The sequence below is a fragment of the Opisthocomus hoazin genome, chromosome Z (genome assembly GCF_030867145.1).
Source record: "Opisthocomus hoazin isolate bOpiHoa1 chromosome Z, bOpiHoa1.hap1, whole genome shotgun sequence".
In the NCBI taxonomy this organism is placed as follows: domain Eukaryota; kingdom Metazoa; phylum Chordata; class Aves; order Opisthocomiformes; family Opisthocomidae; genus Opisthocomus; species Opisthocomus hoazin.
The window spans coordinates 40,742,920-40,887,098 of NC_134454.1; the positions used below are offsets into that span (position 1 = coordinate 40,742,920).

The 144,179-nt window shown below is 38.1% G+C and overlaps 1 long non-coding RNA gene across 2 annotated transcripts; it reads right to left on the minus strand.

Annotated features, from left to right (window-relative positions):
• Positions 1 to 14,990: 14,990 nt before the first annotated feature.
• On the minus strand, positions 14,991 to 108,863 carry LOC142358852 (uncharacterized). 2 transcript variants are annotated; one of them, XR_012761905.1, is made up of 7 exons: positions 108,748 to 108,863; positions 61,078 to 61,192; positions 47,190 to 47,315; positions 45,192 to 45,258; positions 42,128 to 43,294; positions 28,103 to 28,209; positions 14,991 to 15,374 (listed from the first exon to the last, which is right to left on the minus strand). It is a non-coding gene; the product is annotated as an uncharacterized LOC142358852 (long non-coding RNA). The 2 variants fall into 2 exon arrangements; XR_012761904.1 differs by having other exon boundaries at positions 42,128 to 43,297.
• Positions 108,864 to 144,179: the final 35,316 nt, after the last annotated feature.

Here is a 144,179-nt window from a genome sequence, read left to right on the forward strand (position 1 = left end):
TTATAAAAGCAGGCTGTATAATGTTTTCTTAAAATAACCAACTATATCTTTAAAACAATCATGTTACATTAATAATAATAATAATAATAACAACAAAGCAAAAGACAGTAAGAATAATAAGTGACAGGAGTTTTTCTTTAGTATTTTTTTAATTTATGTATATTGATTCGGGGGGGGTCTAGCTGAGATGTAACATCTGTTTTATAGTGGGATCCTGTGAAGGCTCTCTAACGGAAGTGTGTAAAGACTGTGAAAATGTTAATTACTGTCTCTCTCATGCATTTTAAAATACTTAAGTTCCGGTTCAACTTGCCTCCCTTTATCCCACTTTGTGCTAAGCATGTTCTCTTAAGCTTTTTTCAGGACTTCCTCACTTACTGTTTCCTCCTTTTGTATCTTAACTTCCAGTTCTAAATCTTTCAGCAAATATGTTCTAATCCCATATATTATGACAGACTTCACAAAATAATGCCATATGGAAGTAGTGCAAGTGTCTTACACTCTATGCTCAGATATGAGCTTCCCCAAAGGTAGCGAGTGATCAGATTAGATGTTTTAGAAGAACCTGTTTCTTCACAAGTTGGACCAATTGCTTTAGAATACAAACAAAATGAAAGAGTACAATTTAAATAAAATAACTATGTTCAACACAACATTTTTTAATAAGCTGAAAGGATGTACTCTATCAGAGAAAGAAGGCTTGACATCAATGTCACACTGGTTTAATACTGAGAAAATGGAGGTGTCAGCAAGACCCTACTACTTGCATTTTTGTAGTTTCACAAAGGTGCTTTTTTCTGCAGTCTTTTTTTTCTTTTGGTACATTTTACAGCTGCGATCCAGCTCTTTTTTTTTCTAATCACACTTTGTTCTCCCTTTAACATCAACACTTTGTTCTCCCTTTAACATCAAGCTTTTCATTCCCTTACCTTTTAGCCCAGTACATTTTTTTTTTTTTTAATAATTAGCACTTCACCTATATTTTTCCTAATATCACAACATGCCGTGAAATAATCTTAGGTCTCATGTCCAAATTACATTTTGGTCTCCTTGGAAGAAAATAAGCTTTTTGGTGAAGCTCTCTTTCTTAATTGACAAAGTTCTTTACAAGTTGTCCACAATAGTCTTCCTACTAGCCAATATGCATGTTACTATTGTGCTGTTTCTGACAGAAAACACATTTTTATCACTCTATATTTTTAGTATTTCACATATCACTTATTAAAATGGTGAATGGTAATAGCTGGAGGCCAGTATCAAAGTTGGCAATATCATTGTGCTAGATGCCACAATACCAAAACAGAGAGAGATGTGCATAAAAGGAATCATTCTACTGTGAGCTGAAAGGTGGAGGACAATGGGCAACAATCTTTACAGTGCATGAGTGAATCCTGCAAATCCTGTCCACACTTAGCTTTTACTTGCCCTGCCTTTCATTTTTATGTGCTCCTAGTGCTAAAAAATACATACATGATTTGTCAGGGTTAGATGGATTAAATCAAAATATAGCTTGGTGTTTTCCTTCCACCTTTCCAGAAGAAAAATGTATACTTAACTCCCAGCTCATTGATCCCTGTATTTTTCCATGTAGTGATCCTCAGGAACCTTGCTTATCTATTAGTGCTACCTATTTGCTTTCAGTAACTTTACTTTTAAAACAAAAGAGAAACCAAAAAAAAAAGAGGCAAAGTAAATATCTAAAAACTAGACAATCCTTCATTTTTAATGCATAAAATATGATGTGTATTAAGAGCAAATTGAGATGAGCTCCTGACACCATGTTCCTCTACATCCAGAACAGTGAGGTAAATCCCAGAACTCCTACTGCTTACAAAGTGGACACAATTTCATCATTATTAAAAGCATACTGCAACTCCTCTAACAATCATTATTTTGACATACTCCCTGCAAACACGTCATGAAAAAAAATCAATTTTTTATACCTCTCTCTTTATCTTTTAATCATCTTCCAGTTTACCACATATTACTTCGTCTGTTCTGTCTCCATTCTTTGTATTTTTTCTCACAATCATTGAGCAGAGGATGACCTTTGAAGAATCTGTTCATCAGAGTCTAACAATACTAGAGAGAAACAACAAAACAGAGAATTAATTTAATATCAAAAGCAAATATAAAACTTGTTCTTTACATTGACTCTATATCTTTCTGCTTTAATGCTGCCCTAACAAAGTGGAATTGATAGTGTTGCCATGGGCACCTCTCTTACCAAGTTAAATTTTCCTCCTTCATTAGTGATCCCATCTTGATTTCATCTCAAAAAAGATCAATTCTCTTTTCTGTCCTTACTCTTTCCCTTTCATTTCAAAATTTGTAAAAGTATTGAGCTGTGACACTTTCTTAGCTGATTTTTTGTTTTTCTCCAAACTTCTGCTTTTTTATTTGTTCTTTTTTCAGTTAACTGTTCCCTCCATATCCACTTCAGCACACAGTTTGGGGGGCAAGGGGGATGGTTGAGAAAGCAGAGGTACATTGAAGATACAACCTGCCTGTTTCTTGTTGATTGTGATTCTTTTTTGGCCATGAACAAAATTACACTACAGAACCAAAAGTAAACTGAAGTGGTAGATGCAGGTGGGTACGTTTTTAGCTTTGACTGCACTTCTGTAGAGCAGAAAATGAAGATAATGGGCATCTAAATAAGGTAATAGGAACAGAATTAAATTCTCTGTAATGTAGTTCTGATGTTACCATGTCACTATTACAAGATTAGCCTTGACTGTGTAGCTTATCTAACACGCTTTAACAGCCTTTGGTGTACAATTAATTTGTGCTAGGTAGTATTTTAAAAATCATGGCCTAAATTCCTCCCTGATGTTATTTCACTAATTTCAGCAGAGTGACACAAGGGATTAATTTCTTACTAGCAATTTACTTTATAAAGTTTCTATTACCTTTGATATTTTCAGGTGTTATGGCAATTTAAATGCTTCTGACACTTTGAAGATGGAAGTATTATAAGTATAGGGCTACATATGTTTTTTGCTGTTACATTTAGAGCAAGGACCAATAGCTGAGATAAAGACAAGGAACTAGACTTTTACTCAGGCTCATGGTCTAATTATTTCCTTGCTGTGAGAGGGAGAAAATTTACTTCTTCCGGTGCCTCAGTGGAAGACATCTTCACACAACCTCCCCTGGCTTTTTTTTATTTACCTCAATACTGAGCTGTGAGACATACTTTGGGGGTGCGCTGGTGTTCCGGCAGAGTGAAGGGGCTTCTCCTTCCACCTTACTGTCAGGCAACAAAAGAGTGGTCAGGCATTGGACCAGGCTGCCCAGGGGCAGGTCCCCAAACCTGGAGGTGTTCACAAAACTTGTGGATGTGGCCCTTCGAGACATGGTTTGGCAGGCGTGGTGCGGTTGGGTTGGCAGTTGGACTTGATGATCTGAGAGGTCTTTTCCAACATGAATGATTCTATTATTTTATGAAACAGTGAAATAAATTGAGGTAGTCACTGCACAGAGGCCAAATGCATAAAACAGCTTCAAAAAGGCATAAACCAAACTCATTAAGGAAAGATCCATCTGTAGCTTTTCCAAACAATGACCTGAATATAACATCCAGCTTACAAAATCCTTAAACCTCTGGCTGCAACAAAATATCAAGAGGAAATTCTTTTTCCATGCTTGGTCTGTTTCTTATATTCCTTCCTCCACTGTTCACTACTGGAGATATTTTAGCAAGATAGGTAGGATATCTCGCTCACCCCTCAACTACTGTGAGTTTCTACATAACAGATACACATGCAATGTACTGTATGGTTGCGTATAAATTCAAAAGCAACACAGCTGTTTCAAGAGAGTCACTAAAGCACTTTCTCTTATATTTGACCATATCAAAACAGTTTTTGGGCTGCGGTGAATAATGGCAACTTTCCAGATCTTGTTTTTGGGCTGGTTTCTGGATGTGAGAAGTAAGAGGGCACAGTATTTTCTACACAGACCAATTTTATGTTGCCATCTAATCAAAATGCAAGGAAATGTGAAACCTCGATAATGCTTCCTAGTGTAGATGCCAATAACACCTAGGGTTGTTTTTGCAGCTGGGAACATCTTGTCAATCACAGAATCACAGAATAGTAGGGGTTGGAAGGGACCACTGTGGGTCATCTAGTTCAACCCTCCTGCTGAAGCAGGGTCACCTACAGCAAGCTGCACAGGACCTTGTCCAGGCGGGTCCCATCTGCGTTGCTCTTTAAGTAGTTCGCTGACAGTGAATTTCATCATATGTAGCAAGTTTAGTTTCCACATGATTAAGGCATTAAGACCCCAAAAGCTCCATTTAGTGGTATAAAAGCCAGTGGAATTTTCTTCTCTCCTGCTCTTAATGGGTAGCCGTAGCTGGTTGAGATATAGCAGAAAAGAAAATAAGCCCATGGACTAATAATAACTACATGGACACATAGTTAAAGTAAATTTCTCACTTTATAAATAAAATATATATCTAATCTAAAATAAATAGCTAATTTATTATTAGTTAACTTGTAGGAAAAGCCTCAAGAGAATCCAGTGTCCTTATACCAGTGAAACAGTTTCAGGGAAACTCGTGCAACTATAGGATGTGACATGGTTTATCTTTCCTGTGGCTGACAGTGGAAGTGGCATGGAGGGAGCAAAACAAAGAGTCAGCCAGGATGCCCACTTGCAAATACAAAATTCTAATCTATTTCTAGGCTCTCTGGCCATTTTGATGTACACAAATGAGTCGTCTACTCCATAACAACTCAAGCACAACATAAACAGATGTTCCTCTCTGGGCTTAAGCTGAAAGTCACTCTAATCCAACACCACCCTTACCAGCAAAGGCTTTTATTACAACTATCATGGTAGGCACAACCACCACTCACCATCAACTCGAAGTCATGATGCTCATATATTCTGTATGTACGTAATTAGTACAAACTTAAAAAAAAAATCCTTAAAGGCTTGTTAAAGCAGGAGTTTTATTTTTATTGCCTATATCAGGGAAGGCTAGGAACAACTGATTATCATGCAACATGTCAGATTTTACTCATAACATGATTTACAATGGACAACAATGCAATCAAAGCCAAAGAATTGTCTATTTTTACCTATTCTCCACAAAGAGAAATCTTTTATACTCTGATTAGTTTGTGATGGTATTATGCAATTAAATACTACATAGCTTTAGTCAAGGAGAAGAGCTATTTTTAATATTACAGGATTCCCACTGAAGTTTGTGTTGTGTTTTGTGTTGCTGAAAATAAAATATCTTCATACATTATAATGTGCAGATCTGCTCATGTAGCTACAGTCTCTAGCAGAGATGGAAACTGAGCTCCCTGAATGTGTGTGTTCCTGCTGTTGGAGATCGGAAGCACAGGTCATTAAAGTTTTATTGGTGCCTTTCATATAGTATCCTTTATACAAAAGGTTTTCAAAGAAGCTGATTATAAAAAGCTTACTGGCCTCATGATTTAACAGTACTAAGTGGGTGTTTCCTGCATTAAAATGTGTAACTGCTGCACAGACGATGGGATCTTAAATTCCAGACAGTGTGAGACAGCTGAAGAAACAAAGTCACAGGGATATTATAAATGAAAATGACATAATGAAAAAGATACCCTCACAGCAGGACTTTGTCCAGTTGAATTTAATTGCTTTTTCACTCTTTAAAAAAATAATCTCAGATTTTTATAAGCACAAATCCATAACTTCTTGCAACAATGAACAAATACATTTTTTTCTTTATTCCTTTGTTTAGCCTTATCTGAACACATTTTGCCACCTAGGCAACAGCACAGAGACCTTTATAAAGAGCAGTACTTGAGCAAGCATCTAATGAGATGATTTCAGAGCATTTTGGTTCATACTAGGGCTTTAAACTATGCCCTTTGATGTTGAGTAGGAGCAGCAGGAGGGCCCTACACAGCTGCATTTGAGAAGGCATCATGGGTACTGGCTCCCCATGCCTTACTCTACTGGCTGGCCCGGCTGTGGAGGAGTGTGATTTTGCTGCTTCTTATTAGTTAGAGTCACAAGGCTTGTACCAAAGTGTGCATGTTGTCCAAGTCTCCTTATATTCCACAAATTGCCTTGTACCTTTATCTTGTGTACAATTCTTTTCTATTCTCCAGCTGTAAAGCCATGAATACCACTCTTAACAAGATGCACAGCATTACATAAAATTATGAAACAGCTGTCCTCTGTGACTTTAGTCAAAGAGAATATGGAAAGAGAGATTAGCTACATATAGCAATTAGAAAATTTCTAAAGAGCAAAGATTAAGGTCTAGAACAATCTTTAAAATGTATTCTAAAGAGTATAATTTATGTTTGTTCAATTTATGTATACAAAAAAGAGACAGTCAGTGTACGTTTTTTGATGTAGGAGGAAAATCCATGTTATGAGAAAGAAAATATGGCTAACATCATAGTTCATAATTTGCCTTTATATTAATTTTTCACTGAACTATTTCATGTCTTTCAAGTGCTTCAGATAAGCAAAGTTTCTGATGAATAAAGGAGACAAAGAGTCGTGAAAAACCTTCACTATCCCTCTGTAGTTTTGGTATAAAGTAGAGGGTCATGTTTCTTCTCAGTAATATTTACTAGGCTGTATTAAAATTACAAGGACTAAAATCAACTCTGATTGACAGAAGTTACTCATTAGCTGAGTTTTTGGTTATATTCCTCTGTTTTTCACATACAGTGAAACATTTTCAAAAAATCTCTGCCCCACAGTTTATCTTCCTTTGGAAGAGCTTTTGCATATATTCCTTTGAAAACTTGTCATTCAGCTACAAATGGAGTAAGGTACTTTACCCCTGGAGCAGAATACAGGACCTCAAGTTAAATGCTACTTGCTGTACATGGCACCCAAGGGGATCTGGGTGCAACCAAGTGGTACTCAAGAAGAAAATGTGCTTGCACAAAGCAGTTTAAATGTGTCTTCCTGAACACAGAAGTTCCTATGTTAGACATTAAAAATACACAGGACAGCTATGCAAACCACAATTCATTCTTTTCTGTGACTCAAATATCTCACTCACTGTAACTGGAAAGCACAGCTTGCACACAGGTTTCACAACTCTGTTTTCTCTCAAAAAAAAAAAAATAGCAATAACCTTTTTAGGAAAATACAGTTGTCGTTCCTCCAACCTTCCTCCTACAGCTCAGTACTTGAGTAGAAGTTACTGGATAACATTGAGTAGTCTAGACATGAAAACCTGTGCTCGTTTCTTTTCTTGATATGTCAATCCTTTGTGTCTTTCTCAAAGCATAATGAAAGGCTAATTTATCTGAAAGTGTTTTCCATCCATTCTCCTGAGGCTGGAACCCACATTTAGCACAGAGTGGTTAAGCACTTGCTGATTGAACAAGAGAGGGGATACACGAGACGTTTGGTTCCCCTGGCATTTGGCTGGCAGTGGCCTGACATACCTTCCAAAACCTGCTCTGAGGACTCTTTTTGGATTTTGTGTTATTGCTTAATGCAAAATATAGGCAGATTCCAACACTGGTGTTGGACAAGTACTCTAGCTGTTAAGCTACTATAAAAGTAAAGCCTTATTTACTTCTTTGGCTATGGGGTGGTTTTTTCTGATTTTTTTTGTTGTTGTTGTAAGGAGGGGTCACTGAATTTGCATCCTGCTTGCTGGTTTTGAGGTTTCAATAACCAATTTTCAAAGAACAAGGCAGAATCCTGCAAACTGCTATTCGTCTTTAATTCTATTGCCTGGAATCAGAGTCATGGACAGTATGAAGAAATTAGTCTCAAAATCAGTTACAGTTATTTATATAAACATTACTAGGCCAGACTGATTTGTTATGATAAGCAGATAAGAACGCTGCATGCACTTCACTGCAATAATCTCCAGAAACTTTGAATATTTCCTAAATAATCTAATACACTAAATTTTTATCCCTATCACATTTAAAAATTAACCAATGCACTTGAATTCCATCTAAGGGGTACTGGAGGGGAGACCTCATAGAGCAAACCTTATAGAGTGAGTCTGGCTTTTTTTTTTTTTACTCTTCTCATTTGGCTTGTAGAAGATGAACATTTCTGGCATGCACACCAGATGGGCAGTAAGAAATAAATGGATAAATAAAATCTCAAATATCAGGAGACTTTAAGTTGATTACTATGTTAGTTAAAATTAAATACCAAATGACTAATTCACTTGTGCACACTTCAACTGAGCAGAATTTATTTTATTTAAAGGTCTGACATATAATCGAGTTTTGTTTGTCATACCCTTTCACAGCCAGCTCTTTACACACAACTTAGCTTTAAGTAACACATGCAGCTGGTAAAAACAAGTCCATGGTAATAACATAGTTACCTTGTATTCCTTTTCAATTCAGAAATAGCTCCCACTGCCTGCATGATTAATAAGTTTGCTGGGGTATTAGATAGCATATCAAAAAATATCTGCTCTGATAGTATTCAGAGTAGAATTAGTTCTAGATTATTTCCTCCTGTGCAGCATAACACAAGTGAGGCAGATCAGTCTTGTGAATACATGTATAGGCGGCTGTGCTAAAACCCTGGCACCTTGAAGAACAGGTCCTTTCTCTAACAATCTCTTATTGTTTCTGGAAAACTTCTTGAGTTTAGAACTGTCTCCTCTGTCAGACGGATATAAACCTCCTCTTCTTGCACAGGCAGCAAAGCAGGTTCTTCTGCATCTGTTAGCACACCTGACTAGCTGCGATGATGCAACAAGCACATTGTTTCATGGTTGATTTCCTGCTCAGAGGAGCAGGGACACAGTGACTCAGCCTAGCACTGTGCTGTTGTAGCCGCGCAGCGGTACTGTGTTCCTGGTTCAACTCAGCATAATCCCTGACCAGAGTGAACACTAATTCACCAACAACTGTACTGGAAAAGACACCATTGAGATGTTTTTCACATTCTGGTGCTAGATTGCAGGGGGCCTGTGTCCTTGCAGCACCCAAGCTGTCAGCTGTCACGGACCTGCCAGAAGACCCCATGCAAGCCTGTTTCCGGATACTCTAGGGCATCTCTAACTCAATGCCATGCTCTCCACTAGCGCAGAAGTTCACATCAGGATGTCAGAACGCCGAGGGCTGGTAGCCTGTTAACATCGTTATTGTATTTTCCTGGAGATAACGTGGCCAGCTGTGGTGATACTCTATAAGCAATCAGAAGAGAAACTGATGAAAGACACCATACAACCCCGTTTGAAGACTTCACCCAAGCCACCAGAACAATTTCTTATTAGTCCTGATTTTTATGTAGGTTTCTGCATTTGGCAAGAGCACTGTAAGGGGATTCTCAAAGGTACTATACTAAACAGTATTTTTACACGTGTTTTAGGGACTCTTTTCATTCAGGAATAAAGCAGGTGAAATGTATTCTCTTGGTGTGGCTGACTTCTTCCAGGGTTTATCTCATTTTTTTTCACCTTTTCAGTCAAAATAGAAAATAACTGGTTCACGTTATGTCCAATGTTTAAGTTGTGGCTGTTATATTTCTTTCCTTTTTTTTTCTGAATAAATTGCTTTCATTTATTCAGGTGCTAACTGCCACCTTTCACCTCCTGTTATCTTGTGTTTGCATCAGAGAGAAAATTCACAGTTTGATACTGTATGACCATTTAGATGCCCACATAATTTTGCTACCATGCAGTTACAACCCACTGATTTAAAACAAAAAGCAGAACAAAAACTATTAGCCTGCAAGGGTATAAAGATACATTTGCCTTGCTGGTTATTTACCATTTTTTCAAAATGACAAATATTTAGCTATGAATACTTGAGTTTGGTTGTACATTAGTCTCAGTAAGAATAAATCTTTCCATTTGACAATCCAGGAGGAAAAAACATGTGAAAGTACTGAAGATGTAAAATTCAAGGTTTATTTTAGCTGGAGTAAGTGTACCATGATTCATCTATTTTGACAAAGTACTGGGAGAGACGAAGAAGCAGCTCATAGTCAGAAGGTTTAAAAGTTTTATAGCAGAATAGCATCTTTCTGGTTTTGAAGCTTTCTACCTTACACAAATTTCTATTACAAGCCACCGTGCCTCTTTTTCACAAGACCACTCTTATCTATCCCTGCCTCATTTTGTAGCCACAGAATTGTTGGGTGTCTCTGCTTATATTTGTTGAATTTTCTTGGCTATTCTATGTTTTTCACTGACTGCTTTCTAATCATCGGTACTTATACTTCCTTTCTAGTCCATGCATAGAAATCCCTGGTCTAAACAGAACCACAGGAAAGATATGAAGACTGTCCATTTCTGAGCTGTGGATATGCTCTATGGCATATAAATTTGGAAAACAGTTTGATTAGTTTCAGTTTCATAATACTTAAACCTCAACATACCTAAGTGCTGAGGAAAACTCAAAGGTGGAAAGGAGAGGAAGGAGAGAATTACTCTAAGCCACCTTTCTTCTCTGGCTGGACAAGCAGGAGGGAGAATAACCTCTAGTCTGAGTATGAGGATCATTAGCCCAGATAGGGTCCAAACTCTGCCAACAACGTGGAGACCTCACCTCCAAGCACAGCCCAGTATAGGGACCCTATGCTCCATGACTTGCTGGTGGTGCCTCACACTCCTGCCTACAGAAAGCCTGGTGAGCTTATAACTACTCTGGACTGCAGTTAGGAGTGCTTGTTCGATGAAAGAGCACCTTTTGGAGCTTCAGCAGCCCAGCCAGATAGGATGGGACAGCCAAGGGGATGATGAACAGGTGTGAAACTGTTTCCTTTGCTATGATTTTCATCCTTGTAGCTTTTATTCCCTCAATTTAACTGTGACATTAATGACATGAGTTATCTAGCTAAATGAATTTGCTATTTTTCTGTTTTCTTTATTGGAATGTTTTTTCTTCGTTTCAATCTTTTCATTCTGATACATCTTCAGGCAGATATATTTTAAACAAATAAAGGCATATGCAGTACTATCACTAGACACACAGATCCATCCTGCATTGGAGCCTTCCTGCTACATGGACTTCTTCATAGTCAGAAGAGAGTAATGCACATTTGAGCTATCAAATAACAAACATATTTTTCTATGGAGAATGGAGATTTTCAAAGTGTATAAATACTTGGAGATGGCATCTTGTGAAGTACTAAAAAATATTCAAGTAGCTTATGTCTACTAAACTTTTCTGAGAATCTGTCCAAAAGTCTCTACTTTTAGAAGAAAAAGTAGAAGTGCACAATCTGATGTAGGAGATACAGAAGGAAAAAAGCCCCTATTTTTAATTAACTTTTTAAGCCTAAGTCCAGAAAAGCACCAGAAGCACATGCTTCATTTCGTTGACATTTCTCACATAGTCGCTCACACACTTAAAAATGGTACTGCAAGTTTTATTTGCAATAAGCAGTTCCCTTCTATCATAAATAATCATATTTAAATAAATTTGTTGAAAAACTCCTTGGACTGGCTAAAGGCAATCTGACGTTTGGGTTTTTTTTTTTAAATCAAAAGTCAACCCCATTCAAGAGATCTCAGTTTTAATTTTATTCATTTTAATGTAATTTGGCAAAGGAATATGTAAAAGTAGTAGCTATGTAGTTGATAAAGGAGTAATGTAAAAATTTAGAAATAAATAAGAAAGCAAGGATAATCTCCAAGCAGAGAATTACAACAGAAAGAACTGCTAAAGTGTTACAGCACTTCATGAAATGTGGTTAATCTGGAAAATATTCCAACTGTTTTAGTACAACACTATGAGACCATACTGATAAATTCAGTTTTATTTATTTTACTCCAAAGCCAAGTACTGACGATTCTGTAGGCCAAGAAACTGGGGGGGGGGGGGAAATAGTAATTTCTATTTTACAAAATTTAAGAAATTGACTTATCCCAATAGCAATAGTACGCATAATAGAAGAACTGCCTACTTTGGCAGAGTGTACCTTCTGTACTACTTTTTATTTTAATTAAGGTGAAAATTAAAAAAATCATCATAAATGAAATGTCCTATCCCTTTCACTAGCCTTTAAGAATAATGAGCAGTTCCTTCATCTGGACTTTTCAGTTAGTGCAGAAAATGAGTGGAAAAGCTGAACACTGAGGATTTTATATTGATTCTGGAGAATATCAGCTACTAAATTAGTAATCTTTCAGGAATTTTTCTTAATTAAGCAAACTTCAAAGGCTTTTTTTTGTCTCCAATAGTCTTGGTGAAAAAATATCCTTTTAACAGTCATAAACAATCTTTCAATATTAAGTATTAGCCACCACTTAATTATATGGTATTTTGTGTGAGATGTTCAAGGTATTTCTGCAAAAGGAAGAGGATACATGAAATGTGCTTTTATTCCTGCCTGCTATATATAGTTGTGCCAAGTGCAAGGTCCTACACCTGGGTCGGGGTAATCCCCGGTACCAATACAGGCAGGGGGATGAAAGGATTGAGAGCAGCCCTGCTGAGAGGGACTTGGGGGTACTGATAGATGAAAGGCTGGACATGAGCCGGCAATGTGCGCTGGCAGCCCAGAGGGCCAACCATATCCTGGGCTGCATCAAGAGAAGCGTGGCCAGCAGGTCGAGAGAGGTGATTCTGCCCCTCTACTCTGCTCTGGTGAGACCCAACCTGGAGTACTGCATTCACCTCTGGAGCCCTCAGCATAAGAAGGACATGGAACTGTTGGAGCGGGTCCAAAGGAGGGCTACAAAAATGATCCGAGGGCTGGAGCACCTCTGCTATGAGGACAGGCTGAGAGAGTTGGGCTTGTTCAGCCTGGAGAAGAGAAGGCTGTGGGGAGACCTGATTGCAGCCTTTCAGTACTTAAAGGGAGCCTATAGGAAAGATGGGGACAATCTTTTCAGTACAGACAGCTGTGACAGGACGAGGGGTAATGGTTTTAAACTAAAACAGGGTAGGTTTAGGCTGGATATAAGGAAGAAATTCTTTAGAATGAGGGTGGTGAAACACTGGAACGGGTTGCCCAGAGGGGTGGTGGAGGCCCCATCCCTGGAAACATTCAAGACCAGGTGGGACAGGGCTCTGAGCAACCTGATCTAGTTAGTGGTGTCCCTGCTCGCTGCGGGGGGTTTGGACTAGGTGACCCTTCCGACTCAAAACTTTCTATGATTCTATGACTCTATGATCATTGATGGAACTCCATTTGTATCACATTCCATAATATGAACAAAATAAAATGATTATATATATTATTAGCCTTGAACTTTTCCAAACACAAAATGTGCCTCCAGAACAGATAAAGCTATGTTTTTGCATTGAAATTACTCTGATACGGTTGAAAATGATGTGATAAATTAGTACCAAAGGAGAGGCAAGAAACTGCAAAGAATATACATAACCTGGTAAGACCAAATAACTTTACATAGGGTATTCAGAATTTCACTTCCAACTGCAAGTCCAACAACTGGAGTTGACTGTGAAGTGTCAGAGTTTTCACGGGGTCAACAAGCATATTCATAAAGTGGTCCAGTTGTTCTAGTCTGCCTGGAATTCCTAAGCGGTTTTGACATTATCCCTCCCAAAACTTCCTCACAAAGGATACTGTGACTACAAGAAGTTCGAACGCATTGAAGGGAGGATTTTTCTAAGTACTTGGAAGACAGATCCACTGAAGTTTATTCAACAGGCAAATGATACCACGGCCAGGAACTGTCCAGTGTGGGATAGAGTTGGAGGCTAAAAAATTGTCAGGGTGAACTAATAGACATGTTTGCCTTAGTTTTACTGTTCCTGTTCCAAACACCATCAGAGACAGAATCTGGATCTTTATGGGCCCATACCCTGAAGCAGTATGGACATTTCCATATTTTTCTGTTTCTAAATAGGGATGGTGGTGTTTTACCAGCACCTCTGACTGTGTTGCATGAAACTTTTCTATTCAGAATAGACTGCAGTAATATAGATATAGACTGTGTTTGTGAGAGGGAACAACAAGTAGACATTTTGGTTTGCATTTAAGTTCAATACATACCCAGATTCAGGTCTGAGATTCAAGGAGTTAAAGATGAGGTCAAGATTTGTTTTTTTTTTAATGCCATTAGAAAAGTGATAGTGCCACTGAAAAGTGAAAAATGAAAGAAAATGGCAGAGATCCTAAGATCTTATATAGTTCTCAAATAGCCCAGGTTTTTTTTCTCTCAGACGAAATCAAAATACAGAAAGGATGTCTAGCAAGTGTTATAACTATCCCCCAGTTTTGGAAGAATTTACATTTCTCTCAGAGAAAGTACAGTATTTGTTAATGTACTGGTTTTGGGTTCCTGTTGCTTCATTATTATAATGTTATTATGTACTCGTGCAAGGGAAAAAAATATTCAACAGATGTGTATTTTAGTTTTTTGTAACTTTCTGCATTGTGTGTTTAGCCTCTGTGTGCTGTATGCTATTGGTGGAGATTGTGATTGCCTATGAGACTGATGTCATATTGTTCTACCTAATGAAATGTAAAATTGGCTTTTGAAATAAACAAGATTGTTAAATCATAAAAAAGAAGGATGTTGACTGTAGGCCTTTGTGTTTCAGACTATGAGAAAAACGTATCCTTCATGATGACTTCTTTCATTACAATGTTTGCCTGGTGGCAACTTCAGTAGTAAAAATACCCAGAGACTTTTGAGGTAAAAACACAAAAGAAGAAAAAACTAATTCTCTAAACTGAAACTTGCTTGAACTAGTCTCTCTCACTGATGCATTGATTTGAGTGGAAGAATAATGGTTTCTGTCATGTAAGTTTCAAGACTTTTTCACAGAACAACTTTAGCTGAAAAACTTTCCAAATTCAGCATATAATGACCAGAACAAAATCACCAATATCACATAAAAAAACATATTTAGGAGCCAGATGCTCTGCTGGTTTAATTCAGCAGGCACCAAGGACAAGTTCACATTAACTAAAGATGAGGCTGCACACATACTTTATACACTAGTGTGACATGTGGAAAGCAGACTCCACAATCTGTAAGATGGTAAAGTAGGTATTGTTTATTCGGTGCTGGACGGCACGGGGGGTAGACCCACCAAAGTCGTGCGTGCTGAACAGCAACGTGTCTCTTCAATTTATACAATCAAATATTACATATACATTAGATTTCCCAATACACCTGTACATATGCATCTATCCTCACTGCATATCAAAATCAGTTCTGAGAAATAATTTCCATATTACAATTAGTTTCAAGAAGCAATTTCCATAGTCTCCTCCCAGCTGCGCTTGCGCAGTGCCTCCTAGTGGTGGTCATCGGGGGTCCCAAGATGAAGGCCCATCCTCTTCATCACGGTGTCCACTGATTGACCTCTGTTTCTGCGCAGACTCAGTTCTCTCCTGGCTCCCATCCACACAGCATGGTCAGTCTTGACCGGTTCCCAGCCCCTATCAGGAACCAACCCCTTTGTATGGAGATACAAGACTCTCTGCTTCTGTTAATTTAGACAATAGATAAGCACTATCAGTTTTTTAAATGCACAGCAACTATTAGGTAATGCCACTTCTATTAAAATCCCTTTAACCTTTTCCTTCAAGTGTATAGTCTATCTACCTTTACTTTCCACTTCCTCCATCAGGTTGAGTCCTCAGTACAGTGCACTACAAACTGCAAGCTTAGGCCACCCTCAGGTAGGGGCTAAGACTGAAGTATTATATATCCTATTTTATAAACCAGGTACTTCAGCAAAGCAATAGAAAGGCACTGCCAATGAGTCTTTGGAAGAAGCAAAATTAACAGTTCAATAAATACCGCTTATATTCAAAGAACACCACTTTTTTTTCTCATTCACCTCACTCACTGGCACTATTTTTCTGTCTTCCAACAAAGAAAAATAGTTTTCTAAATACTTTTAAAACTAAAAATTTTTGTTCCTAAATATCCAGGTAAGAATGGATAAGGGCTGAAGACTTTGCAGCTGTGTTCAGACACCTAAATCCTTTCATTCTGATGCCTTAGAGCCAAAGAAAATCCCTCCAGACGTCTGTATGTATCATTAGGTGTGTAAACAATATTGAAAGGCAGACCCCCAGAGACCAACTAGACATTCTTTCAGAGCTTCTTTACACACAGAAATATCATGAGATTAATCTGTGAGATTCAACTCATGGAGAGCTTAAACAAACCCATTTTATTTTGTTGTGTGATGAGTTGGTGCATTTCACTAGGCAGACAATAATAGCATCTGAAGTCATGCTCTAGATCTGGCTTGCAAATATGTGAACAAACCCAGACAAGGTAGATAAATGAGCCGGAGTAAGAAGGCAGTTAAGACTGCATGGTAAATTAATAAGATTTCTCATCCTGCAATGCAATAGTTTATCACATAAGTACTACCTGTACCTATACACTTTCATAAATACATGTCTTTCTTCAACGTCTCTTTGTACTGGCTTTGTGCCAACCAGTGTTTGTCAGCACAGATTTCAGCTAAGCTGTGAAATGGGTGTTAATCAGCACTGTTTGCACATATATTTTTCATAATTTTCACCTATGCCATTCCCTTTGTCTTCCATGTTTTAACTGACCATCTGCTTTCCATGAACGGGCTGTTCACACAGTTCAGTAACTTATGTCTTGCCTTTGAGTAGCATAATCTTACCTGTAAAAGAAAAATTATCTAGTAAGGTTCTGCTGAAACAGATTTCCTCAGCCCTTTAACCTTAATTTTAAAATTTCTTTATATCGGATGAAGATGATTGATAGAATTTTCTTAGAAACTATCTGCAGGAAAAGTGAAATTCCTCACTTCTTTTAGCCATTCTTAGCTTGACTCATGGAATTTGAGGGAAGGGGTGCTGGGATGACTGGAAAACACTTTCCATTTGACCAGATATGAAAACATAACTGAAGCGTTGATTTGATTCAACTTACTGTACTCAAAGGCATAGAGTAAATGTTTAGTTAATTCCCTCAGATGGCTGAACTTCGTTCAGAAGTGCATCCTCTTCCTCAGGAGAGGGAGTAGAAGAATTTTTTGTGAGAACAGTGTATGTCTCATCTGACTGAGAATATCTGTATGTTGCTAAAAGACATCCAACCCTTCCTACACTGTATTATACTGCAGCTTTATGCTTAGAAGCAATTTTTGATGAAGATGAAACAATGCCTTTAAAGATCTCAACAATCTGCCTTTAAAGGGGATAAAAAATGTCTGCTTGGAAGATTGTTGATGAAATATATTACTATTCAAATTCATTTCTAAGTATACAGAAGAACTGTAAAACTTACTGAAAAAAATAAAACTGGAACAAAAACCTAACCAAGTCTGTGTATAATTACAAAGGAGACTTGATTCCAGAATTCAAGCCTAAGTCATTTGGAATGTGAAAGATCTGAAAATTATATCTAAACATGGATCATGATCTGACACAACTCAAGAAATCAAAGTTACTTAAGACAGAGTTTTAAATTTAATTTCAAATGAAAGAGTCCTGAATGTCTGCATGTTGTCTTCCATTAAATAAAAAGAGTAGCACATTTTCTGAGTAATTAAATTGTGTGTTTCTTCCAGTGAATTGATAACTACTGTATGTGAACCCCTACACTCCTAGGCAAACCTTTCAACATACGGGCACCCAAACACCCTTACTTACCAATTTGCAGACACTGCTTCACACACAGTTAACTCACCATCTCGTATTTCCCAGGGGCTTATGCAATTCCTCTAACTAGTCCCTTCTTCAGCAAAAGACACTGCATCTTTTGCATGGGGCTACTGCCTACATACATGTGTTTGTTAACCAAAATTTATAGCAATCTAACTTCAATTTATACAACTTTACTGGCACAAATAGTGTAATACATATTAAAAATGTATAATAATTCATTCTGAGAAGAAAATTTCCTTAAGGTAACCTGCAATGCAAACTCATGAATTAATCCTGTGAATCAATTCACAGCCTCAGTAACAACCTGCCTAACCAGTTCCTATGTCAACACTTTAACATGTGTGAATTACTAATTTTATTAGAATCAGATGATGAAACAGTTCATATTTACTACTGAAATTATGGTTAATTTATTGGCTCTGAAAATTTGCTAAATGTGTGAAAATTTAGCAATACAGCACTCTGGCACACTTCTCTCCATTTGTCCTGGAAAATTAACACTAGGAGAGAACTTTCATGGTGGAAGATACTTAAACTGCAGATTTATTTTAAGATAGGAGTACAAAGAAACATTAGCATACTGTCGGTGGTCTGTCATACAGAATTTCAGGCTGAAAGAAACTCAAAAAAAATATTTAAAAGCTGTATTCATTGAAGCAATGGATGAAAAATGCCAACTGCACCCAAATATGCCTGAACAATTCAAGGAAATCAAATGGAAGGACAAGTTTCTTATTTACCATCTCTCCTGAATCCCCAATACACACACATACACACACAAACAGAGGCAATTTGCGCTGGAGTCGGCCTGCTGCAATGCTTAAACTCATTTTGTTTTGTTTTCCAGTACAATCTGTTTAACAAAAAGAGGTGCTATGGTCGCTCGTTTTGTAGAGTGCTAATCTAAAGTTTTAGTCCCACTGCATTCATATCACAAGTTCCATATAAATTATTTTTCCATTCCCTTGGTATATAGTGTAGCATTTTTAATTTCTTTTCAGTGTGGAGTGGCTATGACTTTACTTCAGAGTTTAGGCTCCTTCTTTCCAACAGAAGTTGTGTGAAGTACATACAGAATGCTGCATGAATAGTTTCTACACTGACAAAGTGTTGTAATGCATTGGTATTATCAACAATGCATGCTTTTACAAGCCTTTATACCTTAGCAACCATCAATATCTACAATATGCTCTACAAAACTGCAAAAGAACATCATAATTAACAAATTATGTAGTTTCAGATGAAGCAACAACACTGTATATAATCTGGCAAGCACAGCACTGTGGTCTCAGTGCTGGTAGAAAGGGGTACATGCCATTATTACATAAGCCTTGGTGCAACTTCTCTCCCAATGCAGTCTGTAAGTTTCCCGATCTTCCCTGTCTTCTCTGTACATGTAATGGTAAGGGTCTTGAGAATACTAGTTGATGTGTTACCCAGGGCTTTCTGAGGACACTCATAAGCAATGTTGTCGAAAGCAATTTCCATCCAACAGGGAATCAAAGAACAGAAATACATTATAAAATTAGCCTAAAACAGCTCTTATCAAGGATTTTCCAAAAAGTAAACTATTGAGTAAAGGCAATTAATATGACAGCTAAATTTTGAGTCTTTCCGAACAAAACCATCAGACAATTACAGTGAATTTAGAAAGCACAGCTGCCCTTGGTAAAGAAATCCATATGAAACAGCAGAGGATTTCACTCAGTTTAGATGTCACAGAAAACTAACTGAATTTCTAGATGAGTTATTGAATAAATTTGAACTGGTTCTCTTACTGTGCCTGTTTCCCTCTCCTATGTTTTTGTTTTATTTTTTTTTTAGCAAAATCTGAGGCTTAGCTATGAATCACCTTGGATGACTACCAAGAAGAAATATCTCATCCCTAAAAACCAGGTAATTCTCTAACCAGTCAGTGCCAAGCCGATTGACAGCTCTGTCTCATCTGTTAGAGAAATAATAGAAGTCCCTATACAAAAAATAGTAATAAAATAGATAACAAATCAGTGTCTGATCCCTGAAATACCAACAAGGTCTAGGGAGGCAATGCATATAAAAAGTTCTATCCCTTTCTTCAACTACTGCAATATCATTTCCATTATTTCTCCAGGCTCCCATTCTGAATTCAAAGCAATTTATCTGAAGTTTAGACACTGTCAGTGTGATTTAGTTTCAGTTTTATGGCAACTGCAGGTCTCTAATAAGTATGCTCCTTTCATTGATTTTGTTCCCCTTCAGCTGCTGCTGTAAATGTAATTGAAATTTTTGGTTTCTTCCCCTGACCTAACTTTTTTTTTACTGACAGAAGAGCAATCAGAGCAGTGTCCTACAAGTTTTACATAGCCTATTAACAAGAAATAGAATTTCTCCTAGAAATTAACTTCTATAATAACCATTGTGACATTGATATCAAAAGATCACCTGATTTTGCACATACAATTTTAAATATTTTCAAATTTTCATGAGTGAGCAATGAACAAACAGAATCTGATTACTACAGTTTTGATTTATGTATACATAATTGGATGGTACTATGTACTTACATACTCTGCCACTGTAATTTTAACTATTTTCAAGTATCTCAAACTGGCATTTTAGCACTAGAGCACTGTTTTCTGCCATCTTGGTATGCAGGTTTATTGATGTACAGGTGTGTCTATGCTTTGTCTATCAGTGTACAAGACAGTATACGGTGTCAGACTCTTATCTGCTTCCCCACCTCTAGATGGGAAGAGAATGAAAAATCTTGCCTAAGGAGAGCTTAATGAAAGAAATGAGTTATGTATTTAGCTCTGAAAATGGTCAGGTCACTCTTACTTCCAGAGAAGCCATTCCACAGGCCAATTCCTGGAAAAGATTTATCTTCAACACTGTGCTCAGTGACACAGGTGATCTAGCAGGATGTCACCGTCACAGAGGAGGCTGTTGACTGGGATGGGAAGGTGGTCTCTCATTGAACTAGAACTGATCCTATGAATAACTTTAAAAACTAAAATATACATAAGATGCAAATTAAATGGAAAGTCAGTGCAGAGAGCAGAGTCATTAGTTGAGATGTTCATAGTGGCAAACTATACGGTTAAGAAGACAGACTATTGCATTCAGGACACAGCTTCAGATTTTTTTGTGTGTGTGGTGCTCTGAGACGAGATATATGTAATGCAACAAGACATAGAAGTCTCAAATGGTAAAGTTACCTTGTGCTGAAGGACTATCTTCTCTTATACAGCCGTCATAGCACTGATGAATTAAAATGAACACAAAGACTGCAGAAGGAACTAGAAAGCCAAAGTCAGAATAACGAAACAGTAAAGAAATCCAAAGTATTTGTTTTCCCCACCTGGTTCACCTCTGTCCAGCTGTTATCCTCTTTATCTAGAGCTGTATGTAGCTGGGCTAGCAAAAATCGTAGCCAAGGCTCCATACCACATTGCAGAATGCAGTCTGCACTCAGGTTCATTGGAAGTATCCAACCACACTCTCAAAGAATCAACCAATAAAGCAGCAGAGGAGAGAACCTTGTACATGGCTACTTCCTGCAATCATTGTGCATTTAGATGTGTCCAACCTTTTTACTGTCCTTCCAGGGATAAACTGTATTCTTTACAACTAATCTTTCCTGAGAGGCTCAGCAAGGGAAGTATTATGTGCACCTGACTTCCAAGTATAACAAGAAGGGTAGGTGCCATCTTCTCAGCCATAAATTTAGGTTTCACAGCGAATGATCCAGAGTAGAAGCAACCCAGGTATTGGTGACCTTTTTCTGTCCATCTCAGTACTTCAGCAGGTATTCAGGCCCCTTTAACCAATAGGTCTGACTTGCAGGGGATTCTTGGCAAGTCCCTTACATTGTTGTGCCCACAAGTACCTGTCCTGAAGGCAGACACGAGCTTGGGATAAAAAGGAACCTAGTAACCTGCCTGGGTTCCTCAGTGCTATGAAAGGGGTGGTGAGGTGACCAAAGGAAGCCCCTCTGGTTTCTGACATGGAGTGGGGGGACAATGCACTCCCTTTAGCACAGAGGAGTGCTGAGCCCTGGTGCGAGACTTTGGACAGCCCAGTCAATGCTACTAAAAAAAGTCTAAACTGTAGTACTGTGCTGTACCATTGCATTGTATTCTCTATACTGCTATCTATTACGCACATTGGGCACTGCTATTACACAGCACAATTACTTAAGCAAGTAATTCAATACAACACTGTGATAAACGGAGAGGCATGGCAGTAGTCTTCTGTGAAACACAGAGAAACAAAAATTACTCCTATCAAAATCTTGGAAAAGCATTGAACAGCCACTGTGAGAAATTAAAGCATAGTATCCTAATACTCATAGGTGGCTCCTGTTTCTAAATTAGTAGTGGGTTTGAGGATTTTTTTCTGCCATCAATGAGGACTTAACATATTGGTTTCAGTCCGTCCTGCTTTTGGTGCTGCAGTTAATTAGAGACCTCACTGTGTGAGGACGCTACTCTGGCGCTTCACTTGCTGCTTCCCGGAGCAAGGCGGTTATCCTTGACACAGGGCAGCTGACAATCCTGTCTGTTATTAGCCAAGACCCAGACATCTGGGGTTTCAAAATCGTAATCCTTGAATGCATGGAATCAAAGTGATAGCACATGGAGTTGCAGTGCCAGCTGCATTTCATTTCCACAAGAGCTGTCAAGCCCCCTGCAAAAATGAAAGTATTACGAATTACTAACTAATGACCTCAAAATGTGTTTGGGAAACAAAATTTATCCAACAAATATTTTAATGCAGATTAGCTAATAGTCCCTATGGTGTGGATCTTTGCTATAACAGATATTAATGTTTTTGATGTCTCCTTTCCAACTCTGATGAGAAAAAACAGTGAATCAACGGATTAGACTCTGAGAGAACCAGTGACTGGAAATAATCACTTTCAGAGCACACACAATAGGGACTGCAGTTTCCTCCACCAGTGGAAAGAGAGTGTGATCCTTTTCCTCTCCAGTCTGCCTTTTGTTCACATCCCTCTTTCTCATTTTCCTTCCTTAATCTCGGAATAATATCCTGTCTTGTCTGCTGCCCTGAAGGTTTGCTTAATATAGTCATAAAAAGCTGCCAACGTATTTTAAAAGAGTCAGAATAATAAATATTTAAAGCCATGCTGAGGAGAAAGATATAAACAATCAGCAGTGGTATTTATTTAAGCCTTTGCATTTAGTTTAAAGGTGAAATGAAATCCTAAAAACACCCTCTAACCAAGTACACATACTTAGGCCCTGATCCTGCATGGGGACCAGTGCTGTCTGACAGCAGCCCTGTTTCCTAAGCATGTAAATACAGCTTATTTATCATTTTGTATTACTGTACTCTTTGATAACAAACCACTAAGGCGTAAGTCTGTCTCGGGAGTAAATCTGGTGCAGGATGGGTCGCTGCAGTAAGGCTTAACAGAATTCAGCCTCCCAGACTACATGTAGGATGGGTGGGAAGCACAGAGTATCATCCACCAAGTTTGTATCTCCAGTGCAGAGGGACAAAGGCATGCAGACAGACTGAGATAATGTGAACCTGTTGACCCTCAGCAAAAGAAAGAGTCTTCCTTCTGCTGGAAAGCAACATCTGCTGAGAAAAAGAACTCCTTCATTTATTATGAATTTCTACCTCGTGAGAAGTCCTTACTCTGACATCTTTTTTCCCAAAGTATCAGACCCTGCATACCTCTAAATATCTGGTTTATGTGCATCACTAGCACAGTACCAGCCTCCAGTAAAGAACGCAAGGCAAAAGCATAGGCAGACTCAGACTGCTGTGAAAACAGAAATGGAGGCAAAATCTGAGGCGCGTTTCACGCGCTTCGGGGTTTGTCTACTTTTTCTGCTTTCATTAGCTGTCCAACTCACCTGTGCTGTGGACAGTAAGTCTGAAATAGAAACTACTCATTCCAAATAAAAGAAAATGTAGAATACAGAAATAAACAAGTACCTGCTTCCTGGGATGCTCTGAAAACCACCGACCCTTAAGGATAAAGGAGGAGAATGCTTCAAAAACCAGCACTGTCTATGCTGGACAAAAATTTGCCCACAGCAACCAGATCAATACAACCTCAAGCAGAAAGCTGCTGACAGACCCTTCCACAATGCCCTATGTGATGAAATTAATGTCTTTCAATATTTCCTAGAAGTCTTCCAATATTTCCTAGAAGTTTGGAGGAAATCAGAAGCAAAAGTTTCTTTATCATAATAAAAACAAGTTGTGAACCATATTTTGCCTCGCAGTTCAATATCAAAACAACAAACAAATTGCACTGCCTTCATTTTAGGTTTCATTCTATTAAGTGTGTATTGCATCAGTCTATCTTTATAATCTTCGTGCACTGCTAGCTGTTATGATATCTGTAATACTAATTAAATGCCAGGGGCTGTACTGAGTTCAGTATATCACAAAGTGCTGCACTTTCATATCAAATTAGTGTCTTAATATCTGATTCCCACTGTACTTAATGTATATGATTAGCAATTCCTTGCTGGAAACACATTGCTTCATCAATTAATTATCCTCACTGATTCAGTGAAATGATTAAGTAGAAATCTCATTTACTGAACAGTAATAACTTCAAAGTTACGGATTTGTCTCATCCTCTAACTCACCTGAAGTATATCTAGATAAAAACAAAAAAAACAAAGATCTCATAAAACAGCTTGTTTATAGACTTTAAAAAAGACACAACCCCCCATGCTCTTTCTGGAAATACATCCTAATATATGTTCTAACTATACTAGGGTTTAACTAACAGCAAGTTTATGGACAGCTGTGCAAATTTTGTCAAAATCACACCTGTGGTAACAGATGATAATTCTTCTACCTAGAAATCCAACATACGTTACATTTTTAAAAGGATTACATATATTGATTCAGCTTGACATATAGAAACAAAATGGCTTTTGCTTGCTTCGCCTTCTCACTTACCTTATCTTACTAGTCCCCTTCTTCCATCACTATTTCCCTTATTTCCCTCAGTTACATAGGTAAGTTCTTTGAGATATATATTTTTTCTTTGGTAAAACCAAACAGAACACCAAATGTACAAATACTGTAAAATGTACTATTAAAGTTCAGTATACCAATACGAGGAGAGATCTGGTTGCAGAGAAAGGAGGTGAAGACATGACTGAAGAAAGACAGAGCCACAATACAAAATTGTCAGAGTTAGACCATCTTTTCACCTTGACCTATACTCCACCTTTGACTATGATCATCACCTTCATTTTCAAACAGAGGTCTAGAAAGTCTGTTGGGGGTAATCGCTGAGAGAGTTTCTTCTTAGCCTCTTAAACCTGCTCAGAAAGACATGTCAGGTGCAGGAAGTTCCTGAGCAACTAATGTCTGGAGGCTGAATAAGTGGTATTACTAGACATCTGCTCTGCTGTTGTATTTTCCCTGAGGGCCCTCGCCTAGGTTGGAATACTGGGCTAGATGGATAGGGGTCCAAGACAGACCTGACACTGTGAGGTGCTAACGCTGGGCTCTGGCCAGCACGCAGTGGGTTTCTCACCATTCTCAAAGTACAGCAGGGAGATATTTACACAACCCCTGAAATGTAAGAAAAAATATTGCTCATCTATAAAGCATATTAATTGATTTAATTTCTTACTATGAGTTACGGAAGTTTTACCCCATAGACATAAGAGCAAACTTTTTAATTTTTATTTCGTGTAGATGCATAGCACCAAAATTTACTTTGGAGGTCAAGTGAGGTGATATTAGTACGATTGCAGATAAGTGAAACTGTAACCATTGGGTTTATTTGGTTTTGTGTCAAAACTATAAGAAATTCTATGAATTGACCATTATTTCAATCCCTACTCATATAATACAGCCTGTTCACTCATAGCCAGGCACTAAATCATGCAAAAATGATTCTAAGGTTCCTAATGTGTATTTGCACATGTAACAACAGTCAGTATCAGGAGAGTTACACATTAGTTGAGATCTCATGGGAAATATTGTTCATCCCTGTATAACAGTGTTTATGTTTATAAGGTGTGAGAATCCCTGTGGAAGGCCTTTTAAATATTGTAGCAGAAAACCCTCTATAACCAAAGCTCAATAAAAAGAAAGCTGATGCCATTTTCCAAGACCAATCCAATTTATTGCACTAAGTTCAACCGTATGAGCACTGTAGAGTCACCTCTTAATCAAAGCATGAACAAAGCACACACAGTGCAATTACCTAAGTGGTGTGCTTGGCTATAATACAAGTACTTAAAAACCATAATCATCATTCTTCAGTTTTTATTAAAAGTCACTGAGAATGATATTCATTTCTTTCTGGTTTCTAACAAAGAGATAGTAATAGATGATTTCAAAGCCTGTAAAAAAAATGAACTGTTAAGAGGAACTACCCCAAATGGGTGACGCTTTGACAGCTTTAGCTAAGTAAGTACCTGTCTGAGTTCATGTGTACCTTACACCACCTCCTGTTTCACAGGCAGGAATCTAGGATCTAGAGAAGAAAAAGCTATTTAAAATAATTACCAGGAGACAACAATAGTTGAAGTAATGAAAGAAAGCACCAGGTGTGAAAGTCCAATGTAAGACAGTTGTCATAAAAGTGCAGAACAACTGCCATGATCTTTCAAAAACCTGAAATGAAAATAGGAAGTCTAGCCATCGGGATTAAGTAGCTACCAGGTCCTATCTAGTAGCTTCCTTCCCAAGAGCTAATCAAAGCCCCACTTCAATACCAGGCTGCACACATACAACTCCACTCTCACACCTCTACTGACGCCTCTGGGGATACAAGGAGTTGCAAGCACCCACCTGTGCGGCACAAATGCAAAACTGAAGGTTACCTGGGACAGTCTCGTGAGAGGATGGTGACTACCTTGACAGTGTCTAATGAGGAAAGCAAAGTCAGTCAACATCACAAAATAGATCTTAGCTTGTTCCATGAAGTATCATGGTAGTAAAAGTCCGTTTAAAATGAATATTTATATTTTATTTTCTTACTTTGGAGAGTCATCTCCATACATAACAGGTCATCTATCAGAAGAGTAATTAAGTGTTGTTGGCTTAGAAAAGCAGAGGAGTGGTATTTTATAGAGGTAAAGACTTGCTAGTACAGTTCAGAATGCGATTCTAAATGGTAGCAAAATATGCTATGTTTTTCTTCAGAATCACAGTTCATTAAACTTAATTGCCCAGAAAGTAAATCACATAATAAATCTTTTCCTTGAAATTATTTAGTACTGTCTTTAAATTCAGGTGTGATGATCTGTTCTAACTATTGAGACAATAATAATATTCGGTACAAACAGCAATAGCAAACGGGGGGGGGGGAGTGGGGGGGGGTGTCTTCCTCCCAATTGTACAGAGTTTTCAGAACAATAAGTCAACACTAGAAAAGTTGCAAGTCATTATAAATAGTTTTGATACAAACAATCTTCAATTTTATTGTAAGAAAAAGGTATCCTCAATAAAAGGTTAAAATGTGCATGTGATTTTGTTATAATGTTAGTATATAATATACATAGCTAAAAAAGGGTTGATGCTTTGCTTGACCTAGTAAGAGATTTCACCTGAACTATGTTACAGCAAAAGTGAACTTTTAGAGTATTGACTTTTGGAAGTCATTTTCTCAAGATTTCTTCTGAACACCAATTCAACTCCATTAATCACAAAATATTTCTTAGGTAGAAAACACTAGTTTTTAATAGCTAGTTATGTCACTTTTTCAGATATGGAAGGGTCAGTTAAAAGATTGCTATGTCTACTTGGAGGAGGAATTAAGCGTGTTTTGTCCCTCTGTCATAAGTGTTCTTATGGATTAATCTCACTAAAAATCTTGACTTGCATTTTCTTTAAATATAAAAAGTAGATTTTGTGAGGTGTATTTCCTCTTAGATCGTGTGAAATTTCTCCCATAGATGATCAGTCATAAATATATATTTTTCCTGCATTCTCATGAAGAGTTTGACTTTCAAGCAGGTGTCTTCCAACAAAACAAATAAAATAACAAACTCTTCTAAAACTGAATCATTAAAATTCACTTTTTCCCTAAATTGCACATTCTGGATAAGGTTCAGTCTTGTGCTTCAGATCCATATTACATACTTGATCCACTAAAATGATATTTTAAAGGTATAGAGCAGACAGATTGATTCATAGACATTCTATGTGAGTGACAAATTTTAAAGTATGTTAATATATAATAGCTTTTTCATGTTGTTCTGACAAAGTACTTTAATACTAATCTCAGTATGACAATTCTTGTTCCTGTTTTAATTAAAGTTATAGACTTTCTGCTACATCATAACAAACCCAATTAATTCTGATGCTGAGATCATGACAGACTTGTTTTCAGAGGTTACTTGACTGGGTTTTGACGCTAAGTCTCAAAATATTCGTTATACTTTTAAGATCTCCATTGTGTAACAAATTGAATCAACCTTCCTTGTCTACTTCTCTGCACTCAATATGCATTTTTTGGAGTTTCAGGCTTTGAGGCAAGAACGTGGAACTTTTTTTGCTAGGGGACTGAAAACATCCTTCAGACAGAGTTGGCATGCCATACTTTAATACCCACCTTGCTGTTAACCAATGGTAGTGCTGGAGGACCTTGTGGCTAAGGGCTGTGTTAAATGAAGTCAGGTATATGATCCAACTCCCCAGGCTGCACATTTCTCACTCCACCTGTAAAACAAAAAAATCGTTTCCAAAAAGCATTTATTTTCCAAGTTACATGAAATTCATAAAATCATACCAACACCCAAAAGAGTTGTCAACTGCAGAACAATAAAACTTTATCCAAAATGTTTTTACCTTGGTTTGGGTCTTAGTGAAATAAAAACTGGCCCTGCAGTTTCGTGCCTAAGCATTTAAAATTTTATGTTCCACAAGTCTATTTAAGAGGGCTAAATTTAAAAAATAAATACATACCTTGTCTTCTGTCAGCTTTTTGAAAGGGAAAGTGAAAATAGTATATAGCATTAATTTAGCAAATTTATTTACTTTTGACAAAAATAATCTCTACTTTCAGAGCCCACTAAAAAAATCAAAGTTTGGTGGGATTTTTTTGTCTAAAAGACAGAGGTTTCAGTAAAATATGTCTGCTTCTTTGAGTATTCAACAAGAAGGTCTCAGAAAGAAACCCTTGAATAGTAATTAGGGCTTTCAAATTTAGCAGAGCAGAGACTTCGAAAAGGAGATTCAGAGTTTTTGGATTTCCCTTGATATTCAGAATTAAAACTGTCCTGGCTGAGCTCCTCTTCAAAGTAAAATGTGGAAAATGTCATTTAGGGAGAAACACAGGTTTTCAAAACTAATTTTTCACTAAATCAAAATTTTCTTTTCACCCCAAATGTTCTGCATGTTGTTTACACATGAACAGATACTGGAGACTAAATTTCAACATTGTTGTGTCAGACCCAACCTAAAATTAACAAAATTAGCTAAATTTGTTAAACTCAGGGTCTTAAAATAAGAAAATTCTATTTCAGTCAAGATGACCTAAACACCACCAGACAGTTCAATGTCGCTGACAATATGATGACATACAAGTTAATATAATTAGAGAACAACACATTTTCTTTGTCCACTAAACAAAACTTTGTTTTCATTATTCCTGACTACAATGGGAGGAAGTAAATGTGGGAGAGACCTGGAACCAGCCACTCTCCACCTATCCATTCCCACACCAATTTGCACAGAACCTCTCCTAAAATACACAATTTATGGTTTTGATCAGTGTACTGTCAAATAAGGAAAGAACTCTGCTGGCACAACCCAAACATATTCTGGTTTTTTGGAAACCAAATTACAAAGGAAATGGAAAATGGATATTGTGTGATCATCCATCAGCTGCTAGATAGAATAAATAGGAAATAAAACTTCTGAGTGTTATTATAGCTAAGACATAATGTTTTCTGCTTGCATTGTGATTTTTTATTCTCCTATCAAAAGAGACTGGAATAGCTTTGTAGTAAAAGTATCCTCACAGAAGTTTTAGAAAAAAGCTAAAAACACCATTCCTGAATAATTCCAATTTGATTTTCATTTATTTGTATTACAGCATAAGACAAAGCATCGGGAAACATGTCCTTATGTTTAAGCAATGTTTCATTTTGCCTGATGGAAAATAGCTGGTAATTCCACGAAACATTATGCCTTTAAGCCAGAGTTTATTGCTGGGTTGCATCTTACAGATCAGTTGAGATCACTAAGGTCACAGAAGAGAATTCTAGTTGAGTAATGGGGTATACCCAGGAACCAAAAGTGCAGCTGAGAGGGCTGTTGAGTAGTCCAGAAAAAGAGAGCCCAGGAAACTTACCACAGTAATCGCTAAAATAAGCTTGTCAAAAGCCAGGGCCAACAATGAAAAGAACTCATTAAATTACTTTCTACTAAGACATGCTCATGAAGTAGTACTCCAGGGTGAAGCAGGACAAGTAAAGATCAGAAGATGGAATTGACAATAGATTGTGTACACCATGGAGTGAAATATGACAGTGACTCTGTTTAATGGCGTATAAAATAGTCATTTGTAATACCATTTTTTTAGCTAATGAACAGCTGAAGATCAGAATGATCTTTGAAGTTTAGATGGACCCAAGTGACAATTTATGAAACTGGCCTGAAACCCAATTGAACTTCACATGCATATCTGCCAGCGACCTTCAGATATACCACTGCTCGGTAACATCAGGAAAAAAAAACCTACCCTTAAAAATACTGCTAAAAAACTCTGACCGAATGCTGGGGACATTAGCAGAGGAAAGGGAAGACCTGATTCTTCGTCCACCTCCAAGTTCTCCTGTGTAACAGGATTCTTCTGCTTTTTACACATCTCCAAAATCCTGCTCCAAAGCTTCTTCATTTGCTTTGCATACCAACACAGGATTCTCTACCCCACAGACTGAAAGTCCAGGCCTGCCTGACTAAGAATATTCAGTCATAAATAGATCTACAGACCTGTAACAGGATCTTTCAAATCCTCTTCCAAAGTGAACTATCTCTCATACATGATAAATTAATGCTTACTTGTCTCCCTAGGATGTTGTGAGACTTCAGTATTAAAATTTCTGTCATATACTTTGAGATCCTCAGATAAAAGATGCTGTTTGAGTACCAGGTATTTTTTACTATTCTGATTCATCACATTTTTTTGGTACAGCATGAGATAGACTCTCTAAAATTAGCATCTGAATGTTTTTCAGGAGTTATTAGAGCTTATACCCACTGAAGAAGATGTTGCACCCTTGTGTTTTGCAAGATGTCTTTGCTCTCATGTCAACTAAACAGCAGATAAAAATACAATCCTTTAATAAACGGTCTTCTCTCAGTTTATTTTAGTACTTAGGAAACAAATTTTCCTTCACAGACAAGCATTCGGATCTTAAAGTCCTTGAACATAAACAGTACACAAAGAACATTTTTGTGAGTGTACAAGTATTTGGGGGTTCAGAAGTACATATGGAATCATAGACTCATAGAATCATAGAATCATAAAATACTTTGAGTTAGAAGGGACCATTAAAGGTCATCTAGCCTGACACCTCCTGCAGTAAACAGGGACATCTTCAACTGGACCAGGTTCCTCAGAGCTCCATCCAACGTGACCTTGAAAGTTTCCAGGGATGAGGCCTCCACTGCCTCTCTGGGCAACCCATTCCAGTGTTTCACCACCCTCAGTGCAAAAAATTTCTTCCTTATATTCAGTCCAAATCTACACTCCCTTAGTTTAAAAACATTATTCCTTGTCCTGTCACAGCAGGTCTTGCTAAAAAGATTTTCCCCTTCTTTCCTGTAGGCCCCCCATTAAGTACTGAAAGCCTGCAATAAGGTCTCCCAGCAGCCTTCTCCAGGCTGAGCAGCCCCAATTCTCTCAGCCTTTCCTTATACGAGAGGTGCTCCAGCCCTCTGATCTTTTTTGTTGCCCTCATCTGGACCCTCTCCAACAGGTCCATGTCTTTCCTGTGCTGAGGGACAGTCCAGAGCCGGATGCAGGACTCCAGGTTGGGTCTCACAACAGCAGAGCAGAGGGGCAGAATCCCCTCCCTCAACCTGCTGGCCATGATGCTGGGAATGCAGCCCAGGGTACAGTTGGCGTTCTGGGCTGTGAGCGCGTGTTGTTGGCTCATGTCCAGCTTTTCTTCCATCAGTAGCCCCAAGTCCTTCTCCTCAGAGCTGCTCTCAGTCCGTTCAGCCCCCTCGTACACCTATCTTTGTGAAAGTCAACAAAAAACTTGGCAGACAATTGTTAAATCCACAGTTTCACAACTGGTTCAGCATGAAAGCAGTAACCACATGGACAGTAATGTTCATTCTATGTGTTCTTCGTTATGTCTGCATCTACAGGGATGTGTAGATGCACATCCTTCCTGCAATTTTCTGACATGAGACAGCTGCCTAGGACTGCACCACTACTAAAGGCACAAGGTGTGCTGGAAAGGGACCACCAGTTTCTGGTGTATAAGTTATGACTGTCCAAAGGTAAGCCACTTTCCCCTTTTCATCCTGGAAATCCACTAGCTGTATTTTTTTAAAAAAATTCTGGTAAAGTAGGTCTTTAATTTCTGATGTTCAGGAAGTACAGGGCAACTCACTGTAATTTCTTCAGGATTAATTCTTTGTTAGAGGGGAGAGGAAAAATACAAAACAAATTGAAAAAACCCAACATGTTCCGCACTGCAGGAGGATAGATTCAAACTACTACATTTCAGGAAAGTAACCAGTTTTTATAAAAATCATCACAGAGCAGTTTACATTATTTTTTCGTCTGGTATTAGTGAGTCTGGACCACATCAAGATTGACATTTTTTTCATGAAATGCAAGGGTATGCTATACATTTGTGCAGATGAGAACGCTATTTCAGTAAGTCATTGCTTTGATTTTACAGAATAAATGCATTACCATTTATGAGTTTGGTGGAGAAAATATTACAAAGAGCAATATTCTTTAGTTTAAAAGCTCACAGAGGAGATAGACTTCTGCTGAAAGTTTCTAGGTAGTAAAAGTTCCTATAAAAGTAATAGGAAAGAGACTTTTGCCTTTATGACAGTATTGTATGAGTCTTGAAATAGTAAAACATGAACGTCATCAGAATTTGACATACACTGCAGTACATTTACAGAGTCATTTTATCAGGAAAATTAAGAGAGAAGTAGAGAAGTAATTGAATGTGTCTCCAGCTTCCCTTGAATTGTGAAATAGTATGCTTGAATACCACGCCTATGTAGATTTCCAGTCCTTGCAAGAAACAGAAAAGGAACAATTTATTCACAGCAGGTCTGTTTTGCCTTTTACTAGACATAGAAGCAGAAAGTCTATAGCGAGCAATCAACCTCTTACCAATAGTTCTGCCAGAGGTCATTGACAAGAATTGCTGCAAAACCCATTTAATGTGCACAAAAGTCATAAAACTCCCATCATGCTGATGCTGACTGTGTTTTATTTGAATAACCTTAGATGACATATTGAATTCTAGAGCCTACAGATTGGATTAGAAATAATGAGTCCAGTAGTTCCTGAATTAGGAAAAAACAGGCAATTTACTAGGAATTTTATTTTCTTATTATTGCTTGCAGCAGTAAACATATGAAGGACAAGAAATGGAATAGAAAAACTCAGGTCTGCAAAAAAGTAGGAACTTGCTTATAATGTCACTATCCTTGAAACAATCACATGCCCAGATTGAGTCATTTTCTATGCTAATGGTTAGTTAGATATTTAAGCAGCCATTTTTATATACACCTGTGGAATTTGCACTAGCCATGGGAAATGCACAGTTGTGCAACTGTGAATAGCTATTTAGCTCTGCAGTGGTGGGTATATTTTCCCCCATGAATCTCATTTCTACCATTCAAATATCTGTGATTCAAAGTGTTGAATTAAAATACGAACTAACCCAACTTAATATTTAGAGATAGCTACTTCTTTGTGTCATTTTCATTAGAAATACTCTGTTTTAGATGATCTTGGACTCTAACATTTTTAACTCTTTCAAAGGGACTTTGTTAAAGTTGCTACAAGTGATAGAATGTCTGTTTTACCATTTTTTATTGAACCTTTCTCAAATGTCTGCAAAATTGTAACAATACTTAGGCAATCTAATCTATGTATTTAGGATAATTAGCAGTCTATTTTGGAATACATTTTTGTGCATTTTACTGTACTGATTTTGTAAGCAGATAATTATGTAAAGTGTTTCCTATCCCACAAAGGCACATGGTATACCATGGAGAACTGCAAACACTGTGGGACACCATATGAAAAACAGAAGACAAATAGATTGGTATTTCTTCAATTATCCAGAGCGTATATGCACATAAGATAACTACACCAGCATATGCATCTATTAAATGTCCAAGAAGCCATCAGTTGAGACACAAATCATTGATTGCAAGACCTAAATATTGTACGTTTTTGCATAGATCTGAGGATTCTATGTTTTAGTAAATCTACCTTTTTTTAAAACACTAAACAAATGCAAAGGGACTTATAGAAATAGTTAAGGAAAAGTTAAAAACAGGATAGATATTTAATAAAAATAAGTTGCATCTTGTATTAAATTCAATACGAGTTTACAGTAGAATCAATAATTTCACAGTAATTGGCCACAGGACTAACACCTAATAGAACAGTGTTAAGAAATTAGGTGAGACTTCTGTAAAATTGTGTGATCTATCTGTTATTATGAATGATAAAATGTACAACACTGCCACTTCAGGGATTTCAGTATTGAGGTATTCAACGCACAAAATAAAAAGTCACTTCCACTTCATGACAATTAATTACTTTGCTGTTGGAAAAGTATGCAGTATTCATCTTTTTAATGGTTTAATGTCCTTGAAAAAGAAGCTAGAGCTCCAGAAATAAATAAACAACATCATGAAAGGAGAAGTTCTGAATTGTAATTTTCCTAGTGTTCATATCATCTCAAGGCTTTTTAATTACATACTGTTTCCAGACAGTGCAGCATGAAATCATGGAAAACAGAAGGAAATCACAGATATTTTATTGAACCATCTATAGTCTCGCAAATTGCCAATGAATTTGGAACTTGAGAGGTTATCTGCATAACATGATACATGGCCAGTAGTGGCACTATTCACATTAGAAATTTTCTTTCCATCCTCTGCACACCAAAATGGCTAAAAAAATGTTTAGGAGAAATTACACTCAATGAAAAGATGTTTCAGTGTCCAAGATTACCCAGCCTCTAAACTTTCTTATGAAAGAATTAATAAAGATGGCAAAGTACCTACTTCAATACATTTTGTTTGTTCATGTCCAATAGGAACTATACTTCATTTCATACAAACTTTAGGAAGTATAAATGCAGCCATGGAGTTCATAATTGCTCTTAACTCACAGGAAAATGTTCTTTGAGTCATTGTGGGGAAATTTCTGAAAATGTCAGCTCACTGGTCTAGAGGTAGATGGAATATTAGGAATTATTAAAAAAATGAAGATAAACCAATAAAGAAAATAAAACCATGCACCTACATCTTGAACTGTGTGAACAGTACCCATGTCTCCAACTCAGAAAACAAATAGAAATAGAAAAGCTCTATATATAAGGTGACAAAGATGATTAGCAACACGGAACACCTTACAGCAAAGTAAAGACTAAGTAAACAAGGACCTTTCAGCTCAAAGGCAGAGAACTGGTGTGATGGAAGTACAAAAATTCATGACTGGTACAGAGGAAATAAATATAGTACTTCCTCAGCTGACATAGTACTATTTTTATTTATCTTTGTTTTTTCTGCTTGATGATCTCATTGATCACCTGAACTTTGGGAATGCATATCACTTATTTTGTTTTTCCACGTGTCTCCTTTTCAGCTACTAGTTAACATCAGACACTGCATATTATGTCCTTTGATCACAGCCAGGGTAGTCGTTCTATGAACTTGGGAGTGGGGACCACCACATAAGTCCTGCACTTTTGTAGGTAGCAGGGTAACTCTTCAATACAAGGAAACTCATTGACTTCAGTTATAAAGGCAAGTATATATGAAAAGAAAGAATTTGTGCAAAATTTGTGTACTCCCAAATCAGGAATATTGGTCTATTGCTATGTTTTTCTGACTTTAGTTTTAACTACCTCAAAGCAATAACTTTCTAAACTATTTTTGTTGGCATATATAGGCTGATAAATTATTCCAGAGCCTTTTCTAATAATTTCACCTTAGCTTAATCAAGTTCATTTGTCTACCCTAATCTCTCTGCGTAATTCAAGATCATCATGCCAACAAGGCAAGATCACTCAATGTTGAAATACTTGTGTATTGCCTCACTCGCAGGTTCTTTTCATCCCAGCTCTCTGTCAACACCAAAGGTCATTCTTACACTTTTCCTATGCCTTAATGAATATTTAATTGAATGATAAAAAGTGTAATAACTTCAATGGGAAAGGCGGACAGCACAAGACCCCCCAGCCAGAAAACATATTTGGTGCTTTAAGCAGTTCCATTGTAGGTAGGAGATGGGAGAAAAATTACAGAAGATCTAGAGTCCAGTTTTAACTGTCACACAGGTGGATCCGGACATTGAATTGCTGGTAAACCAGGTGGCTCTGAATGGGGTAAGCAGAACTCTGAGACAAAGAGCTGCAACAGACACTGAAAGAGACTGTGGTTAGAGATTGGTGCTCTGCTAAACAAATCCCATAACAAGTTCTATGCCAGAAAGTGCCAGAGAATGTCCTTTTCACTAGCACTTCCTCCTCATCACCTGCGGCAGTCTCCACCTCAGGTACAGTGCCTTCTTTTGTAGTTGTACTGGACAGCAGGCATGGGAATAATAATGGCATACCCTAGCAGTGTCATCCTACCAGCCTTTCAACAGCCAGAGATGTCTTGCCATTACCAGGCACATCCACATGACACACACTCCAATACATTTCTTTCTCCAACAGAAGTTTGTGTTCTCTAGGCATATTAATTTACCTTCTTTAATGGTTTCTTTCTTTCAGAATATTTTTTAAATTACTCTTTTTTAAAAAATTTATTTTCTCCTTTCAGTTATTTTTCAGCCATTGCAGGTGTGTTTAGCTCCTCCCTATCGTATATGATTGACAAGACTCTTCTGCAGATTACTGTCAAAGATTTTTAAATAAGGCTTTAACTAATCCAGGTCCTGTCATTTCCTATCAGACCTGCAATACTTTGCCAGTTCCCACTGACTTTCATTTAAGTCAGACTGCAAAGCGCAGTCTGATATTCATACTCAAGCAGATCTAAATCAGCTGTGTGAATAAGATATCATATTTTACTAATACATTACAGAAATCCAACCATATTCACTGTGCTGTGCTTCTTTCATCCTCTAATTTCATGATTACATAAAAAGAGGAGGTTGTCTGCTTAGTTCTATTCTTTACCATCAAGGTTAGTGACATAAAGATTTGGTATTTTTTCTTATTTGGTCTTTTTTTCTTATTTGGTCTTTTTTTCTTATTATGCTTGCAATAAATTAATCTCCTCATTAAAAAAAAAGAACAACCATTCTTTATACATTTTAGGAAAATCTCCAGCCATACCATCATTTATTTCTAATATTAACTTTTTATGAAAACATTCTAAAAATACCCAACTTCCTCTAAATAAGTTGCATCAGCCTATACAATGAAAGGATAAGGTGAAAGGCTTTTAGCAGAGGATAAAAACTTAATGTTCATAGACTCTCTTGTTAAATGCTTGTGGATGCTTTTTTCTACCATTTCTTCTTCATTAAATATGAATTATAGCTCTTTAAATGATGATGGTTTGGAAATCAAGGGAGCTTAGTTTTACTCTGCTGCTTCATATCCACAGGCAATATAAATCTATTGCAAAGCTGATTTAAGAATGTAACTTGGAAAAGCAAATCTGTGATGATTTGATCCTCTAAATCCTTGTACGTTATGTAATTAGAAGCATGTTGCACTAAATCCAGAAAATGCTCTTTATCATCATGCCTGGAAAACACATTTTTCCAGTTTGAAACAACTGGGCATAAGAGTCCTTGAAGAGAAATAGCCAGCCATTGGTCTGACCTCTGCTTCTCCTTTAGGCAATTCCATTTGATCTGTTGACACTATTCATGCCCTGTGAAGAGAAGAACATCCGAAAGGAACACACTAGGAAAGGCAGGGTTGCTTGTCATCTACAATAATGCCCTGTTATAACCCAAAACACACATAGCGTTCAGCACCCTGTACAGGATCTGTTTTCTAAGGCCTGTCACAAAATTGGGGTCCTAGACATTACTATTATTTATAACTGTCAGGAAAAAGTATCACACAACAAACTGTTGATATGTATTTGGGTTTTAGTGATAAATACCACTGTATTAAAATACAGTTTTTAAATACTGGGCCCCTACATTACTGTCAGTTTTCATGGCAAAAATGCATGCCTCATTAATGGTACATTTAACCATAATTCATAGTACAGGACCACATCACAGCATTCCTGAGTTGCGTTGCATATGAAGAGGCATCGTTAAATATTTTTAGACTATTTTACAGCTCCTACTGTTCTGAAGCTAACTGCTTTAGACAAGCCTGTCATTTTCCAATTTTTCTGGGGTCAAAGTAAAAATTATTCGTATGTCAATCATTTAATCTTGGGACCTATAACACAATAACATAGTATTTAACAAGACATCAGAGCTGATGGAAGGGAAAGTATCATGCTATATTGACTTTATTATTTTAAACATTCCTTGCTCTCAGCAAAGTGGCATAACGTGATTTACCTTCCATTTGCATGTAAAAGGGAAATTGACATTTGAGGCACAGTGTACTAACAAGTAATAACTCTTTCTAGGTGTATGTCAATTTAAATGGTACAAAAATAGCACTGCTTGGTTTATTCATGCAAAAAATTCCCTGAGTGTTAGCCAAGAATAGGATGTTCTATGAATGTCACTTTGATTTAGTAACAACAAAAACAGATATTTTTCATTCTGTTTTGCATAGGCAGAAGCTAAGGTAAATTTTGGCAGCATTTTCAGAAGCATCTCTTTAAAAAATGAAAATGTACCCTACAGTCTTCAAGTCTGTACAACAGCATAGCAGAAAGTGATTGACTGGAATTCAGGAAAAAGAAATCACAGTAATTAAACCCCAGTGTAGTTGATTCATCAGGAGTTATTAAAACATCTTTATACATACAGATTTGAGAAGCACCAAGGAAAAAAAAGAATGAAACCTCCTAATTTTAAGCTTTCTCCAGGGTGATGTATTCAAACATGAATATGAATATGAAGAAGGTGATAAAAGAGAAATTATACAGTACCTTAGAGCGAAAATTTAATCAGGCTGATATGCATGTGGAATTGTCTGTCAGAAATGGAGTAAGTATCACCTGAGTGATTTACTATTGACCAAATATTTAGCACTATTAGATTTGGAGCTATCTGGAACTAAACTCAATATTTAAAACTAGACTGCACACAGCAGAGGATAAAAATTTTTTTCTGTAGTGCCTGTGTAGCTCTGAAATTCCTGCCTTTCTGATGATATCCAGCTCATGCTGCTAATTTCTTCTTTTCAGGCTTTTGAAAATGAGAATTTGAAGAGTGGGGAAATCATGAAAGGGAGAAAGAAATGTAAGTTTTTTTCAGTTCCCTGGAATATAGATTCCATATTGGATTTTAGTGTCACATTTTAGTTCTCCTTGAGACAATCATTTATTCTATTTTTAAATTAGAAAAGAAGCATGAGAATAAAAGTTCTCAAGGTGAAAACATGCCCAATTAAATTCAGAGAGACTTTGTTTTTAAGTTCAATAGAAACACAGTTTTCTCCTGAAGCTCCCATTAGTAAGTGTGTGAAAATGGAAATATTAAAGTGCAATCCCATACTACTAGTGAAACAAAATAAATTTCCTCAGTCTAACAGGAATTTACATACAACAGCTGGACAAACACTTGATTGGAAAACCTCTGCGTTTTCTTTCTTCCTTTAATATTTACATTTAACTTACTGTCATTATGATTATGTATTGCCAAAGTCTCAGCTAAGATACTGAGCTATTCTACAAGCTGTTGAGAGCCACACTGCACCGGGATACATGAAGTTTTATCTTATGAACAGCATCAGATACACGACACTATATCAAATTATCTACCTAACCAAGCACAATATCCTTTCTCCCACAGTAGTCAGGAACTGCTGTTTAGGATAAAGGGAGTAACTCATGCCAGTCAATTCCTAACAGCTCTTAAGAAAATTAACTTAAGTTTCTGAGTCATGAGATGCAAGTATTCATATCTCAGGCTCTGATCCAGAAAAGCTCTTAAGCATGAGCTTAACTTTCACCACACTCTTAAGTGATTTGTTGGATTGCAGCCTTAAAAGACATAACTACAAATCTTAGTCATCTGATGAAAGCAGTACCTCTAATTGCTGTATTAGTCAATGTTTTCTATTTTTGTGAAGGGCACAGTAAGAAATTTATGTCAGTCACACAAACACACGCCTTTGTTGTTTTAGTTTTTAAGTTATGTTTTTTATGTTATAGTTAACAAAAAATCTGTCCTCAGATTCAGTAACAATCTTTAGTGCTACTACTCATTAAATGCTCTAATGCAACACATAACCATTAATCTAGGGTACTATCAAGCTGTAATCTTTTATCTCTGTGTTACTGACTTTATCATCATATAGTGTTAGTGGAGTACCTACAGAGAACAAGAGTACTATGTAACCAAGCAAAATCTGAAGTACACAAAGCCTTGGTGGGAGATCACCTTTGCAAATATAAAATTATTGAATGTCAGAAAGGAAAGCAAATGAGTGGATTTTGTACAACATATATGTAAGATGAAGTTGCGTTTAAATTCCTTCAGCAACAGTGCTGCAATTGAAAAGAAAACTTCACTTATTTTTATTACATGTATTATAAAATACTATGTACTTTACATTTATGCTTATCTTTTACTATGTATTTCATCACACTGTCTGTTTCAGAATAAGGAAACCAACAGTATATTATTTATTCTAAAGGTATGTCTATACTTTTGCAATACAGAACATTAACTCTCTGTGAGGATCCCTGACTCCAGGGAACAAGCAGAAGAGGATTTCTACAGTGTTTTATGAAAGTGAAGTTAGTGAGTAGGTACAGGAGGCTCTATTTTCAACTAAACGTATAAAACTTCCTATTGAAAAAACTAAAAACTAAACACTACTTTTGCTCTTAATGATTGTCTAAATCTTGGAGTGACATTTTCAAAGCCAGGCACATTCTTTTGTGATTTAACTGTTTTGGTATGCAATTTGCCTTTCTCCCTCCTGCTGCTTCTCATTGCAATCCAAGGTCTTGCCTCATTTTACCTCTCTCCAGGGTCTTGCCTTGTTTCACTTCTGAATTGTATTGCTTAGGAGCAACCTGGGTAGTTCCGTAGTGCTTTTCTGGTTCCCTCAATCAGCTGAGCTAATCCCATGAAGCAGAAGAGATCACAGAAACCACTGTGACTTGTTCCAAGGCAAAAAAGCCCCCATGCAGCTCTATATGCTCCCAAAAGCAGTCCTATATGTACTGAGCAGTTGGCCTCTGTCTGCAGGCTCATGTGAAAAATATTATAACTATAGTTTTCCCTCCAGTCAACATAGTAATGTACATGCTGGGAATTGTTTAGCATTTATTACTGTACCCTGGAACTGAGCTGATAATAAGAAGTCCATTGATTTTGCTTATTTGCAGTTTAACAAGAGAAAAGGAGAAGCAGCCCAGGGTCTGAGAAAGATCAAAGATGAACGTACTCCTAGAGGGTATTTTGTCATGTCTAATCTCTTGATTTAAACACCCAAGGAGCTGTTGCTTTTTCTTTTACTTGACATTATTTTATATTTCTTCTTCACCACATTAGAGTAGAGTATGTCCTAAGGGCAACCATTCTCCCAGATCTGAGGACTTACTCTGCTATGTCCCTCCTTCCCTATAACCTCCAGTGAATAGGCTGCATGACTGCAGCCTCAATAACGAGTAAGGATAGCAAATGTAGGCCACAACGCTGTTAAATCCCTTTTAATTGTACGGCTCGAAAAATAAGTACATTGTAATATATTTGACATTGTATTAAGGTCCCGCGTTAATTGTATACTTTCAGGCCTGGAATAGAGTATATCAGAAAAAACATCACACAACTAATTAAAGCAGCTGAAAGAGGAGGCTGTTGACTGCAACAATGTGAAAATCATATATATGTGTATGTATATGTACACATACACATACACCTATATATACACACACACACACATATGTAGGTCTGTGTGCACAAATGTAGGACAGGAGCAGTCACACTGTCAAGTAAGAAACAAATTCTTCATGTTTACAGGTAAACAGCTTATAGATGTGGGAGGCTACTTTTAGGAGCCAAAAGCGCGTCTTCGATCTGCTGTTTCTTGCTGCAGTCTGCAGACTCTCTATGTCCAACTTCAGGGAGTAGCAAAAACAGAGTCACAGTACAAACTTTCTTGAGGGATTCAGAGGTATTTCAGAACAAAGGTATGCTGATACCTTGTCTAGAAAGAACAGCAACCTGAAAAAAAGGGTTGAAGACGGGAAGCAAAAGTATCTGGAATGCAGTACGCCATAGGAGAATAGTGCATACCTGTTGTCCTGTTGCAGCCACAAAGGAGGAAATAGATTGCCAAATTTCCTCATGTCTCTGAATAAGAAGCTCACAATTTGCAGAAAAGACAAAATTACCCTATGGCTCATGCAGAGAAGTCTAGGTTAATAGAAATTCTGCTACTGCCTCCTCATGTCTTCTACAGTCACCAAGTACATAGAGCAATGAGTTCAAGTGAAAGAGAAAGCCATAGGTAAAGAGTTTGTTTTTCTCCACATTATGTTGTCAATGTATCGTGCTACACTTCAAAGAAATTGTTCCTTGTGCCAAATATTTTCCCTTTTTCAAAATACAAGTTAGTCCTAGCATAATGTTTCCTTCTCAACTTTCCTTCCCAAATCCGTAATGTTTTCAAGCAAGTCAACTTAATGATGGCTTTCCAACAAAAATGGCAGATTTTGTGAGTTCCTCTTCATTACTCCAACTCCTGAGCTGGGATGTTTTCTGGGATCTTTTGGCAGCCATCAGGTATACCCTTTATTGGTCCTCCTTTCTTAGCCTGCAGTCAACTATTTTTCAGAGCGTACACCGGAAGAGATCTAAGTGACTAATTTGACCACAGCCCGTAATTACACTGTAGATCCATTTTTTTCACTGAAATATTTCGAAGTTCATCTTTCTGTCTAAACACTGACAGTGTATTAGATCTTTAGGATATTTGTAGTTCTTTGATGAAGATTTCCAATGGGAGCTCTTAATCTTCATGTATAAAAGTCTATTTTATGTAGACATTCCCAGTATGTCATTTTCAAAAATATCTTTGCCAGCAATCATATAGAAAACTTTGCAGTAGTCAGGCCAAGGACGGTAAAACAATCACATTTTTAAAATACTTGATAAAAAGTCACAGCAATACTTATTATTGCATTTCCCCAGATTGTTTTACACAAATATGGGTCATGGTTCCAGGAACAGAAAATATTATCTACTCACAAACTAGTTCACAGAATCACAGAGTGGTAGAGGTTGGAAGGGACCTCTGGGGATCATGTAGTCCAACCACCCTGCCAAAGCAGGGTCACCTACAGCAGGTCACACAGGACCTTGTCCAGTCAGGTCTTGAATATCTCCAGAGAAGGACAATCCACAGCCTCTCTGGGCAACCTGTTCCAGTGCTGAATTGCATTCATTCATGTTGGTGTAGTCCTTCTGGCCAGAAAACAAGGGAGAAGATAATCATGTTCTGAATTAAGGTCTGTAAGTGAAACTACTTCATATTATTAATACTATTTGAATGGAACACTGAATATGAATTAAACTTTCAATTAAAAAGTACTTAATTTAAAACATTTTCAACTGGTAAAACACGTTCATTAAAAGATAATAGAACTACACAGGAATATTTCTTTCTATGAAAATGAAATGACTAAATAAGTATTATAACAACATTTCTAATAAACTGATTTTCATCTTATATTGGACAAAATCACTTTCACTTTTGGAATAAAATTTGTATTTGCCAATATTGACTGCTTGTAGTACAGATGTTGCTCACAAAGCAAGGTTTTGGGTAAATGTGATAAATACTCCAATCAAGACTGAACTTGCGAAGTGTTGAGGGACTTTCCTAGGGGTGATGATTTCAGCTGAAAGAGCTCATCTTCTTGGACTTCACCCAAAAATTGAAAAAATTTTGAGCGCTGCTGGATGATCACTTCAATATTTCACTACCTCTTAAGCCAGTGCATTTTCCTGGAATTTTCCTCTGAAGGTATGTATACAGCTTTGTACAAACAAATGCAAAATTATCATAGAATCATATCATACAATCATAGAATCTTTGGGGTTGGAAGGAACCTTCAAGATCATATAGTTCCAAGCCCCACTACCACAGGTAGGGACCACCTTCCACTAGAAAAGGTCGCTCAAAACCTCGTTCAACCTGGCCTTGAACACTTCCAGGGAGGGGGCATCAACCACTTCTCTGGGCAACCTGTTCCAGTGCCTTACAACCCTCACAGTAAAGAACTTCTTCCTTATATTTAATCTGAATCTAGCCCCTTTCAGTTTAAAGCCATTACCACTTGTGCTATCTCTGCATGCCCTTGTAAAAAGTGCCCCTCCAGCTTTCCTGTAGGCCCGTTCAGGTACTGGAAGGCTGCTACAAGATCTCGCCAGAGCCTTCTCTTCTTCAGGCTGAACAGCCCCAACTCTCTCCGCCTGTCTTCATGGGAGGGATGCTCCAGCCCACTATCATCTTCGTGGCCTTCCTCTGGACCCACTCCAACAGGTCTATGTCCTTCTCATGTTGGGGGCCCCAGAGATGAATGTGGTACTCCAGCTGGATTCTTAACCACTTTCATTAGCCTTCTTTCATTCTCTTTCCGTTATTTACAGGGAAAAGCTCTATTTCAGAGTCTGTTCCCCAATTAGCACTCTCAGGCTAATTATTCAAGAGAAGTAAAATATCTTTCGTGGTTTCTTTAGATACGCTTCTTTGCTCTGGCCCAATAGATCAAGCAGCACACGCTAGTCACTGGATCAAGTCCAAAATAGATGTGGAGCTGGCACCCAGCGAGACTGGAGCTGTGTATTCTCACCTTAGGGATGAGTGTTCATCTAGCCCTGGTATTGAAAAACTTCACACTTTCAAAGTTTATTAACGGGGAATGTGAGGGAGCTTTGTATAATACAAGAGGCAATTGGAGCCTGTAAATTATCTAGAACATTCAAGAGAGAAAACTATCCCTCGGGAACACTTCAGAGTGGTGACAATTCAAAAACATTTATAAAGATAAATTATTCCCTGTTCAGCCTTTGTTTAAAATTCAGGCATGACCTATTCTGGATTGTTTTCAGTTCATCCAAATTTTTGTCAAATTGGAGAAAAAATATCTAGCTATTAGCATCAATGCCATATAACAATGGAGAACACTTTAAGTTATTAATGGCCTTTGCACACTAGGAAGGATCAGGAGACACAAGACAAAAGATAAGTTTCTTCATGGATTACTTAAGGTATCAACATTGTAAATCAGGTAAGACAATTAGAGTTCTGTCCCTAGTAAATATTCAGCAAAGAAAGAATGAAATGTTACCTCACCTGAAAGAAGTTTCTGGGAATTGCCTGATCTGCCCCAGGACTCTGACTTAGAAGTACGAGAAGGATACTGTGAAGGTAAGTTAAAAATAAATCAAAGAAAACATCACAAGCCATCAGAATTGTGAGCTTGCCTACAAAAAAATCCTGCCATTCGGAGTTACATTGTACACATCACAGAAGTTGTTATTCTTATGGCCTAGAATTAGGAACAGTTTGCAAGAAAGGATGTTCATCTACTAATATGTGCAGAAAATACTTGAACACGTCAACAAGTGATAGAATCCACACTAATGCCAGGGAGTCACACCACAGATCTCTGAAGAACTTTCTCAGCTTGTCTGAGCTGGGGTCCTCAGCTACCCCACAGTTGTTGCACTGCTACTGTGAGCAGCACTGTCTTCCCACGGATGTGGGACTTTGTATAATGAGAACAGATCTATACTGCGGCTATACAGAGAAGGTAGAGCCAGAAAACCGGGCACACTCTGGGGACAGGGTTTTACTGTGTACTCACACAGCAACGTACATGTACGCTTTCACAGTCTAGGAAGAAAATTTTGACATTTAAAGTTAAATTTATTGCATGAAAGAATGCAATACATTTGGATAAATATATAAAAAGTAAAAAAAGTGTGCTGGAATTTGTTAAAGCATCACACCACAGTGAGTGGCCATATTTTTCATTTGAGTGTCATGCAGTGAATGCTGAACTCGGTTTTACAACAGCAAGTGGTATGTACCTCTTTTGAAAGTCTGCATCCCATTGCAAAGGAGATCACCTACTGATGTGGTTTTGAATCCTTCTGGAAAACTAGCACCCACTCATTTTCCTTTGAGATATTGATAAAGGGTCATCTCTTTAATGTGTGCCAATCTTACTTTTCCAGTACATATAATTTATTGTCAGTGGAGTTGAGTGTAGGCTTCAAGTCAAAATATTATATCTTGAGGAGTTTTCAATACGTAACTATAAAAATCTAGAAAGTTTTTTGTATAATTAAACATTTTTGTTTTCACAATCAGGATAATTACACTGTTAGTAATTGGGTCTGATTACAGTTGACATATAGTGCATCAGTCTTCAGCCTAGAACAGATGTTTGTCTGCCAATGGTATCTGAGCTTTAGGCAGATGAGTCAGGACGTTTTCGTAACATACCTATGGTCTGGCATGGATTATGGTTGTGTGATATACAAATATTAAGCCTGAATCTTTCGGAATTCAATTTTTTGTTTACTTATCCTACGTACAAAATTTACCATTTAAATCATCTTATGTTTTTATGTAAGCCATGCTTTCCTCCTTCATCTACAAAATTCCCATAGCCTACATGGTGTTTATTGCACAATTCGATTTGTGTGTAATGTCTCCCTGTGCTCTCCTATAAAACTGTATATGTTTGAGTGAACTGCTGGCAGAAAGTAAGTCTCTTTGTGAACTGGACTATAACTGCAATGAACATTTATTCCAGAACAATGATACGAAAAACCTAATTCTGTAATAAAGAGTAAAAGCTCTTTATTACAGCTTCTTGGTGGTTGAGTTAATAAAAGTGTAAAAGGTCTTTAGTTTTGTTTTTTTAAAAAGCTATTGCAAGGTAAATTAGAAAAAAAATTATATTTTAATTTATCAAGGCTGTTTTCTAATATTCAGCTTTCACTTTAACACAGTCCATTTGATGTATATTACCACAAAAAGGTGAGCCATAAAACATATTTAGAAGTAAATTAAAGTAATAAAAAATAAAACTAAACTCTCTCCTTGATAAAAGAAGCTTTGTATTTAATAATCAGTCTCAGCAAAATATATTAAAATACTCTAGGGAAACAAATACTCTTAAACATTCAAAACCTTGCCATTTCCTTGTAGATCAGGTTACAAACCAATCTAAACTGTAAAAAATAGTTTTGAGATTTTATGTCTTGCATAAAATGTAATCAAGTTTCATTATTTTTCTGAGTCACAGCATTTTAATGTTTTCTAATTAGATGTACTTACCAATCTTTTACAGTCAAGATGCCACAGAAGCAGTAAAAAATGTAGTTACAGGAAGAAGAAAACATCGAGTTGCTTTTTTTTTTTTTCCGGTGATAACATACAAAATTCCTTCAGAAGAAAATGGACCTTTGGAGAGAAAGCACACTGAATAAACACTGCTGTAACTGGGATATTGTGTAAGATGACACAAAATACAGTTATGTTCCCCTTTCTGCACATTGTTCCATATGTTTACAGGGGCATAAGACAGAAGTTTTTCTTGTTAGTAACAATTAAACATAACTTTACACAAAATTTTATTCTTCACACTCCAGAATAACTTTTATTATTTTCTCCCAGTCAGATGCAAGCGATGCAAAAAAATTGTTAGTACAGAAAAAAATTAAATTACCCTTGGGTAAACCAAAATAATTTAAACAATGCTTATGTATTCTTAAATAACATTTACATAGAAGATATATTAACTCTGGAGTAGGAGCTCTGGGATATATAAAGGCAAAGACATGTAATAAGGAAACTGGTTTTGAGTTCCTTGCTAACATTTACTTCTCTATTGCACAAATATTTTCTTTTTGTAATTTGTTATTTACCAAAAAATGAATGAAACTCATGTGAATGTGTGTATTTGCTAATCAAAAGAAGTTTGAAAATTTTCATTCTTCTTGTTACAGGCAAGCATTTCTGCTTCTTAATCAGTACAAAGCGCAGTTACTAAGGAGAGTAGCACATATTCCTTCATCCTCTGTCCTCACGTCCTGATCTGCCCAAAGCGATCCACCTTTTTTCACTTCTCCTACCAGCTGCAAGCTGTCTCTGCAGCCAGAAGGCAACAGACAGCAGGGCTAGTGCCCTGCTTCTGAGTAGTCTCGGACACCCTGCCCATTTTTGCCCTCTAGTCCTAAATCAGAGGATACCGGAGAGAATCTCCTTGGTGAACAGTAACTTCACTTCTAAGCACTAGAGGAAGCGTTCTGACCTGATACATTTCACTAAATTTTTTAGATATCATTTCTTAAACACTCTAAGTTTGGGACTTCTAGGTACCTTAAGGGTAAACAGAATCAACTAAGACACTAAAAAGAAAATAGATGTAAATTTTCTTCTTTAAACTCTCTCTGAGTTTCACCATTGCTCTTCCAGAAATACATTTTTATTCATGCTTTTTCAACTTTAGAAGTTGCTTTTAAATTACTTTGTACTAGTAAGCATTTAAAACTTTATCTTTAAAATAACTGTATATGATAGAAACCATGTAGCTGAAGAGTTTTTGGAAAAAAAATGTATGTAGTGAGGCACAGCTGCAAAGAAGATTTTAAGAGTTCCATAAAGTCATAATCTATTTAAAATTACCAGAAAAAGATTCTATTTTTTCTTTAGCTTGAGAAAGAATAGTACTACATTATTCCTGTCGACTACAGTTAGCACTCAACATAAAAAGCACAAGCAGTTATTTAACATAAATTTTCAAGTAACAGAAATAACATGTAAAATATATTTCTATAGCAGATCTCTGCATGTACAATCCTGGGCATCTGCCTGTTAGAGAATATCACAATATTTATGCCAGAGAGAGACATAAGGAACATAGGAAGGTTTTGTTGATTTTTTTTTTTTTGCAATACCTGTAGTTTTAGGATTTGTTTTACACTTTATGGACTAAGATTCTTTAATACTCTAATAACTCTGATAGTCTGGGGACACGTGGTGTCATAATGCATGATGAAACTTGGCTGCAATTCATTCCTGTCATCAGAGAAGAGAATGATGAAGTGAGTCCCATTAAACACACTGGAACTTAGGCAATAGTAAGTAAGTTTGGGAAAGAGAATTGCTTTAGTCAACACATTTGCTGCCTAGATTAGGAGATACTTGCTCTGGGTAATAAACTCTTTATAACAGTGTTCTCTGCTTGCAGCTCTTGCCATGATCTACTGAGATCACCATAAATATTGTAGCAATACTTTCTAGAGGTCTTTGCCTTTATTAAGTTTGTTTCTTCATCAGCACGCTCTGAGAATTTCCAATATGCTCCTGGTTTCATAGGTAGGTTTTCAGGGACATACACTTCCAATGAAAAGCATGACTAAATGCAATTTTGAGAATAAGAAATTCTGTAAGGTGAAAAAACATTCATTCATTGAGCATATACATATATATTTTTCATATTATATTCGTACTGATCTACTTCATAAACTAACAATTATGACTGTAAAATTTTATTTATTGCAATTCCATTTTACTAAATTGTAGGTGTTGAACTACTGAAAAAATGCTGAATTACTGAACTGTTTTACACAAGCAGAGGTAATGAGGCATTTCTAATTCTCACAGATATTAGAGGAAACATTTTTTCATTTATAAGTAATATTTCATTCCAAAAGCCATCCACTCCACGACAGCAGTAAAGGAGTAATAGCCTCATTTGACGCTTTATGCATTGAGATTCTGTGATGGACCAAGTATGAGAAAGAGACAGAACTCCTGTGTCAGACAAAGACAATTCTGTTCAAAGAAAGCTGCATGGGAAAAGGGGGGTGGGGGTTGAAGAAGGGTGGGAGGGGGTGGTGTCTGTGTCTGTGTGTATGTGTGTATTTATTTATCTTTAGGAAATACTTGGATTTTTTTTTATATACCATTTTAATGGTACCCAAAAACAATACTACCAGATTACTAGGCAAGTCAACCTCCACTAAAATCCAATGTTCATTTTTCACTACTTGCTGCAATGAAAAACCATCCCTTACTTTGACAAATCAACACAAATTGTGATATCACCAAAAGAGCTATTTTCTCATCAACACAGTCCCCAGTAAACAAAAGTGAAAAAAAAAAATTACTCTGGTATGACATGTATTTTTCTTTATTTTTTGTGAAGATGAGGGCTGTTTTACTTCTAAAGTAGCCATTTTCAATTTATTTATTTCATTTATCAACATTTCAACATAGGTATGGACACACCTGGATACACATTGCATAAAATAGGAAAGAATTTCACTGCAGTAGCGAACTCCCAGAGTAGTCTGTGGTATGTAGTTTGGGTTTAAAAGAAGATACTCCCCCTAATATAGCTACAGTATTGTCTTTCACCGTTAGGGAATGACCACAACAACAAATTGCCATATTTTTAAAAGAAAATACAATAAAGTCTACTTTTATAGGCACAACTATGGTTTTCAGCTGTATTCAACACAAAGATATCGAATGGCCCATAAAATGAATCATCTGGAAAGGCTGAGGGAAGACTCCTGGTAATCCCATTGACAGCTTTCCAGAGACTACTATTGCTTAATGTCTTTGGGAAAAGACCATGGAAATTTCATTACAATATTAAGACAGTAAGAAATATGCTTTTTATGTCCACCTCTGTACACAGAAATTGGGAAGGAGAAAGTATGCAATTCTTTTCTGCTTGTCTTTGACACTATAAATCCACTAGTGGTCTCCAGAAGTCAGGAAAAGTGATCTAAAGGGCTAGAAGTAATAGGTGTCCCCAGCCCAGTATAATAGTTGCAATACCTGCTGCCTCTCTGGCCAGGCTCCACAGTGCTACTGCCTGCATGTTGTGCGTGATAACCACTGCTGGTGAGGAAAACACGATGTTAGGACATCCTTGAGCAATCCCAGCAAAATCCTGTAAAGGCAAGTGAATGGGTGGACTAGCAGCATATCAGTATGAAATGGGTTGGGAACAAGTAGGGTTTTACTGATTTTAGGCTTAAGGAAAAAGTGAAGAAATTAGAGTTTGGGTAGAAAAAATGCCTTCCTTTTGCCTGCAGAACAGCACAGAACATTTTATCTTATTTTTGTGGAAGTTGTTAGGTCTAACTTGTCATTGATTTTCAAGCAGAAAGTGTACTCTTGCTGTACTTCAAAATATCCCTCAATTCTCCAGAGACTTTCTGAAAGAATCCAGCATCCAGCAACCATAAATATCTTTGACTTTTTAATGCATTAAAATATCAATAATTTAAAAGACTGTTCTAGAAGAACTTTAGAAAAGTGCTCTACTGGTTTTAGTGTTATAGCACAATACCCCTTTCTGCATTAAAATATTTGTGTAATTGTTACACCAAGTATCTTTATTAAGCTATTTACTTATTTTTTTCTTTGTAAACCTTTTTATCTTCAACTTTCAGTCGTCAAAACTATTTTCATTAACTGGGAAAGATATTTGCCTCCTGGGAAATTCCCCACAGTGATTCTGAGCTCTGCACACAATTCTGAAGCTTTATATAAGTGAGTTTAATTTCCTTTCAGTTTATTTCATCTTTTACGTTGGTCAGCAATTGTGCTGCCTAAGGGATAGCTCCAAAATTGCCATTAAATAATGAGCACATACAGGGCTGAGATAAGTTATAGGACACCCTACTAAGACTTTCAAGAAGATCTGTAACAGAATAGCTACGAAATAACTTAATGGATTTGGGTTTTAATCTATCCCCAAATGTTCAAAGAAGATGACCTCAGAGTTAAACCTGATAGTTATGAATATATGAAGTTTTACGTATCCACTAAAATTGTATTTTTTATTCTTTTGACATACAAGTAATTAGCTGTCCCTTTTTAAATTTCTGTAACGTTTAGTGGCAGAAAAGATTATAGAGCCAATTACAGTGGCTCCATCCAGATGTTTATATATATACATGTCTGATTGTATAACTGGGAATATTAGTACAACACTAAAAATGTTATGAATCTGAATCTGAATCTGAAAAAAAAAGGAAAGAACTGTCAAGGTTTCTTAAAGCACAATAAAGTTCTATACTATGTGAATCTACTCTTCAGAAGCAGTTAGTTGCTGTAAAATCTTATCTTTATATAGAACAAATCATCTTATATGTGTCTTTATCATTACAATTCAAAAGAAAGATAAAACCACAGTATTTTAAGCTTTTTTAAGAAAGCTTACTAGAGATGGTTAAGAAACAGAGAGCTGTAGATGAATTTCTAGAAAAAAGAGAAAACAAATTTTGCAAAAGTAAATAACTAGTGACTTTCTATCTAAAAATCCCCACCTCCTCAGCTCCAGTTTTCCTTAAACGTAAAAAAAAAAAAAAAAAAAAAAAAAAAAAACCACCACAAAAAGAGCAAGCTCTTCACTCCCATTAGTATTGTTGAGGTCAAGCTATTCTCTCTTAGTAAAAGATTATGATGATTAACCATAGTGGTCTTTCATTAAGGTATGGCACTTGCTTTTAGGGTTTTGCTTTTGCTTTACAGCCTGTATTACCATTCCCTTGGCTTTTATTCACCCCCTTCTTCATAGAATATCTCCAAAGTAAACTTACCCTTCCCTGCAAAGGATTCTTGGAAACGAAGTTGTTTTATTTCTCTGGAAGAAATACTCAGAAAATTTATAACAAGCTGTATGGTATACTTCAGCTTTATTTCCTGCTTGTGCAATTTTATTGGGATCAGCAGAATTTAATGAATTGGCTTTTGTGTCAAGAAAAAAAACAAACTAAACATACAGCACAGAGAATCATATGAATATATTTTTCCAATTCATCTGACAGAAATTCTCATTTTATGTTTTCTCTGTCAAACTACACTTAAAAGAGACTCCAGAAATATGTGTAATTGCCCTTTCATTCAGCTTTTGCCATGTATAAGTAATTCTTTTCCTCATTTCTTTGGGTAACTTTAGTCACAAACATATTGCCTTGAATGCTTACTCTACTGCTTCTAGCATGACACATGTGTGAAGAGAAGTGAAGGATGAAAACTCCGCAATTTTTCAGATCCAGACAGCTGAAAAAGCTATTTCCAGAACTATGTAATCCAAAAGTTCTATGAATACTGGAACTTTGTTTTCACCGTGAAAAATTAATTCCATCTCTATCATTCATCCTTTAATTAGAAGAATAGTTTCTACATTATTTGAAACCTGAAACTTAACCTTCCAAGTAAGTCAATAAACTTTTTGCCACTCAATTCAGTCATTTCAAACCAGATTGCTGCTAGATAATATTTTTTCCCTGGTGATTTCTTATTTGCAATTTATTTCTAAATTAAATACACGATCAATTCACAAAACAAATTAATTCTTGTTATTCCTTACTAAGAGACACTGTGTAACAAATGCATACTTCCAGCCCTGGGCAGAAGCAGCTCATTGTACTTCTAAGCCATCTTTTCCATCTTGCTTTTTTTTTTATAGACAAGACTGAAAGGATTCATTTCTGCCTCATTAATCTATAATTATGAGGCCAATCTATTACAGAAGTCTTTACCTACTTTTTTAATCTCAGCACTCCATAAATCAATACGGAAAGAAAACTTGACTGTGTTTTTCTTAAAATCCAAGCCAGGAGTTGCAGTTAAAATAAGAGTCAATCCAGCTAGTCTTTGCAAACCAGCTATCTACTCTAAGGTATTTATCTAAACTCCCTCAATAATCAATGTATTTCTAGAAAGCAATTTCACCTATTGCAAGATAACTGACAGAGACAGATGGACTAAACAACTCTCCACAAGTATGGAGTTCCATTCATCAAGTGCAGAATGAGTCTAGCTAGCACAGACTAAGTATCTAACTGTAGGTAAGAAAAGTTAGGTGACAAGTCTCTTACCTTAAGTTTCAGGGGCTGCTTGGTATAAAATTACAAGAAGTTAATGTCTTTGTAGGATAACAGATTAAACATTCAAAATTTTAGAAAAGTACTAGTTTCAGATTTTATGTGTATAACTTAATCTTTTGTACCTCTATTATCTCCTTTTATTATTTTGTATTATTTCTTCCTCACCTTCAGCTTTGTTTTGAATTCTGAAGAGTCTCACTTCTTTTCTTGACTAATCTCCCACCTTAAGCTACTCTACACAAATGAGACCAGTAGCCAAGCTCAGCCTACTCTTCAGATCTTTATTTTCTGCCTCACCGCTCCCTTGAGTCTCAGTTCTTTACAATCCAACTTGGCAATGCGGGGCTCCTGGACTCTACAGTCACTTATACTTCCCTCTACAAGTGTCTGTCATCATTCAAGTACACTGACCGGTATTTGTTACAAGGCCTCGGTATTCCCTCATGATGCAAAAGCATGGTTACTACACTATAGTTTCTAGCATACAGATATTTCTTAAGAAATGGTTTCTTGTTAATTAATAAAGAATCTGTGAATTACCAGAGCAGCTGACTGTTAATCTGTAAGTCACAGTAATCAGAATACTTGATATGTATTTATTGCAGTCAGAAAATCTTTTCATTGAACAAAGAGTGTTCAATGTATTTCTATGCATTCCAAAAGAAAGAAAATGTTGCATTTTTATTTAAAAAAACCCAGAACTTAGCCTAATGAAATACTACCTGCAAAAGACTAATTTGACTCACAGTGATGTTTTTCTAAAAGCTAAAATGCTTTCAGTTTCTTCATTAAAATAACATCATATTGATGACTTTAGCTCCCTGTATGTAGTGAAAATGGATTACTCATCTTTATTTCTCAGGTTATTGTTGCACTCATCCTGTAGTCTCAGGCATGAATGAATATACACAGAGTGTAGACCAAATTGAGACCAATCAAGCCACAGCAAGGGTGGCTCTGGTCTCACGTATCTCATACTTTGTTGTTCTTTGAGGTTTTTTTTCTAATACATGAAAGCAAATCTCAGAAACTGGTTTTTTTTTTAAAGATCACAAAACGTCTTTAATCTAATGAAAATATCAGAGTCTATGTGGTTTTCCCACACCAGAAAACAGTGATGTGTCTCACATCTTTTTCAAAGACTGAGTTTAATTCTGATAGTAAAAGGGCTAATAGTAGAGGGGAAAAAGCAAAAAAAAAATTAAGCTCACGAAAAGTGAGTTTCCATGATAAGTATTTAACTTGTCTGGACTATATCCACTGATGTGTGATTCATTTAGACACATGGATCTTCCCAATATATTACACAGATTATCCACAAACAGTGCTGTATTTGTTGCTTATTAAAAAGGACTCCTGAATGAACTTCTAAGTGACATATTATTTAAGAAATCTTTTAAAATTATTTTTGATAGTCACAGTTTCTGTCATTAGTAGGGCACACTGACAAATTATCAATGACATATTTATGCTACGACTGGCATTCCATGCCAGCCAGGATGTATGAGCAAAATATTTGGAAGACAATATGTATACAGTACACTTGTTGTTTGCCATCTGGTTATTTGCAATAAGTTTTGTGTTAATTATTAAGGGCGTGAGGGGGGGGGGGTGTTCCTAAATGGCACTAGTATTTTTGTTGCAATCAGGAAATGCCACAGATCTTTGCTGTTTTGTACACTGCATCTCAATATGACAGCAATTTCATTTTGGGTGGTTTTGAGGCTCAGACATGGCTACACTCCATTGCTTCTGCATTGCCATTGGATGTGAATTGCATTTCATCTTTTTTTGGAAATCTTTTCACCTTTTCTAAAATTAATTCACTGAAAAAGAGAGGGCTAGCATCTTGCTGCAGTAAGGGAGCAAGGCAGGCCAGGGCAGCAGCCACAAGCAGCCCCAGTCCAATGCATCAGGCATCAGTACTGTGGAATGCAACCAGAATGCCTGGCGTACTTAAATTTACTTGTGACTGCTTTGCTGATTGCTATTTCCAAAAGAATCAGACATCCATAACAGCTGCCATATTCACAAATGCATAATACATTTGTGGTGCCTGAAGAGTCACCAAAGGTGCATACATCATGTATCCTGGATTTGACTATGAGTTGCTTGTGAGTTTTCACAGAATCACAGAATGGTAGGATTTGGAAGGGACCTCTGGGGATCACCTAGTCCAACCCCTCTGCCGAAGCAGGGTCACCTACAGGAGGCTGCACAGGACAGTGTTCAGGCGAGTCTTGAATATCTCCAGAAAAGGAGACTCCACTACCTCCCTGGGCAACCTCTTCCAGTGCTCTGTCGCCCTCAGAGAGAAGAAATTCTTCCTAATGTTCAGACGGAAGTTGCTATGATTCAGTTTGTGCCCCTTGCCCCTTGTGCTGTCACTGGGCACCACTGAAAAGAGTCTGGCCTCATCTTCCTGACACCCACCCTTCAGATATTTGTAGGCATTTATTAGGTCCCCTTGCAGCCTTCTCTTCTTCAGGCTAAACAAGCCCAGTTCCCTCAGCCTCTCCTAGTAGGAGAGATGCTCCAGTGCCCTCATCATCCTCATAGCCCTCCGCTCGACTCTCTCCAGTAGATCCTCAACTTTCTTGAAGTGGGGAGCCCAGAACCGGCCAAGTACTCCTGATGGGGCCTCACCAAGGCAGAATCGAGGGGGAGGAGAAGCTCCTTCGACCTGCTGGCCACACTAGTCCTAATGCACCCCAGGATTCCATTGGTCTTCTTGGCAGAAAGGGCACACTGCTGGCTCATGGTTAACCTGTTGTCCACCAGGACACCCAGGTCCCTCTCCACAGAGCTGCTCTCCAGCAGGTCCGCCCCAAGCCTGTACTGGTGCATGAGGTTGCTCCTCCCCAGGTGCAGGACCCTGCATTTGCCCATGTTGAACTTCATTGAGTTCCTCTCCGACCAATTCTCTAGCCTGTCCAGGTCACGCTGAATGGCAGCACAGACTTCTGGTGTATCCACCACTCCTCCCAGTTTTGTGTCATCAGCAAACTGGCTGGTGGTAACCCCTAACTATACATCCACGTCATCGATGAAGAAGCTGAACAAGACTCGGCCAAGTACTGACCCCTGAGGAACCCCACTAGTTACAGGCCTCCAACTTGACTCAGTGCCACTGATGACAACCCTCTGAGCTCTGCCATTCAGCCAGTTCTCAGTCCACTTCACTGTCCATTCATCTATTTCACACTTCCTGAGCTTCTCTAGGAGGGTGGTATGGGAGACAGTGTCCAAAGCCTTGCTGAATTTAAGGTAGACAACATCCACTGCTCTCCCCTCATTTACCCGGCCAGTCATGCCATCATAAAATGCTATCAGATTGGTCAAGCACAATTTCCCTTGGTGAATCCATGCTGACTACTCCTGATAACCTTCTTTTCCTCCACTTGCTTGATGATGACCTCCAGGATGAGGTGCTTCATCACCTTTCCTGGGATGGAAGTGAGGCTGACCAGCCTGTAGTTCCCTGGGTCCTCCTTCTTGCCCTTTTTGCAGACTGGAGTGACAATGGCTTTCTCCCAGTCCTTTGGCACCTCTCCTCTCCTCCAGAACCTTTCAAAGATGATGGAGAGAGGCTCAGCAATGACATCTGCCAGCTCCCTCAGCACTTGTGGGTGCATCCCACCAAGGCCCATGGATTTATGGGGGTACAGTCTGCTTAAATCATCTCTCAGCTGACCCCCCTCAACACAGGGAAGATCCTCCTTTCTGTAGGTTTTCTCTCTTACCTCCAGGGCCTGGGATGCCTGAGGGCCAGCCTTAGCAGTAACGACTGAAGCAAAGAAGGCATTCAGTAAGTTCTCCTTCTCTGCATGCTATGTCACCAGAGTACCCACCTTGTTCAACAGCAGCCCCATGTTTTCCCTAGTCTTCCGTTTTCTGATGATGGACATGAAGAAGCCCTTCTTGTTGTCTTTGACATCCCTTGCCAGATTTAATACCAGCTGGGCCTCAGCCTTCCTCGTTGCATCCCTGCATGCACTGAGAATGTTCCTGTATTCCTCCCAAGTGGACTGTCCCTCTTTCCACATTCCATAGATCTTTCTTTTCCCTTTGAGTTTCTCTAGAAGCTTCATGCTTATCCACACAGGTTTCCTGCCTTCCTTGCTATATTTCTTACTCAGAGGGATGCACTGATCCTGAGCATGGAAGAAGTGATGTTTAAATAGCAATCAGCTCCCTTGGACCCCCTACATTCTAGAGCCCTAACCCATGGGATTCCTCCAGCTAGGTCCTCGAAGAGGTCAAAGTTAGCTCTCCTGTAGTCCAAAGTTGTGATCCTACTTATTGCCCTGCTTCCTCCACACAGGATCCTGAACTCCACTGTCTCATGGTCACTGCAGCCGAGGCATCTTCACATCCTCAACCAGTCCTTCTCCATTTGTCAGCAAAAGGTCCAGCAGCACACCTCTCCTCATTGGCTCCTCCACCACCTGCGTCAAAATGTTGTCATCGATGCTCTGCAGGAACCTCCTGGACTGCGTGTGCCTGGCTGTGTGGTCTTCCCAGCAGATGTCAGGGTGGCTGAAGTCCCTCATGGGAACCAGGACCTGTGATGGTGAAGCTACTTTCAGCTGTCTGTAGAAGGCCTCACTGGCTTCCTTTTGCTGGTCAGGTGTCCTGTAGTAAACACCCACAAGAGTGTCACCTGTATGATCAGGTCCCTCAATTCTTACCCAGAAGCCCTCAGCTCATTCTTCTCCTTCCCCCAGGCAAAACTCGATACATTCCAGTTGCTCTCTCACATAAAGAGCAAGTCCACCACCTCGCCTTGTTGGCCTGTCTTTCCTAAAAAATAAGTAGCTGTCTATGACAGCATTCCAGTCACGCGAGCTGTCCCACCATGTCTCTGTAACTGCAATGTGATCATGACCCTGCGACTGCACACAGATCTCTAATTCTTCCTGCTTATTCTCCATGCCATGTGCATTGGTTTAGAAGCATTTCAGACAGGTAACTGAGCGTGCAGATTTCAATGGTGGGGTGAAAGAGGATCCACCATAGCCACACCCATCTTAAGGTGGTTGGTCTTCTGGTTTTCAGTTTGGGAGGCGGCTAAGGAATATTTGTCACTGCTCTGGTTGGCCACACTTGTTCCCCGGTTGGATGAGGTGGCTTGAGCATTGTGACTTTGGACCCCACCCCCCGAGTCCTTCATTTTAAAGCCCCCCACACCAACTTGGCCAGCCTGCTGCCAAAGATTCCCTTGCCTCTTCTGGACAGGTGGATACCGTCCCTCCCTAACAGGTTATAGTCATTGAAGAATGTCCCTTTGTCATTGAAGAACATTCCCTCCATTTTTGTTACACAGACTGAACAAGACTTTCAGGCAGTAGAAATGCAGTATGTGCTTTCAATATAGAGGAGGTACATCCTACTTTTCTGCAATAGGGATAGGAGCCCAGTGTTTTCTGCTCTGTCAGGTAACTACTTTGCAGTCCATACAATGTGCAGTGGCTTCATGAAAGCCACATTTGTAAAGTATAATGACTGCCTGGTCTATCTCAGCCTGATAAAAACTTACAAGGAGAGCCAAGTCCAAAGCTGAAAAGTTGAAAATGTTTGTAATTCTACTGAAGCTACTGGAGCTACAAGGATTTCTGCTCTTAGACCCATATATTGAATACTTTCTGAATAGAACACAAATAAAGTCTTACTATAAAGAAGTCATAAGATCTAATAATAAGTACTGCACAACAGTACGAGTGATAGCATGACAGCTAGAGGCAAAAGGAAGTGCAAAAGGATAAGTATATGTCTGATGTTTGTGATCTATTAAATACAGTAATTACTGTAGTTGCATAATCTCCTCAATATTGTGCTCTGTATGATAGATAGCCAAGCATTATTCAATAGCATATTTGTGTAGCAGCCTTCTCAACAGCAAAAACAAGTTCATATTTTGAATAAACCTGGAAGCTAGAATCTTCTCATCAAGACAAGTGAAACTCTGAAACTCCAGCAGCAGACAGACTCTACAGTTGTCTGCGGCATTCAAAAAGCAATGACCTTCAGACTCCTTCTTGCATTATGCTAGCTATGAGATTTGAGGACTGCTGGTGCTTTTAGAGTTGTCAGTTAGCTCTGGGAGGTACCTTTTTAAACTTAAGCATTAAATGTTTTCTCTGGAGACCAGTTCAGAAGGGTCTGTTATGAAGTAGATAGGTAAAACCATTACGGCAAACTTTAGTCTCACAGCGATTTGAAGAAATCAACAGAACATAGTAAATGTCACCACATTTCTATGACCAGAATTTACCTGACATTGTTTAGATATGTGGGATACAAATAGATTATTTTTTTCTCTCAGAAGAGTTTTTGCTTGGCAGTAAAACATAGGATTGAACTTCTGATCTAATCTGAAATCAATTGAAAGATTTCAGAAGGCTTTCTATAAGATCCTCAGCTTATATACTCTTTTCAATGCTTAGACAAAGTCTATAGTCTGCCTCCTCTTTCCTAAAATTCATGCAAGAGGACTGACTGTCTTGAGTAAATAATGCACTTTGCAAAAGGTCAGGAAGCCCACACTGAAATGTATGACCTATTTCTGTAGACTGTCACAGTTCTACATAATTACAGTGTGATTACATTCTTTATGCTCCAGCTTTATTTTTTAATTTTAACAATTCAAAATCCAGTATGTTTAACGATGTTGGTTTAAGTATCATTCTCTAGTTTAAAATTTGGCCCAGACATTTCAATCACAAAAGCCACAGAAACTTCCCCATTAATATGCCATTTTTAACATATTCATTCTCAAAAGCATACACGTGAAAAGATGGAGAATAAGTCTGAACTGACTCCTGGCCATGTATCTCTAACGTCTCCTTCTTTCCAGAAATATGTTCAGTTCTGGTATCAGCACCCAGAGATGTGAAAAAGGCAAATGATTCAACAGGAGCCACTCACAAGACAGACTTTCCAAAACAGCCCTACAACCTGAAGGACTTCATCTAACGAATTTGTCTAGGAGGTAATACAACTACCAATTAGAAGGATCTGTACAAAGAAATGATGCAAAGGTTTATTTAATTTATCAGATTAAAACATAAATACATCAAATGTTCACAAGCTACAATTACACAAAATGTAGGCTAGTAGATGGAACAGATGATGGATGTATTATAGTGTTACAACCCACCCACTTGTTCTGAGAGGCTGCTTTGGATCACACACAAGATCTGGCATTGGTGCAGGACCTGGGCTTACAGGTGACTTTATATGAACCTAAAGACCACTATGTATTCATCTATTATTTGACTGACTGTAGACAACATAAATTCAATTACCTGTGAAATACAATTGTTTTTATTTGTTTTTTACTGACAGCATTATAAAGAAAGCCTTGAAGTTTGTAGAAATGTTCTTTTCAGTAGTTCAGCAGTGTGGCAATATAAAGAAAATCTGGAGACAAAGAAGAATAAAATCAACGTTCAATTTTAGCAAGATAAACATTATACAGCTACTAAAGATATAGTTCTTTCCTTGAAAAGTGCCAGTTTGCAAAACATTTGAAAACATGCCATGATTTCTTTTTACTTGAAAGCCTTTAGTGAAAGATGATTAGCTGCAGCATTAAATCACTACATACGTGAACGTAAAATCTCCCATATGGCACAAAGTGCAAGTTTAGAGAGTACGGTGAGATCTTCTGCCAAATGTCTTTCAAATCAACACTAAAATCAGTGCTGGTCATAATTCTAAGCTCCAGCTATTTATCCATCAAATGTAGCCCTAAGGACTTGTCACTGGAACTGATCACAATCATCGCTATGTTAGTACTTTGAAATGGTTTGAGAAGAGAGGCTTTTTAAAAAAACAAAAACAAAAACAAAAACAAACCCACAAAAACTACCATAAACGTGTCTCGTAAACTAGCCACTCTATTACACATTCAAATGTTTTGTATTTATTGTTTCCATTTTCTGCCTCAAATGGTCTATTAAATAATACTGGGTTAGTTTTTTTCTTCCATGATTGGATTACCTAACTGTAAACTATTTTGAAAGAAGTGAAATGGATAATTTATCTGAGTTTGTATCTCAAGGAGATAAAATGAAGACAGCTTGCAAGATAGAGATGATGAGTGATACAATGAGAGGAGAAAACCAGACCCCAAGAAATTTATAGCATTTAAGTCCAGTCTTTCTCTTCAGCAAAGAAGGCTGACAAGTATTTAAAAATATATAGGTTCTTTCTTGATAGAAAAAGAAAAAGACACACAAACTGTCTTTCTGGACAATCAAAGCTCCCTTGTCATATCTTTAGAAAGTAAATGCACTGCTGTATTCTTGCAGAATGTATGTGACATCATCTTTTATTCTGACTTTGACTTTTAAAATTGTACTTTACATTACCTTCATTTAAAAAGAGGTAAAGACAGAACAAGGACACAACAATACTCCTCACAGCTTCAGAAGTAACATTTACTAATAATGTGGTTTTAGTTCCACTGTGAATAGCCTAAGTAACAAGTTTGGAAGCCTTAGGTTAGATATTAAGAAAATCTTTCCATTCACCGTTGACCTCTGGAATAGCGTACACAGTTAGGGTATGGAATCGCTGTCACTGAAGATATGGAAGATTAGGTTAAACAGACATCTCCCAGAACATTTTCAAGCTTAGCCTGGATAAAAGAGTTAACGTATAATTTTTTTCCAAGTACCTACGTAAAAGTTAAAAAAAAAAAAGAGGAGGAGAGTAGAGAGGTGAAGGAGGAGACAAAACCTGAAAGTCTTTGAAACAAAAAATTGAAACTTTCTGGTCCACAAAGTCAAAATGGACCATTTCAATCATTTTGACAATCCAATCTTTTTATTTCTCCACATGAAGTTTTAAGTCGAGATGTAAAAATAACCCTAAAAAATTCGTGGAAACCTAACTATTGTATTAAATATCTACATTTTGACTAAATTACAAACAGAAGAAAAATGGCGTGCGAGGAGTAAAGTTTGGATAGCACCTATCCCTGTACCTTTTCCAACTCACTTCAAATACCCACTCCCCAAGGTAAAAACTAATTCTCTTCTCAGTCACATTGTTGCCATCGTAGTTAGGGCAGTAGATGCATTTGAAATGCTTACTTTAAGGGAAAATTAAAGCTTTTGACTAAATAAAAACTAACCCCTGAATACTGGTGTCACTATCACAAGACATTCTATAAATGTTCAGAGAATATTTTCACATGGAACAATGACTGGAAAACAGCTGCTATTAAAGTTTCCCATATGGTAGTCTCATATAGTGATACAAAATTAAATGAATATTTATGACATGGTCTGTAGATATTTCATTTGTCAACTGTTTTTGTTATGTAAGAGGCAGAAATTCAGTTTCAAATTTTTAAAATCACCCTTCTTGTCAATTCCTTGTTCTGGACATCTTTCTCACATACTCCCAGATCTATGATAATTCTTCAAACAGAAGAGCACCTCTGAGCCTCTGGTTTGTTTACTGCGTATATTTCTTTTAAAAAGTCAAATTGCTCTGTAGTCCACATCCAAATTCAAAATGTAAATGCTTTTCTGTTTTTTGTTTTTCCTTCTAGAGCACACAGATACTGTTGATATTTAAATGAGTATTTAAATTATTAAATATTTGATATTTAAGAGTAATATTTTACTCACAAGATGGCTTTCAGGCCTTAATCAGTCCATTGTGTAAGCAGCTCACTGTAAAACATAAAATTTGGAGAAAAATTTCTTTGGATTACCTTTCCATAAGAAAGGTTTCACCTTGTCCCAATTAACATGGTAGACAAAAAGAAAATTCTGCTTTATAGGGTGACTCGTCAGTTTGGGTTTTAAGCTTAAGGCAGAATTACAAACTTTTCCCACTATACATGTTATTTGAGCTAAAAATTTTTAATAGATATTTCAATATTGAACTGTGAATTCTGCTAGGTTTAAAACCTAACAGTCTAAGTTAAAGCAGGTATTATTTTACAACCAGCTTCTCTTCTCATCTGCAACTACTGCAATATGAACTGATGTTAAAAAAAGTTTTAATTGAACTGAAATTGCCAGCAATCAAGGAGAACTATTTGTCCTTTTGAAACGAATTAAAAGCAATTATTTTAGTCCCAACTCTGCTCATCTGCCTTTCTTTTAGTTGAAGGAAAATGAAGCAGAGAATCAGTGACAGTTGTATATCCAGCTTCCAAGCCTGTAGCACACCATTCCAGAGAGTATATTACCTGCCTGATTTGTCCACAGTCCTGTACCATGTGTCTGAAACACTCACCATGGAATCACAGAGCATAATAAGTGGGGTCTGGACACAATTTTGTAGGAGTAAAGGAGATGACTGAAGTACTGGGATTGCAACTTCTTAGCAGAAAAAACCAAAACAATGAGGTAGCAGTTGAGGGGCATCCATGGTAGCGTAATATCTGCAAACCATCTCTAAAAAAAGCTTAGCTGGATTTTTTTTTACATCAATGTACTTGTGGAGTGATCAGACTATAGTAGAACATTTGGCCTGATTCCTGTACACAGGCCAGGATGGTAAAAAACACTGCTTAAAGGTACTCAATAACATGTGTCTGCACTATTTTAGGAGTACTCCCAACGGATGCTCTGATGAAGTTTGTTCAGTAACTGTTAATATTTTAAAGAGACTGGTAGGTAAAGAAGGAGAAGCTGAAGAAAAATAGTAATGGCTTAAGAGAATAATGTGTTATATGCTGTACATGCTTCACACCCTTCATTATTCCAGGGAAAAGAGAAAAGCTCTCACAAAAAAATAAAAAGAAAAGTGTCCTACATCCTCTTCTCTTTCTGGCAAGATCTTTCCATTTAAATTGTTTATAAATTATCATAAAGTAATCCCTTTATGGCTTACTGTATATATTTGTAAAGCAACATTTACTTCATCCCATGAGACAAATTCCACAAATATATCTTGATTAAAATTGTGCTTTTGTCTCCTGCAAAAGATGAGTGATCTCATTTGTCTAAGATTTCACTTACTTTGTTTTGCAGTGTTTACTTTTGGCTGTCATTATCACTGCAACTGGCTGATTTAATGGCATAGCTCAAAAATGTGGTCCAAAATCACAGCTTTTTATATAGAAGTTTACATTTAGCAGTCTCTTCCTATGTTTGCATCTCACGGGGGCTGCTCATGATCCATACTTATTAAATGAGTATCAGATACCTGTACTAAAACTGACACATCATGAACTTGTCCATTGATATCTGTGTTTTGGTCTTCCATGACTCAACCTAGAAATGTGCATATCAACATGTAGATAAATGACTCATGTTCCTTGAGCTACCACACATAACTCACACATAATTGAATTTGCATTTGTCTATTTGCAAAACATGTTATTTAGAGTGTGCTCGTCCATTTTTACCTTTAAAATCTTTTTGCTGAATGGTGTGAGACATTGTACTCCATAAATGGCACCATGAGACAGCTCCAAACTAAGACAGTTACACTTAGGTGCCTACCTACTCTTCTCTAGCTCTGATTGTAATCAATAGAGATATCTAAACAATACAAGCAGTACAGCCTCAAGAGCAATTCAGCTCATGCCTGATATGTCTACCAGCATCTGAAAGACTTTCTCATCTAACTCGTACACCAGCATCCACCTGTAAACACCTAAATTTAAATCTTTCAAACTGGATAGGATACACATAATATTAATTCAACAGGGTTAGTTCTTCTCATTGTATTCTGTACCCAAAACCACCCATTCTTCTGTTTACTGCACCTCCTCTGCCTAATGGAGACCCACTTAACAGTGTTTTACTTCACATCTGCTGTGGATGTCTTCTACAGCAACTTCCATGACATACTGAATCTTCTGACTCAAAGATCCAGAATTGCTGTACCTCTCAGTATAAAAACTCAGGAAAAGTTTAAGTGTTAGAAATAAAATAAGGTGACTACTTTCACTTTTTAATGTTTGCACATTCTTTGTAGTAATCGTCTATATATTGCTGTCAGCTCTTGCCACCTACATGAGATATTTAACAGTAAATGACAGAAAAAGAGATAAACAGCAATGGTAAGTAGGTCATAAGATCACAGAAAGTTGTGCTGGATTTTGCCTGAGTGCTTCCTACCTTTAAGTTTTGCTGGGTTCTGAGTAACTACTAAGATGCAATGTAGCAAGGCATGCTTCTTGTCAAGCCTTCTGAGCACCCTGGAGCACTGACTCCTCTGTAAACAGAGGCTGGCACCTCACCAGATCACAGGAGACACCTCTCTGTTGTGATCAGTTAGAATTAGAAGAATGACATTTTATCACAATATTTCACATTTTTGTTCACTTTCACCTGTTCTTTCATACTTCTAAGTCTGACTGGCTCTTAATGAAAAGAAGAGACAGCAGACAAGTGTCAGACTATCTTTCTGCCTCCCACAAAGAATTAAAGTCATATACAATCACAATAATCTATTGAGCCCTACTAATGTGACAGGTAATGCAAAGGGTGGACCTAACTATCACAGAAGTCTCAAATAAAAATACACCTCTTGCATCTTAACCAAAAGTTTCTGTGACTACCAATACTAACATAAACACATACTTATTCTGCTGTCCGAAATGAGTTCATTTTTCTTTTCACTCTATCTAGTTCCATAGAACCACACTTACCATGAGAAAAAGACTCTGTTCTTTGCTTTACTGCATTAAAACTTGTTTACTATCTCCAATCCAAGGCTCAGCTCCTTGGTCAAGAACTAGTAGTCAGAATATATGTAATTTCAGCGGTAAAATGAGCACATTAGCATGAAAATTCCATGGACCAAAGCACAGAACTTGGATTACGCTAATTTTACAGAGCCTCCTTTCAGAGCAGGATCCCCTCATTTTGTACTGGCCCACCCAGTAACACAAACTAATGCAAAACTCTAGCTGACTGGGAATGGCTGCTGAAGATCTGGAGAGAATTAGAAAGAGACACCAAAGATCCCATTTGTAACGAGATTTTAAGTCAATCCAGGCCATAAAAAGGAAGGAAAAAGAACCTTTATCAATTTCACAGAACCACAGAATGATAGGGGTTGGAAGGGACCTCTGTGGGTCTCCTGCTGAACCCTGCTGCTGAAGCAGGGTCACCTACAGCAGGCTGCACAGGACAGCGTCCAGGCGGGTCTTCAGTATCTCCAGAGAAGGAGACTCCACTACCTCCCTGGGCAGCCTGTTCCAGTGCTCCGTCACCCTCAGAGTGAAGAAGTTCTTCCTCATGTTCCTCAAGACGGAACTTCCTATGCTTCGGTTTGTGCCCCTTGCCCCTTGTGCTGTCACTGGGTACCACTGAAAAGAGTCTGGCCCCATCCTCCTGACACCCACCCTTCAGATATTTATAGGAATTTATAAGGTCCCCTCTCAGCCTTCTCTTCTTCAGGCTGAACAAGCCCAGCTCCCTCAGCCTTTCCTCGTAGGACAGATGCTCTAGTCCCCTCATCACCCTCATAGCCCTCCGCTGGACTCTCTCCAGTAAATCCTCATAATTCCTGAACTGGGGAGCCCAGAACTGGACACAGTACTCCAGATGGGGCCTCCCTAGGGCAGTGTAGAGGGGAAGGAGAACCTCCCTCGACATGCTGGCCACACTTTTCTTAATGCACCCCAGGATCCCATTAGCTTTCTTGGCAGCCAGGGCACACTGCTGGCTCATGGTCAACTTGTCGTCCACCAGCACACCCAGGTCCCTCTCCACAGAGCTGCTCTCCAGCAGGTCAGCCCCAAGCCTGTACTGGTGCATGCGATTGTTCCTCCCCAGGTGCAGGACCCTGCACTTGCCCTTGTTGAACCTCATCAGATTCCTCTTTGCCCAACTCTCCAGCCTGCCCAGGTCACACTGAATGGCAGCACAGCCTTCTGGTATATCCACCACACCTCCCAGTTTTGTGTCATCAGCAAACTTGCTGAGGGTACACTCTAACTCTTCATCCAGGTCATTGATGAAGAAGTTAAACAAGACTGGACCAAGTAGTGACCCCTGGGGGACACCACTAGTTACAGGCCTCCAACTAGACTCAGCGCCGCTGAGGACAACCCTCTAAGTTCTGCCATTCAGCCAGTTCTCAGTCCACCTCACTGTCCATTCATCTAGCCCACATTTCCTGAGCTTCACTAGAAGGATGTTATGGGAGACTGTGTCGAAAGCCTTGCTGAAGTCTAGGTAGACAACATCCACGGCTCACCCCTCATCTACCCAGGCAGTCATGCCATTGTAAAAAGCTATCAGATTGGTCAGGCTTGATTTCCCCTTGGTGTATCCATGCTGACTACTCCTGAAGTTACTCGCAGATGCAAGGCAAATGAGGGAAAGTCCAGTTCAGGGAGTTATTGAGAACATGCTATTCCTCTTGAGTCACTGAGTATCAGCGCACTGAAGAGCATTCCCTACTGATTTTTCCTCATTGCACTGAGGAAAATGTGATCTGCCAAGTAACATCTGTCTAAAAATAATCATGAAATACCCTGAATGCCGTCATTAATGTTTCTGATGTCTGTTGTGGCTTGATTTTGCAACAATCTGTATATGCAAGCTTTTATTACCAGCAGTAAACCCAGATCTTACTATGTGTCCATCACCACATCTTCTACTGCAGCTGTGTGTTGTATAAATGCCTTTCCTCTTCTCTTCCTTTCTGAAAGGCAGCAATACCAGATATATACTTGGAATAAAGCCTATTTGAGACAAAGGATACAAAAATTTGAAAAAGCAGCAACTCATCTGAAAAACTGTTGAAAAGGTGATTTTAAACCAACTCCCAAACTTTGAACAAACTCTAATAAAACCTTCTGAGTAAAGTGGAAAGGATTCTAGAAATCCAATACATACATTTAAGCTGCTCTTAAGCAGCATATACTCCTAGTCTGAAACGATTATCTTCCTGAGCTTTATTTCTAGTCACAGCCCCAGAATCTAGTGGCAAAAGCTGGACAGATCTCAAACGTTGTTTGAAACATATTAGAAGGAAGAGAAGAGATATTTTGTCACTGAAGAGATATTACCTGACCATTACCCGACCATTACCCTTACTTTCTTTTCCTGACATTGCTTGTTCATGCCTTCATGCCCCATTCATTGATTATTGCCTATAAGGGGTGATGTTCCTGAAGCTGTCCTGGATCAAACAGGAAGAAAAGGTTTGGAACACAGAAGGAAATTTAGTCACGAACACATCATATTACACATATTTTTTGTGAATCATTACACTGATTTCCCATAAAGTCAAAAATAATGTTGAAAGTTTGCTTTTCACCTACAAGGTCCTTCATGGATACAGCTCATCTTATTGAACTGATCTCTGTTCCCCTTGAATTCCACTTCAGGCTATGAGTCTTTATTGCCAAAATGGTTGTAGACTGTGGGTCAATGGCATTGCCTGACAACTTGTCGATGCCAGAGGAGGATTTCCTCAGACTCATGTGTCAAAGACCTAAGAGCTGACAAAAGGGAATAATGTGACTTGAACTTTTCTTCTTTTATCAGATGGCCCAACACTCATATCAACTGTGTGACACCTGGGGTGAAGGAAAAGCTTCACAGCCAGATGCTGCTTCAGTTAAAGAACAAAAGGCCACCCATAAGCACGTACTAATCTCCCCGCCCTGAGGATCTGCCGAGACCGCATCTGAGGACACATCATGATATGCCAAGAGCCAATTGACACATAATAATTGACTTAGTCCCACTCCACCAAGAACTGTCAAAGATATTTCAAAAAGTATTAAAATAGCACTTGAAAACCCTCTTTTGAAGGAGTTGTTTAACAAAAACGTTACTTGACCGACAGGTTGATGGGCTTGAATGGCTATTTCCATCCAAGAAGGGACACCTTTTTGGTAAGAGTCTTGCCTCCGAATTTGTTGTACATATCTCCAGGAAAACATTATTAACTAAAGCACTGAACTATTACCTTGAGCTCAATTTTTGTAGACAGTGCATTTACCAATGACAATCCCCAATCTGTGATACCTGTCACTTGACTAAATTACCTATTGTTTCAACTTTTCAAAACTGTCTCAGCACAAGCCAGGAGGGCTCTGACAGGCAAGTGGCTACATGCTTCACCCCTTGCACATAAACTGTTGACCAAATCTGAGACTAGGAGTGTATTCAGCCGCACCTAGGCTCCTCTGTCTGAGAAGAAGTTTAGAAAGCAAGACTCTGAACCTCATGATCAATGGGAGTTCTTTCCCTGCTTGCCACTTACCAGACTCCTTGAAACCCTTTAACCCTTTAACCTGAGACAAACATACCCTGACTTTTATAACTAGGAAATAAATACTGAATAGGAATGGCATATTCCAATTCACTAGTTGTCCATTTAGCTAGTGCAGTAGTAGATATGCCCCTCAGATGCACACAAGCCAAACTTAATCATATGGAGTCACCTAGTCACAGCTCAGAGACTTGATGCATTATCAAAGACTTTATTAATTATTCCCTCAAGGATCTTTCATTCTCTATTCAGTACCTTCCTCTCTACTGCTCTGACTTTATCAAAGCTAGGAATAGGACCTCCCTCTCTGTGTTGTTAAGATCAATCTTCTTCAATCTCAGAAAAACTCTTCCTTTCAAATGCACCTATTTCAGACGGTAGTGAATATGAACATCATCATATTCTCAGGAGCTAAGTTACGAACATACTTTCACATGCCTTACAGTAATGTTTTTAAATAAAAACTTACAACAAGTAAGAACTTGTCTAAAGTTAGCTCCAAAATAAAGTGGATTTCTGTGTAATGCCTTAGACTTCCATATTTATTTACAATTTCTAGTTGCAACTCCAGAATTCAGTAAGAAAGGGGTCATAATAAGGTTCTAATTATTGTGTGAAAAACAGGTGGAGAAACTATTTATTCTTTTTTACTATTTATTTGTTTTCTTTGAAAAATAATCAATTAGTAAACAACAGAAATCAATTCATTTATGAAAATGAAAAGCGCCAGGTCTGTACTTATGCAGTGTTGTCCCATCCCCCTCAGCTAGAAAGGAGAAGGTGATCTTTTTAATTCTCTGCACTGTACTGAAGAATGACCAAGAGGCTTGATTAAAAACAAAGCTTTACTTGGAATGGCAGTGGAATTACAAAAGATGATAATTTTACAACTTCATAACACTACTTTTAGTGCAGGGGGGTTGGAAACAGGTATCAACTTGGCAAGGGTTTCAACAACACAGTGTCTGATTTCAGAAAACCACAGAATATAGCAGGTTAACAAACTTACAACTTTACCCTTGTGTGCCCAGAAAATCAGAGGTGGATAAGAAAAAGAAAGGAGAGATAAGACAATAAATAAGAGAAAAGATATCACCACCCTTGGACCCAGTGCTAACCTCTGAGCTGATGGTCAGGGTCCTCCGGTGGTGGGCGCACACCTTGTGGTCATGGCTTTCTGGTAGTGGACATGCACAGCAAGGGGCTGCACCCTGCTCCTTTTGTGTCCTTTAGGTACCTGTCTCATAGCTTCCCTAAAGTTGTCAAAAATGAGACAGTGGGTGTGGGGAGAGTCTTGGTGGTCTCAGACTCTCCCCACCCTCCAAAGGCCAGTGCCTAACTTCCTTGCCTATGTGACATAAGTGGGGTTTGCAAGCCGGCACCCTGCCTCCATGGGGTTTCACTCATCTTCCAAACTCTCTTATCAAGATGAGCATGTTTCCAACACACAATGCCCAATTTAGGAATTTGCTTAATTCATGCATCTGTATCAATTTCTTAGGATGGATGTTTGCAACAATTGTCCACCACAGCCTACGGATGTTTGTGACAACTTTCTCCCTGGCCTGGGGCTGCCCAAGTGCCAACAACCTAAAAGGCAAAATTCATTCCTATGTGAGATCCAGACACAAGGTTTCCTTGCCAGTTCTATTTTTTGCTACTACCATAGCCCATCTTTTCAGAGAAAGTCTAAGTAGATTCCAAAGTTAATTTTGTGGTCTTTCTCCAGTCATGCATTTACCATATGTGGAACATTAGAAGTTGACTGAAGTGCTTGTTATCAAGCTTTGGACATGTGTATCTAGGGTCTCAAACAATACAGAATCTTACCTAGGATTCACTATTAGTTAATGCTGTGCAACAGTTTCATATTTCCAATGAGGTGTTATGAAAAGAACAAAGAAAAAGCAGGAAAATTAGCAAAATATAGCAATATAATGTAACTCATTAGCACAAAGAATGTAATTAAAACAATGGAGAGCTTTTCATCACCAACAAGTTAAATATCTCCTTAATACATAATGGTGAGAAGTTGTAACATCCCATAGACAATCTAGAGGAACATTTTGCTCCAAGATGACAAATAAAATCATCCGGAGCATCCATCATTTTTAAGACACACAAGAAATCCAAACAGTGGAGAAAAGTGCTGCACTGTGCCCTGGTGGACAAACACAAATAAGTCATTTGTATTCTGATCAGTTCAAATAGCCTAATTAAGGAATTTCCCCATTTTTTTTAGTGCAAAATGTGTATAAAACGATCACATAGTTTCCAGTATTTAAAATTTTACATTCATACATTATTTCAGGGTGGGTTTTATTACCTTTTCAGTCGCATACACTTTACCAGGAACATCTGAAATTCTGTGTCGGTTAACTGATCGTCATGATCTTGAGAATGGGGGGATTCTGCTCACTCTTTGGATGATGTTCTGCTGCATTTCTCTGCAAATTTTCTTTCAGTTATAACTGTCCTTATTATAAAATGCATGTAGGATGGGAAGAATGACGAGACCACAAATACGTAATTGGAAGAAGGGCAAGCCAGGAAGATGCTAAAGAATGCTTTGTCTAATACACTGAATATTGGCTAAATGAAAGCTGCCAATGAAAATTTAAAATGCTCTCCTACACAGTAATGAACTAAATGAAACATTTAAGGAAATAACACAGAATAACCCTATGGTCTACTTCTTGCTCACAGACGTTTACTGGATTCTGGGACTGAAGGTACTTTCGTATTCTTGTTCATCATTCAGACTTGCAGAGAGGTGTTTGCCCTTCCTTTTCAAAAGAAAAAAAATTTAAGAAGAGGCAGGATTTCTTAGATGAGGTACAGCACTTTGCCAATACAATAATCTGGGTTTTGGGAACATAGCTAGTACCATCACTTTAGTATATTTAGTCAGAAACTCTGTATCACACTGGGTGAAACCAGTAGCTCCAGTTCCCGTGCTGCGCAGTGCACATCTACGGTTCATGTTTTAGTCACATCATAGCACCACACCAGAGCATCTTCCTTAAAAAGTAATTTTGAGGATCTGTAGAGCACATAACATGTCCACCATCTTCAGAGACATCAGCTTTGAGACCTTAACTTGTAGGTACTGCAGTACCACTCAAGAGAAATTATCTCACTCCAGAGTAAGAATCAATAAGGCAATAACAGAGCCAGATCATTTACAATATCAAGACATACGTGCTGGCTGTGATGACCAATTTGTTTCACTGGAAGGAGCTTTCATGGCTATATCAAAACTGGAACAAATAGCATGTATTTAAGTGCCAGGTTTATCACAAGTATAAAAGACATTATTCTAACTCAATGTCTCTTGAGTAAAAGGTCGTTAAGAAGCTTAGCTACTGCAAACACCTCCTTTTACTTTTAGAATTCTGTCTTTATTGCTTGATGCATATTGATTTATTGAGAAGTCCAGATGGTTACTATCCACTTGGACAAGTCAGCTCACAAAAATCTTGAAATCCATTTTGAAATACCATATGGACTATTTTGTTGTTGAAAAGCAAGCCAGTTTGGGGGTTTCTTAGAATGAGAAACTAATCCTTTTTCTCAATGGGGAAAAACAGACAAACACATAACTATTTTGGGAGCCAAAATCAGTATATGAAAGTGTGGGTCCTTATATTCTGTACAGATTATCTTTGCTCTGTGACCATATACTTGAAAGTAAAATTAAGGTCTGATATAGACAAAACTGCCACTATACTTTTGTCTGAAAACCTAACAGAGTCCAACACATACTTATTCATGTATTCATGTGAGTAGAGTGAATTGATTTACTAGTGTCTGTTTAATCCTTTAAATATCACCCTTCCTCACAGTGTGCTACTTCATTTGATTTTGGTTTTATTTCTTAGATGGATCACATTGTGAATGTCAATTTTGTCAGATGGACAGGAATTTTTGTAATTTTGGGACAATTTCCAGCTACAAGATTTACAGCTGGCAGAGAAAATAGCTATGTTTCTTTTTAAACTGTATTTGGTATTGAAAGAAACTGCTCAATTATTAGCAGTATAACTTTAAGACTTTAAGCCACAGACCGGTAATTTTCCTAACGGAATTTAATGGGGTAAGAAGGAAAGTCTTGCAGGTTGAATGAAATGTATCTGTACAAGACTCAACTTGATATAAAACATTTTAAACTGTACATTAAAATGCATTGCCTTTCAGCCACTAGAATAGAAACACTGTATAAACACCCTTTCAAAATGTTCATTTTTCTGCCTTTTAAAGAAGAGCTGTTTCAAGTTGCAAGTGCCAGCCATGGAAAAAGCCATTTCTTTAATGGGCAGATATTCACAAAACATAAAGTCCTAATAAAAGAAAAGAAGATAAAGTTTCTTTCTGAAAGCTGGAAAGCTGTTAATTGTGGTAGTAAAAGAAGAAAAAATAGAGAGAATTTGTTGTTCCTTTATTTTTTTGGTGAACAAGAAATAATGTCATTGATGTTTGTCACTTATTATAGTGAAGTCCAACTTTCCGATGCTTTAGCCTTCCTCGTGCCTGTCTTAGTGTGTGAACAGGGGCCTGAGGCAAAGCACAGGTCATATAATGACTTGGCAGTTCTTCAGAAGGGCTAGCCAGCAGTCCAACACTCAGATGCTTGTACTACTATGAAATGCACAGTTGAACTAACATCACACCTGTTCCAGAGGAGTACTACTTTGAGAAATAATTATTTCTATTTGCTCCCTATTGTATTTTTTCTTGTGGTTTTTTTTCCCAATTATTATCATTCATCAACCTCAGAATATAAAACAGTATGAAAATCCAGAAGAGTAATTGATGGTAAAATTATCTTGTGTTTTTATCAAGTAAACCAACATTTATTAGTTCAGTACTGAGAAAACTGTAAGCCATAATGAGATAATTTCAATAAATAAATACATTTTGCCACACATTTACGTTCACTCTCTAGACTTTGATTGCACTACTATAAATGTCTTCAAGGATCACAACAGAATGAGGCCAGGGGGAATAAGGAGTAGGAGTAGTGTCTGGAAGCAAATACTTAAATATAAAATAGGGACTAGAAAATTTGTCTTCATTCATTTTTGTGTCTTACATATTCAAGGTCTATATGAACCAAAGTCAGCAGTTCATGGTTAGCAATCCTTCCCATATATTGGTTCACTGGTCAGGAATCACAAAAACCATCTGCGGCCACTTTAGAACTTTTACAAGTCAGCAAGTCAAATTATGGCATGTGTAGAGTATTTCACTTTTTTCTCATTATGTATGGTGTAACTCTGGATGCTATTTAGGTATGATGACACTGCTCCTCTATCAAACTTTTTCTGAAAAGGAAATAGAAAAGGTATTTCCCCAGAACATATTGTATATTTTTTCACTATTTGATAGAAATGGCCTAAATGAAGAAAAAATCAACATAAAAAAAAAAATTTAAGGAAAAGTATGTAGTTTAGATACAGTTTTCAATATGTAGGATGCTAAAAAGCTCTAGAAGTGCTGGAGTGTTAATACAGGGTCAATGAGATTGAATCTAGTTGCCTTAAAATCCTTTTTCAGCAGAGGAAACACATCATCTGTCACTGTCATTAAGCCCATTTTATTATCTCAGTTGGATTTCAAAAGCCACATTCAAAAATGTTTCATCTCTTGAAACGTTTTCGGTCTTTAACCACTGTTGCTGTGTGCAGAAGAAGAATCCACTGCGTATCACACAGTGTGTCTGTAAATTTAGGCTTGAAACTTCAGCTCAATGACCTATGTATTAGAAAGCTGCCACCACAGGATACAGCTTGAGTGTCCAAAGGTTTATGGCCAGCGTCTAAACGAAGCAACAAGCATACGGATCTTCTTACAAAGATGCTATCTTCCTCTTCTGTGCTGTGAAATATCCACTGAATGTAACCTGGGAAAAGAACTGAACAGCATTGAGGAGCAGAAAATCGTTAATAAATACAAGTGCAAAAATACAGAATAGAAATTCTGTATTGATACAAAAGTCGTAAGTGCATCTGTGCTGCAATTGAGACTTCATTTATGCTTTTGTTGCAGACATCTGGAACACAGTTACGACAGGGGCAATGCAAATCTGACCCACCAGTGCAATCTTCCAATACATTGTAATACACCAATACATTGTAATCACTGATTCCAAACACTCGTGACAGGTTGTCTGGAAGTACCTTCAACAAACATCTGGCCTGGAGGCAGCCCTGCATCCATTTTGTGATATTTTTCTTGTATACTAGCACAAAAGGCCAACTTAATTGCAAAGGATCAAGACCTAGAGGTAAATGTGAAACATTGTTACTTTTTCTCAGTGCAGCTATCCTGACACAGCAGACAGTAATCCTGTTCTATGCTACATGGCTCTCCATAGTGAGGAAAGCACTGTATTCACCACCCATACACAGCTTGTTATGCAAATAAACCCTGTGCTCTAATCTAAGTCAATGAGACAAAGAACCTTTTCCTTTGCATGAACAATTCCCTGAAAAACCCAATATATGCTAAAAATAACTTGTTTTTTACACATTTGAAGCTGCATCAACTCTTCTGTAAGCCATCCTTAATCTCAATTAAAAAGTACTGTTGTTGCTTCAACTCTGACAGGTCCTACAGAGTGCCAGCATGCTATAACTAATGCAAAATAATTTTCTTTCTCTTCACTTTCTCACTACCTATCACTCTCAAAAGTCTCCTATCTCTTCAAAGTTTAAAAAGGTTAGTTAGGTGACCCTGCTTCGGCAGGAGGGTGGGACTAGATGACCCACAGAGGTCCCTTCCAACCCCGAACATTCTGTGATTCTGTGATTCTGTGGGTTTTGCAGTATGCTCTAAGAGCCCACAATAGAAGAGAGAATCCTGTACTGAAGGCACATGGATTGTATGGAAAGTACCATACCACAAACCTCTGCTTCAGTTTCAAGAGAGTCTGAATATTGTCAGCATTTGCCTGGTATGGCCCTTTATATTTCCGTTGAGTTTACAGGTTTGTCAAGTTTACTTGCCATTCACAAACATTACATATATTTTTTTCTCCTATAAGCAGTCTTCTTCTGTACAACGGAATTTGTTTGACAAATGTTATATGGCCAAGATCTCAAGAAACCTGTTGTGCATTTTACAAGCTTAAATTCTTCAGATAATGTTTGCGAATGAGATAAAATTTCCAGACTGACTTTTTCTTCAGTTTTCCTGAAAATACGTACAAAAAGAGATTTTAAAATGAACTAACTTAAGGTATATTGCAAACTAGGAAGTGCACATCAGTTTTCTTCTTTAAAGACTGTCCTTTCAGATATTTTACTGCATACAAGAATTCTATTTTTAGATTAAACTCTCTGTTCCTCCTTGTCAGGCTTGGTATTACCTTAAAGTACATTTGCTGTTTCCATTGATTTCCATTATCAATCACTTAATCTATTTTAGAAATTGTAGTTGATAAAAAGGTAATTAAAAAAAAAGGTAACTACAGACCATTGTTTGGTTCAAGCAAGTCTGAAAGGCACTTTGGACTGTATCTTAAAAACTATAAAACTGTATGCAAGAACACTGAACAACATCATTAAAGGGAGAAAAAAGAAAGTAATAAACATACAGAAGTACAGCTGCACAGGTATATAGGATGGCTGCAAAGCTGTAAAAAATAACCTAATATCAGACCAATCCCTGTAAATCTACTTTGCTCAGCCTCTTTTTCATCTGCTCAACTGTGTTATAATAAGAGCTTTCATATGGTGACCATGCAAAAAAACCACCAATTTTTTCACATAAACAAACAGTCTAAGCTTAGCAGAGGAAAGCACAGAAGGCAGTAAGGTAACAGTTGTGAGCCCAGCTATCAACAACTACAAATATTTTTTTTTAATATGTTGCTCCAGCTACATACAAGACTATATAAAATATTCTGACCTGCCCCTGACAAATTATTGTTACTCTTTACACATCATTTATATCTATTTCTTACAATAAAGCAAGTAGGAAAGTATGACAAGTGTAAGCAGAAGAATAAAGTGTCAGTGCATTTGAAAGGTGTAACAACTCCTTTAAAACTTCCACACATATTTTTTGACTTTCTTAAAGTTTTTACCTGCATTGTATGCCACTAGTTAGGGATAAAGCATACTCCTCTTGTCTCTGGCTGAAAATGTATTCCACAGCCTTCCTAGCATGGATGGGACACTTCGGTACATTGATCCCTTTCATATGCTCTAGGAACGGTTTTGAACTTGGAAGGAAAATCTGAACAGGCTAAAACAGGGTAAACAGCTCACATACGTGGCGTTTGAATTTGGCTGTACATATACATAGGTGTGTGTGTATATAGAGAGAGAACTATGTAATAGATAATAGTATATATTTTGTATAAATTTATTTATACAAACTTTATATAATTTTAGATACATTACATATGTTTTACCTTCTTGTTTTCATCAAGAAAGTGAGATAGTCCAACAGGAAACCACAGACAGTTTGACTTTGGCAGGGATCGGGAAATGATAAACAGAAGGCAAGTCTGTTGCGAAAATCGGATGGGCTTGGTCTTCAACGTGTCTTTGCTATCTCTCACCTTGGCAAAGGTCTTAAAGGACACAGTCTCCACAGGGATGTTGTGACTTTCTCATCCTTGATTTTCTGGCTTAGAAGTAGGAAATAAGCTGCACCATCTCAACTGTCAAATAAATACATTGCTTTCCCTGGTAAGAGCAGTATCTTCCATCAAAATATGTAAGAGACTTAGCTTTATCAGACTGGAGCTGAATTATATAGCTCATCTCCTGATGCTCTTTTTTCAAAGAAGTCATCTTAAATCATTTCAAGTATACAACATTTTTGTAGTTTATATTAAAAAACTTCCAAATGTATACTGTCAATACTAAATTTCTCAGATCAAATTCTTACCAAAATATGCAGATTACAAAAACTGGTCTGTATTTTTGGTACTCTAAAGTAGATATCAAACATATCAGAAGGTTCTAACAAAGCACACATTGATGGATAAAATTAAAGCACACACAGCAAAATATCTGCAATATTAAAACCATTTAAAACTCCACAATCTGAGAACATGAAAATGTCTAAAGTTCCTAAACACATAATCTACATGAAAGTAGATTCAATTTTTTGAACTGTTGAAGATTCTTTTATAGGACACATAGGTTTGAAAGGATCTCTTTCATCCTACCCTCTGCTATCCCAGACAGATACTTCACCTAGTCTTTTTCATAAATACATTGAGTTCAAAACTTCAATCTCATGGCAGAAACATCACAAACGACTCTTTGGCATTGCTTCACCTGTCAAATCTCAGTAACAAATAAATAGCCATGCCACTACTAACTACGGTTTAAAGAGCTTTCTTTTACAACTAAAACAAAACAATGGAAAACAAACTAAAGAGAAGTTTTGGAGAAGTTTTCTGCTGCCTGCCTTTCTAGAAGGAAACATGGGGCCATGCAGACTCAAAGACTTCTGCTTTGTTAAGTGTGACGTTTGTTTGTCTTCCTGAGACGGGGCTTCCAGAAATATGTGCTCAGACTTTTGCAAAGATGTTTGTATTCTGTTCTAGTTTATTCTATTACCTCTTTGAAAGATGGAGGCAGAAAGGAGGCATGAGTAGCACTTCAGAAGATTATGACAATACTTTTCAATCTACACTTGATCTATGCAAAAGACCATATCCTGCTAAAAAAAGGATTTTTTTTTTTCATTGAAAAAAAGACATTTTTACCTCTTGCCTTGGCAAAATACAGCTGAAAAACAGAAAGAAGGATATAGCAGAACTGGTATTTTCACCATTGCCCTGTGCAGTCACATTTGCTGCTGTTCTCCTTCTCCAGCAGACAGGAACTCTTTCAAGATGCAAGGCTAGAATAGCAAGGTTTCTATTTTCACCTGGCTATATTATTTTTTCTTAACAAAGCAGAGTTACACACTGATCAGGCAACAGAGTACAGCAGATTCTATATGCATTTATCTTTCAAAATATAAGTGAGCCACTATATGTACTTCAGTAGCTTAGAAACAGATTAGACATTACACTGATCATAAAACAGGTAATGATTACAGTTTTTCTGGAAAGTCTTGGTCACAAATCTGTCAGGGCAGGATCTGAGTATCTGAAAAAATGATAGCATTGCAGCTTCATGATAAGGTATCTCATACTGTGCTATATATCTTTACCTCTTGAAAACAGGATTTGATAGTGAGATACACCTGTGATTATATATGTTGAATACATAGACTAGGTCTGTTCTGTTTCCTACAAATTGCATTGCTGCAGCCAATTGCAGCCATGTATTTTTCCACTGAATGTCCCAGAATAATGCAACACATATGATGGCAAATCTACTCATGCAGACAAAATACGATTTTCTATAAATTTTTCATTAAAAATAATTTTCATTTAAAAAAATGGACACTATTGACTGGATTACTAGGTGTATGGACCTACATTTTCACTAAGAGCCAATAGAGATACGTACCACGATATGTCACAATCTCACAACATGTCCGTTAACTGACATCTTTGCAATGGTCTGTCATCTGTCTATCATCTTTAGGTCATGGAAATCAGTGAAAGCACTGGATGGCCTGAAACAGGCAAACAGTGCACCCATCTGCAAAAAGGTCAAAACAGTGATCTCTGACACTACCAGGCAAACTGGTCTTTCTTCCGTCCCTGAAAAGATTCATGAAACGTCCTCATGGAAATGGTTTCCAACCTCAAGAAGGTGAGTGGGAAAAGCCAACATGGATTTACCAATGGCAAATCTTGTTTAACCAGCCTGTTTGTCTTCTATGATGAAGCAAGTTGCTTAATGCATCAAGGAAGAGCCATGGCATCACTTATATTGACTTTAACAAGGTTTTTGACACAACGTCCCACAACTTCCTTGCCAACAAGCTGGTAACTAATTAACTGGAGAAGAGGAACACCAGAAGGGTGGAAAACTGGCTAAACTGCTGACCTCAAAACGTTGTGGTCAATGACTCAAAGTCTAATTGGCATCCGGTAGTAAGCAGATCTCCTCAGGGTCAATACTAGGTGCAATATTCTTAAGTATCTTTATAAATTACTCAGACAATAGCACTGAAGGAACCATTTCCAAATATGTGTATAATAACAAATTAGAAGAAAAGGTGGAAGGAAGGACTCTCCTATACAGAGCCATTGACATTGACAGGAAAGAAGACTGGGCCAACAAAAATAACATGAGGTTTACCAAGTGAAATATAAAGTCCTTCACCTGGAGTCAAAATCCCAAGATGCAGTAAAAGCTGGAACTGTCCTGATGGGCAGTAGCACTGTTGGATAGGTCCTCAGGGTCTTGGTGGGCAACGGTGAGTTCTAGTATCATAGAATCATATCATCTAAGGCCATCCATGTCCTGGACCACATCAACAGGAGTACAGTCAGCCCATCATAGAATGTGGTTACCCAACTCTGCTTGGCTTTTTTAAGGCCACATTTGGAGTAATGTTTCCAGTGTTGGTCCCCCAGTTCAAGAGACACACTAAAAAATTGGAGGGTCCAGCAGAAGACAGACACCAGGATGATTAAGGAGTTCGAGAACACTGAAGAAAGATTTGAAAAAGAGGGTTTTTTCAACAGAAACAGGACTTGAGGGGAATCTAATGACAATCTTTCATTCCCTAAGTAGAGAGAAATACGGACATGCTCCCTTCACAAGCAAGCACATTGACAGGGCAACAGGAGGCAGGCATGAGTTGCTTCAGGTGAAATTCTGTCTGGGTGTAACAAAAAAAACTGTTCACTATGAGACCAGTGAAGTACGGCAACAGGTTGCCTAGAGAAACAGTGAAATCTGCTTCACTGGAAATATGCAAGACTCATCTCAACAGAATCACAGAATCACAGAATGTTCGGGGTTGGAAGGGACCTCTGTGGGTCATCTAGTCCAACACCCCTGCTGAAGCAGGGTCACCTACAGCAGGCTGCACAGGACAGCGTCCAGGCGGGTCTTCAGTATCTCCAGAGAAGTAGAATCCACTACCTCCCTGGGCAGCCTATTCCAGTGCTCCGTCACCCTCAGAGAGAAGAAGTTCTTCCTCATGTTCAGATGGAACTTCCTATGTATCAGTTTGTGCCCCCTGTCCCTTGTCCTGTCACTGGGCACCACTGAAAAGAGTCTGGCCCCATCCTCCTGACACCCACCCTTCAGATATTTATAAGCATTTATGAGGTCCTCTCTCAGCCTTTTCTTCTTCAGGCTGAACAAGCCCAGCTCCCTCAGCCTTTCCTCATAGGACAGATGTTCCAGTCCCCTCACCATCCTCGTAGCCCTCCGCTGGACTCTCTCCAGTAGATCCTCATCTTTCTTGAACTGGGGAGCCCAGAACTGGACACAGTACTCCAGATGGGGCCTCCCTAGGGCAGTGTAGAGGGGAAGGAGAACCTCCCTCGACCTACTGGCCACACTCTTCTTAATGCACCCCAGGATCCCATTAGCTTTCTTGGCAGCCAGGGCACACTGCTGGCTCATGGTCAACTTCTCATCCACCAGCATTCCGAGGACCCTCTTCACAGAGCTGCTCTCCAGCAGGTCAGCCCCAAGCCTGTACTGGTGCCTGGGGTTGTTCCTCCCCAGGTGCAGGACCCTGCACTTGCCTTTGTTGAACCTCATCAGGTTCCTCTTTGCCCAACTCTCCATCCTGTCCAGGTCACGCTGAATGGCAGCACAGCCTTCTGGTATATCCACCACTCCTCCCAGTTTGGTGTCATCAGCAAACTTGCTGAGGGTACACTCTAACTCTTCATCCAGGTCATTGATGAAGAAGTTAAACAAGACTGGATCAAGTAGTGACCCCTGGGGGACACCACTAGTTACAGGCCTCCAACTAGACTCAGCGCCGCTGAGGACAACCCTCTGAGTTCTGCCATTCAGCCAGTTGTCAATCCACCTCACTGCCCACTCACCTAGCCCACACTTCCTGAACTTCACTAGGAGGATGTTATGGGAGACTGTGTCAAAAGCCTTGCTGAAGTCAAGGTAGACAACATCCACAGCTCTTCCCTCATCTACCCAGCCAGTCATGCCATTGTAGAAAGCTATCAGATTGGTCAAGCATGATTTCCCCTAGGTGAATCCATGCTGACTACTCTTGATAACCTTCTTTTTCTCCACTTGCTTGATGATGACAACAGGTTCTGGATTGTCTCATCTAAGGTTTCATTTTCAACAGAAGGTGGGAGCAGCCAATCTCCTGAGGTCTCTGCAAGCCTAGACATTTTTATACTCTGAGAAGATTAAATAAATCCAGTGATCTGAGAGGAAATGCTCAAAATTCTGTAACTAATAGGTTTACTCTGTAGTGGGCGACATGTTTGATTTTCCATCACTGACAAAACAGATGAGAAAGAATTATTAGATGTCTATACCATGGAATCAAGGAAATTAGGCTGAAACAATAAAACCAAAGAGACTGTCTTTAATCTCTTGACCACCTGTGGTATTATAGTACTTATTTTAAAAATCTGTCCTGTAGACTGTAGTCATTATGCTGCTTTGTGTATGTTTTTAGGGACCTGGGGAAAAAAAACCCCATCCTTCCTTGTATATGCAAAAGTGATAGGCACTCCTACAAATATGGTTTTCAAGGTTTGCCTGTGTTTGCTTAGTCATCAATGTTCAGGAAAACATGACTGTTGTATCATGTTTTCAAAGCATCTGCTACAAAATTCAAAGACTGATTCATTTATGAAGTATTATAAAAGTTCAGGCAAACAGACTGCAGGAATTCAAAGAGCTGGGAGTAAGTCATATATTCATGTAGCCCACAGCTAACCAATAAAGTCATTCTTGATCTTGCCCTAAAACAGATACAGATCTGTATGTCCTATCCATAGACTAATCTTATCATTATGATTTTGGGATTTCACAATCAACTTCATTTTGCACCACATAAATAGTAAAGATTCTTCCTGTTGATTGTGCTTCCCCTAAGCAAGCCTTTCTTACAGATCCCTCATAAATTCAGATAAATGTCAATTTAGAATACTAGTAAAGTCAGTATGTTGTTTTACTTCCTGTATAAACTTGTCTCCTTGACAACCCTCCATTTATCTCCAATCTGGAAAAAAGTTACCAATAACACATTGGTGTAAAAAAAACAGAAGATGACGTAATGTAACTTCTCTTCAAGCAGTTGACTTTGACAGAGTCATTCCCGATAGTACATGCTAAGTCTTTTGAACTTGTATACCATATCAAAATAGGTTACTGAATGCAAGGAGTCATAGTAAAGACATAACAATACTTACAGACAGACATGTCATTTATCAGTCTTCATGTCTGGGAATTTTATTGTAAACAACATAAAGCTTATCCAGCTACACACTTTGTTTAAAGAAGTAAAATTGAGAAAAACCGTGCTAAATATTCATTGTTAAAAAGATCTTTTAAATTGTCACTGGTTAATTATCAGCATGATGTGCTTTTGATTTTCAATGTACCCATGAATCATTGGGACTTATTTATGTATAAATCAAGGTCTGGAGGGCAGTTTTTGGAAATCTATAACAATTTGTGCCAAAAAAAAAAAAAAAACAGGGTAGGTCAGCCAATATTTATAGATTCTACAATTACAAGGAAAGAATATGTGTTGTATCCTATTTAATAGATGTAAACAAACTGGTTAGTACTATTTGCTATGCATTACCTCATGCAGGTGATATTTATTAACTAACTTACAAGGAATCTCATTTAAAAAAGGAACTTTCAGTTCATATTTTCTTATCACTTTCTCTTAATGGTGTTGCTTTGATAAAAAAGAATGAGTAGAGCAAAATGGCAAAACACTTAATCAATAAATATTAATTTTCTATGATGAAGAACAAATAGTATATACAACTTCAGGAAAAAAAATTACAAGCAGTTTTCAGTTTGTGTAAGCTTAATGTACAGTATGATCAAAATTATCAACTACCTTAATATATATGTTCACCTAGTATGTTCATTTCTCTTAATTTTTATTTTCTGTATTTCAAATTATGTTGTAACAGTGACTAGAACAAAGTGATCTTGCAAGATTAGATTAAATATATTCCGAGGCAGTCCTTCAAAAAGTAAAAAATACATAAATGAAACAGAATCTCTGGTTTGTGTGCCTGCAGTCTCACATCAATCTTCTAAATAAAGGCAGCAGTTCTATTAATCTAAAATGAAGCAACACTCTATCCACATAAAGAGGCCATATTAATTCTCAGCTGATTTTTTTGTCTCCACCTTAGGAAATTTGAGAGCTAGCAGTATACCTTTTGTCTTATATTATTTTTAAAATATTAAATTATTTTATTGTGAGATGTCTGGTAATTAATATATTATTTGTTTTCTTTAAAATACTTTTGCAAAATTGCATTTTGCTTATCACAAATAGAAGAGAAAATCCTGTAGGGTGGCTTACAAAAGAGATGCATCTACCACAAGGATCAGAAATATAAAGATAAAAATTCACTGGAAGTTTTCAGGAGTTAGCTGTGGCAACAAACACAGATTTTACACTTTGACATACATAGTAGATGCATAATTTTAAAGATGGACATTGTTTCACACAACATTGCATTGAACTATTTTTTTGAGAGTTCAGCTTCAAATATTTGAAAAAGCCATAAATAAGACCATTAAAAAGAAAGACAGTGAAACTCAGTAGCCTGTGCTAGGGGTAAAAACTCATAGACGTAGACTAACTGGCACAATATTCTCTGAATGTTCCAGTTTTGTGACAAAGCCTTCAGTCTGAAATTAACATCAGAGCAGTTCAGATTCACTCACATCACCAGAAAAAGTCACCAATATGTTTAGATTTCACCAACAAACCTAAAGAAAGGGATGTCTCCCAGCAATGCATGCACAAGGCTGAACAGAATGACAATGACCATTCTTCTGCAATACAAGAATTTGTGCAAAAATCAGGTGCTCATTCATGCGCATGTGCACACACACCCAGAGACTCCTGAAGAGAGTTCAGCATTTCCCAGTTTGGAAACAAAAAACACCAGTGTTTCCAAACTAAAAAAAAAATGCGAACAGCTTGCTACTAACTGTCTATGGGTAGTGTGAGAAAGTGCAGTCATAGGAAGAAGAGCTCTTTGACAGTATCTTCTGGAGGAAAGGAGGAAATAAGAGCAAGGAGATGCTTCATTAGACACAACCAGAACTCCAGAGGGACAAAGTCTCTAAGGAAGATGTTCTCAATCAACACCTCTTAGCAAACTAGCTGAAAAACGTTTTTAGAAGCCCTGTCTCATTAGAAATTCTTTGTCTGATGTTATACAGCAGGGGATGTCACTAGGGCACTGTGTGACTCCGTGAGAAGGGGAAGCTGGCTGCTCCATGGTATTGACTCCTCCTGACAAGGGCGTAGCACAGTGGTGACTTTGGGGTGGCATGATCCAGAAGCAAGGTTGTAGAAATACCATCTCAGTGGCAAAATACAACAGAAATAACTTTTACAGCCTTTTGCTGAAATTGAAGAAGGAAGAAACAGATAGTCCAGTAAGACTTCCAACACCAAAAGATGGTTGTCTGGAAAGCCTCAAGGTTACAGCAAACCTTCCTATGTGCACTGCCTGCACTCTGCACCTCTACCAGGAGCTGATAAGCATGAGCAGGCACTGTTAGGTGATTTTTTTTTTAAGGTTACTTGCCCATAGGATTTTCCCACCAAGGAAAATGGACTACTGTCTCAGGGTGAGATATTTCTCTGATTATTTATTCATCCCCAAACAGCACTGATGTCTTCTTGCCCTAGAAAATATCTTCCTTATTCTGTGTACTGACTGATATCTCACAAATATTAACGGCATTGCAGAGATGGAGTGATTTCAAATAAATCTACATGAGAATGTTTATGAAAATTAGATTCATTCATACTCTACCTACCTGCCCTGTAAATGAATAGAAGAACTTACTTAAAAGAAGAAATCCAGTCCCCATGATTCAACAAGTCTAACTGGTCCATTCCAGACTTCAGAACAATTTGCACAATGAGTGTTAGGGAGAGAATTTGTAATACAAAAAATGGATTTTTTCTAAGCTGCATTTCAGCTTAGTCTTTATCAACAAGGTAAGGAGACTTTCAGATCCTTTGCACTGAAAGAGTAGAGCCAGGCTGGGATGATCCTAAGCTCATGCAGAGATGTGAAAGTGTAAGCATCATGGTTTGGATATGTCAAAGGTAAGGCAGCTACTGAGAGCAACATCTGCTAGCAAGGATGACACGTGAACGATGCCATGATTGGAATTTTTATAGGACTAAGCCTAACTCCATCTTTTATTAAGTATATAGGTCATTTTTTTAGTCTGACACACAGCCCACAGACACTAAGATTTATATCTTGCAGGTTTTTTAATAATTCTATCCCTAATGACTGTATCAGAAACAAGAAGTCAGTGAAAAACAGGAATTAGACACACTCTGGAATGCAAAAAAGAGAGGAAGATGTTATGAATAAAGTGTAAAATAGTCTGGAGCTATTTATTAAATAAAGATTTCTTTACAATCCCAAACTCCTATCTATTTTTATTGCATGCTAGTGGGGCTCTGTGGTGGTCATACACATGCTCTTCTTTTCACTGCTGCTACCCTTTAGTTCAGTTGAGATTCTCACAGACTATTTCCAGTTTTCTAAAGCTGCCAGTAAGATATAATTTTCTTCAAATCAGTGAAATTTTATGTGGAAGAAGCCTGTAGTTGCACATGCTCAAATGGCAGATCTTCTGTTGTGTCTTAAGGGAGAAAGAGGTCTGGGAGAATAAGGAGTGAAGAGAAAGTGAATGCCCCTCTAAAAAATAACAGGCACTGTGAAAGTCATGACTAATGTAATCTTTTCACCAAAGCTTCATTTCCATTCCTTTCTTTTCCACAAAGGGAAAATTTAAACTTTTCCAGAAAGCCTAACAAGTCATAGTTACTGATAAAAAAGTTATTGGATTAGTACTCAGTACATTGTTCAAAATATTTTTGCTTCTTACAAAAAATGCCTGTTGTGAGTTTTAATAGACATTTATATCTAGATATATGATTATAATGTTTATCATTTAAGATCATAGAGACTGCATCAGTAAACAAGGGAAGAGCTATAAATCTCATCTATCTGGACTTCTGTAAGGCCGTTGATATGATTCCCCACAAAGTTCTTGCTGCTAGATTGAAGAGGCATGGGTTTGATGGGTGGATTTTTAGATGTGTAAGGAATTGGCTGAGTGACTGCATCCAAACAGTTACAGTCAATGCCTCGATGTTCAATCTGAAATTAGTAACAAGTGGTGTCCTTCGAGGGTCCACACTCAGACCAGTACTGTTTAGTATTTTCATCAGTGGCATAGGCACTGGGATTGAGTGCACTCTCAACAAGTTTGCAGACAACTCTGAGATGAGTGGTGCAGTTAATTCACTTGAGGGAGGGGATTTAATCCAGTGGGACCTTGACAGGCTTGAGGAGTGGGCCCACGTGAATGTCATGAAGTTCAACAAGGCCAAGGGCAAGGTCCTGTACCTGGGTGAAGACAATTCCCAGTATCATGACAGACTGGATGATGAATGCGTTAAGAGCAGTCCTAAGGAGAAGGACTTGGGGGTGTTGGTTAACAAGAAGCTCAACATGAACTGGCAATGTGCACTCGCAGCTCAGGCCAGTAATATCCTGCGCTGCATCAGAAGCATCGTGGCCAGCAGGGGAAGGAAGGTGATTCTGCCTGTCCACTCTTCTCTCATGTGGCCCCACCTGAAGTCCTGCATCCAGCTCTGGGGTCCCCAGCAAGAGAAACACATGGACCTTTTAGACATGGTCCAGAAGAGGGCTGCATAAATGGTCAGAGGGTTGGAACACCTCTCCTACAAAAAAAGACTGTGAGAGTTGGGGTTCTTCAGCCTGGAGAAAAGAAGGCTCCAGGGACACCTTGTTGCAGCCTTTCAACATATAAAGAGGCTTATGAGAAAGATGGAGAGAGACTTTTTACCAAGGCCTGTAGTGACAGGACAAGACAACAGTTTCACACTGAAAAAAGGTAGCTTTAGAGTGGACATAACGAAAAAATTTTTACAACTATGGTGGCAAGATACTGAAAGAGATTGCCAGAGAAGTTGCGGATGCCCCATCATGGGAAGCGTCCAAGGTCAGGTTGAACAGGGCTTTGGACAATGCAGTCTCGTGAAGGATGTCCCTGTCCATGGCAGGGAGAATAAACTGGATGATCTTGTAAGGTCCCTTCCAACCCAAACCATTCCATGATTCCATGGTTGTATATGCATTTCTTATTGAAAGAGATCTATTTTGTTTTCACAAACATATCAAGAAAAAGAAGGTGGAGGTATTTAGGTAGATGTGACTGTTCCAGAACATGACTGGTCCATCTCAATACTCAAAGTGTGAGCAGAATCAGGTCTATGAAACCTAAATTTTCAGCTATTTCCTCGAATCAGACTGATAGCAGGGCTTTTCCAAGTCTCTCGACCTCTGTAACAACTCCTCAAATATTTAATATGGTCAGTCCTTTTCCAAAGAGAGAGTGATAGGCATTATTATTTCATAAAATAATAAAAAATCCCCTTCCCGTTATCATGTGTTTTAAAAAATATAAAATAAAACCAAAAATATTCCCTAAAATATTTCAAAATTTAAGGTGAAAGTATCCTAAACCTCCAGCATTTGTAAAGCCATCACTTGTTTCTTTGGGGCCTGCCCTGATTTTGGAGCTCTTGGGACTAACAATTGCAGTACAGGGAAATTTTCATCACAAAACTATTGGGACTTCTGTTAAAAGCTCTCCAGATTCCAAAAATAAATGTAGAATTTATATTTCCACCAGTATTGCTGTAAGAGATAAAGTAAGAGATGCAAATTATAGAAAGTATTTATTATTCATCAGAGGAAATGTACAAAATCATTTCCTGGATATTAGAAATTGATAAGTGAATTTAATAATCACCTGCAGCCTGTGTGAAGAGCCCACAAGAGCATGTGTGGTAGCATCACTACACTGTGAAGGATTACTTCAGAAAGTATCAAATCCAGAAACAGAGGTATATGTGACTCTGTCTTAATTTTTCTCTGCACTGAATGGTTTATTAAAATCTAGGAAGCTTCTTTTCCAGTTCAATTGGTAAAATTTTTACTAAATGTTTTGTAGGCCAGTGTATCTTTTCTCTTTTTCTGGACTCTGAACTTTTAGCTAACTTCCCAGCTAATAATTTGCAGTTAAGTTTTTGCATTATACTTTCTAAAGCAAATGAGAAATTGTTTTTATGATTTTTTTAAAAATAAATTTCCTTCTGTCTAGTTTTACCCTACTTCATGCACTATAAATCTATTTAAATTATTTTAATATCTTTTTTTTTTAACTTCATGAGTTAGTTTACAGCCATACCTGCTTACATCACGATTGCAAGTTTTTCATAAAGGATGGTAGATATTGCTTAAAACACATAAATTGTCACAGGATCTCAACATTCTTGCAATTAATAGATGTTCTCAGTTTGTACTTTGGTAAAATCTAATCATGACAACTGACTTCATGGTGATTTCTTTAGATACCTTTGTTTATAAGGCTACAGATATTATTACAGTGTGTACGCTGGACTGACGGGATATCCTTAAGGGCCTGTCAAGTTTGTCTCAATATTCACTATTTACCCATGAAATAACCTTATCATTTAAGTCTAAGTACTTTTAACCTCCCTGCTTCTTCATATATGATGAAAATATATAATTTTTCTGTTGCTTTTAGCTTCATATAGAACAGTATAACTTGGGTACAGAAGGAACTTTCAGGTCTTGCATGACCTGCTCTGCATTGCTGGTCATAGCACTCTTTCCAGTTGCTCTGGAAACAAGTTACTGGTGATTGTATCTGCTAGAAAGGTATTTAAGGAGAAACTGAGGGTATGATAAAATATTGCATGTATAAACAGTAGTGACAGATGTATTTCCTAACCTCTATTTTCAGGTTAATATTTCTATCAATGATTTCCAAATCCTGGGTTTCATTTCTCTCCATTATGAGACCTGCTCAATTAAATCCAGAATAATGTAACTTCAGAACATTTTTTCTTGTTTTTTTCTAACAATCTTGTCTAAAGGATGTCACCGTAGTCTTCTGAAAGGCTCTCCTGAAGTGAAATTCCCAAGGTAACAGTCTCATTCTAACCCACAAGAAACTGAAAAGTGGAGTAAAACAAACTAAATCTATCAGTCAGTCTGACATTCTGAAACAAGCAGGCTATGATTTAGTTTCAATGAATAAAAAATTTTAGCTAAAATTTAGCAAAAAAATAGGTATGAGTTTCTTTTTTCACACAAACTGCCACAGTTCTAAATTTCAGTTCATTCCTACATATATGAAACACTTTCAGGCTTGTTGGGTGATATACTCCCTTGTTTCTATACCAGACTATTTTTTCACCGTCTCAAAATGAGATTTGCATCTAAAACCACTATGAAGTCTAGTTTCTGTTTTTCTGTTCAGCTACTTTATCTCCCAGTGAAACTGAAGGCAAATTCACTATCTGAAGCCATTCACTCAGCCGTACCAGACAATTTATTGGAAGAAACCCTTCTGAGATGCTAATTAAGGTTTCCAAAGTGCACAGTCTTTGCCTGAAGGTGTTACATTAATATTTATATCAAGACTACATCTATTTTTCCTCAAATTTAAAGGGATACAACTATTAAAATGTATACATTTCTCTTCTTAGTAGCATTCTACATGAAATCTGCTGAGAATTTATGAGAGGGAAGAATCAACCTGATGTTTGTCTCATAACTATAAAAAGCAAAGTCAGCTGTTCCCACACATTGCAAGTATTTACGAAGTGAAAGAATATTTATTTCTATAACAGTTTATAGTTCTACAACTAAATAAGACTGGAAATTAAAAAAAAATCCCAATCCCTAATATTTGTTCGATATTTAGAAATAAGAAAGAGAATCTTCAGAGATGAAGATACTAAATTAGCTGTCCTGGGTTTGGCCAGGACAGGGTTAATTTTCAGCAGAATCCAGGAAGAGACACAGCCGGGGGGGCTGACCCCACCTGGCCAAACAGAGCCGGGTATTCCATACCATGTGCCGCCATGCTGGGTTCAGGTGGGGGGGAGCTGGGGGTGGGAACTCGCTCGTGGCTCGGGAGAGTGTCTCTCTGGGTCGTGCGGTTTGTGTTGTGCTTTTTCTCCTCATCTGTACCATTGTTGTTACTGTTCCCTTTGTTTGCTGTTCTGTTAAACTGCCCTTATCCCGACCCACCAGTTTCTGCCTGTTTCTTTCCATTCTCCTCCGCACCCCGGTGGGGGAAGGGGCGGCCGCGTGGCGCTTTTGTTACCGGCCGCAGTCAAACCAGAACATTAGCCTAATAAGAATATACCATCTTTCCCTGATGACAATTTTTTTGGAGTTTTTGAATAAAACTCAACAGAGATCACTGTAGGCAGCAACACTACTAAAATGGATCTCAAGGCGTTATTGGAAGGAATTGCATGCTTGAGAATGACCTCTTCAATCCAAATGATCAAAATAAATTAAAGGGAACACAGTGCACTCTAAGTGACAAAAAGATTCGGTCATGGCGTGCTATAGCAGTAGTGGTGGTTCATGTTAGACAACAGACACTGGAAGATATTTCAAGGAAAGAAGTCTCATACTGCCTTTAAAACACATACCCTGCTCCTGAGTTTACCACCTTCTGCAAATAATGCGTGTTATTCCAAGTCGATGCCATTCACACTGTTCTTTGAACTACTTTTTCACTTTCATTTGAAACATAAGTACAAAATTTGAAATCAATAAAACTGCAGTCAATGTTTAATTTCAAAACCAATACAATTGTATGGACGTACGCTATGGACTGGATTGTTTAGTGAAGCCTATAATGTGGGGGATGTTGTGTTGTTTAAAGAGAATTCTGAGCCACAGCTTAAAACTACAGGAGTCATCTTAAAAGTGTTAAGCTACCACTCAACCGAGGGAGGAATCTGGGATGGCAGGATAGGATCTGCAGTCAAGTCAGGCTTTTAGCATCAACTGTCAGAGAGCAACTGCTCCATACCTATCTGCAGACTGTTTACTCTGTCCTGACAAGTTACATACCGTCTAAGATGAAAGCACTGAATTCAAAAAGGGGCTAAAAACTGTCTTTGTAATTGCCCACAATGGCCTTTCCTGTGACTGTCACCTTAAAGCTCACTATCTCTTGCTCTAGACTGTACTTAGCCCCCGAAATTGCACCCATCCCACTTCAGGATGTACCCGACCTGGACTTCTTGCTACCCAGAGACAAGCTGGTGGTGCTCAGGGCCATTGGACAGCACAACCTGGCCATGCCCAGGCACTGAGGAACATGCTGCAAGTGGGGCCATACCTTCTGCCTCCTTGCAGGCTTTTCCACCCTACGCTGGGCTCCTATGTATGCATTGTAGGCATGATTGGGCTAACTACATGAAATTTTTCTGCTTGAGTTACTTTTGTCTCTTTAAGCCTCTCAACTACATCTCAACGAATATGCGACAAATTATTAAATTTGCTGTGGACTCTGTCATCAAAGCCACAGTCGCAATCTGATTTATATTAGATTTTGCCTATGTGCAACCCACAAATACAGAATAAGCTTTAATCTACACTTCAGTCCTCAGTGAGAGTATGAAAATAGAACATATTTTATTCTGAGAGCATCAAACACTGTTTAAATGCCACCACCAGTAAAAGCATGTACTTGTCATATCTGTTTCATAGTTGTTGTTCAGAAAGTCCATAACAACAGAAGAGCTTGTTATTCACACATCTGCAACACATATAATGTGTTATTTTACCTATTCAGAATTCCATTGGAGTTCACACACAGCTTGAAGAGAGGGACAAAGAGGTCTTTTTGCTTTGTCAGCTGCAATCAAGCAAGAAAACCAACAATCCCCCCCCAAACCCAAGAAACTTGAATGAAAAAAACCACCCTGCCTCTGAATAAGACAAACAATCTTTGATTTCCTCAGAAAATGCAGAGACTTTAGTTCTTGAAAAGCAGGGCACAGCATCATTATTGTCTTGGAAATGTCTATTTGATTAATATATCTCACTTTGAATGACTTGAAAAAATTTGTACTACCAAAAGAATCTGGGAAAAGAGTAAATCTTCACTCATTTCCTTGTAAGAAAACAATTACTTTCATTCGTAGCAATAACTACCACAGTATTCTTCTGTTGGGAAAAACTCACTGGGAGTTAACTTTAGAAAAGCAATCAGATCCTGCTGGGTAGCTAAATGAATCAACCTGTCTAAACTATTTTTTTTACTAGAAATAGATCTACATTCCAGCATCTTGAAACTATTGTGAAAACACACAGAGACAAAGTAAAATTAATCCCCAGGGGACCATAATGGTTGCTGTTAATAATACTCATCTGAACTTAAGGCTTCGAGCGTTGAATATCTGTCAAATAAAGAAGAGAGACAGCCAGCAGGGAAAGGACAAAACAAGGGGAGCATTTTCAGCTTCAACAGGTACAACTTGTAAATGGGAAATAGGTTGTTAGAAAAATAAATTATTTCCTGCCCTCCTCTAATTTTTCACAAACTGTGTGGCACAGTCCTCACCATTGACACAATTGACACAGTCTTTGCATCTGCATTCATTTACCATGACCTACTGGGTAAACCAATAGCTTAATGCCAGAAGCACTTCACATAATGTAAAACATCTCAACCTCCCCAACCTCACCTCAAATTAAAAAGAAAAAAACTTGTTCAGAGTAATGGCTTGCCTAACAACAGCGACCAAAGTGGTTATGAAGCTCCTTCTTGTTCCTAAACTTGTTTTTAAAATAACAACAAACCTAGCTCCAAAGCTAACTTCTAAGGAACATCTGCAGGAAAGATCATTTGTCCCCAGTGTATCATAATTTCTTCAGTAAAATTTCACTTAACAATAAATCCAACCACTGCTGCAGTGTGGTCTTGTCCTGGAATGTTTCCTCGTTGCCACTGAAATTAACGAAATTTAAAATCTTAAAATACGCCAAGCATGAAGCAAAGCAATGTTTCATACCTGACATGCTGTTAGTGCAACTGACCTGCTGCAAAATCGACTGTTTTCACCATCTGGTGTATGTTCTGTATGCCGTGGGACGATGATGCTGCAGGTGAAGTGAAGGACCCAGTTGTTCTAATGCTCCCAGCCAGCACACAGGCAAATGAGACATCCTGAACAGGGCTTCAAGGCACCCATACGTAGTTAGTTTGTGTAAATTGTTGGGATTATAACAGAAAGCTGGAGATTATGGCTGTATATGTAAATACACTTGATCTATACTATGTGGGTAGGAACCAAATCAGTAAACCACAGAGGAAATACGATTCTCAAATTCCCTTGCTATATACTTTCACAGAGGTCTCACCTGAGTCCAAAATAGTCTTCAGCTTTCTGTTGTTCATTATGGACAATGCCTTTGCCCCTACATGTTTCTGTGATGAGGAAAACTAAATTTAGACCCTGAAAACTGTGTGCTCCTTTAGGCAAAGTCCTTATTCCTTTCTTATTTATTTGTATAATGGATAGAAAAATAGGCTCTAAATATTGCTGGGGCCTCTGGGTGTCACTGCAGTATAAATGAGGTAACAGTGATAGTAAGGAAATTACTCTTAGTGTGAGGTGAGTGGACAAGCTCCTTGTATTGCAGGTGCAAGCATTGAAAAATCATACAGGGAAAGAAGCTAATAATTTTTCAGCATTTCTTCTACTTCTTTTATGGCCATACAGTAAGTTTTAAGCATCTGCATATAATTTTTCTATGTCAGAGAAAACTAAATTGCATTTTGCCCTCTCCTTGGGAAAGTAATCTGGACTGACCATTACTAAGCATAGACCCATATCCCTGCCTGTCAGTTCAGCTGTTCCCAGACAGAATTAAGGCTCTGGCCTGCTCTTGCCCACTTACTGTGAGAAGGTGACCGGGCTTAAGCCTCACATCCTCCACAAACACATATTCTATGAATTGTGATGGCTACTTAGGGAAAAAAAAAAGATCGTTAGCCATCATTCCCGTACATGTCCATGCAAAACAAGATATAAACTTGGGCTCAGGCCTAAGCATTGATCAAAGGCGGAGAACTGAGATGAACAATAATGTTTGGTTGGAAGGCAGGTCTTCTCTAAAAGTATTATATGAGCTGCTGTCCATGAACTTTTGTACATTTGGAATGGAACAATCCAAAGCAACTATTTTTTTTACAGCAACTCTGTAAACAGTAATAATGTATTTTCCATCTCCTGCATGTCATGGGACCACACAGAGTTATACCAGTGCTGAAATATGTACCAGTAAAAAACAGTAATTATTATTATGGTTTCTGATACAGCTCAGAAAGCTCTCAGGCAATCATGTGTTTGCATAAGCACACAAATCCTTTCCGATGCAGTTGCAGCTTTCCTAAAAATAGGTATAAAGAATGCAGTATGTCATTAATATGAACCCTGCAGGTAGCAAGTCTTAGCTGTAACAATGGTGGAATATAGTCAGTAAAACTAACCAAGAATATGTATCAGCCTAAACTTATCAAGTCGCATGTCATAAAAAGTCACTTGAGGCAGCCAGGAATTGTGAGCTAATACTTCTTACAGTGCATGTGTAATTTTTAACTATAAAGTGTGAACACATCACACAGCTCTGCTTATCTCAGAATGTTAATATACGGACTTGCTAAAAGAGAAAAACAAAAAACCCACAACATTAATTCTCTATAAGTTGATGGGTTTTTTGCAAACAAAAGAATACATAATATTTCAAAATCTGGATAAATGATATACTATATGATACTAAGTATATCAGGCAGAAAAAAGCCTTCCTTGTTACCATATCTCTGGATGTAATTAAGGCTGTCATGGTCTGAATGAGCGTGTCTTGATCAAAGCCAAGCAAAACAATGCGAGCTTTTTAAGCATGAAGAGATAGACACTTTATGAAATACGGAAAGACATGGGCTAAAACATATTCTATGATATGGAAACAGATTTTTTGTGAAGGCTAATTTTAACCTAGTTCTCCAATGAACTAGGTCACTTACTGCAAACATGCAGAAGCTGAAATTCTTAGAATTTTTATAGTTGACATACCAAAAATGATTTGAAAACAAGGAAAGTATTTCTCCAGTCTTCAGAAAACAGAAAAATACAGATCAAGTGCAGATTTTAACAGGCAAGAGAAGGAAAGAGAACTTTAGCAATGTATTTACATCACCACAGATTTCAGATATTTTCATAATGCTCATTGAAGGCTGATACTGAAGTCCATTGCATGCAACAGAACAGACAACAATGGGCTTTGCCTCAAGTTCCCACAGAACACACCACCCTCCAGAAATTTTGAGTTGTTGGATTGTTTAATATTTGCTCCTTTCCAATAAACAGTATGGGTATAAAAATATTGTATTACCCCAGCTGTACTGCTACACTCCATTAGATGTTCTGCATATCTTTCATATATTCAAATTGTACAAGAAAAGCAAGAGAAAAATTTTTCTCTTTCATCTTAACCTGAACTAAAATCTTTGTTTCGCTGACCATAATGTCTTTATGTATCATCAGGTCTATAAGGTAGGACCATTCCTACATCTGTATTTCTGAATTTTGAGTAGTATCATGATACAATATCTCTAATAACAACTGTAATATAAACTGTTAACCATGTTCAGTACCTTTAAACCACTGAATATATATTTTTCTGATTTACTTCTGAGGTGGTTGCAGACTTTCATTCCTTTTAAAGAGTTTCATGGAATGTTTAGTTACTTATTAAATCCTAATGGTGTAGAGATTTCTTCTCCTCATAAAAAATATTCCAGTCATGGCACAACAAATAAGCAAACACACACTGTGACCACTGTGATGACATTTGTTCATTCAAAATACTTTGTTGAATGCATTTTACCAGTTTTAACACCTAGTTTCTTTTTCAAAAACTTTGCATTAGAGAGTGCCAGATCAACAGAGCCTTAAAACCAGACACTGCTTTGATTCCACACTCTGGACTGCAGGAAAATGCAAACTGCCAAAGATGCATGGATCACATATCTGTTAACAGATATTCACAGCGTGGAGAGGGTCAGGAGTGCTTCCCTGCCAGGTCCACCCTCATATCTAGGGCAGGTCTTCAAGCCAAGTGCTGGGAACAGGGTTTAACAAGAACAGCACTGGAGGGAAGAGAAAAGCAACAAGGCTGGTGAGCAGTCTAGAGAAGAGGTCTTACAAGGAGTGGCTGAGGGAGCTTAGTCTGTTTAGTCTGGAGAAGAGGAGGCTGAGGGAGGACCTTATTGCTCTCTACAACTACCTGAAAGGAGGTTGTAGTGAGGAAGGTGTTGGTCTCTTCTCCCAACTAACTGGCGATAGGACAAGAGGCAATGGCCTCAATTTGCCTCAGGGGGTTTAGAACAGATGTTCGGAAAAAATTCTTTACTGAGTGGTCAGATATTGGAACAGTCTGCCCAGGGAGATGGTTGAGTCACCATCCCTGGAGGTGTTCAAAAAACGTGTAGATGTAGCACTTCAGGATATAGTTTAGTAGGTATGGTGGTGTTGGGTGGATGGTTGGACTTGATGATCTTAGAAGTCTTTACCAACTTATGATTCTATGATTATGTTTTTTTGTTCCGTGTTGAGGACCAATTGCACAATGTTGCTATATTTTTGGTATAAAACAACAGTACTTATCAATCCCACTTATCTGTCCCCCACATTAATCTACCAAATAAAGCCAGTTTCACTGGGGCAGCTCAGCAGATTACTGCATCTTTTGGTATATTCTGCAGGTGGCCAGATAGGCCAGCTGTCTCTCGAAGGGTGCTGGTGGGCTTGTGCTCCATCCTGCTTTTTTGAGGAGTCAGCTGGTAGGCCTCTGCAAATTCCCTGCAAAGTACAGAGACCTGGCAGCAGTTTCTGCACAGGGCCATGCAGGCTGCATCACACCAGTTCCCGAGTGCTTTAAATCCTTCTACAGTCGGAAGCACCAACTGCTGTGGGATTCCAGTAGAGCTAGCTTGTTCTGATGCCTCTCTTCAAGAAAGCTTGCTGCAGTGATTAAAATTAAACAAAAGAGGAAGTGGCTGGCTCTCCCTTCAGGATTATTTATCAAAATGAAAATATGCAACTGGTGCGGACTCAGATGGTATCCGAAGATTCCGCGTAGGAGGGAAGGGGGTCTTATTTTAGTAATACTGGTTCATCCACACTGACACAGGATTAAGATTTGACATCTTCTCTTTTATTTGTGCATGCTTTATCTACAGAAACAGACTACATGAATATGTGTTGGCGGCACAGCACCCATCAACAGAGATGAAGCAGCCCACAGAAGTGTATCTGCCTCCAGGCATAGCTGGGCAAGCCATGGATTTGTGCAGAAGAATCAAATCTGTCAAACAGGCAAGAGAAATTCTATCCTTGGACCTATTAGTAAGCTGACATTATCCACGGTTATTTTTGTTAACTGAAAATACGTTTAGGTAAGCATATAAGAGATGAGTGCAGTTCAGCTCTGTGGAAAAGCATAAATGAATTACAATGACGCAAATACCCTGGTCTCTGTCTTGTTGGCTGGTCATGGTGTACATTTTTATCCAGTCACTAAAACAGTTGTCATTTAAGCACACCTCCTCCTCGAGCTCTCTGAGCATGACACATAACGTGATTTTCTGCCCTGTGAAAAGGATGCAATGGGACAAAGTGTGCATTCAGGGGTTTCAGATGTCAGGATGACAAAATCATTTGCCAGTCCCAAAGGCCAGAGACAGTGTTTCTGCTGTAGAGATATCCTGAGTGCTAGCACCTGCTCTCCTGCATGCCAGTTTGGAATGGAAAACTAGAAGTGTCTGAGGAGATACATTCTGCTACCTTTTGTCTCTTTATGACACCTGTACATCAGCAGCTTTGATGTGTCCCTTTGTCCTTATTAACTAAGCAACCTAATGTTTTCAGTGCAATACTGTGATTGGTAAGGCATTTTATTTCAATGCCCCTTTGTATTTCCCAACTCGGAAATGAGCTCGGTCATTTAACCTGCATCCCACCTGGACAAGTAGGATTCCTCATCTTGGGAATACTCTTCCAGTAATTCAGAGCTGCAAACATCTCATCAAATTGTAAGGAAGTTGGGCATATTCAAATGTTTTTTCCAGTGGTATTGTTGTTGATGTGCCTCCTAATTTATTGAGAAGCTGATAAAATTCTACACACAAATTTCTTCATTCTAAAACTAGTGAAATGCGAAGACATTAATCGCAGACAGTTAAAGCAATCAAGCTTATGATGTAAAGAATTTGGTCCCCTAATTACAGTAGGATAAAACAATCATTTCAGTAACGTAGCAGTGAGCTCATACAAGGCTCTCTAATTTCCCATTTCAGTCATTGTAGATGAAATCAGGTTGCAGGGTAAATCACCCAAGGAGCTCACACAACAGTGATTCCCATGAATCTGCTTCTGATGACAGTCTTTGTACTTAGTCCTTTCAATTTCTTTGAGCCTGCAGTCTATCTCCTTGCCTCCTTTGCTATTATTTCAGTCACATCTTCAAAGCTGAGTCTTGGTTTTGGAATGGCAATTTCTTGTTTTATCCTGATTTTCACACGCTGAGATTTTCCACTCCAAAGATGCATGCAGCTAGCTCAACAGCATTACAAGCATATTCCCACCAGCTCTGAAAGGTTGAAAGGGCACCTATGTCTAAAAGGACAGTTTCCACATGTCAGACTGCTAAACAAGTCTCTCAATTAACAAAATAACAAACAAAATCATACTAACATCAGCAAAGACTCCTGATTCTTGTATTGCAACACTTTTGAGTAACAAGTAAAAGGTTCGTTTGGATGAAAATCTGTAATAGAAAAAAAAAAGATTGGAGATTCTGAAAAAGGCCAAATACTATCAAGGTAGTCCAGATGCCAACATGAGACAATGAGAACATGTAAGAAAAATCATCAAGCCATTGCCAATTGCATCACTGCTTCAACTATGTCTACTGCTACTTTTTTCCTACACATCAAATAATTCTCTAAAAACAAACTACATTTCACAGGATTGAAAACTGAGAACCTTTCTATTTAAAAAAAAAAAATCCTGATAAGTAGGAAGCAACATAAAGAAAAGTAACTGTGGTCTTCAGGAGCAACCCTCATTTTCCTACCAACAAGTTAACTGAAATGAAAAAAAGGACTTCTGTAAAGACAATGTTAAAATTTCTACTTACCAAACTGAGAATAGACTCCACCACATTACTTCACATTTCTGGTGGTAGTTTCAACAATATAACCTATTTGTAAGATTATCTTTCCAAAGACTGTGGTTCTGTGCCTACTTTTCTATACTATACTACTATGATTTCAGAGCACCTCAATATGCAAGTACTGATTTATGATTCTAGGCTTGCAATAAAGTCTGTCAACATTTCAAAAACTGAATGAGCCAGAGAAAGATTGGCCAATGGTACCTGAAATGTAAATAATCTCATTTCTATCCTGTTTGAGGGACTGATTGTCTTTAATAGTACCTGGATATTCTGTCTTCTTTGTAAACAATCAGTCAGAGACAGAATTAGAATGATTAAAGTAATCATGGGACAAGACTCTCAAAAGCATACATGTGTTAAACAATCAGGAAATAAAATATGAGTGCTAATTTGTAGTTATATCAAATTGTGTCCTTGTGGATTTATATATATAGCGTAAGTATATATGTATGTAGAAGTATATATATGCGTTTGTGTGTGTGTATGTGTAAGTACATATAAACACATACACCAATCTTTTGTATGCGTACTTGGTAATAAAGGTTAAAATCACTTTATGTCTCAGGCACAGGAAGAAGTTTGACAGCACAATACAAAAAATCTGAAAGCATGCGGTAAACAGGGAAGTCCATAAGCTGAGTGGGACATTAAATAACACGTCTGCTGAAGGTTCATCAGGATGGCATATGTGGCAGTTCACTCTTTCCATTATGCGAAACACTACACGCTTGCAGTTATTTCCAACTACAGATTAAGACTCAGGATTGGTTGAGACCCTTTCCTCCAACGCAATGCATTCCAAATCATCAAAGGAATACTATGATATGGGTATTTTAGTATATGCTATTAAAATCTAACTGCATTTCTCCTTCCAAGCACAAGCCATACATCAGCAAATGCCTTTCCTATTTATGAGTACTGGGAAGTAAGTCTATGTAAATTTTTGCTGAGATTGAGAGACTTCAGTAATAGTTCCAAAAATTGAATGTCAGCAGTTTTGATTAGTATCCTCAGTTTTTCTGACCATTTTGTTCAAAATTTCAGGCTTCCCAGCAGGATGTTAGTTAAATTATCAGTTAGTTCCCTGTCTCAACAGATAGAATTGAAATCTCTAAAGAACAGTGGAAATGGAACAAATGTTCTTATCAACATAATTTTAGCATTTGAGGAGGGGATATTGCAGACAGTTTTAAGTATGCACAGATATCTTGCCTTTAGATCTCAAATGCTTAGAATACCAACATGGTTTGTGACAGAAGAGCTTGAAAAAATATTCTAAATATTTTAAATAGAGAAAGTCAGTAAAAATGGGTTTGTTATGAAAAATGTAAATGCTGATATGTGCTCACTTATTAGCCATTATTGCTGTAAACCTTTGTGTTAGATGTAGCACAATGATCAGTGCTAGGAGGTCAAAGTTTGGGTCCTGAGATACAGATTGCTGACAGGTCATTGAGGGGGCCTTTGTGTCGGTTGTTATAAAGAATATTTTGCTCTAATGCTATATATTCCATTCAGCCGTTTTGGGTTATGCTTTTCAGAATAGGAAACCTATACGCTACCACTTTTATAGTAACTTATTTGTTACACAGTCACAGAATCCTATAGCAAATGTGTAAAAGGGAAGAATAATGTGGCTAATATGGGGGGCAAAATATAGAAGTCCAGCATCGTTTGCATTAACTGGATGATTCACCTGGACTCTTCAAGACAGAACAGAACATGTGAAGTCACTGTGGACTCTTCAAGATAGAAAAGAATATGTGAAGTCACTGTGATTATATTAACTATTTGAATTGTCAAGCAGCCTTAAAACACAGAAGAATGTTAATTTGTATAGGAAAACAACTGAGAGAACATACACTATCTATTAATAATTAGGCTGAATATGTGTGTTATGACAAATGGTTCGTACGCAACCTACTCATCAATGACACATTTATTGGGGTATAACTTGTCAGGAGACTGCTTTCTTAAATTGAACCTTATCTGGTGTCCAAAGGTGTCTTCAAAGATGAGGGGTTTAAATATATCTTCTCTTTCTAGTGTCCCTGCTGTGCATTCACCACTGTAATTAGACATTTAGTGAAATGCTCTGTATGAGTGCAATTAAATTTTTCTCCTTCATTTTCTGCTTGAATATGAGTGGACAGAAAACCAATTATTTTTCAGAGCCTTGCTCTTGCATTGCAGTAAAAGTTTTTGACACATTTGACAAAACATCTAAAGTCAGTGATTTGTCTTTATACAGAGTAGTGGGAGAAAGAGAACGGCTTTTAGCTAATGAAAAAACCCTGAATGCCAAGTGGCTTCATTTCCTAAAGCAGAAAAGATTATGTGATCGAACTGAAATACCTGGGAAAAGCATTAGGAAAAGAAGAAAGAGGGGAAAGCAGAAATGAAATATAAGAAAACAAAGGGCTCAGTATTGGATTACAGATCTGAACATCTTCAACAACAAAAAGAAAAGATAGCAGTCTTTAAAGTGTTTGCAAGTCATTTCTGAGAAGTGCTTCTGCAGAGGTATAATTGCTGGCACTTAGGTAAAAGGGAAATTCAGACAGTGAGAGAAGTAGCTTGAAAGATAGCATCAGGATGATGGGGTCAGCTGTCATGGAAAGCTCCTTTGCGGAGCACATTGCAATTTCACTTCCCCTACAAAATGCGTAAACAAGCCCCCAGCCATGTATCTGTGAGTATTTTCCCTTTAGGAATAGAAGAATTGCATTAAAATTGGAAACCATGTTCACTGAACTCCAAAAACTTGTCTCTGCTGGTATCAGATGTTCCACTGGAGGGTATAGGAATCCAGCAAAGGATGTATACATCAGCACTGCCCACTGTCAAGAGCCTTAATCTGATCTATGATTGACCTCTGATGAAGTCCTAAAATATGTCCTTGCATAGCTGTTTGAAAATATTTCATTAAGAGGAGTTATTACATGTCTGTCTCATTAAGTATCTGGCACTTCCCAGCTTAAGTATAGCATAAAATAATTTCTAGCACTATAAAGTCTCCCACTTTTTCATTTAATTTATTCAAATAATTTCCCATTTTTCTGTCTTACCACAGGAGCAGAAGTTCAAAATCCCTCATCTGCTTCTTCAAATATTATTTATAATTTCCTTTCAAGGATAAAAAAATACATTTTCAGTGCCAGTGGAATGGTTTGGACTACGTGTCCCTACTCTATTTTTCTCTCTGTCAGCAATGTGTTATCTGAAGAACCTAAAAAATGCTTCTCAGTATTACATTTAAATTCATTCAGTATTTTTACCTGCAGCCATCTGCTAGGCAATTTGAACTGAAAGAGGTTAGAGACTTCTCCTTGTACACAGATTAGCATATGCAAGTAAACAATGTACTGTTGACTGGTGCTGTCAGTAGCCCTGTGGATGCCAAAGACTAAATGGGAGAACTAATGTTGTTTCTGAAGAGAGGTATGGACGCTGGTGGACACTACATACAGTGCAACTTAGAAAATTACATTAGGGATTTCTAGAAATCGCACAGTCTATTACTAACAACAGATATTGATCTAAGATCTGCCATTTAGGTATGACTGATGAGTAATCATTTTACAAGCTTGTGTGATAACCTACAGAGAGATTAGGTACTTTTACATTAAACACAGCTCCAATTACCAGAATTACTCTGTAAGGAGATACATCAATATAGCACTAGATTTAAAAGATGGGATATAAAGCTTCTACTCCTTGCTTTGACAACTCCTGAAAAGAATAATTCAAAAAGTAATATGGAAATAAACTGGTTTTCTTTATGTTTATTATGGAAAATGCTCTATTTATAGCGCTTTTTTTTTCAGGAAGAGAACAAAATGCACGAAACATGATTAAATAATAGGAAAAAAAGCCCCAAATACTGTATATACACATAGCTACATTTACAAGGTCTCCAAAAACATAATAAGACTATGATTTAACTGCCTTGCTTTACTAAGATTTTGGGTTTTGCATAAAATCAGCATTTGACTACCAATGCCTACATACGCTTTTTTTGCAGGTTGCTCAGAGGAAACAGAACACAAGAGATGCCAGGTCACCTGACTGCTGAAAATGGCTCTGTACAGATTAAAAAGTAAAGGAGGTGAGGTTAGGGCATGGATATAATTGTAAGCCTCATCTGCACAGTATTTAAAAGAATGCATGCAGCTGGAATTGCTAGGTAATAGGAATGTAGCACAACTTTTGTGTTAAACTGATACATTGAAAAAAATGCGTATCCTAGCTGTCATTATTTAGTATATGTCTAACCCATCCAGGGATATCTTCAGACTGCAGTTTATCTAAAATTCTCACCAACTACCGCACTACCACCAGAACAAAAGAGTTATACAATGGTAGTCCTAAAAAAGCCAGTGAAACTCCCTCATGTCTATATATCTCACTACGTGGAAATCACTAGGCAAATCTTCAAGAAATGCATTAATAAACTTGCAAGACCCTTTTGACAGAGAAGAGGGTTTGAATTCATTCAGGGAAGTCTCACATGCACACCCAGCCCTCTTGAACTGACTCAGGCTCCAGAGTCATGGGAACAAGATCTCATCTGAGCCCATAAGTGAAAAGGCGGTGACCGATGGAGCCTCCCATGTCGCAGCTGGCTTCAAATCAAATAGGATCACTATAGAAAGAGACACCTTTAACTAACAATCATGGAGCTGTTGCAAAACACAGCATTCACAGGAAGGCATCAATCTGCACTTGGTGCCAAGATAGCACAATGTAGTTCTTGAGAGCTTCTCTAATGGGACAGAGAAAGCATTGGGAACACAGAAACATGTGCTACATCCACCCCTCCTCACCCTCCCCTTTCACAGTTCACTAAAGAAGCTTAGTAGTTTACAGCACAGAATAGGATAAAGCAGAGTTTGCTCTGAAAAGCCTGCAGCCAAGATACGAGAGCCTAAGGGGGATGCCACAAAACAGCAGAAACTGCCTGAACTCAGACCATCACAAACAAATGAACTGGTGGAAAGAAAAGTTTGCTCTGGATAGCAGTCAGCCTGCTATGAATAGGAATTTGCAAACTGGCTAATGCACTCAGATAATGCAACTTGCCACATCTCATATACTCATTTTATCATAATCTTGCAATTTATAATGCTTACACTGTATGTTTGCAAAAGGTAAATAGCCTAGGATTGAATAAAATCAGCTTTTCAGGCCTCAAAAAGCAGTCATTCACGAGTTTCTGACAGCAGAGGAAGTCCTGCCCTAACTCCATACTCATTTTACAAGCTTGTGTAATAACCTACAGAGAGATTAGGTACTTTTACATTAAACACAGCTCCAATTACCAAAATTACTCTGTAAGGAGAGCCACTACCCTTGCGGGGTAGTGCTCCCATGCGCTCCTGCGACACCAGGCTTTGGAGAGAAGTGCAGTCTGGAGGCACCACAAACATCATGCAGAACGGCATTTCAGGAGGCAGAAGAGAAACCCCATATCCCTGTGACTGTCCATCCAGTTTTTACTGTATCCAAACTGCAGGCAAGGGTTCCTATTCCTCCTTTGAACAGAAGCAACTATTTAGCTCTAAACAAAAAGATCAGTTTTTTACCTGAAAGTGATTGAACACAGCAATTTAAAAAGTTTACTTCAAGTAATGATTTCAAGTAAGCTTTGAAAATATAATGGGTACATGAAAAAAGATTTACTAACATGCAAAGCATAGATGGTTTCTATCTTCTCAGGCCTGGTAGATATCCCGAGTTCCAGTGCAATGATACTAACTCCAATTGTACAATCCTCCAATTAAAACAGCAAATTTGCCTTCAGATTTCCTTCACTATCACTACTAATGCAATGAGTCATTAATAACACAAAATTGTGACACCAGACCATTCAGTACAATTAATGTACAAGATAATATTTCAGGAACACCCTTTGCACAGTAGTGATTAGTATATAATTGATCTTTAAAAAGCGTTACACCCTATATGGGCCACCAAAGCCCCACTACCTAATGGCACTTAGACATACTATAAGAAGGCAACATGTACCCATCTCACCTGCCAGACCATGTAATATTAGATCCAGGTAAGCACAGTTCAATAACTTGACGTGGGAAATTGACAATTAGTTCAATTTTGCTATAGCTTTAGTTTAATTTTGTTATATAACTTTGCATCTATGTTAAGGTAAGAGTTAAACACTGTTAATTAATTTAGTTCTGCTCTTTGTAATCTCACTAACAAGGACTGTTGTGGCTCAAATGTAGCTAACAAGGACTGCTTGCGAGACAGACAAAGAGAAACAAGGACTGATAACCAGAACTTCGTTGTCTGTAAGAAGCAACTCTCTAGCTGAAACTGCTTCTATGGTTTGGGACTCAGCCAACACAGACAACTCAGGAATTTTTGAGCCAAAGGTGAAAGCACACAGCGAGGAAGACTACGAGCCTTCATCCAGAAAACCCCCACCGACGACCACCAGACAACACTGTGCAAGTGCTAAAGGGGGGTGGAGTATGATAATGAATTCCTAGAAATAATTACAATAGTCCAACTACTTAGATAAGCTTTGTAATAAATAGGTGCATGCTTCGTGACTCGGTGTGCAAGTTAGGAGGAGCGATCCCCCTTGCACCCGGCGCCGCAATAAACATACCTGCTTTATAACTCTCTGAGTTGTGAAGTTTCATTCCACATGTCAAACTGTACCAAGGGTTGTTTTGTTATTTTAATGCCCTGAAAACAATCTTTCAGAGCCACTAAGCACTTATTCTGTGGTAATGGAAGGGTGTATCAAATTTATTTATATTTCCTAAAACTACTTCTGGATTTGCAATGGACAAATCCAGATCATTATGCAGTATTTTATTTTCTACTTACTATACAAGAACCACTACAGCAGCATAGTTTCTCCCAGTTTTTCTATGAAATGACTTGTTCTTATGTGTTTTCATAGTACTTCAATACAAAGTTAAATTGACTAATAGGATTTCCCATAGTAAATTGTGCCACTTATACATCAAGTCCAATGTCTTGCCTCCAGCAACAGCCAGTATGCAGTAATTTAGAAGGAAACTAGGAAACATATACCACATATCAGCAATTGCTTTAGTTTTGTCTACAAGGGAAGAGTTTCCTGCCTCCTGAAGCAGTTATTTTGTTCCCAGAGCTCTGTAAATCTGTTTGTGCTAAACTTCATTCAAGACAAGCGTGTCACAACCTTGCAAAACACAAACCCAGGGAAAGCTTCCACATGCCATCCAGCCTAGACCCATATTTCAAAAGGTGTGCCTGCCAGCATCAGCTGACCCAACCCAAGGACCTCTCTTCTTCAGTTTCCTTTCCTCAAAAGAAAGTCTTGTCTAGGCCTCCCTTTTCCCTCTCCCTCCACCTGCACTCTTTTCCAGCACTGTGTTGTTTAAAAATGACACTTGTCTCAAATCTCTGGTTCCAGCCCCAGCAAAATTAATAAAGAAATAAACAAAACAAAACCTTTTCTTACCACAGGAGTGCCTTCTTCAGCCTTGAAGTGCAGGTACAGCATAAAGGATTCTGCTCCCATCTCCGGCAAAAAAAGGCTAGGAAAAATCATCTGCTTTGTCTCCCGTGATATCTTTGCTTCCCTCCACCCCCAAAGTAGTCAGCAATATGAGAACAGGATGAAAGGCAAATGTCTAAGGTCACAGAGAAGCTATAGAAAGCAAATGAGTCATATATAATCACTTTCATGAACTGACTGGAATTACCTGAGTATTTTTTTCATTTTACTACGTCTACTATTATTCCACTCGGTCTGAGAGTTATAATCTTCTAATTCTTATCACACATTGCTTACAGGTAGTTTTTCTTCTTTGTTCTTATATCGGTAAAGTTGCTTTCTTTTTCTGAAATTTACATGTTCCCTCACAGTGTACACAGCAACCACCTCAAGCTATTCTTTCCCCCCCAATCCAACTCCTCTATTCTTCTTTACATATGTGCAGTTCAGTGGCTATGGCAGTTCCTCTCCAGATTTCTTCCAGCCTAAATTCACTTTCTTGATGCTCATGATCTAACAAAACTCTGTGTACTTGTTCTGCCTGGGTCTTGCACAGACGCATTGGATATTTCCTCTTCTCGACTCACTCAATACACCTATGTGCCAGATCTTTCTTTATATGGCATTGGCAGCACAAATGCACGCTATAATCTATATCATTTCTTTATTATTATCCTGAGAACTATTATTTTTATTTAGCACAGTAGAGAAAAATGTTTATTAATTTAAAAGTGTTTTTCACCCTCTGTAAAATTCAGTAACAGCTCCATTTCTTAAAATCAAATTTTGAAATTTATTCAGCTTAGATCAATTCACTCGTGTTGTTTCACAGACCACAATTGTTCCTCTACCTCGTAAGTTACCACCTGTCTTCTTTTTTCTCGCTGAGGAGCACTAAAATGCAGCTATATATGTTAACATTAATTACATCAGACCTGCAACTGATGGAGATTTCAGCATTTTAAAAATTTGCTTCCCAAGCCTTCATAGATCTAGTGATACACTGTCAATTGTCAGAAAGAAATGCAGCACAACTCCTTTTCTTCTTTCTTATGTGCATATTAAGTTACAGTTCTCTATAAATTCAGTAACATTAATCATGTACTCATTCATTGACTCATATTTTTATGTTATAAAGATTGTGTTATAAAAGGGACTCTTGGTAGCAAGCTTTTTCTATAGCTATTGCATTTGTCGACAGCAGTATTGTAACTCTTCATGAAATGTCAGAAAGAAACGGTGCTAGTCTTTCATGACCTCAAAACCGGATTCAAAATAATGGCAGGACAGGTGTACAAATTAATTTCACGTAAAGTACAGATTTTTTTTTAAAAAGCATTCTCTTTTAATAGGCAAACTAAATGTAAAGAAAGCAGCAGATTAGAATGGGATAAAAGAAAATATTAAACATTTTAGTTTAAGGAAAAATTCTATGCAATATGGATAACAGATAATGTTTCTACACAGATGGAGTCTAACTGCATAATCGTACCCATAATCCAACAAGTCCATTAAAAGTTCTCACTGGTGGAAAAAAAAAATCAATTCTAACATCTTACTTTATATATGATGCATGCTCCTCACTGGAGCCAGTTTCTTATCATACTAAGATCAAGAATACACAATGTATTATTATTCCTTAATATTACAAAGAAAAGATTCTTGATATTGATCACCCAAAAAAATATTTTCATGGTGAAGTTACAGAATTTGATTAGTTTAATGGACTTCTATTTGTGCTTTATTTTACACCAAATTTAAAGAAAATAAAAACTTCTAAATAATAATCTGTGTAATTCATATTCAGACTGAAATATGTCTTCATATTTCACAAAGTCTGAAAAATTACAGAAGAACGTACCATTATTTAGAGAACACCTGTTTGAAATTTACTGACATTTATATGTCTAAAAAAGCTAACAGAACTAAGCATCAAGTTAGGAGGTCCCAGTGTAGAATGAGGAATGATGATTAATCCAGTTACACTCTTCATCAGCTTAAAAATACGAAATGTTCGCAATCTTGATGAGTTCATTCAAATCACTTCTATAGGTGCTATAATCCAAACCAACATGTAATTTCTACACACATAGACATTGGAATAAGGGAACTAGGGCTTTTTGATTGTTTGCTTATTTTCTAAAATAACCCGTGTGGTATATCATGCTGGCACTGCAGGTATTTTTGTTCCCTTAAATATCTTCCAAAACCCAGCATAAATGAAAATCTTCATTAGTGTTAAAGAAGAAAAAGAGTCTTTGCTAAAGGCCATTAATTCAGAACTAAAAGACTTAGAGAGTTCAAAAGATCCCCAAGGTCTTTCTGTTCTGTTGGTTAATCAAAACTTCAGCAAATACAGTAAATCAAAAGATTTATTTCAATAGATCTCTTATCTCACTACCCTTATCTCAGTATATTTACCGATGTCTTAAATGTTTTTAATATGAGAGATACACATGGGTATATTACTTATGCTATCATTCTGTCTAGCAGCCCTAATTATGGACTGTTTGAAGTTATACAAAGACAGAAAATAAATGATCCCTGACTTAACCAGATTAAAATGGAAATTTAAAGCAAAGAAAACCAAGGAAGACAAACGCTGAATTTCTGAAACTGTCACAGCACACCAACAACTGAATTGTTTTCAAGATTTTTTTTCTATAGACATTACACAAATGTGAGAGTTTCAGAGAGGAGATAAAGCGGGTTATGCATGTCATTCCAAAAAAAAAAAAAGTGATGATGAAGGCTGAGCCAGCTGGAAACAACTCAGTTTTCTACTGCTGTGAAGTACTAGAGCCACAGACACGACCTCTGCTTGAAAATAGGTAAATTAGAAATTGACGGGTAACAGGGACCGGTGCAAACAAACTGGAGGTATGGATGAAGAAGAAAAGTAGGAACAGGCTTGGTCTAACACCTCAAATCAAAGCCAGATGAAGTGGTGGGAGCAAAGAAACACATAACCTAGGTTGTGATATTTGTATGAAAACTGGAATAGGAGATGGCAAGTGCAAGAGATTCTGTGAGGGATACAGAGAGACAATGAGAAAAGAGAGTATGTGAGGGTAAAAATGGAAAGGGACTGAGATACCATTTCAGAGGGTAGAGAAAACCTGGAGGCAGCCTTGTTCAAGAAGTGGAAAAAGAATGGCAGAGAAAACCTCTGAATCACAGAAATGGAAGAGGAGAAGCCCAACACATATAAAACAAGATAAAGCCCAACACACATAACACAAAATACCAAATGCCTTAGTTTTTTGAAATGTTCAAATCTATTTAGCCTCTGCATGCTAAATTACCATCACTAAAAGAGCCTCTCAAAAACTGAAAGAATTGGATATTTTAGGAGAAAAGGTAAGGATGGGTCACGTCAACACATAAACAGAAAGGCTTTACATATCATTTAGTCAGCATTCCCACACTGTTCATGTGTTTGGCTTACAGCTGTAATTGTGTAAAAACTAACAGGTACTGAACAGCTATGTCTGATTTAGTAAAACTAAGCCGATAATTATGAACTGCAGTAAATCAATAACTGAAATTGAACCTTCACATCAACATTTTTAGTGTGGAGGAGGGTTGAATGATTTTTCAGAAAACAGCAATTGCTGTGAGCTCAGTACACCAAACTATTCAAATATCCAGTCTTCTCTCAATCCAAGTAGTGTTTAAAGTGACACGAGCTGCAAACATGGCTTCAAAATATTACAAGGCTGATGTTAAGTGATTCTGCATCTAATGTGCTTCTTTGAATTTCAGAAGAATCTCTAAAGTCTTCAGTAACCAATTTTGAAAAGCAAACCAGTGGAGGAAATAGTGAGGAGCTGACAAAATGTATTTTAAATAGCAGTTTTTCTGTCACCCTGAAAGCAACACTAAGGTTTGCACTGCAGAGAACTATGGTCTTATCAACTTTCACATCATATGCAGTCACTTAGAAACAAAAGTAACATTCATTTCTGCAAACAAAAGCAGAACTCTGAGTGTTAAAGCTACATGGTCTTCTACAAAGCAGGAAAACTAATGTTAGCAAAACTGTTTAAAATCTGCAGAAAAGTAGATAATCCATTTTACCCCCTTCTAGATGTGTGAAACTGTGGGTTTAAGAAGAGTTAGAGACAACAGAACCTTACAGACATTTCTAAAGCTGACTAATCAGACAAACATAAACCACAGACAAATCTACTCAATGGCCTATATCAGTTTTACAGATTTTAAAAGTGTGAAAATGCTTTCATAAGAGGATAAAATCAGAAGTGGCAAGAGACGAAAGAATGCACAATAGTAGCTGTCATCCCATAGAACTACTGTGCACTGATAGCAGTAATGCAAAATTAAAGAGAACGTTCCAAATCAATAAGCCATCAATTTTGCCATTATAAGTCATTTTGGCTCCAGTTTCAGCTTACATCGTATTTAGCCACCCCAAATCATATAGACCACAATTTGTCTCCTGTCACCAAGAGGGAGAACATAGGCTGCAGCATACATGGCTGACATAAGTTTGGCTTATGGCAGTTAAAAGAACACTTGACTTAGCATCTTTCAGGCCAGTCCATGATGTGAATTACTGTTAATTTGAAAAAAATAAAGCCATTTTAGACCAGCTAAAACCTGCAAACAAATACCAGTAGCTAGCAAGCTTCTGAGCTTAGATATGGTCAAGCTGCCAAATTTAAAAAAAAATAATGTTCACTGTATATAACCCAGACTATGTCATTTTGGCTCCTTCTGGAATTAGAAACACTTTTATTTACTCATCCAGTTTACTTCAGCCAGACATTTAGAACTACAGGGGACTAAAGTTATTTCTCAAAGCTAAATCCAGAGCCCACGCACACCAAGAATTGTTTACAGCAAACTTAAAAAGAAGTAAGAAAACAAATTAATAGTAACTCAGCTCATGCAAAACAGTTGTGAGGGGACAGAGATGCTTTAGTAACATTAAGCACAATAGAAAAATGAATGCAATTTGTTAACCTCAGAGTAAGTAATTGTACCATATTAGATGCTGGGCTTTTGTTCTTCTTTTTTTTTCTTTTTCTTTACTGTTTGCTGTCCTTGGGCTTTTTTTTTACAAATTACATTGTTTACAGAATGGTTATTTCAACAATGCTCATATAAATGGGAACTAAAAGAAGAATGTTGTCTATATGCAAATCTGAACATTTACAATTTACAAACAAGATACAAACTAGGATTTATGCTATGAATGCAATGAACAGCAAATATACCTGAGAAAATTTTTATCTGTTTACAAACACTTTTTAAACAGAAAGAAATTAATTAACAGCAAAAAATCCACTAAGAAATAAACTGCTTACTTCTGTAATTATTTTTCAAAAGAGAGAGAATATACACTACAGAAATACCACTCATTCTGCAAAACATATCAGGATAGATTTTTGTGAAATGTGAATTCTATCTCCCTTTTTTTTCTGTTGAACCCTTTCTATTTCTATTATTCTGTGGAATTTATGTGTGGTTGTATAAAATAATTGGCATTTCCACATCACTTATCTAGTATCTAAAGAATGCAACTCTATTAAAAATTAAATCTTGCATCATCCCTTAGGGTGATTAAGCATTAATCCCAGTTCTTTCATAATTAGTTTATTGCTGAAGCCCTGTAAGACACAGAGGTTTTGGGGGATATTTTTAACTAGATGTGAGAAATTCGGGTTATAATGGAAAAAGTACAAAATACAGTGTCAGAGGAACTGTGGTACTGAAGAGAAGTCCTGGAGTCTTGCAGATGTGTCTGTGCCCATTGACTGGGCACCTTGACTGATACTATGAGATATGTTCTGTGTCAACTTACTGTTTAGTCCATCTTCCTTTTATTTACATCATTAGTCCTACTCCATAACAAGGAACAGGCCCAGTTTAATGTTCTGTAAAAAGAAGTCAGCAGTTCCAAAAAAAACTCTCTCCTGGATCAGCTAAAAACAAAATAAGGGATCTTCTTCAGGTTGCCAAAACTGTGGAGCATTAATTTCTGTATTTAAATATAGCTGTAAACTGCCAGATCTTTTGATAATGTTAAAATGTAAGAAAGGTCAGTTTTCTGAGACATCAGTTCTGCTGATTTGAAGAATATTTTGCATTAGGAAGTGAGTAAACAGGACACTTTGAAGAAGCAACTTTCTGAATTTTGGAAGTTTATTTCCTTTATCTTCATCTCACAGAGATTAAAGAGCACCAAATGACACATAGCACTTAAAATTTTTGCACTGTCACCTGGAGATGGTCTGATTCAGCACATCTCCAGAGGACTATGTCTTCTTCCAGTCATAAGTTGCAGGTAAATAGTATGGAGAACAATGACTTCAGCCTAGATATAGATCAGCTCAGTAACATGCTCTTAGTCTGGAGAGTCAGCAGCACAACTCAGTAATAGAAGTGTAAAACCCTGATGCCTCTGTTATAGGATATCATGAGAGATCTGGACATCTGGAACCATAAAGCTGCCAGGAGCAGGCTAATCCCTTTGCTTGGCAGAAGGCAATTAAAAGGAAAGCTTTCTATGAAGCTGCCAGCATTTTGAAAATGTTCAGTGCCAACAAAGTGGTGCAGAGTTCTTCACCTTGGTGGTGAATTTTGATATCACATTACTGATAATCATTTGGTAGCTGTGTCCTCTGATGCCTACAATATCAAACTTAACAGATATTATAATTTATTTAGGTAGAGCCCAGGATCAGAAGGTAACTCAAGCAGATATCTAGGGCAGACCTGGAAATAATACACAGGAAAGAAAAAGAAGAAGAAGAAAATAAGCCTGGTAGGAGAAAGTATGTGTCAGTAGTAACAACTGCAGGTAGAAATATACAGTTATTGCTACCTCTGCTGAATTCAGTGGCTGCCCTTTCAGCTGTGTGTTTGAACTACGGATAAAGGAAGACATGTCAAAAACACTAGGCTAAATGAAACACTGAAAGGTGCAGATCTTCAGAAGATTTTAAAAAGAAATTAATTCTATTATAAAACTTACAAAATAAGTTCTAGCTGTCAATTTGAAACCATCAATTTAGCTTTAGTGAACTACAGACCAGCTTGTGAAATATCATTTGCTTTTTTCCTGCCCTCAGTGATTCAGGATATACTAGCCATGGAACTGTAAAGAATGTCACAAACAGCCAGGTTTTTTTCCCCAAAACACATATGACATTATGTTATGATTTGAAAAAAATCTTTGATTGCAGCATCTGATACTTTTCACTAAGAACATAAGAAACAGTTTCCCCAAGGTAGTCTATTTTGTGAACCTGTTAAGCTCTCGAAACAGACATAAAAATTTCTTGGGCTTCTTTTCCCATTCTCCTTCCCAGTTAATACGTTTTAATCCGCTCTCACTCTCTGCTTTTTAATATGTGGTCGTCGTTGGAGTCGCTCTTAATTTTCAGTAGAGAATATAAGAGGAAAATTAGGCCCATTATATATACATTCACATTAGCAAATGGGATTTCAGGTGAACTCAGGGCAATACATTGGTACAGCAAAGAAACTCTGCAGTATTCAACAGCCTCGGAGGTTTAGCAGGATGACTTTAAATCATCAGTGCCCTCTGCTGCTCTCGGGCTGGTCTTCTGCTTAGTTTTCCTTTTCCATGCAGCCCAGCGTAACTTTGACAGTGCTTCAAGCCTTCCTTAATTACCGCTCCCTTAAAGGACAATTTACGGCTACTGCTACGCACAGAATTCTGTCCCTATGAGACATTACAGCCTCACCTCTCCCAGCACTGGCATGGGTGCTGCCCTGAGACAGGACATGGGAGGATGCACCGAGAGCCAGAGCTGCCGCTACTTTGCACAACAGCTCTGATGGGAGTGCTCTTCCTGGCCAAAAGCAAAAGCTTGCAAGGTATTCAAGGCATTTTACTGCTTGTCCCTAAAGTCTACAGGCAGAAAGCGAAGCTTGTTCCTGCTTTCGCCTGAGAGGTTTGGTTTTGCAGGAAAGATCCTGTATAGCAAACAGACTATATCTAATAAAATTAAAAATGGATGGAGAAACATGAATAGTTACAATTTCATCAGCTGCAAAGCTTATACCTACCTAGGGGGAAAATCCGTCAGCTACTGTTTGATCAGAATTTTCTTGATAACGTTAGCTATGTGACTTCTACAGCCTCTAAGGAGATGGTGCTTGTTTTCCTTACCTGTGTAATTCATTTGTTAGCCTAAATTTACAGCTGTCAGCATAGATTTAGAGCACCAAACCTAAATGAACGCACATTCTGTAGGTTTCAAGGACAGGCAGCTAAAAGCCTAAGACAAATGTAACAGGAATTTTTACATAGAACTCCTAACTAATATCTATTTCATTTAGATCACCATAAAAATAACTGAATTCCTAGTAGGAAAATTATCTGGTGAAGAGTTCTGAATTTTGTTTCCATTTCTCTTTCTCAGTCTTCTGAGGAAGAGTGTAACACCTGATATAACCCAGTAACACTCACAGTCCTCAAAACTGGGAATATGGGAGGACTGTTGACTTGAGGTGAAAGAAGGTGCATACTTTTGTGACTGTAGGCTACTTTTCTATGCATGCCCAGAATCCTTCTGTACATCCACTTCGCTGCACAGATTGCCACACAGAATCACAGAATCATAGAATACTTTGTGTTGGAAGGGACCTTCAGAGGTCATCTAGCCCAACCCCACTGCAGTGAGCAGGGACACCTTCAACCAGATTAGGTTGCTCAGAGCCCCATCCAATCTGGCCTAGAAGGTTCCCAAGGATGGGGCCTCCATTCGTCTCTGGGGAACCCCTTCCAGTGCATCACATCCTCACTGTAAAAAATTTCTTTCTTATAGCTAGTCTAAATCTACCTTCCCTTAGTTTAAAGCCATTACTCCTTGTCCTGTCACAACACGACACACACATGACAAGGCATTGTGAACCAGTCTGACAGACAAAACAATGTCAATTGCATTACTTTTTTAGTACAGCCTATATCTAAAGGGACAAAAAAAAAAAAAAGCCTGTTATTGTACTGGGCTAAATATTGTGTTGACCCATAAACTAATATGGTTCCTGCCTCATAGTGTCCTGCAAGCTAATTAAGGCTTAATTGAGCAAGCAGGATGACAGCAGAGGGAGCAAGAGACAGTTTGGGTGCTTCTCACTTTCCCTTCAGAAGTGGTTGTCTGGAGGGTGGGAGGGGTGGCTTGGACTTCTGGCAGGAAAGGTTACTACACACAGACACTGCTTGCACACTTATGGAGGGAAATGCTTTCTTCTTGATCTTTACAGGTCAACAGGCACAGCAGGAACCAGACATTGCGATCTCCATTTTGCTGCTCCAGCTGTCCTCTGTGGGGACCTGATGTTCTGCAGAACAGGCTCCAACTCCTAACAAAAAGCAGACCTGCTGCCCACAGCTGACCATGTCCCAGAACTGTAGTGTGGGAAGCATGTGTGGCTGTCCTGCGCTATTTCATTTGGCCATTCTACGCCAAGAGACAAACAATCCTCCAAAATAAAGCTGTTCTGTGCTACTACTCTCAACTTTCTTCTGAATGGAAAGGGTTTATTTTACTCATTCTCCAAAGCTGAGATGCCAGCTCTCCTATACATTATGGTTTGGTCCTTGTTGCAGTGCCAGACCACTGCAATAAAAATGTTCTCACGTTACACAGCACAATACAAATTATAAACTACATTCAGCACCCACAGGACGCATAAACTACCAGGATTGGTATTCAGTGACTATGTCATATGAAGAAAAGTAAATGATCTTGAAAGATAGTGAGAGATTCTGTACCCTCACTAAAATAAGCAGCTACTCCAACAGTCAACAAAGTAAAGAACACTGCACTTGCTTGCATCCAGATAAACAACCAGTGCGTGGTAATCGCTGTGCTGGTTCAGAGCTAGCAGTAAGTGAATTAAACAGAAAAATCTAAACCAATACTTTGGTTAAGAGTTCAACAACATCCTTTTCTTGGATTTGAATGTTTGCATGTTTGAAGACCAGTCAAGTTAGACTGAAAAAATATCCATTGGTATGTGGAATGGTCATTTTTCTTGACAAGTCTGACTGCTTATTTATAGACTGTTTTAAAAGGAGTCTTTTGGTAGTATAGATCACAGGTTAGTGCTACTCTCACTTGAGTGTCAGGATTTAACTGCCAAAATCAGACAGTTTGTGTCATGGACACTGTAATAGCCTAGCATTTGGTACCAACATTTTGACATAGGTAAAACAGGCTCTTGTCAGTATGCGTATCACAGCAATACTACTCCTTTCATTGACGTTATACGTTACAGTGAGCACTTGTTCATGCTGTAAATCACCTTAATGTTAAAGCCATTTTTTCTCCACAGATGAAAAAAATCCCCACTGTTTCTAAAAAGAAGGGGGGGGGGAGGCGGCGCTGGGGAAGGACTGAAGGAAGCAAGAGCAAAGAATGGAAAGGGGAAGACAAGTTTTCAGAACAAGGGCAAAAAGTAACTGCTGTCTAATAGTCCTTCAAAATGAAGTTACTTAGTGTTGGAAGAAGTTCTGCCTATATCTTTTGCAAAAAAAGTTATGTCCTGGGGCATTTTCAGTTTTTTTCTCTGTTTCATCAGATACATGTTAGAATTTTTAGCATATGCAAGACCTAAAATTGTTGTGATCAAAAGAGCCTCCAGGTCTTTTTCCACCAGTAACACTCCAGTCCTCTCACACTGATTTCTGAGCTTTGTCTATCAGTGAATTTCACAGCAAGAGACAGATAGTTGCAGAAGGCAAGCAGCTCAGAAGTCAGTGTTCCAACACACAGCCAGAAAATAGAGCTGTAAGTGAATTACACTATTATGAATAGGGTACTTCACAAAATAAGCATACATTTGAAAAAACTTGGAAGAAGGGTCCCAACATACTTGCCCAGTTCCTTGAAAGCAATTGGAAATTCTTTTCCAGTTTAAAAGGGATTTTGAGGCATATCCTTAAATACATTAAAACGACTTAGCCTTTTGAACATCCAGTGCCATGTGAACTTGGTGAGGATTTTCTTGCAAGGACAAAAGAGACAGAGGTTGATCTCAGACTCAGACAATGGAAGGATTTTATCACTTCTATATTTCAAGAGAAAGGAAAATAAAATCCTCTGACGCTATTGTGACTTTCCATGCAAAGCAAGAAAGCTCTCAAGGTTTCTAACAAGTGAAAAAACAGCTCATTAACTTTAGTTGCATTCTGTATGGTAGATACCTGTATTTATGTATTTATTTCAAGCAACATGGTGCATCACACGCACAGTACACTACCACCCGTCCAAAAATAGGGAGCTTTGATTGAGATCTTATCTTTTCATCAATGTTAACAGCAAGAATTCTACTTCTGTCAGAAGATTAAAATTGTTCTGATTCACAGTATTTAAAAAAATACCAACAGTTGTTATTTCACAGAAATTGGTATGGTCTCAACCATCACTTCATTGCTAATCACTTCCATTCGTGCTTATGAAGGCTACTGTGGTACCCTTCACTCTGTTTCGTCTCTGTTTTTTCCAACATTATTTTTCCTTGAATGCCTACCTTTTCTTTCTCAGTAATGGCTGAAGACCTTCCCCTACTTCAGCCTCCTTGTCGCGCTACCTCCTGCCCTATGTTTGGGTCCTTGTTGGACTGAATGTCCTCCTTCAAATCTTCCTCTTGTGTTCAGTCTCTGTCTTAGACCCTTACTTTCTACTGACTCACAGCGTGGTTGCTGTGAGCTCTGCACCTGCTCCTATCCCACATCGACGGCTGAATTCTTACAGATGACTGTTTCCAAGGCAAACTCAGGCAGAAGCTTAAAAATAACAGTTGAGCACACTATGCAGTGCTGACTCTTGAGCCTGTACATTCAATGGCTGTCAGTTAAGTTTCACATGCAGTCACTGACCTAGAATCTGAGCATACTCAGGCTTTCCTCTGTATAATCAAGCCAGCACCTGTACAAACTAAATTAGTAACAAACCCTGTTAGTAAGTAGGGGTAAGATTAATTCTGCTTGCCCAAATTCACAGCAAATGTTGGCAATTTCCTTGCATACAAGCGTTACCTGATGATAATACTAGCCAAACCCAAAGTGGGTATTTTCCACACGAACACTTAAATAAAATTAGAAAAGATCAGTTTAAGAGAAATTTTCTAGTTTTCCAGAAAGATGAGAATCAAAACCACAACATTCCCCGCTTTCTCAAAAAATATTAAAATTATTTTGCCTTTTGTTAAACAGAGAACACTGAAGAAATGAAAGCATGAAGAAACTCATAGAAAAAAAAAGGGTCAGTCTTTCTCCGACACCTAGGTGAGCCTACCAGAAGAATCATGTTCATTACCACTTTCACATTTTGTGAAAAATTAATACATAACAACCATTTCCCTACCTTGTTTCTGTAGTATGGCTCTAAAACTTGTAAAGACAACTATAACTCATCACCATTAGAAAAAATGTCTGAATTATTGCTCAAAATTTGTATCATTGATGTGATCATGAATGCAGACAGACTTAAAAGCAGCTGTGTTATTATGGGGCTTCCATTGGCTTCTCATTAATGATTAATTTTTAACAACCTCACAAGACTACCAAATTAATAAAAAAGAATTAATAATTGGCTGATAAGCGATACTAACAGAAGAAATCTTTTCACAATTGCTATGTATTGTAAGTTGCCATGGATGCTATTTATCATTACTTTGTGTCATGTGAGTGAAAAAGAATTTTTTAGGGAGCAACAGCTTGCTTGAAGAAATTCAAAGCATATTGGATGAAAATCAGGTATTTCTGGTAAAAAATACTTTACTTCTGGTCGTAAAGCACTGGACACATTTTATCAAAACAATAATTTCTCTGGATAATTACTTTAACTGTTGTCTAGTCTGCTGAAGATTTGACTGAGCTGAAGTTATGGATCAATTTGCTCTAGATGGTTAGTAATAGGTTATTTTAAAAAATTATAGCTGCTGCTCCCTTGCTATTCCCCATTGTTAAACATTAATCCCTTTCATAAATTGCGCTCTTAATTAGAGATGAGTCAGGCCACTATTTTATTACCCAAACTTTACTATCATTTCTACTTCAGAAAACTTTTATGCTTTAGTACATTTTTTTAAGTGGATGCAGAGCTTGCACGTGTTGCTACCTGCAGTCCACCACCATAAAAATATATTGATAATATCAGAAAACTAGACTGAGATTCATACCACCATTCCTACTTCATAATACAGTACGCTGACTTCTGCCAGGAAATAACTGTTTGAAAGCCAGGGAGGTTTGCAGTGTGCAGTAATCCAGTGTGCTAATGGAAGGACATTGGCATGAGACAAGAAAGGTTGTGTGTTGAGTTTCTATGTTATTTTCTCCTCCAACCCACTAGGAGGTTGCTTAACCACAACCGTACAAATAGCTCCATCAGACACAGGGAGGAATTAGTCATTATGTAAAGGTGCTAGGCAATTCATGTGTTCCTAAAGCCTCTGGAAGATCACCAAATCCCCATAACACCAGGTGTCATTGCTGCTGTCCCAATAGTATAAGCTACCACTGATGCACTGGGGTTAGACAGGCCTGCAACAGACTGTCATTCTCCCAGAGATGCGATGAGAGCGACTTGTGACAAGATATATGTCTCCTTTGGAGAGTACTAAAGAAAATAAAACCCCAAATCTCCTGAATTACCATTATTTGAAAGTTTCACAGAAGATTAGGTGAAGACTTAATATGAATTTTTTTTTCAGAGAAATTGAAATGTTTCAGCAATATTGGATTTTACCCTTTGGGAACGGTAAATCAATGGAAACTTCTTGACCATAATTTTTCAGGCCATAAATTAATTTGTCTTTCAGTTACAAATTTTTCAGACTAAATTTTTTCAAATGTAAAAATCCATTCAATATTTTTAATATTATATATTTCCATGTACTTGTACTTAGTGCTTGTGATTGACAGGGAAATACAAAAGCATAGTTTTATTTTGAACTAGTAGAACAGCAAAAGAGCACAACAAGTCCTTTGGATAAAATTAACCAAAATGACAATGAGTCTCTGACAGATCTCACAATAAACTGATATAATGAACCTATGGAAATAAGTCAGAAACATATCTGTGCAGTACACTTAGTGGAAATACACACATTCTTCAAACTGGTAGTTATCATTTTTTATTTATTACCTAATGAATACTGAAAAATAATAAAGCATACTATCTTCAAGTTCAGAGACAACACTTCATATACAGATATGCAGCTTGAATTTCGTCCTTGATAGATGTAATATTACGTCACTTAGCTGAAACACTAACAAGGTGGCAAAAACACTTTAAAAGTCATGACAAAAAAGACAGTGTATAATAAAATAATAGAGCTTCATTTAAAGATATTGCTGACACAGAAGAATCTGTTAAGTATATCTCAAGATCCTTGTAAAAGTTGTTGGGTTTACAAGGTCAATATGGTTAAAAATAACACAGTAAGAAGATTAAAGAGACTGCAAATAAGTTAAGTGATTTATTTGTTTTGGTTTTCACAGAGAGAACAGGGAGAAAATATCTACTTTACTGCTGATCTTTAAAGATAATGAAGGTGAAGCACTGTCAAACACAGAGACATAAAAGAATAAGATAGAAGAACTCCAGAAATCATATTAACACAAATTACTTGGGCATGATGCCAGAGCTCTACAGGAACTTCTGAGCATTCGGACTCATGTTCAGGATCCCTGGACTGTATCACAGAATCATAGAATAGTTTGGGTTGGAAGGGACCTTCAAGACCATCTAGTTCCAACCTCCTGCCATGGGCAGAGACACCTTCTACTACACCAGGTTCCTCAAAGCCCCATCCAACCTGTCCTTGAACACTCACAGAGAGGGGGCATACAAAACTCCTCTGGGCAATATGTTCCAGTGCCTCACAACCCTCATAGCGAATAATTCTTATATCTAATCTAAATCTACCCTCTTTCACTGTAAAGCCATTGCCCCTAGTCCTATCACTACAGACCCTTGTAAAAAGTCCCTCTCCAGCTTTCTTGTAGGCCCCTTCAGGTACTGGAAGGCTGCAATAAGGTCTCTCTGGAGTCTCATCAGAGAGGAGTAGAGGGGCAGAATCGCCTCCCTCGAGCTGCTGGCCATGCTGCTTTTGATGCAGCCTAGGACACAGTTAGTTTTCTGGCCTGCAAGCACGTATTGCCAGGTCATGTTGAGACTCTTGTCAACCAGCACCCTAAAGTCCTTCTTCTCAGGGCTCCTCTCAAACCATTCTCCAACCAGCCTGTATTTGTGCTTGGGATTGCTCTGACCCATATGCAAGATCTTGCCCTTGGCCTTGTTGAATTTCAGGAGGTTCACACAGGCCTATCTCTCAGGGTAGGTCTGAGGTCCCTCTGTCATGGTCCCTCTGGGTGGCATCCCTTCCCTCCAGCATGTCGACCACAGCACACAGCTTGATGTTGTCAGCAAACTTGCAGAGGGCACATTCAATCCCAATGTCCACGTTGCCAGCAAAGATGTTAAACAGCACCAGTCCCAATATCAGCCGCTGAGATATACCTCTCGTTGCTGATCTCCACTTGGACATCAAGCCGCTGACCGCAACTCTTTGAGTATGACCATCCAGCCAATTCCTTATCCACCAAGTGGTACATTCATCAAATCCATGTCTCTCCAATTTAGAGACAAAGATGTTGTGTGGGACAGTGTCAAATGCTTTGCTCAAATCCAGGTAGATGACATCATTTGCTCTTCCGTTATCCACCAGTGCAGTAACCCTGTCACAGAAGGCCATCACATTTGTCAGGCATGATTTGCCCTTAGTGAAGCCATGTTGGCTGTCACCAATCACCTTGTTATTTTTCATATGCCTTAGCATAGAACATAGAGTATCTGCTCCCCAGTATTCCTGGACACAAAGGTGAGACTGACAGGCCTGTAGTTCTCCATGTCTTCACTATTACTAATTTTAAAAATGGGGTTATATTTCCCCTTTTCCAATCACTGGGCACTTCACCAGACTGCCATGGCTTCTCAAATATCATGGGTAGTTGCTTAGCAACTTGATCTGCCAGTTCCCTCAGGACCCATGGATACATCTCATCAGGACTTATGGATTTGTGCAACTTCAGGTTCCTTAGACAGTCTCAAACCTGATCTTCTCCTACAGTGAGTGGTTCTTCATTCTCCCTGTTCCTGCCTTTGCCATCTGAGATTTGGGTGGTGTGGCTGGAGCACTTGCTGATGAAGACTAAGGCAAAAAAGTCATTGAGTACCTCAGCCTTCTCCATATCCCAGACAACCAGGTGTCCCATTTCCTTCCAGAGAGGGCCCACGTTTTCCCTGGTCTTCTCTTTGTCACTGATGTACCTAGAGAAGCTTTTCCTGTTGCCCTTGATGTCCCTGGCCAGATATAATTCTATCAGGGTGTTAGCTTTCCTAAGCTGATCCCTGCCTGGACACTTTCCCTGTATTCCTTCCAAGCTACCTGTCCTTGCTTCCACCCTCTGTAGGCTTCCTTTATGTGTTTGACTTTGTCCAGGTGATCCTTGTTCACCCATACAGGCCTCCAGGCATTTTTGCCTGACTTCCTCATCACTGGAATGCATTACTCTGAAACTTGGAGGAGGTGATCATGAATTATTAACCAGCTTGCTTGGTCCCCTCTTTCCTCCAGGGCTTTGTCCCATGGCACTCTGCCAGGCAGGTCCCTTAAGATGCCAAAGTCTGCTCTCCCGAAGTCCAGGGTAGTGAGCTTGCTGTGTGCCCTCCTCGTTGCCCTAAGGATCCTGAGCTCCACCATTTTATGTCCACTACACCCAAGGGTGCCCTTGAGCTTCACATTTCTCACCAGCCCCTCCTTGTTGGTGAGAACAAGGTCCAACATTGCACCTCTCCTAGTGGGCTCCTCTATCACGTGGAGAAGGAAACTATCATCAATGCATTCCACGAAGCTCCTGGATTGCTTATGCCCTACTGTGCTGTCCCTCCAACAGGTATTAGGGTGACCGAAGTCCCCCATGAGGACCAGGCCTTGTGAACATGAGGCTGCTCCTGTCTGCCTACAGAGGGCTTCATCTGCTCAATCTTCCTGGTCAGGTGGCCTGTATCAGACCCCCACTATAATGTCACCAGTCCCTGCCCTGCCTTTAATCCTGACCCATAAGCTCTCCGTGGGCTCCTCATCCATCCCCAGGTGGAGGTCCGTGCACTCCAGCTGGTCATTGACATAGAGGGCACAGACAGCTAGACATTGACATTATCTGGATCTAGAGTGAGGGGTAGGAGCCTCCAAGGCCATACCGTGCTGTTTTCATCTGCCTAATGCGTATGAGATTCATTTCTTTTCTTCTAAAAGAGACAAGTTCTTCACAAACTACAGCATAGTAGATCTGTTGAATAAAGGTGGAAAGAAAAGCATTTCCCTGGATAAAAACTGCACATGATGACCAAAGCAGGATTGAATGATTAGTGCTCAGTAGAGAGATGGGTTAGAAGAAGTGTCAGGCAACTAATGAAGACAATTTTCCACAAACATTTGTTTTAATGCTGTAATTAGTTCATTGCAGCTCTGCTAGTAACTTTTAAAGCCATGATTTTATTTCACAAGCATGAATGGTATAAAGAACTGCAGTTATGAATTCCTTAGTGTAAATACACCCTCTAAGAGCAGTTTCAATAGCTTTACCCGCAGAAAAGTTTCACAGCAGTGCAGAGACCACCCACCACCCATGATTAGCTGGCACAAACCTCACACCATTCCTTATCCACATTTCCCATGTTGCAAAAACCACAGCACTCACTGAAAGGCAACAACAAGAGGTGGACAGTGCAGCTGGAAAACGAGTCCAACCCCACCTCCAAGCCACTGTTTTGGTCCAAGGAAAGGTTCAGCGACAGGTAGGCAGTAGGGTGCCCTTGCGTTGTTCATAGTCACACAGGCAGCAATCCCTCAACTGCCACCAGATACAAACAAGACCATGTCCCTGGCTGGGCTCAGCACTAAATGGACATGGTTCGAAACAGTCAGGTGCAATGACTATGGATGGATTGCTAGATCTTGCACTAGTAGAACCAAATAAAGTAAAACAAGTTAGAGTGTATCTTGTTGAACATTTGTGCAAATTACAGGGTTTTTCTATCATAGCTTCTTTTTAAGTTGCTTTTTAATCCTAGAATTCCAGAAAGTGCTTTCAGACAAGTATATAAATCGCAGTGGAAACTTTGTTTGCAGTGAGTGACTTGTGAAGCTCACTTTCCCTTGGATTTTTTGAGGTAAAGAGATTTGGCAAACACCTAATATTTATAGCAGCATTTTTGGTAAGGTGTCCAGAATAAACTTAAAACGGTCTTCAAATGTTTCAGAATGCAGTCACCATATGAAATTAAATAAAAACATGCATCTCCTGTGTGTCACGTTAAAAGGGGTAAGGGATTCTGATAAGCGGCAAAAGGAAAGCCCTCCCATTGAGTCACGAGGTTCAGAGCAGATCCCCTTGAGTTCTAAACTCTCTCTCAGAGTGGAGTACAGGTGCGGCTGGATCTACTGCTAGTCCCGGACTTGGTCAACGGTTTATGTGTAAAGGGTTAAGTGCATAGCCACTTATCAGATTTAACTTGCCTGTCAGAGCCCTTCCAAGGACTTTCACTGAAACAGTTTTGCAAAGTTAAAGCAATAGGTAATTTATTCAAGCGACAGGTATCACAGGTTCGGGGTTGCCGTTGATAAATGCACTGTCTACAAAAGTTGAGCTCAAGGTAATGGTTCAGCACTTTAGTTAACCGTGTGTTCCTGGGGATACCTCTGACAAAGTCAGAGGCGCAACTCTTACCAAAAAGGCGTCCCTTCTTGGGGGGGGGGAAGAGAGGTTCAGGCTCGTCAACCCGTCCGTCAGCTGAAGTTGTCGCTTGGCTCATTCCCCCAGAGAGAGTTTTCAAGTGCCAATTTTTATATGTTTGAAAATCTTTTGGCGAGGTGGGACTAAGTCAATTATTATGTGTCGATTGGCTCTTGGCATGGAATGCTGTGTCGTCACAAGCCGGACGCAGCCCTGTGGAGCGGGCATCTTGGTATGTGCTCAGGGGGGCCAAATGTTTAAGCAACCTCTGGCTGCGCGGTCTCCATCACATCTGGGAGATCATTTCATTTACAATGGTGGGCTATCCCCTTTCTTCTGTCTGATAAGATAAGCACAAGTCAATTGCTCCCTTTGTTAACTCCTCAGCTCTTGGCGCCTGAGTCCGATCACGTCATTGACAAGTCCAGCAAGGCCAAGACCACACTGTGACAGGATCATTTAGTGCTTTTTTATTTGGCAGTGGCACACAGGAGAAAATATGAGGGAAAGAGCTCAGCTGTGGTATGTTCTCATGCTCTGTGCTAGCTGCACATCCTGCCTGGCTCTCCACTGGCAGCACCTGATGTGAAAGAATTGGGTCTTGGTCGACATCGTTGATGGCTGTCATGTCAAAGAAAAGGAGTCTAGAAATGTCCCCCAGTGCACTTCAACTGCTGTCACTGAGCTGGGTGGGAAACCAGACTTGAAGCCACAACATTATATTTGACCAATCCTTCCGACTACACTAAGCTTTGCTTCAGCAAAAGATGTTCCACCAATCAACATGGAAAGCCAGGTCCATAAGAAGGATGTTGACAGACCCTTATCTAAAGGGCTTGTAATAATCTGCTGGGTTTGACATCCAAGGTAGTGATAAAGAGGAATTTTGCATGGCACATCACCAACAGCTCCTCATACTACATCTGGGCAGTCTGATGCACTTATTTAGTAACAAAACATTATGGTCCTCACCATCCCTCCTGTAGCTAATGGATTTACTGTAATAACAGCCCTTGATCCCATCTTACATTAGCTATTTATCAAATCAGCCTTTATCTGTTCATAACAACTAGTTTGGAGAACATTACTTTATGTGTATTAATGTCACCATAGTAATAAACTTTCTTGTTATAAAAACATTACGTGTATTAATGTCACCATAGTAATAAACTTTCTTGTTATAAAATGCAAAAACATATTAACCTGTCTAACACAGTATAACAAGTTTATATTTTTTTGTTGGAATATTATTGTCGACCAGCATTTAATAGGAATATCAAAGAGACAAAGATTAATTAAAAGAGTATTGAATCTTGTATTGAAAGAAAGCTAGCAACAAGCAATAACAGGTGATGAACAGAATACATCAAAATCTCAGGGAAATTATTCTGATTGTTGTGGTTTAACCCGCTAACCGTCAGCTAAGCGCCATGCAGCCACTCACCAGGAAGTGGGATCACTCAGCTGTTCACTAGCTCCTGCCCCACCACCTGCAGAAAGACGACAAGGAGAATGGACAAAAAATAAAACTTGTGGGTTGAGATAAAGACAGCTTAATAAGACAACAAAGGAAGGGATCATCATCATAATCAATAATAATAATAATAAAATACACAAAACGAGCCATATACAATATAAGTTTTCTCACTGCCTGACAACCGATTGCACAGTCTGTCCTGAGCAGTGATTACAGAACTCGAGGGACTCGCATGACATCTATGGTATGTAATATTTCTGTTGGCCAGCTTGGGTTAGCTGCCTGGCCCTGCTCCCTCCCAGCTCTTGTACATCTGCCCTTTAGCCGAACATGGGAAACTGAAAAAAGATCCTTGATTTCTTAGCAACAACGAAAAATATCAGTGTACTATCAACATTCTTCTCATACTAAATCCAAAACGCAGTAGCTACTGGGAAGAAAATTAACTCTATCCCAGTCAAAGCGAGGACACTGATTAGTGCCATTAGCACAGAGCAGATCTCACTTCTATTGCTCTCCAGCATGTATAGTAGGCAGGCCACACCAGAACGCTAATTCGGAAACAAAGCTGAATCTTCCAGAATGTTTCTCATTTGCTTGACCGAATCTTTAGGTACAAAGGAGGTAATGCTCAATGACAGACAGACATAAAACTTCCCCAGTTATCGTTCCCCAGTCATACCTGCCCAATGTTAAATCCCGTATCAGAAAACATAATGCTAAAAATTAACTCCAGCAAAAAGAGTTGGAGAGAACTAAGACTGTACGTACCCAATGACACAGAGTTGTAGGAAAGTAAGGTGAATACCACAGCAAAGATATTTGTTAGGGGAATTCAGTGGTCTGCTGGCTGCAGTATTTCTTCTTTCAAAGAACAAGTGAGGGAAGTGCCACGGCCCGGTGGAAGTGGCATCCTCCCCCTGTGTCTCAGCAACAGAGCAGACCAGTAAGCCAGGTGGCTAACAGCACTGACCACTTGACTTCTGGATCCTAAGCTTTACTGTGAGTTCTGCTTTAAAACTTCCCACAGTTTCAGCCTTTCAGATACACATTTGATCTGTCCTTTGTAAGCCACACCATGCATTTCCCCCCCGGTTATCAACTTCTATCACACATCTGCTACAGACTGGTTAATTACTTTACCCTCATTGTGGATGCCTATGGGTTATAGCATTACAATGTATTTAACTCTTGCAATATAATACAATGCTGTGTTTCTGCATCTCTCAGTCTGCTTAATCTTTCCCTGAGAATATCACAGATGTCTCGCACAAACCTGTATTAGCACCTGATGGGATACCCCAACCAAATCAGTCTGCTATCTATTTGCTTATCAGCTTCGTTCCCAAGCTTCACCTCACACCAGTTACAGAGACACAGTAACTAGACATCATATTTTTCAGGATTTTGTGACATTACTGAATCTTACAATGTGTAAAATCAGTCAGTTGTTCAAACTTGGCAATATCAGAGAAGAAATAATGGATCAGCAACATCATATAGGGACGGTTTTCAGAAACCAAAGTACCATAAAAAAAGTAGCTGTTTTTCTTTTCACTTTGTCCCTCAGACAGCTCAGTGTTAACCATAGATTCAGGCCATTTTCTACCCCTGCAGATACTCCCATATATCAGTCAAATGGTGTTAATTCTGGGAAGACTGTTCAGCCCTTATGGCCTTAACAAAAGTACTTAAATTTGACTTTGTGTTTTGTATAAGATTTGAATTTCATACAGTTTTCTTTACAAAGAAAATTTAAACCAATAAGGGTAAAGAATACGCAATCTTATGCCTAGATTAAGTAATTCATGCAGCACTGCTTCTAGAAAAAAAAATATTAACTCAAAGTCTGTACTAGGGACTGATTTCATTTGAGACCTGGACCCCAACACTAACAGGAACAGCTTCCTAGCACTACCTCTTTGAACTAGAAAAACATCTAGACATGACATTGAGCAGTAGCTGTTTAGACTGGCTATGGCCTAAAGTTTGTCCCACCTTTCAAAATACGTTTGTTATATTTTGTCTCTACACTTTCTGTTAACTGCAATACTTCATTTGGATAGCCTAACCTGTTAGATCTCCTGACTAATCTTATTATAAAATATTTTCATCCTTGTTGATTGTCCAAGGTAATTATTTCCAGGTGTCAGCTGCAGATTTCACGTATTTTTCACTATCAGATGGATTGTATCATTAAAGCTATTTTCACATCCTCTGAGTATTGTCATTTACTCTACCAGACAAAATAAGAGCTGAAGCACAAGGGATGAGGTGCCATTTGTTGACCCAAATTCAGGCATCTTAAATAATCTCATATGAAAAATGGATGCTTTCTATGAATTAATTAGATCATGGTCCCAGTTGTTCTTCACATTTTATGCACTATTTCAATACGGAAGGTGTATCTTTTCTAGTAGTAATGTAGTAGTTGCAGCACATAGTGTGCCCTTAATAGAAACATTTACTAGTCTCTTACAATAAAACTAATTGTAGGAACCTAACACCTAGACTACTACATTTTCTGTATTCCTATCTTTAATATTCCTTTTGCTCACATTTAATATAGTACTAAAAGGTATTACAGCTGATAAATAACGAGGAAAAAAACTAAAACTTCATAATACATTTAAATGGAGTGTTCTTGTTGTTACTACAGCTGTAGCGTTTTTATGATATGGAACTTCATAACACTGCATATTAGCTCCAATGTTCCTATACCTCACAAAATGTGACTCTTAATGGAGTATCTGATCAATAATGCAGATTTTAAAATTCAGCCTGAATTTTATAGCTATTAGCCAATATTGAAACATGGAAAGTTCTGAAAGACTTAAACAGTTTCACTAAAATGTTGAAAATTTATACAGCATCTAAGGTCAACCAATCTCATATAATCTATAATATTTTAGATTGAAAATATTCATTCATTATTTCAATCAATAGATGTGTTCTATAATATTAGAGTCTATAATATTCTTTCACTGGCATTTGTATATAAATTTACTTATTAATTTGTTCATTATAGTGCATATTTTTTAATATAACACTCTCTACAAGTCTGTCTTTTTAAAACGTGAGTAGAGTAGAGAATATCAGTGTTAATCAGGTTACAGATGAATGAGTTAATGTCTAGCAGCCCTTCATATTATCAAATATGGCATTATGTAGAAAATATTCCTCAACAGAGAATTTATACAGTAAATAATCTAATTTTGGAAAAATGTAGTCTTTTTTTGATTTTCCTGCCTAAATCACGTGTATTCAAAGGTATGCCCACACTTCACAAGGACACCTACCAAAAAACAGCCACAAAACATTATATTCATATCCATGCACTGTTTCCAAATGGAGGACAATTCTGTATTAACAGCCTATTACCATTTAGCTTCCAAAGGTCAGATCTATGAGGACATTAAGCTAAAACAATTATCACCACTGATTTTGTCATTAAAACTGCTGCCTTCTCCCAGAGTCATTGATCTTAGATACAGACTACACGGCATTCTTTGACATCTTTACTAGCATCTGTCTTTGTTGCTATGTACATAGCACAAGAGAGTTGTCATTTTTTTTCAGAGAAGGTAGAACACAAATGTTTAGTAATTGTAATGATTCTGTAGTTAAAATAACACCAATTTGTCAATGTTACTTCATGCTTACAGGTTTGAATGGCCATAGCACTGATGTAGTCAACCAGATTATAAAATGGGATAATCGTATGGTATGTTACTGTTTCATTTTACTTTTCTGATCCTAGTGAGATTTGCAGATTAAAAGATACATAGTTCTATTAAAAAGACAGGAAAAATATTACGTGGATATTTGCAGTCTTCATGGGACACTGGATATTCAGGCAAGGCAAAGCATTGTTCATGAGATGAATTATATCTAACTGAAGGAAGCAAAACACTCCTAAATCACTGAAGAAATAGAGAAGGTACAGACAAGTGGTAGAGAAGTGCTTGGACTCTAGGATGGAATGGGGACAGAGAAGTGATCAGCAAAGAGTGGATGTTTCAGCAGCTGCTCCAGCAGTCTATTACTGAGTATTGCATCGAGAGCAGAGGAGAGATAGAAGAAACATCTGTGCATCAGTCCTCCTACATGCAGTCCACATACCTTGGGCATATCCCTGGGTACAAGAATGTTACGTTCTGCATTGGAATTAGGATCCTTCAATGCAAAGTAATGGTTTAAAACTCTGCTTACAGTAAGAGTTATTTCTGCCACAGCTTTCTGTTTCTAATCTATCACAAGCAGACAAAAAAACCAAAATAACCCACAATACCATAATACAAATTCTGGAAAAAAGAACAACCGCTCCACTGCAAACAGTCTGGGCAAGAGTACTTCACATATTCTTACAGCAAGAAATAAGAGTCTCAGGGTGTATTTTTGACACCAAAGGGTATTTTGATTTTAGTATTGTATTACTCAGAGCGTGACTATAAACTGACAGAGAATCTACAGCACAGTTTCTCAACTTCTTGAATGACAGGACCTCCCTGACTGTCAGTTTGCATACGTTTGACAATTTCAAAGCAAGCAAACAAGGCACAATAAAGAACCACAATGCATCATGTGGCAGCACTTAAATATAGGGATGGCAAAGTCTGTGAAAGAAACATGCTGTTTCTTTGGGGCTACAGAAAAAGGAGATGATAGTTAACTGTGTAAAGCCAGGTATTTGACCAACATAACCTGTTTTTTGTCTGCAGACATAAGCTACAGGATATTGTTGTTGCAGGAAAAATTTCAGAAACTGTGAATTTTCTAATTATCTTATTTTTGTTGACCTCACAGAATTCCAGGAAAACCGAGATACGCAGGTTTTTGTCTTTCCGAGAAAACGAAACCCAAAAATGATTTTTGGAAGGAAGAAGAATGCTGATCAAAACCAAAGAAAAAACAGGGGTTTTTTTCTTTTTGCTAAAGGTGTAATGATTATGTGAACTAGTTCATTATAACAAGTATTCAAGCCCAAAAATATGCAAGTTTGAAAGAAATTCGAAATATCAATTGAACCTGAATAGTGTCCTAAACAAAGTGCTGGCATCAGAATAAAAAAGGTCACTGACTGGTAAAAAACCTGAGATCCACTTAATGAGAGTATTCTCAACCCTGAGAGTACAGAGGTTGTTAGTATTTTGGAGAAGTGCTGAGCACTGACATTGTATAGCCTTCTGTAATGTAGCAACTACTGTGTGTCTTTGAGGGGAAGTTCATTATCTGCTTGCACTCAGAGTGAAAAGCTAGTGTTTTTCTTTTCTGGTGAAATTCAGCAAAAGCAAATCAATGATGAGCAAAGATGACAGGATGTATAGAGGTTACCTAAAATGCATCTCAGGCTGAAAAGGATGAGAAACTACTGTGCATACCCTCCTGTGCATATGAGTTCAGTTACAGAGAAAAAAAAAAAAAATATTCATATTTTAGATTCAAGCACACACTAAATATTCAGAGACACTCCCCATCTGTATTTATATTTTTTGACTGCTAGAACGGGAAAAAATTAAAGAAAATGTACACGATCCTATAACTTAGCCATGTGAAATAGCTAGAAAAATTGCAAATATCTGCTGACAGGTAGATCAGATAATAAATGCAGACAATTTAGTTATAAAAGGTACCTGGTTTTAGACACCAAAATGTACACGAATTTGCATCTGCTCATTATTTAACGCTGTCTGAAGATATATGTCTGCCACTTTAGTATCTGAACCCAGAATCTGGTACTTAACTTCTCCAGTCATACTTTGGTGGCTAATTGCTGTCTTTGTTTGCTCTGCAATATGACATACTGGCAGCTGTGTTACATGTGACAGTGGCCAGCAGATAGAGCAGAGTTACCTCCCTGTACTCAGCACAGGCAAGCCTGCATCCAGAATACCCTGTCCAGTTTGGGGCCCCTTGACCTTGGTGCAGAAAGCTGTTGAGAAACTGGAAAGGGTTCAGTGTCGAGAGATGGGAAACGGTCAGCAGCTAGGAAGAGGTTGAGGGAGCTGGGCTTGCATTATATGTGATCTAACGAACACTTTGTATCTTCTAAAATACAGGTTTTCAAGCATACAGCTTTAGCCCTGAAAGTGGTTCTGTGCCATGTTTGGAGCTGAGTGCCACATGAGGAAATCAACAACAGAAATTTGAGAACAAGACTCCAAGGCAAGACAGTCAACATTTTTCTTTCAAGATAATTTTCTTACGTAGCTTTTAAGCTACCTCTAAGCTAAGCAGAATTTGCAGGTAATAGGAAAAACTGCAGCAGCACTTGACAGGTAGAGTGAGGTTTTGACAGTAAGAAGTCAGAAGGCAGACAAGCACATAAAGAGCAAGTTTGGTAAAAACAGGCCTATTGTGGCTATGAGTGCCTCCTTCCACTTAAGGTTGCCTCCAGCTGTAGAGCTCTTCCTGTCATTGACACTTTCTCGCAAAACACTGAAATTAATTACAACATATAAAAAACTGTACCTTACAAACATTTAAATGACATGCCAACACTCAAATTAGAGAAACTGTTCGCTTTGTACTGTCCATTTTTTCACCACTTACCTGATGCTTCTTTCACGGTCCCTATTTACATTATTTTAAAGATGTCTTTCCAAGACACAAGCCATTCATTTAGTTGCACATTTCACTGGAAAAAGAATGAGGCATACAGCAGAACAATTCTCTTCTAACCTGTTTTAGCAGAAGATCATTTTAGCCATCAGTGTCTGAACGCCACTGAAGTATAGTTTCAATTTCCCTTCTCAGCCATGGATAAAACAAAGCTGACAACACATATTTTTCTTTGTCAAAACATTTCACCTACTTTTCAGTGCACGGACAGATTAAGAGCCGTAACTTAGACCAAGATTACAGCAACATTCTTCTTGTTATCTTAATATTGGAAAGGTACAGGGACTAGATCCTTAACAGGAGTATACTAGCTTAAAAACATGTACAGTTGTCTTTCAAATACTTAGTGTTCGTTATGAAATACAAAGACTACCAGTAAAACAAAATGCTGAGCCTACACTACTGCTGCAAGATGTCCAGGTCAGGCCTGCACAAATCATTTTTAGAAAGGCAGAATAAAGGCAAAGCAAAAATAACCATTTATCAGTCACAACACACAACTACATTATTCCTCCTAAGTTAAACATGTAAATGGACAAAGGCCTGTCCAGAACGGCAAAGAAAAGGTTCTTGCGCCTTTTGTATCAACAACAAAATTGCTATTTGTGCAGAAATATAACTGACAATAAAGTCTGTTATACCCCAAGCGAAGAACTGTGTGCCTCCACAAGGAAGAAGGGTCAGAGAAGGGGGTTCTGTCCATGGCCTGAAAGGGTGTTTAGCCACAGCACCAACTGACTTGTTGCAGATTCAAAAGTCTCTTCTAATTCAGCTGTGTTTTTCTGCCTGCTTGTAATTCCCTTGCCTGGCACCTCCCTGAGTATTGCAAGGGACCTTACAAAACAATTGAAATAGTCTGCACAAACAGTGCATGCCTGGAAATGGCAGAGCTGGTGACACAGGAAAGAATAATATATTTAAGCAAAATTCCAGCATAATGTTATCCTGCTTCATAACTTCCCTGCCTAAATCACAGTCAATTCACCTAAACAAAAGCATTTATTTCAAATTACAAACTTCTTAGGCTTTTTCTTAGTTGCAGTCTGAGCTTCTCTCCCCAGTGCATTCTGGTCTGGATCCATTAGCTAGATACTGGCCTAGAGAGTTTGACAGATCCATTCCCTTTTCTAGTATAACATATACACTGAGGGTAGGACACCTTTTGCACAGCAGACTTAACATTTGCCTCTTACCTGAACAATTATTTCATATTTTTCTCACATCTTAATTTATAATATAATCTTGCTGGGCAGCTTCAAGGAAGTGAAATGCTTCTTCCATCACTGAAATGTGTAGACCTCTCAGATGCTACGTCTTTGAAATTGAGATAAATGTACGGATTTATAGTCCTATATCAATTAGGATATCGGTGAACCACTGTTAAATCAATTTAACAGTTAAATATTGACCAAATCAGGTCTTAATTTTCTGTTTCAGCATCCATGTAAGAAAAGTCACTTCTTTTAAAGGATTAAATGTGCTATTTGGTCCACACTGACATGTTACTTTCATACATCATCATGCTAAACTAGATTCAACATACCATTATATTTTGTAGATTAATGTTTTCTTGTCTACAGTTGCCATATCCATATACGTATTTTCACTCAGAAACATTTCACAATGAAAGGAACTTAGGTAACAATTATTGAAACCATAGAACCGTAATTTCAGGTGAAGAGACCTCTGGACCTCTGTAGGCCAACTACCCACTCAAAGCAGGTCTAACACAGATCAGGTCCAGTTGGATTTTGATTTTGAGTACCTCCAAGAGTGGAGACTCTACAACATCCCTGGGGAACCTATTCCAACAATTTTCCATGCTGATATTTTTTTTCTTATGTCAAATCAGAATTTCCTGTATTCCAACCTGTGTCTGTAACCACTTGCCATGTCATTACATACCTCCCAGAAGAGTCTGGCTCAATTTTCTCTAGTCCTTTACATTAGGTAGTCATAGAAGCAAAAGACAAAAGGGAAAATAATGCTCTATCTGGCACAAGATTTCCAGAAAGTTTCTTTCTTTTTTTTCTCTACAGTTTTCCATGCTCTTAACTTTAAAGCAATCAAATTGCTATTGATTATCCCACTTACCTTTGTCTTCTATTTCTGTCAGCTATAGAGGTAAAAAGGAACTAGCATTTGTTCAGGGAAATACATAAAATTTATGTTTTCCAGACTAATCAGACTCTCCGAGCCTACATTTTGAACGAAACATCCTCAACAAAAACCCCAATCGTAAGATTTCCATTCTTATTGCTTCTACTCAAAACATAAATATTACCTGTTTGAGATCAGTTTTTCATGTGCTGTTCCAGGCATTCTTCTTCAAGCCTGAACCGTAACAATAAGAAAGCACAAACATGAAAAATAAATTTAAGGTTGAGTTTCAGTTCAAGTTTGGGCAATTATTTGCTTGACTTTTTACTTTTTCAGTAGGATTAATCCACCTCTAACTGCATTGTTCCCCTTTGATCCATGCCTAACAGGTTAAGACACTTTCCTCCTTCTCCCTGCTTCTTTCTGTAATTTCTGCAGTGTATTTTCAAAGGTATGCATTTCCATTTTTTTCACCAGTGTACTGATAACTTACTCATTTCTCTTACAGAGGACACTGAGAAAATGCAGGATAAAGGAAGCTCCTAATTGACATTGGAGTTGTGTATTCTTGCAGACATCCCTTACATTTCTGTTTTGATTTCACCTTACTCTCTTATTGTACTTTGGAATAACTTTTTTAGACACTTGTCACATTTCAGATAGAGTTCAGTTCCCTGAGACTGTATTTCATTTTTCTTTTTACTCCCAGACTGACAGATGCATTTTCATTCAGAAAGAATGTTCCATGTTTTTAGGTTATATCTTTTCAGTCTAAACAAATAGGAAACAACTATCATGGGAATAATTTGTATCTGACCCCATCTGTGGTCCAGAGGAATTAGCCACAATAGATGTAAATTTATATGTGCTCACACAATGTACTTGCTGACAGGCAAGAGTTCCACAACAGTGGTATGTTCACCTTCTAAACAACAAATCATACTAAATCAGTATGAGTGGTTTTTACTAGTCCATTCAATTTGGATGACATTTTCCACTCATCACGAGTCTGAGGACATAGTAAGCAAGTACACATAGCTGCGTTTTCAGGCACTTCCTGTGGAAGAATGGAAATAGAGACAGGATCATTGAGTGCATCCTCAGCAAATTTGCCAGTGACATCAAGCTGTCTGGTGTGGTCACCGTGCTCGAGGGAAGGGACGCAATCCAGAGAGACCTTGACAGGCTTGAGAGGTGGGCCCGAGCAAACCTCCTGAAGTTCAACAAGGCCAAGTGCAAGGTCCTGCACCTGAGTCAGGGCAATCCCAAGCACAAATACAGGCTGGGTGGGGAATGGATTGAAAGCAGCCCTGAGTAGAAGGACTTTAGGGTGCTGGTTGATAAGAGTCTCAACTTGACCTGGCAACATGTGCTTGTCCCTTCAAGATCAACCCAAACAAGTCTATGATTCTATGAATAAACCTTGAATAAAGTCTGGTAAAATGAGGCCCACATTATGCCTCTTACAATAAGCAAGCACATTTAGAAAACATTTTAAAACATTCCAGATGTATTGCTTCTTTATTCTATCTTTTAATTAGTAGTTTGGCGTTCATGACTGCAACATAACAAGTTTTTCTTTTCCCAAATATTATAGTGATCATATTTACTCTTATTAATACAGAATATATATATACCTACTTACATCCTAATGGATCATTAACAATAATTTCAGGTAATTAAAGGCCTTTGGCCTTCAGCCTTACATATACAGTGTACTTCAAATATGTATTTATAGTCCATTAATGTACCATCATCCTGTCTTATTGCTTTATTATTTTAGATGCTGCAAATCTGGAGCAATGTTATTTCACAATATTTATCTAGAAAAGCAGATAGAGGGAAGAACACTGCAGAAATTCCTCTATGGGCTAAATACCTAAAAAACGATTTCATAATAAATTGAAATTGCATAAAGTAAAGAATATTTGCTGTGTTTTATAATCTTTGTTTTAGTTTTGTAGGGCTATGAACCAGAAGAAATAGCACTTAGCCATGCAAAAGCAAAACTCACTTGCTTGTTCTCTTCTTTCCTTGCACAAAGTTCCCAGAAGTTTCCTTCTTCCTCTCCCACACTTCTAATCCCATGCACAAAAAGACCAGGACAGGTGAAACAGAGATGTGTACTCAACTAGTATACTGCAGACAAAGGGCAGCCCTCAGGAACAGCAGAGCAGAGTGGTGGAATAGGAGCAGATAGTTTCACATTTCCAGACAACACGTCAGGCTTCTCAGTCTTGAGCAACTTTGTTTGGATATCTGATTTATACTTTTAAGATTGTCTTCACAAAAGTAACAGATAATGAATCACTTTTTTTAAAAACAGAAAATTTATGTTCTGAAGGTCAGAGTGCAGCCATGAGTAGCAGCAGGTCACCAAGCTACAAAAAGCCAGATCAGTTCATCCCCTGCTATATCCATCCATGACACTAAGAGATTATATGCAGAACACTTTCCGCCAGTAACTTAAAAAATCTTGTATTAAGAGGCTTTTGCCCTTCATTGCATTTTAAAGAAAGTTTATTTTTCATTTTCTGGGCCTTGTCTCAGCACACCCTGAGTCATTTTAGGCAGCTCCTTGGTATGCTTTCCTATTATAAGTCGGATAACCAAGCTTCTTTATCCCATCAGGAAATGAGCCTTCCAAATCTTTTGATACCATAATATCACTGCTCAATGCTCTCAATCGGAATAGCTAACACTGATCTAATTATTTCTGAGTAGTTTCCAGAACAATAAAAAGGGTGAGGCAAGAGGATATTAACTTCATACAGAGCTGTCATTACACTCATTAGTGTGACAGTAGGTGAGAAGCAGACTTGCAGAGGTCTACTCAGCTGGTAATCCAGATGGGTAATTTTGAGGTTGTTTGCAATTTGGAAAAATACCATGACTGTGCATTGCTTTCAACTTGTCCAAAACAAATTACACATTCAATAAAATGTTGGGCTAAGAGTTTCAAACAAATTGTAAAGCTATCAACTATGGCATGCTAACCAATTTCCTTGATGAGTAAATATGCATACTAGTCCATTGCCCCAGTCAGCAATGACAAACACCAATGAGTGATTCTTCATGGCAAAGTTGATCAGAAAAGCCCATTAGAAACTTGTGCTGATCTTGCAATACACATGCATAGCAAGGCACAAGGTCTAGCAGAGAAGTTCCCTGTCATAGAAAGATTTTTAATGGGCTACAAGACATTTGGAGCCTGGTCCCCTTCCACCACCTACCTACCTCTACAACCCCTCCTATCACAAGAGAGTACACCAAAGTCCAGAAAAAGGTCAAATAGCTCAGGTAAATTCATTAATGCCTATTGTTGGAGGTGAGGTTGAAGCCAGCTCTTAGAATCAAATCTGAAAAGCTGAAGTCACAAGACAGATTGTTGACCCAGCACACATATTACACTTGGTCAGACATTTGCAAAATGTATGGTAAACTTTACATCAAATAACCCAGTTCAGGTAATTGAGCAACGTGACTCAGACCAAATGCTCCGTGTTCCCGACCAGCCACAGGAAAGGACCCAGATACACTCAGATTCTGGGGAAACATGTGGCATCCTGTTGTCCGTCATACCATACCCACCCAGATTACACAGCACAGATATACTGAGGACCTGGGGAAGTGTGACTCTCCTGAGACAGTGCCATGTGAAGCTGGAGGAAAACAACAGATGTACTGGCAGCAAGAAATGGCCTGTCTCCAGAAGAACAGGGTTGGAACCTGCCTCTGTGCACAAAGCACAGCAAAGCACAGCAGGGACACTGAGAGAGGCAGTCTGGGATGGCCATGTGTTCATGGACACTTAAAACCTTCCAAGAGGAAAGGCAGAGATGATGATAACGCCTAACTGCTACACGCAGATGCAAATAAAAGTTGATTGGTGATCAAGCCATGACACTGGCTTTCAGTCACCAGCTTATTGAATAACACTATTCTTTTCCTCACAAATCTCAAGAAGGAGCCTTTCCTGCACTCATTATCTGTGGCAAAACAGAGGAGGATAATGCGTCTTTTATCATTTCTTTGAAGTGCAGCCCAGAATGAAACTGTTGCCTGAGTCTGAACATGCATGGTGCAGAACAGGAGTAACCGCTTTGAGTTTAGAATGAGAGCCACGGTTTCCTAAATGAATGTAGTTAGTGGGAAATAGAGCACGTTTTCTCAACATTGCATTTTATTTTGTATTTTGCATAGATCTAACCAATCAGACTTTGCTGAGCCTGAAGAAAAAAATGCATCTCTTTTGCATATGGGCACTGTTTGTGAAGACATTCATTAAAATTGGATCATGCAGAGCTCCTTATAGGTGCAGTTCCAGAGAAATGTAATGCTGTGCAGCAGAAAGATTATGCTGCTCCCTCAGTTAAGTGTGGAGTCTTCACATGTAGCAGTATGATAGCCATTATTGGTACTTCCTTGCCTTGAGGCTGGCTATGGTGAGTCTCATTAAAAAAGCAATATTCCAGCAACTTGTAACTGACTCGGTTGTCATTTATCTCCATTTTGCACAGGAATAATCCTAGTAAATATAGTAGGTTTGTTCTGACACTTGAATGAAGAATCTTTATTATATACAGCAGAGCAGGTCAGCTGTTAAAACAGTCCTAAGTCTGATCAACTTGCATAGAGATATTTTGAGTCAGATAGATTTACCTGCATATATCGCATCAATGTAAACTGTTAAAATACTTTTCATGCATTTTTGGTGTGGTAGCCATGTAGGTAAAACAGTGAAACAACAGTATTTAGTATGCTGTGTCAGTTCATGCTTTCCTTCTCATGCAAGCCAAGGAGCAGCTTCCTTTGAAAATAGTCATTAACATGAACTCGTGCATAATTATCATGCTTGCTGTGAAAGAATGAAGCGACACTGGAGCTGAAACACCTTTTCTGCTATACCCTCAGTAATAGCTCTTGCATTATTGTATAAGAGATAGAGTAGTGAGGAGGGAACGTATGTGCACTTTTTTGCTTCAGAGAGCTCTTCAACTCATTTTCTTGCTGCCTGCATGTGAAAAAGTGCCCAGCTGGCAACTTTGCTTCTGATTTACAGGAAAGGTCAGTTAATCCCAAGCAGGCATTTTGCTAAATACCAAGATATCTCCCCATGTGTTTTCTCTGTCTAGCTCAGAGGAAGCTGGAAGCTGAAGCACTAGCAAGCCTTACAGAGTAAGGTGGGGTGATACCATCTTTCATCATTATCACAGTAATTTTGCTTCCAAGTATGGAATAGTTTGTGGGTCATAATTAAGATTACAAATTTACAGGCATTCTCTTTTTGTCACAATAGTTCTGTACAGACAGATTGATAGAGTGCTTAAAGGAAAACTTCATCTATTGCATGACTGCTATACAGCAAGGCAAACAAGGCAGAGGAGAGAAAGCATGTTGAAAATAATGTTGCAGTCCTTACCAACTCTTAGCAATTATTCTGGGGTGAGCATGAGATTTTCATCAAGAATGACCCATTCTAGAAATACCAGTTCTCCCCAGCCACCACATGTCTGATTTCCAAAATATCAGGTTTTCACAATGTTCACAACAAGGCTGCAGAAACAGCATTCAAATGGTTTTGTTTTTTTTCTAAATGTAAAAAGTAGGAACAGTTTCCTCCATGACAGAAAAAAACCCCAACCACAAAGTCACTGCAGGATGCACAAAGCAAGGGAGGAAACTTCACAAAATTAATACTCACAGAAACCTGTGTGTTTATGCAGTGATATGAAATAAATGGAGCAGAAGTACTGACATCAACATTTGTTTAAGTACACATTAACAAGAATACCAAGTATAAATAAAAGGAGATAAAAGCTTGGCAATAGCCCTGAAGGAAATTGCTGAAGTGTCCAGAAGCAACACACCATAACCCTTTCTATATTAAAATAGTATATCACACCTGACAAGATTCCAAGCGAAAATAGAGTCATAGGGCACGATTTTTCAGTTTCATTTTTGGTTTTTTGCAACTATCTGTGGCATGTAGGTAACACCTTGTGCAAGAACATGTTTCCTGAAATTTATATTGCAGAAAAGCATATGAATCATACCTTTATTAAAGCAGAAAACTGTGGTTTTCCCCTCAGCCACCTACACATCAGTCCAACTTGAGTGAGGATGGCATGTCTGTCAGATGAAAAATCAGAATATACATATAGTATAGAATAGTCAATATCTTGCAGAGGGGGACCCCAACATGACTGATTTTTCCATCCCAGAGTTTGTGCATTTTGCTGGGGCCGTGAACAAGTCGCCATTACAGAGTGTGATGAGAACTCCAGTCAGCTGGCAGAGCAACAATGACCCTTTTTAAAGGTCTCATCTGAAAGGCCCTGCCCTAAGCTTCACACTAATCCTTTTTTCTTTTGAAGTAACTTGGGCTGA